This window comes from Ictalurus punctatus, chromosome 27, assembly GCF_001660625.3.
Source record: "Ictalurus punctatus breed USDA103 chromosome 27, Coco_2.0, whole genome shotgun sequence".
NCBI lineage: Eukaryota > Metazoa > Chordata > Actinopteri > Siluriformes > Ictaluridae > Ictalurus > Ictalurus punctatus.
The window spans coordinates 8,660,007-8,800,000 of record NC_030442.2 but is presented as its reverse complement, the minus strand read 5'-3'; the positions used below and the strand labels follow the sequence as shown (position 1 = coordinate 8,800,000).

Below are 139,994 nucleotides of genomic sequence, written 5' to 3'. Positions count from 1 at the left end.
TCTGTTGGTGGAAATGCCTTGGGGTCAAAAGAAAATGGCCAGGTTGGCTTGAGTTGCCAGGAAGGATATAGTAACTCCTATGATCACTATTTAACAGTGGTGGGCAGAAAAGCATCTCAGCATGCACAAAGCATCGAACATTGAGATGGATGGGCTACAACAGCAAAAGGCCACATTAGGCTCCACTCCTGTCAGCCAAGAACAAGAATCTGAGGCTATCATGGTTACAGGCTCACAGAAACTGGACAGCAACATGGAGGCAAAATTATGAAAATGGTGTCACTGTCCAAATACTTATGGACCCGACTGTACATATACTCTATATCACTGATTTTACTTTCATTATGATACCAAATAATATAACACCAGGGGTGGAAAATATACTTTTCTACTATACTTAAGAATTATTTCTTTGCATATTTATAGTTTACTTGAGTATTATTATTATTGAAACTGAATTCTTGTACTCTTACTTACGTACCACAGTAAAATGTTTCAATATGCCAGAGTAAGCAAAGACTCATATGAAATGAGATGTCTTCTTTGCCTCCTTACACGGCAGGAACCCCATGTAATTTGAAAAAGCATGTTGAAGTTTTGTTAATTTGTTAACATTAACTGGTTATATTTAACTAGCTTGCTATATTTAACTAGCTAATGGCAAATATTGTAAACTTGCAGAGACTGAATGATATTTTCAAGCAAAATTATGTTGTTACTACAGAACAAAAATAATCTTCAAACTCTTTTTTTAAAACCTATTATGTAGGTTTTATGATATAAACTCAAGACTTACAGAGACTCACACGTCTTTCCCAAAACGTTCCTTACATCAACAGAGAGAGAAGATAGTTTGTATATATTGTAACCCTAGTTTTGACAGGTATAGGTCAAAGGTCAAAAAGATGCACATTCTAACTCTCTATATCTAGATCAAAGGTCATGATCATAAAAATATGAATAGTTATGTTAAATCTGGATCACATCCATTCGTGACCATATATGGTGCTGCCATGTGTGTTTTTCCGCCCCACACGTTGCGCACACCTGGTACATCTTTTCACATAGAATATGAAACTCTCTGTGGTAGGACATAAAAATATATATAGTTTTGTTAAATCTGGTTCACATCCAATTCGTGACCATACCTGGTACGACCATTTGTTCCCCCCCACACACACACAGACAGACACAAATTGCATAGTCATGTTTTCTCACACTCTGTGGTAGGTCATCGACCATGTGTCGTCCCCCCCCCCCCCCCCCCCCCCCCTCCCCCCCTAAACACACACACACACACACACAAAAGTTGCATAGTCATGTTTTTCCTCTTCACATAGAATATGAAGCTCTCTGTGGTAGGTCATAAGAATATATATAGTTTTGTTAAATCTGGTTCACATCCAAATCGTGACCATACCTGGTACGACCATTTGTTCCCCCGCACCCCCCCCCCCCCCACACACACACACACACACACACAGAGACAAAAGTTGCATAGTCATGATTTTCCTCTTCACATAGAATATGAAGCTCTCTGTGGTAGGTCATAAGAATATATATAGTTTTGTTAAATCTGGTTCACATCCAAATCGTGACCATACCTGGTACGGCCATGTGTATCCCACATTCAAACAAAAATATCACACACACACACCCACACACACACACACACACACACACACACAAACACACACACACACAAACACACACGTGCATGTACAGACAAACGCATGCATACGAACCTGCTTATAAAAGTCGAGCATCCCTCTAGGCTTTATAATACTCTGTACTTAGAACAACGTGTGCGATCTTACAACATGGCTGATGTTTGTCCTAACGCGCCGAAAAAAGCTCACCCTTTTTTGGGAAGAATAGAAAAAATGTTAGAACATGAAAAGATTCAATATTGGGTAATGTCAAACGAATGTACAGCCGGGTTTTTTTTCGATGCAGAAAAAGGAACCGTTTTGCTTTTCAAGTTCTCGGTCCCGGGAACACACGATCTTTTCCTTTCACGTAGAATATGAAGCACTCTGAGTTAGGCCTAGGTCAAAAGGTCAACAACGTAAAACACCCGTTCTGATGCATTCCCGAGCACAAACACACCCCCCCACACACACACACACACACACTCGAATGCATACGAACCTGTTTATAAAGTCGAGCACTTCGAAAGTTTTAACAGCGGAAAAGGTTCGACCGAATTTCCAGAGTCAGTTCTTCACTACTTCGAAAGTTTGAACATCGGCAAAGTTCAACAGAATTTCCAGACCCCATGGATTTCTCGGCAGGTAAAAATTTGTATTTTATTCAATTAATAGTTAAATATAAATTGAAATACAATGTTTATGTAATTATCCAGTAGGCAATGATATTGATATAAACTCAGAACTAATCTTTCTGAGTACAAAAATCATCATACTTATCTGGTCATTATGTAATCTGGTACGATACTTTATCTAAATTGTAAATATTCATTACATTTATATTACAGTGCAAGACCGAGTTAAGCTCATCTGTTTCTAGTGTATAGGTAATTAAAATTTGTCTCTTAGATCTATGTAGTGATCTAAATGAGAATGTTAAGTTATTAAAAGTATGTTTTACTGTTTTATAGACAGCTTGGTGATTATTTCTGATGATGAGATTCCCGAAACAACCACTCAGGACCTTTTGAATCTGAGTTCCACACGTAAGTCAAAACATAAAATTGTGAATGTTTCATGCTGTAAAAGTCCTTCATACGTGAATATAACATTGTTTGTATCATATTCAGAATTTGAGGGAAACGTGTCTAACAGTGATTACGACGGAGATATTGCAGGTGAGTTGTAGTATATTTACCTTCTATTTACACAGCACAAAAAAATAAATAAATAAATAAATAAATAAATAAATAAATAAAATAAATAAAAGATCTTTAACATGTTCTGTGACTTATAGATACGAGTGCTACAATAGAAGACCAAGAGGAAATCATCTCGGAAACCGACATTCAACAAGACATCGAACTACAACAGATCTGCGCAGTGTGGCGTGAATTCTTCGAAGCAAAGACTGATTTATTGGAAAACTTTGGACAGATTGATTATACACTTGGTCTTCTATTGTAGCACTCGTATCTATAAGTCACAGAACATGTTAAAGATCTTTTATTTATTTTATTTATTTATTTATTTATTTATTTATTTATTTATTTTTTTGTGCTGTGTAAATAGAAGGTAAATATACTACAACTCACCTGCAATATCTCCGTCGTAATCACTGTTAGACACGTTTCCCTCAAATTCTGAATATGATACAAACAATGTTATATTCACGTATGAAGGACTTTTACAGCATGAAACATTCACAATTTTATGTTTTGACTTACGTGTGGAACTCAGATTCAAAAGGTCCTGAGTGGTTGTTTCGGGAATCTCATCATCAGAAATAATCACCAAGCTGTCTATAAAACAGTAAAACATACTTTTAATAACTTAACATTCTCATTTAGATCACTACATAGATCTAAGAGACAAATTTTAATTACCTATACACTAGAAACAGATGAGCTTAACTCGGTCTTGCACTGTAATATAAATGTAATGAATATTTACAATTTAGATAAAGTATCGTACCAGATTACATAATGACCAGATAAGTATGATGATTTTTGTACTCAGAAAGATTAGTTCTGAGTTTATATCAATATCATTGCCTACTGGATAATTACATAAACATTGTATTTCAATTTATATTTAACTATTAATTGAATAAAATACAAATTTTTACCTGCCGAGAAATCCATGGGGTCTGGAAATTCTGTTGAACTTTGCCGATGTTCAAACTTTCGAAGTAGTGAAGAACTGACTCTGGAAATTCGGTCGAACCTTTTCCGCTGTTAAAACTTTCGAAGTGCTCGACTTTATAAACAGGTTCGTATGCATTCGAGTGTGTGTGTGTGTGTGTGTGGGGGGGTGTGTTTGTGCTCGGGAATGCATCAGAACGGGTGTTTTACGTTGTTGACCTTTTGACCTAGGCCTAACTCAGAGTGCTTCATATTCTACGTGAAAGGAAAAGATCGTGTGTTCCCGGGACCGAGAACTTGAAAAGCAAAACGGTTCCTTTTTCTGCATCGAAAAAAAACCCGGCTGTACATTCGTTTGACATTACCCAATATTGAATCTTTTCATGTTCTAACATTTTTTCTATTCTTCCCAAAAAAGGGTGAGCTTTTTTCGGCGCGTTAGGACAAACATCAGCCATGTTGTAAGATCGCACACGTTGTTCTAAGTACAGAGTATTATAAAGCCTAGAGGGATGCTCGACTTTTATAAGCAGGTTCGTATGCATGCGTTTGTCTGTACATGCACGTGTGTGTTTGTGTGTGTGTGTGTTTGTGTGTGTGTGTGTGTGTGTGTGTGTGGGTGTGTGTGTGTGATATTTTTGTTTGAATGTGGGATACACATGGCCGTACCAGGTATGGTCACGATTTGGATGTGAACCAGATTTAACAAAACTATATATATTCTTATGACCTACCACAGAGAGCTTCATATTCTATGTGAAGAGGAAAATCATGACTATGCAACTTTTGTCTCTGTGTGTGTGTGTGTGTGTGGGGGGGGGGGGGGGGGGGGTGCGGGGGAACAAATGGTCGTACCAGGTATGGTCACGATTTGGATGTGAACCAGATTTAACAAAACTATATATATTCTTATGACCTACCACAGAGAGCTTCATATTCTATGTGAAGAGGAAAAACATGACTATGCAACTTTTGTGTGTGTGTGTGTGTGTGTTTAGGGGGGGAGGGGGGGGGGGGGGGGAGGGGGGGGGGGACACATGGTCGATGACCTACCACAGAGTGTGAGAAAACATGACTATGCAATTTGTGTCTGTCTGTGTGTGTGTGGGGGGGAACAAATGGTCGTACCAGGTATGGTCACGAATTGGATGTGAACCAGATTTAACAAAACTATATATATTTTTATGTCCTACCACAGAGAGTTTCATATTCTATGTGAAAAGATGTACCAGGTGTGCGCAACGTGTGGGGCGGAAAAACACACATGGCAGCACCATATATGGTCACGAATGGATGTGATCCAGATTTAACATAACTATTCATATTTTTATGATCATGACCTTTGATCTAGATATAGAGAGTTAGAATGTGCATCTTTTTGACCTTTGACCTATACCTGTCAAAACTAGGGTTACAATATATACAAACTATCTTCTCTCTATCAACCAACCTGCATGTTTTTGTGAGGAGGAAGAAAACTACAGGAAACCTATGCAGACACTGCAAGAACATGCAGAAGTCCACACAGACAATAACCCAAGGATAGAACCTGGGACCCTGGAGCAGTGAGGAGGCAATACTACTAGGGATGCACCGAATGTTCGGCAACCGAAATTATTCGGTCGAACACCGAAAGGGCTTTTGTTTGCTATTTTCGGCCGAATAATTTCGGTTGCCGAACATTCGGTGCATCCCTAGTAGTATTGCCTCCTCACTGCTCCAGGGTCCCAGGTTCTATCCTGGGGTTATTGTCTGTGTGGACTTCTGCATGTTCTTGCAGTGAAAAGGCCGAATAAATTAGGCCGAATAAATTTGACCGAAAAATGACGTATTTGATGACGCGACCAAATAGCCTAGCAACCAGAATGAGACGCGAAAATGTCACGACCTCGATTAGGGGGCACGCGCGTGCACGAGCTACGTGCTCTTCGGATGTTTACTGTGGACACGTGTTGTTTTGTTTCTGTTCCGGAGTATTCTGTCACGTCGCGCGACATAAGGGAGTAGAGTACGGAAGCAGGTAAAGACGTATTTATTTAAGGGCAGGCAGATAAATCCAAATTGTAATCCAAAAAATGTAGTCAAGACAAGCAAAGGGTCAGACGATCGGCAAACAGGCATAAACGGGGCAAAGCAGGACTCAAAGTCTAGGTCACAGAAAACAGGGTCAAAACACAACAAGAAACATGAACTAGTACTATGGACTGGGAGCGGAAAAACCAGCAGGGACTGAATGAACTAATCTATAGTTTAAACTAACTAAAACTAACTAAACATTAACAGCGTATCTAACTCTACTATATCTCCTCTAATACTCCGCGAGGTGTACAGGGAGGCGAGCGGTATATATCCCCAATATAATCAGCCATATAGAACCCAATAGAACCATTTCTGCACTCCTGTCAATGCACTTTTTAATGCACTTTTTTCTTGTAGGCTTCAGAGTGTTCCATTCTTTCAGCAGTCAGTTATAGAACTAACATAGGCTATTCAAGGGGCTCAAAGATGACCACATCAAAATATTTTTATTTTACTCATTTATTTATTTAAAGTTATATTGTGCCTTTTGGTAGCCTATGCCTGGTGGAATGAAAAAAAATGTTCAGTGTTAAATAAATATTTTGGAATGGTAGATTTTGTAATTGATTTTTTTCTTTGAAAAGCAAGACAAAATAGTAAAAAGCACATTTTGACTATTTCATTTATGCAACGGTGAAAAAAATGGCAAAATAAATGGAAAAAACGCGAAAAAACGTGTTCGGTATTTGGCCTTCGGCTTTCGGCCAAGTTTTTCATTATATTCAGTTTTGGCTTCGGCCAAGAATTTTCATTTCGGTGCATCCCTAAATACTACGCAATGTTGCCCCCCAAATGCCTACAGTAGATCAATAGTATTACTGCACTTGGAAAAAATGCAGTGAATGAAAATGCAGAGAATGACAATGTGTCAATTTCACCTGATTCAAGACATACGAAGCCCTTATGCTGTGGGTTAAAAGTTGTCCTGGGCCACATCTGAATTGTGGATGAAATTGGTGTTCAAGACAACTTTATGTCTTCAGTTTTGTTTTGTTTTGTTTTGTTTTTTTTAGAGTAAAGGAACTACGTGTCTCCTTTTAGAGTAAAGGTCCACTTAGTATGCCAAAGAAAAAGTGCAGGATGTGATACAAGAAGGTTCTTAGACAGGTCAGAGAAATGATTATTCTGAATATGTCATAGTTTTGCAATTCACCCTACCATTAGCGTAAACACATTATAACAGAATCAAACAATGATTGCAAGGCAAGTACTGGAAGGGAGAAAAAGGAAAATATAGGAAAGAATGGGGTGGTGTACTGAATAGAAAGATTGTACATATATATGCAAAATAATTCTGGGGTATAATTTCACTGTGCATGAATATCAGTTATTCAGAAAGACAGCTTTATGATCATCTGACCTTTTCCTTATAAGAAGGTAGGCCTCATACTAAACCATGTATTCATCGAAGGAGCAGACATTCATCTTCAATCATGTATGATTATTTCTTCTCAACAGTAAAGCTGTATGTATCATTTCAGCACTGGGCCATTGCAGAGTATTGCAGATTGCAGAAGGGTTGCTTTGTACACATAACTGGACTTTGAATGGAATAATGAATGTGAGAATTTTCTCAACATTGGTATGGATCTTTTTTTTTAAGTCTGTATTTTGTGGCATCTCCACAACGTGTGCCAAATGCATCTGTTGCGCTTCCATAGGGAAGTTTTGTGATGATGAAAAGGGTTGCATCATACTACATATGATTGTTCTTCATTTGTGAGCTTGGCAGTGGCAATGTGAATATGATGAAGAGAAACAGAAAGCGCAGTGTCAAACCAGCCATGGGTATGTATGCTAAGTCACCTGTATGCTAAGTGGTGAAGACAACATGCAACGTGGTATGATTAAATTTTAGTATGGGCAGGCTCCCTTGATTTACAGGTTTTTGCAGTTTTCTAAGGCTAAATCTGTGGTGTTTACCATTCCAGAGGAAGTTGTTTACGTCGCAGATGAACAATCTAGAGCAGTTAATTCTACTACCAACATGGATTTGGGACGTCAGAGGAAACTGTAGTACCAAGAAGAAACTCACACTCCACCGTGATACACCTTCAGTTACTAAGTCTGGGGTATTTAACAATTCCAGACGAAGCTGTTTGCATAGCTAATCAAAAAATATTGAGAACTTTTAGTAAATAATTATTTGTCAATTTAAGATGTGTTATTGTGGAGTGCGGATTTCCTCCTGGTACTAAAGTTTCCTCCGACCTCCTAAGTGTTCTTGTCTTGTGCCTAGTGTTCCTGTAATAGTCTCTTAAACCACATCACACACAGCATCCCCGACGAAGATAAAGTGCTTACTGACATTAGTGCTTACTGACATAAAATTATATAGTGCTTATGTCATTTTAAGGACATTGGTCTTTCCCCACAGATAGAGGTGTACGCTAGGACCTCAGCACAATCAGATGATTTTGAATTTTAAAGCTGAAATATATATAACTGTCATGTTCACTCCATCTAAAGCAAATAATGAACTACCGGACTTATCACCTGACAGGTCACATGCCCTGTTACCTCTCACTCCCTGCTGGTAAATACAGAAAGTACACACCACAAACCTGTTCATTGTAAACTGAAGTATCTCTCCTAGCCAATCACTAGTGACAGTACCAAACCTACACTACCCAGTTTAACTATATGCTGCTTTTGACCCTGTTCATTTAATTCAGAGATTCTCAAACTTCTTGTAGCCAGAGACCCCTTTAACTGTAAAATAAAATTCACTAACCCTCTCCATAACAGAAAACTAGCTATTCAAATATTAGGCTTACTAAATAAATGTGCGCGATAAAATTTGGGCTTTTTAATGCAGACATAGTGCATTTTATTCCTGAAATTTCAGTTGACAGAACGCATTAGGTCCAAGGTGCCATTACTTGTTTTTGAGTAGCTGAGGTTTGGATTAAACCCATTCAATAGGAACTACAGGAACTCAATAATATAATAACTGTAAGAATGGTGTGTTGTGATTTACAGCACTGTAAAAAAAAATGATATATTTCTAAAATCAGGGACACGCTTGCTATTCTCCCCATACCCTGAAAGCTGGTATAGTTCATTTGAGTTTGCCAAACATATTTTAGTCATTTTGTTGACTGCCTGGACCAATGCCTGTATATGACTTCAACTCTGTCTTTGTCTGATTTGTCATTTGTATCAGTTAAGTTGCAATTGCACCCAAATCCATGTGTGTGACTGACTATTACTTATTTTTGGCTGAACTGCCAGGTAGTTCAGTTGATACTTAATTCTAAGAGTTTAAAAAAACTGATTGATGAAATTACATAAAACTTGTGGGAATTATTAGGCTGAGAAAGCACATATATAGCAGTATATATTGTTGATGGAGTTTCCTATTTTCACCGATGTCGGGTGTGGAGGCTGTGCCTGATGGGAGATTTGTAATAGTATGTTTAGGGTAATTGGAGCTTCCAAAAAAGTTTGTCTGCTCTATTGGAAAACTGGGGGACCAAGACGGAAAAGGAACATACGTATCTCTTGCCTGACTGATTCTTTCTACTCTTAATATCTAGTTGTGAAAAAACACCAGTGATGCTTTATGAGTTGAGGTGGTAATACTTGAAAAAGGTCCCCTTTTTATCAACACAAGTCAATCATAGACATGTAATATATATAGAATAGGCACTTAGTGCTCTCCTCCAAGCATGTTTGGCGATGTGTGACGTTGCATGAGCAGCAGGTTGAAATGATGGGTTGGCTTAATTCATGTTTAACAGGAAGCACGTGTTGGCCTTAACCCTCTCAAATTGTTATGCGATAACTAGAATGTTCTATGACTAAACTGTGAGAAAATTGCGAGAAACATGCAAAACTTCACATAGTCTGTAACCTGAGTTTAGGCAGCTGTCAAGAATAATTTTTTTTAATCATATATTATTTGTTTCCTCCTTAGAAACTAACACATAATATAGTACAAAATACTCAGTTATAACTGAGTATTATGAAGAATTTTAAACTGAGGGGGAAAAAAAGTTATTCTAAATTGAAATCCTCTATGCACAATATTCATGTCACAACAATTGTTGTGATGCCATGTTTTATTCAACTCCAGAGTCATGTAAGGTTTTTCACACAGTAGTTACTGTTGTCATTTTGTTGCTATTTTGTAAAAACTGTTTTAGTAGGGCCGATGTCGTCCCCTACAGATCTGTGACTTATAGCGAGTGTTGCACGGGGGATGGGGGGATGGGGGGACGGACGGACGGAACGACGACGACAGTTTTACTTATTAAAAACCATTAAACAAACCTGATGGGTGGGACATATGGGTTTATTGCCCAGCCTAGAGGGCAGGACATAGCTGGTTATAAAGCTAGCTTTGATAAGAGTGAAACTGCTGTCCAGGCTCCTCACTCGTCAGTCCTACTGTGTGATCGAGACACTGTCTCAGGACCATGGAGAGCTCAGGGATTGTGATCGGAGTGCTGCTCATCACTCTGTCTTTCATCATGTGCAACGGACAACATTTACCTGAGATATCTGCAGAGGATTTGCAGAACTCTGATATAAACCCTGACAAGGAGATGGTATGTACAAGTCATTTTAATTTATTCAGAAGCTTATAAATTCATTTTCAGGATCATGAATGTAGTAGTTTATAGATACAGTAGTCTGGCTCTTATAAATACTGATTAATTAGCATGACGTGTTACTCATTCGCACAAATCTGAAGAGATTAGAAAATACTCATACTAATTAGTGACTGATGCTTTTTTTGTTTACTTGGGCCCTGCTCATTTACAGGATATAATACACTGCATGTTATTATTTACAGTAGATGTATGCACCGAACAGGGAAAATAAATAAGTTTCTCATCTGCACAGGTTGAAGTGTTGGCGGAACTTCTGTCAAAGGTTCAGAACAGATTTCCATCAACGGAGAAACGCGCCATTCCAGCGGCAAGTTCTTCTTCCCTTTCTCCTTCCTCTTCTTATAATCCCCACTTAAGTGCAATACGGTTGATCAGATAACTTGTCAGATATGCTCTTCTAGAATAGACACTCAGCATGAATGTAGGAAGAAATACATGATTTACTACTATTTTATTTTTCAATACTTAGGATTTCACATAGATTCGGAATATGTCACAACAAAAGCAAAATGTAAAATGTATACTCTCAGACTGACCATTATTCTTAAACATGTGGCTGTAAATTACCTAAATGTGGCTCTAAATTATTATTCTTAAATATGTGGCTTTAAATTCTTGTTGTACTCCAAAAAAAAAATGATGTTTTACCAAATCCGGGAATGTTATCTATAGCACAAGGAGATTGCCTAGACCGTTTTGATACTCTGACAAGAGGTCTTATATTTTCCCAATTTCTGTTAAATTCTTTACATTTAATCTGTCTTGCATGTAATGTATTCTTCTATAACAATATAGATATATTTTTATTATTTGCTTTTACTTAGATAATCAAAATAATGTATGTCATTTCTTTGCGTTGTGAACACAATAAATAAGGATGCTTGTAAAATTTCTTTTGTGTCGATTTTAAAGTGATCATTTTCAAGGATGATATGTGAGAGTGGTAATAAAGAATTCTTTTTTTCTCAGTGTGCAGTCGGCTCCCGCTGTGCGATGAGGTTTGGTCCCCGCTTTGGGCAGCTGTGTGAATGTGGTCGAGGCTACCACTGCAACTCATACCTGCTAAAGTGCATCTGAGAAACCCGGAGGAGAGCTGTCTTAATCTCTCAGCTCGACATTTTCACAAACACGATCACTTACGGAGACATGGAAATGCATATCTTTTAGAATAAAGCAATTAGTCAACGTGTATATGTCTATAAGGATTTTAGCCTCATTGAGCGAGTATTCTGAGCTTTAATATTTTCGGTAAATATTTCTGTTTCTTAACACTTTATTGAGCCATGATAAAAGTATATCTAAGCAGCAAAAAATTTCTTCAAGAATGTAGAATGCATGTGTGTTTTAATGTTTCAGTAGTGCAGCTATGTTGTTTTGAGTGTTACAGTACAATCTTACTCCATTCATAGTATGTAATGACCCATACAATGTATTATTTTACACAATAAACCTATGCTCTCATTTAACAAGCTTTGAAATTTCTGCAACAATTTTTAATGCATTCCTGTGTCTTTCTTTTGATCTGTTCATGGTGTTTTTTGGAACAGTCATTCCCACTGGCTCTGTAGAGGGATGTGTTGTTCTACCAGCTGGTTTTTAATGTTGGTTTTCAATTATTAATGCATGGAAAAACCTATTATTCCCTTATAGTCACTATTGACAACTGCTGAACCAGCATTCATCTGCCTCAGGACACATTTTGAGTGCATAGTAAACAAAGATACTGCCGTTTATAGTGTAGTGCAGGTAAAAGAAAATGTTTAGGTGCCAAAGATGAGCATGCCAAGAGTCAATCATTAAATGGTCGAGTGGATTTCAATAGGAACTAGTTTGATCTGTTGCCTGTGGTGTGCTGAAACATATTGATGAATAGTAATTGATGTAGCCAGTTACGCAGCTGCTCTTCGAATCTTAAAAAAATAACCTTTCAGAATGGACAGTTCAACATTACCCATTGCGGACCATTGAGATACAGGTACATATGCTGTAGGCAAAAGTGTAGCAAATCTTCAGAAGTCAATAAACATCTAAATGAATTTATTTCATTTGTCTTCAGTGAGCAATAAAAAAAAATACGAATCGATACAGTACTCAATTGTTCTAGCTGAACCCAATAGTGATGCATGTTGGACATTAAGGTTTATGGGGTCCCCCCCCACACTTCATTAATGTTTATCATCGGGAAGCCCAAGGACGTGGATATAAAGTGTATAATTGTACACACTCTCACCATTTACCAATTACTAAGATCAGCAATGTTAATGAGGAAACAAGCAATCTGCACCAAATTAAACCATAAATCTCACCATAACCGCTTCTTGAATGAAGAGATTCATATAAACTGGGTTAAAGCCAGCTGATGTGATATTTAAGAGCAAGAGGAGTATGAGTGAATTCTTTGGGCCCTAACAAACTTTCACATGTCTCAAGATGCTAAGCCCAGAGGATCCAGAGCCTCCTGCATTATCTTACTAACGGAGACAAGAGGAGCTTTGTGTACTATTAAATGCCATGATGAAGTGTTTCTCTCTCTCTCTCTCTCTCTCTCTCTCTCTCTTGCTCTCTCTCTTGCCCGCTCTCTCACCTGCTCTCTGTCTCATGACAGCCCAAATGTTAACAGTATTTAGTACCAGAAAGTAGTTTACTTTCTCACTATGTTTAGCACAGATTCGATAGAAGAATCTAATTACCAAAGCTGCTCTGTTCCAAACTTTAAAATGAAATTGAGGCATTAAAGCACTAGAGTGATGCTTTGATTTTACACATGCAATTGATGTTAAGAAGCAAATCTACTCTAGGTTTAAAAGTAGTTTAAATGAACTTGTGTATATATAGAGTTATGTGAAAAAAATAAGTACACCCAATGGAAATTGTTGGCTTTTTTGACATATTGTACAAGCAAACATTTGAGCATTTTGAAACTATTAAAAAAGATGATATACTTGAACAAAACTACATGGAAAAATGTCTTTTTCAATCATTACTCAACAGAAATATCAATAGATGTGATAATCTTCTGTGGAGAAAGTAAGTACACACGTCAGAAGCTAGTATATGCCCCCTTTAGCAGAAATAACTTCTTGTAGGTGTTTTGCATAATTGTCCACCAGGTTTGCTGGAATTTCTTATCACGCGTCCATGCAATATTCTCTCAGTTGTGAGATTCTGGCATGTTTTCTGGCATGTTCTGCCCGTTTCAAATCCCTCCACAACATTTCAATGGGATTCAAATCCAGACTTTGACTAGGCCATTCCATAACCCTCCATTTCTTCTTTTTGAGCCATTCCTTGGTGGTTTTGCTAGTGTGCTCAGGATCATAATCCTATTTAAAGGTCCACTTTCAGTTCAACTTCAACTTTTGGGCAGATGGCCTCATATTATCTTCAAGCACTCTTTGATATGATGCAGAAATCATAGTTACATCAATGAATGCAAGCTGTCCAGTCCCTGAGGCAGTGACACAACCCCAAACCATAACATTTCCACCACCTTGCTTCACAGTTGGTATGAGGTGCTTCTTTTGAAAAGCTGTCTTTGGTCTGCGCCAAACATGTCTGCTGTTACTGTGGCCAAACAACTCTATCTTTGATTCATCTGTCCAGAGCTCATTATTCCAAAAGGCCTGGTCATTGTCTATATGCTCATTGGCAAACTGTAGTCTTGCTCTAATCTTCTATTTTGGACAGCAATGGCTTTTTCCTGGCACACCTCCCATGCAGGTCAAATTTTCTGATTATAGTAACATGCACTTTGATGCCAACAGTTGCAAGACTTACTAGCAGATCATGTGATGAAATGTGGGGTTCTTGGAGACTTCTTTCTGCATCAGACCATCTCCTCTTGGGCTGAATTTGCTGGGACGGTCATTTGAAATCTATGCCACTTGTAGATTATTTTCCTCACAGTGCAATGATGTATTTCAAATCATTTTGAGATCTTTTTAAATCCCTTGCCAGGCCTTACAGAACTCTTTAGAACTTGGCATGATGACACCACACACCTCAATAGCAAAGGGAACATCAGACACTAGATATGAGTGGGGTGTAAATAAGACAGGTTCTACCTGCACTCCCTAAGCAGGTTCTAATCACTGGCTCCCAATCCTGAATACCTGAGTCAAATATTATAGATTTGAAGGTGTGATAAATGTAGGTGTACTTACTTTTGCTATGTGACTGATCTGTTTTTTTGTTCATTTAAATTGTGAAAATTACTACAAAATGTCAATTTTATGTATCACCTTTAAAAAAGAGGATCAAATGTTTGCTTGTTCAAATTTCCATGGGTTCATTCACATGACTGTATATATATATATACACTAGTAGCTGTGTGCACCCTCTCATGACATAATGCTAATAGGGGGTTTAATTATTCCCATGAGAGACCCTTTTGTATAATTTATACAGGGTTTAAATTATACAGACAATCTGACCTTAGTGAATTCACAATCAGGAAGTGCCTATCTGCACTACAGTGTCATTATAAAAAAAAAAAAATTAACTTGATATGTTATTTTTGGAAAGTTTTCATTTATTAAAGGTTTGTGTGAGTAAAACTGTGCAAACGTGACAACTGCGGGGAAAAAAAACATGCAAGTTTCTTTTCTAAGAGGGTCTTTGGAGAATTACATCTTTCAAATGAACAAAATAATAAGAATAAGAATTTGCCGCAAATGAATATGTAATTTGGAGCGTTTCTACCCAAAATGGCAAAATACAGGGCAGTGTCTATGGAAAAAGGACCATGTACTATACTGTAGAATCTTACTGCAGAGTAAAAATGATTTAATTACATTAGCTAAAGATGCACAGTTATGTCTATACCCTTTGGTTTTATGTTCATATGGCCTAGGATTTTGAACAGTTTTTCAAAACATCTCACTGTCTATAATTACACAAGGATGTGACAGATGTGACAGAATGATTATCATATGCATAAAATATACTTTAATATTGTTTTGTGGCACAATAGAAAATTCTTCACCCTATAGTCAGGAGAATGTGAGTTGAAATCTTGATGATGCCACAGTCATCTGTGGCTGGGAGCAAAATTGGTCATTCTGTCTGGGTAGGACTGATGGCATTGTCTCACTCCCCTGTCAATCACAGTGACACTAGCCAGTCATAGGCATCTGTAAGCTCATGTATGCGGAAGAGGGTAGATGGCACTTTATCTGTGAATGTGCCCTGTGATGCAACATGAGCAGCAATTGATGCTGTTCATTGACCTGGAGGAAACCCAACCCCCAAGCACAGGAAAAACATGCAAGCTCCGCACACATGCGACAGAGGTGGGATTTGAACCCCGATTATGTCATAACTTAATCTAAGAAGGAACATCACCAGAACATTCTGAATTTATTCAGGTTCTGAAAAGCACCACAACATTAAAAAAAAAAAGTTTCTCTAACATCCTAAAAACACATTTCATATTAATGATTTACTTCACAATGTAATTGTTTGAATTGTTGTACCTTACCGCATATTTGTTTTATGAATAAGTTATATGAGAACTTACGACCTGCAGACAGTGAGAAGTGCAGACCACAAGCCTCCTGTTGGAAAGCTTTTAATCTCATTTGAAAAACACCAAAGTCGCGAATCAGCCACAGGTCACCTATTAAACAACTGCAACCTTTCAGTTTGGGATACATTTACTAACTGTTACAAAACCTCCAGAAAGCAACTGAAACCTGTCATTTCTTCAGTTTAATCTAAAACCCCTAAAAGCAGATATGTGTTAAATGTCCACTCATACAATTCATCAACTGACATCAGCTGACTGAATATTTGCCTTGAATGTTCTAGGATCTCATATTTTCATATATTATCTGATTTTTCCTTATTTCTTCCAGTTACTAAAGGCATGCTACTACAGTACACTGTGCTGCCACTTTGTGGCCAGTAATACATGCTACATATACTGATATAATTCAACTGAATTGTTTATTCATTCTAACCTTGTGAGCAGTTAACCTGTCAAGCATCCTCATTACCGGATTTATTTACAAAGTGCTTTCCATTGTATCGCACTGACATAGATATCAGGATGAAATAATGTTAAAAACCCATACACTGTGGCTCTGAAGTGGCTGAATTGAAGTAATACACTGATTGAACTGTATACTTTTCTTGTTTTATTTCATTTCTATAGTAAAATGACTGAAGAGCAGCATTTTTTATTTGTATGCTTTTTCTTCATTATTACTATAATTACTTCTTTCATTTGCTCAGGTGCACTTCAGTGTTTCCCTTTTGCATTTCACTCATCTGGTGTAAAATAAAACAGTACGAAAATAAAAACAAAGAGGAACACATTACTAGGTCTCTCTGTGTACAATGTAGTAAAAAAGTATTTGTGTAGATCTCATACTAAATAGTTTTAGATCTTCAAACGAAATGCAACATAAAAGAAAGGCAGCCTGAGTAAACACAGAATATATTTTTTATTTATGTATTTATTTTGCTGAAGAAAAGAAAGTTATTCATTACCTATCACCAATTTGAAAAACTAATTGCCCTCTTAAACTTAAAATCTGCTTGTGCCACCTTTAGCAGCAGTAACTGCAACCAAACGTTTCTGATAACTGGAGATCAGTCTTTCACTTACTTCTAGGTCTAGGATTTACTCCTATGCTTTGGATCATTGTCTTGAATTCATGTTTCCCTCAATTATTGCAAGTTGTCCAGGCCCTGAAGCAGCAAAGCATCCCCACACCATCACACTTCCACCACCATGCTTCATTGTAGGTATGATGTTCTTTTTGTGGAATTCTGTGTTTGGTTTACGTCAGATGTAAGAGGACCCCTGTCTTCCAAACAGTTCCACGTTCGACTCATCAGTACACAGAACATTCTCCCAAAAAGTTTGAGGATCATCAGTGTGTGTTTTGGCAAAATTCAGACAAGCCTAGCTTTACTCAGGTTGCCTTTGTTTTACCTTAGATTTTGTTTCAATTTCTGAAACAATTTAGTACGAGATATACACAAAAACTGAAGAAATCAGGATCTTTTTCACAGCACTCAATATATGCACAAACATATTTGTGCATGTACCTCCATTTTATTGTTTATCTAGAACTTTTTTGTTGTTACATCATGGCTAAAATATTACAGCAACTGAGTGTAAGACAGTGCTCACCATCACGAGCAAGCTGAAACATGCCTCTCTGAGCTGTGTATTGACTTAAAACAGTCAACACCTTTTATTTAAGGCTTGCAGGGAGCAGTAAAATGTGTTCAACGTGATCAGGAAAAAAGCATCACAAAATAACTGTAACAAAGAAACTACCAAAAAAAAAAAGGAAAAGGTAAAGAAAGGGGATGATTTGGGGGCAAACAAACAAACAAACAAAAAACAACAACAGGCAAATGGTATAAAAGTCACATTTTTAAAAGTTAAGAAATATTCATTATTAATCATAATAAAGCATAATTAAGCATTTTATTTCTTATGAAACACATTGGTTAACCTTAATTCACAATAAATGTTCATTGTTTCAAACTACATGTTTGTATGTTTGACTTGGAATTACTTCACTATAGTACATATAGCTTCCATTAGAGCCAAAACATCTCTGTCCATCTGGTTTCCAAGTCGAACTATAAATGCTTAGTCATTTCACCAAATATATCAAATAAATCAAATCAAATTAAAAAAAACCCTTATTGTATATAGAAGAACATTTACTAATCTAGAAAATTCAGGAGACTGGTACTCAAAACAGACCTTATGTTATAATAGGAAAACCATTAGTGTTAGTACTCAATCTAGAATAGTACACGTATGCGATTAGAGACATGATGTGAGTATGTTTATTCAGTGTCACATGGTGCTATACAGCCTCCATTATGTAAGTTCGTACTGCAGCACGCAGACGCGTCACGTTACTTTCTGAGGACGTGCACAAGCATCATGCCAAATGACTGCAGGATAAGTGCAGCGGCCATCTTGAGTATAAATCAGCTTTAACAAATGCTCCAATCAGCAAAAAGCTCCAGTGCTGACGTTCACGCTAAACACACTCAGTAGCATCCTCTATGTTATCGTCAAAAGTCAGATTCTGAGACTTTTCCTAATCTGGAGAACATTTTGTAGGCAAATGAAACCAAAATATATTAAGTTTGATCACTATCTGTTTGACAGTCATGATTGTTAGTTGGTGGAGCACGGTGGCTTAGTGGTTAGCAAGTTTCCCTCGCTCCTCCAGAGTTGGGGGTTCAAATCTCGCCTCCACCTGCCTGTGTGGAGTTTGCATGCCGGGTGGTGCACGAGGATTTCCTCTGGATACTCCCCCAGTCCAAAAACATGTGTTGTATTCTGATTGACAATTTGATTCTCATAAGATTTACCAAAAAAGTGACAGATGTTACAACTAACCCCACTCTCTCCTATTCATGACACTAGCTTTATAACACCATATTACAGTGTTTTTGTTGTTGTTTTTTGTTGTTTTTTTGTTTTTTTTACTAAATCTGAGTGCTAGCGGGTGATATCCATATGACCGTAGTTATTATATTTGGCAGCACGATCATAATTCATCTCACTGAACCCACTGAGTACAGTGTATTTATAGTTTCATTATTATTGTTCTAATAGACATACTGTGCATGCTGTTATTGTGCAACAATCAACATATTACAACACTGTTACTGTGCCTGGGAGGTTAAAAGTACCCCATTTGGAGTGCTAATGAGGGTATCATTGGTTTATAATTGGATTTGGAAGGAACAAATGAGTTGCCATACTCCTATCAAATGCAGTGTTCACACCATCTTTAACATTAACAGGCTAGTTTCAATTCTATCAAAAGCATTACTGGCTAATTGTGAATGATTTGTTATTCTGCTTTGTCAGTAAAATTAGACCTCAGGCTCAATAGTGTTGCAAATCCTCCAGGGGTAAGTCAGTGGGTGAGTAATGCAAATCATTAACTTGACTGCAGTAAACACTGGTTCCTTCATTATTTATCCCGTTCAGTTGCAATTTCGTGTGCTGTTGCCGGACGAGGATGGCATGGGGTCTAATGGTCTTTTCAGATACAAGCACTAGGTCAACAAACACAGTTCCGATAAAAACACCAAATGTGAATATTTGTATTGTGGGTTAATTAACAGTGTCTGTGAAGCGGCATAAACAACCTGTGCTGTCCATTTACACACCAACTGGCTAGATCCTTCTGTCTCCTTGTTAATTATACTGTTGTGACCTTGTGTCCAGTAAACCTGAACTCAAGGTAGCTTTAAAAAAAGAAAAAAAAGAAAAAGAAAAGTGCACAACAACAAATCCAAAATCACTGCTTGACATCCCAGTAATTAGACTTTTCTCAGGTAGGGGTGTATCAAAATGTCTGAGCCTGACAATGTTTGCATAACCTAATCACAAGGATATGCACCTCTGAATAATAACTGCCTCATTTGAACGGTTCCTGAAATAAGTATTTGTCACTGCAAGAAATGAAAATGTCATCTCTTCTGACTGCCTAGACTCATTTACAGTCTAATCTAATAATGCACAAACATTTGCAAAGCATCTACATGCTCCACAAGATTACAAATCCTGCCATGATATCTATCACTAACACAGAAGAATATAAGACAAGCAAAATAAATGTATTAGGATATTATAGGATATTGTGGTAATCTAGGATTGATTTGTTGAATCATAATAGCCAGGAATGTAATTCTTCTTCAACCCTGGCCTGAATGTTTACATAGAAGACTAATGACTAAAAAAGGATTATGGGGGTGGCGTGTGGGTGGAGTCTTTTAGAAATATCTTAGCAGAAATTGTAGTTATAAAATAAGCATGTGCATCATTACTGCAAATACAGCTGTGTAGGCAGGGCGAATGCCTCAGCACTGACTGAAGACGACTTTTTAAAAGACCTTTAATTACTTCACAGTGACGCACAGCGGGTCGACTGCACACCCTGACATTGCTGCACAGCAATGTGGATTTCACAAAAAAAAAAAAAAAAAAAGGTATGGCAGTTGCATCAAGCCATAAATCAAAAGGAAAGCGCACAGGAAAGGCTCAAGAGCTTTTTACTGTAGTCATATTGTCAAGTTCACCAACACTTATTATACAGACCATCCATACAGACTCCATATACAATATATAATATGCAATATGAACCTGTAGCACTGACAGAACTGAACTCCAGTACTCACAGTATACTCAGCTTACATGATGTGTTAGGGAGGAATTAGTTATTTAACACAGTTAACAGGAACCAATAATAGGGGGGGAAAGCTCACTGTATTAAATTGACTACCAGTTTTTGACCTGATTGAACAGCCTCATGTCACCTCATATGGAAAGTTTACTTGAACCAAATTCAGTGGTGGGTTTTGTAATACTGTATTAAAATGCCTTGTCTTTTATCTCTTCTTGATTCTCATCTTTCACTGTCTAAGCCTCAGGCAAAATGTCCCACTCAGCTGTTTCTGGTTAAACAATCCAAGCAACACCTAAAACTTTAAAAAGACAGACTCAATATTATCTAATGGCTTCTCTATCTAGTTTTCTTTTCTGCCAGTTTTATGTGAAATGTGAGATTCACCAACCTAAGCACAGACAGTTCTGTAACTGCCACATATTGTACCTGACACCCAGGTCAAACGCACTGACTCAGATCTGTCCATGATCCCACTCCTTTGCTGGCTCTCCAAGTACTTGACATCTTTTATTCAGCCTCCACATTACAGCAATACCATTTCCATTATCATATTCATGGAGAAATTATTTTAGAGATATACAGAGCTGCCTTTAGTATCAAAATAATATACAGTATACAATCAGTGGACAAGGAAATAATCATTAACTGATCATCAATATGAGCTTGTTGCATGTTATGATTATTGTATACCAGGCTTGATTAAGTGGACTAAATAGTCCAGCTTCAAGATGATGCTACTGGAATAAATGCTGGTTTCAAACTCTTGTCTGTGTAATTAAAGCCCAGCAAGTCACTCACCTCACACTGACGCACAAACCCGCCGCTACAATCACACGGGTATGAGGGGGAAACTACATCAAACTGTGGTGCATAATACAGTACCAAAATTGCATTCAATTACAAATATTTAAGAATACAGAAATATTTTTTAAGAGTGACATGAGATTAGCCGTGCCATTTCAGCTGGTAATGTTATCTTACTAGTGTAGGATTGTTAATGCTAACGCTATTTGGTATCCTTTAGAAACCACACTAGTGTTCTAAATTGTGAAACGTCAAACAGTTATATTGCCTCTTTGGTCTTGGAAGAGTTATTTGCCTAACACAAATAACCTGCTCTTATATTTTAATGGTGTGTAGGCAGGAGCTTAACAAGATGTGATCCGTTTTACTTTCTATCTAGCATCCAGATTTCTAGCTAGCAATGAGTGTCATGAATAACACTCCTATGAAATGTTTTTAAAACATTTGAAACCTAAACTAACAACAGATATGCATTTTTTTTCAATATGCAGAATAAAATTGCACCAGTCAACAAATTGCTAGCTCTCCATTTCCTGTTTCAGTCAGGCATTTGGTAACTGTTCCCAAACAGAAACCTTTTATTTCCGTTTAGAGAATTTCTAGTCATAAAGCTGCTCTGGTGTGAACTTCTACTTCTGCTTACCAATATTCAGTTCGACTATATTATTTGGTTGGTAATTTATAATTTATGAGGTGTGTATGTGTGTGTGTGTGTGTGTTGGGGTTATGGAGATGTAAGTGAACATTACTGTTCGGTTTTTATATTGAGTTGAAAACTGATATCATGGATTATGATTAAAACAAGTTTTAATGATATCTGTTTCTGTCCTGAGGATTCAATTTATTCAGCTTACAGTGTATAGGGTGGCTAGATCTCACATTTTCAATATCCTGTTTTTGTCAGTTTTGACATCAAAATATGTTCTGTCAAAGACATATGATACAATATAAATGATACAATATAACCACTTACCTTAAAATACCTTAAATACAAGAAAACATTGTCCATTTTTAAAATGAAGGTATTTCTCTATAAATCAGTATGAAACAGTATTATATCATCAACGCCATTATGCAATACTATGATATGCAATACTATAATATCTCTGATGGTTGAGCTCAGCTTCCCCTGTGCTCTCATCCCTTTTTAAACCCTAGTTGTGCCTCTCTCTGTGTTTCTGTTTTCCTTTCTCTCAATTTGAACAAATCGTATTTAGTCATTTGATTACTGTCCCAGTGAGACTGCAAACGACTGATCTAATAATATAATTTGTAGCAGAGCTATAACATAATGGATGGGTCTCGATTGAAAGTGCTTGAATTGATGTGACTTTGTATGGGTTTTTGCTGTTCTGTGAAAACAAGTCTCCTCTTTACATTTGCCAGTACGGTTTAAGAATAATGTAACCTGAGTTGACAATTTAAATACGTCAAATAAAATCTCAGTGAGAAATATGTTTGACCTGCAGACTGACTGTCTATAGTCTATATTTTATATGCAGTCCCCACTGAAAGTATTGGAGGCCAATTCTATTGTTTTCACTATACATTGGGTTTGAAATCAAAAGGTGAATATGAAACGATAGATCACAATTTCAGCTTTCTACTCTTGGGGTGAGCCCTAGGTTTTGCCTTTGAAGACTGAATTTGTTGTTAAAAAGGATAAACCAACATGAAGACCAGAGAGCTGTCTATGGGAGAAAAGCAAGCCATTTTGAATCTGATAAAAGAGGGAATGTCTATCAAAGCCATTGCACAAGCATCAGGCACAGTCAATATAACAATTTGGAATGTCCTGAAAAAGAAAGAAACCGCTGGCATGCTAACAACCAGCTACTGAAAAGGTCGGCCAAGGAAAACGACAGCAGTTGAGGACAGAAACAATGTGAGAGTTAGTGACATCTCCAACAACCTCCACAGGTCAAGGTTGAAGGTAATCACAATCCAACGTTCGAAGAAGACTTCAAGTACAGAAATGTAGGCCACATCATAAGATACAAACCACTCATCAGCAGCAAGAATTGATAGGTCAGACTGGAATTCACAAAGAAGATGAGAGAAGCTGCGGTATAAGCCTGGAAAAGCATCACAACCCAAGAATGCAACAGTTTGGTGATGTCACTGGGTCACCAACTTGACGTAGTTATTACAAGCAAAGGATATGCAACCAAATATTAAGTGTTATTTATTTTAATTTACGTTAAGAGTATCTGTTCCTATACTTTTGCTCACCTAAAAATCGGGTGGTCTGCCATCACAGGTGCCGTGTTTTGAATAGTTTAACATCTAGATGTAAGTATGAGGGAATGAAAGCTGTAATTCTGACCCATCATCTTATATTCATCTTTTGATCTCAAACCCAAATATCTTCAATGTAGAGTGAAAACAATAGAGGTAGCCTTGCTGTTCCAATTCTTTAGGAGGGGAGCTGTATTTACACAGCAAAATCACCAGTGTTGATTTAACACCCAGAGTGTTGAATTTACACCCTGCAGTGTTTATATAAATCCACTGGACTCAAATGAACACTCTGGGTGTTAATTCAACACTAGGGATTTTACTGTGTAGGCTTTTATTCTATATTTGATATTTATAAGTGGGGTCCTCTTATCATGTATAGTAGATGGAAGACAGTCTGTACCTGCCAAATTGTGATCAGGATTGTAGCCTACAATCTGGTAAATAACAAACTGAAAAGACAGTAAATAACAATATATACTGAGCTATCAGGAAAATATCAATATACGCTGATTGACAAGGTAATTAGATGCTAGATAGCTGCAACTAGTAACCTAGCAACTCAGTGTAAATCAAAAAGCACCTGAACAAAATTATCCTGTGAGAAGAGTCCATAGGTCAAAACAGATATTTTCTTTGTGTTATTACAAGCCGACAAGTGAACCATCTGAAAAGAGAGGAATATAATTACACACCCACAAGAAATCAATTCCAAGCCAAGCTTCTGTCACTTCCTTTAATTGGACTTCCTTTGTGTGTGTGTGTGTGTGTGTGTGTGTGTGTGTGTGCTGGCACATGGATCCAGAACAACTGAAAAACAAAAACAACAGACCCTGCACACATGTTAAAGAAATTAAAGGGAAGAAATAAGTCATTCTTGGAGATAATGAATTCTCGATCTTTCCCACACAGGATCACTGCATCTCATTTAAGAACCAGAAAGGCAAACCCATTTTCTGGTAATCCCTGGTGTGTAGAGCCCAGACATCTAAACATATGATTTATTGTGGTGCTTGAAACTCAAAGCTGTCTATCCTCCACAATTCAGGAGATTAAAGATATTTAGGCAAGGAAAGGAAATGAAATCCATCTGTGATTCTCTACAGCTATAAAGAGGCTCAGTTAGTACTCCCTGAAACTGACTAGAACATTACTTAACTTTCTCTGTTAAAAAATGAACGAGATAGCGTTAATAAATCAGTGGAGAAAATACTCTAAAAGAATGTGCTCTCCCACTTCTGTGAGTCACCCTCAAACGCCTAAAATATTAATTCAGTCCAAGTTTTTCTGATGTTTTTTTCTGACTCATACATCATACAGTATGTAATCACAGATTGATGCTGCAACCTTAGACAATACTACTTGAATGTGTACGTGAATTGATTTTCAGCCATCATATTCATCAGTGCGGTGAAGTGAAGCAAGTAGAATTCACATCACAAAACATGCTTCGGCTGATTGCTTTCTAAAAACCTATTTCTTCCGGTCAGGTCTCCAAAGTCCTAAATTCTCAGAAGTTACTTACAGTTGCTTTAAAGAGCGAGTTGATGTTTAAAGTGGTCCAAGTGAAGACGTAGTCATTTCAGTACGGAATAAAACACAATGTGGTATGCTTTTATAGGAAAACAATTAACGACAAGTGGTGTAATGCGGCCTGGTGCACAGTGGCTACTGTCATCATCCCAAATTCATTTCCAGTAACAGCATGTCTTGAAGTGTTTTATTCCACAACAACCAATTTGACAACACTAGCCATTTTTTTCAATTATGAATGAATGAAATGTCATGCTTTAGCCGTTTATAGTTCTATTTAATGTTGTGGAACTTTTGTGAGATAAAGTTAATTCCTGTTTTCATGTCAAGTCAAGTCAAGTGGGTATATATTGTCATTCCTCTTTATAGCTTGTATAAATTGGAGCGAAAGGTCTTTTCTCCAGGACAGTATGCAAGACTACATAAAGTGCAATACACAACGGTGTGAGACGAGCACAGGACAATAAATACACAGAACAGAACGACGGATACACAGGACAATAAATATCACCTAGATTATTGCAGATATTAACAGTTGTTGATTAATTTAAGAACAAAACGCACAAAACAAACCAAAAAAAAATAAAAACAGCTTGTAATGTTACCAAAAGCCAAGAAATCAGCAACTCCTCTGCCACGTGGACTTTCCCATGTTGGAAAACCTACTGACGGTTACACTGACATGCACTGACAATGGAGACTCCTTCCATAAATATTAAATAAACAAATAAACGACTCCTTACAAAAACGTAACCTTATCAACAATGAAGCATTTTTCTTTGTTAAATAACATGTTTATTATTAGTCTTAGTCCTTGTGAACAAGTATTAGAATAATAAGCACATTAAATATGAACCTGTGATATGAATTACAGACGGAAATATTGTCAGAGTGACTGTTGATGTGTGACTGAAAATGAATCAACAGCTTGGTGACCAATCAGATGCAAGAATTCTTTCCGCATCATTCTACGCAGTGTAAAATCATTCAGCCCTCTCAAATGCACTTCACTGGGATGTGTTTGCTTAATTATTCGTGACCAGGACCATGTAGCAGGTAGTTAAGAAAAACATTAGTGAATTATGTCAACCAGCTGCAATGTATTATCACAGTCGCTGTAATGATCTTACACGGTGTTCAAGGAAGAGTTCCTGCATGTGCAATGTTTCAGGAAATAATTGGAACTGGATGACTCATGAGGTGAACTGAGATTAGCAAACGGAGTTGCTTGTCTTTAGTTAAAAATTGCTGCAAATGTACATAGCATTGGGGGGGGGGGGGGATCAAAACAACAGCAAAATAACAGTGTGTGTTTGGAATGAATAATAACATAATTATTTGATCAAATGGTGATTTAGAGCAATGTTCCTCATCAAACTCAAAAGATTTAGATGACTGTTAGTCAGAAATAAGCGATTTTGTAACGAGTGGGTACTGTAGATCACATAACAAAAGAACATTCCATTGAGAAAGTCATTAAATACAGCATGCAGTATATACAATATGAATCGAAATGAAAGAAAAGCTGCAAAACCTATTAATCAGGTCTTAACTGAGCTTAAGCCTTTTAATACAGCATGCCCATTTTAGAATGTCTACTTCTGAGCAAACAATATTATTTAAGCATGAATATTTTATTTGTCTATGTAATAAATTCCAACGACTGCAACTGAGTACATGTTTTAACACAGAGATGCTACAGCCCTCCCCAGCAACTTTGCAAAATGAGTCACATCAGGCGTTTCCTTTACGCATGAACTCCATCAACGGTGAAAGGTGGAGCAAACGCAACCACAGACAGAGACAGATATAAATTGATGGCATCGTTGGGAAGCACATGAGAAGATGAAGAGCATGCAGAGCTGCAGAGTGTGTGTGATGGTGTGCGCCGTGCTGCTGTCCTGCGCCTCTGGCAATGAAATTTACCATCTAGATGACGAGGAGGCGGTGGATATAGACAGGAGAGCCCTGAGGAACTTCTACCCTAAAGAGCCTAATTTAACCAGCCAGAAAGAGCTTGTAAGCTCTACTCGTGAATAATGCAGAGAAAAAATACACTGATGTCTCTTTGGTAGTGTTTCGAAAATGAGTTGTATGTGAATTGAATTGAATTACATTTCTGCATCGTGTCCACAGCTTGGGGCTCTGCATGATGTTTTGGAAAAGCTGCAGAGCAAACGGATCTCAATTTGGGAAAAGAAGTTTAGCCGAGTTCCCACGGTGAGTTAAACCATTAAGGGCTCTTCGATATAAACACACAGACTGCACAATATGACAGGTCGTACAATTTTATGTAGTTACTTTCATTTTATTTAGTGAATATTTTTAATGATGATACATATATGTATAATATAGTTCACATAAAGTGGTATAACGCATTAAAATGCTGTTGATTGAATATCTATCATGTTTAAGTACAAATGAACACAGCAGGTGTTAATTCAGTTCTGTAGGTGTTAATGAAACATAAGGAACTTTGGTGTGCACTTATTTATTATCGAATAACGATGCTGTAAACCATCGCTCTCAGTCAGTGCCCATATTTACTCCATCCCAGCTCTGAGTATACTTGAAACAGATCCAAAACAGAACCACAAATGGGTCTGGATTCGGAACCTCTGCTATAAACACCATGCACTATTTAGTGTATATGTGTAAACTTTGCAAAGCCCTAAATCAAGACGAAGAAATGTGATTTATAACAATAAAATGTTTCAAAAATAGTGGAGAAAAAAAATAACCTTCTTTCTGATAAATATTCTGTAACAATTTCATGTACACCCAGGCTTTCCCTTCATAACCTTTATTCTACTGTATATCTTCTGAGCAGCATTTGGGTCACTTGAACAATCTTTGCCTATTTTGTTTTAAATATCTGTTCTAACTCTGAGATTTCATACACTGCATTCAAATTATTATTCTTTTTTGACTTATCTCTTGGATTATTGCTTTGTTGTATGCAATTTTGTGCACATTTTTGAAATATGCTCCCATCCATTATAGATAGATAAATAGATAGATCACTTATTGGTCCTCAAAGAGGAAATTTGTCTCCACAGTGGATGCATACAAAAATATAACATCATACATATAAACCTTCATAAACAATCACAGGCATAGAGGGGAGAAGGGGACAAGGAGAAAAACATCAGGATCATCATATAACAAATGCATCTGTCATCACAATGACTGAGTACCTATGTGTTTAATGCACGTATAGCCATAGGAACAAAATTCCTGCCATAGCTGGCCTTTCTGCACATGGATAGTCTATACCTGTGGCCAGAAGGAAAGTATAGGAAGGAATTATGATGTTAGAAGGTAGGTTGTAAAATAAAGGTGCATTTTCCTTTTTCCATTCAAAAAACACAGGGGATGCAAACTTTTGCTCTCAATGTCAATTTGATGTTGATTGTTTTTTTTTTTCTCCATTGTGTAATTGCAGTGTGGGGTCGGGCAGCAGTGTGCCATGCGGAAAGGCTCGCGTATCGGCAGGATGTGTGACTGTCCGATCGGAGCGGCTTGCAACACCTACCTGCTCAAGTGCTTATAATCATTCCATTACGTCCACTTGGAAATGGATTCATTAAATGAATTTAATTTTGAGTTCATTCACGTTTTCGATGTACATATGTACATTTTGTGTGTCATCATTGTTTTAATGAAACCCCATATCCATGAATTTATTTCGTTATATAATATAATGTAATAATAAAGTTATTAAAGTGCGACTGAGTTGCAAACACTTGTCCAATATTTTTCTTTGGAATAATGATGTTCCCATGCATGATGTTGATTCATTTAACACACATCAATCCTTAATTAAAAATAACTGGATATAGCTTTAGTTTTCAAAGCAGCAGCTGATTATGAAACAAGGAGTCACACAGCATGAAAAGGGACACCAGCAGTGAGCGAGAGACGCTGTCATAACACATCTAGGACATTTTGATTGATGTCTTACATCTAAATCTGATCCTTTAATCGTATGTAATGCAGGATATGTCTTTGTAGAGACACTTGTCCAGTCACCATAAATGATTTGCTTGTGAAAGCTTTAACTGACTCTAAACTCATGAGTTTGCATCCCAGAGGAGAGGATTGAAAGGCACAGAACTTTCACAGTCTGTCTCTGCATAAATAAAGCGTCCCTCCGAGGCTCCCATTTGTGAAGGTCAGCACAAAACCACCCTTCATCACGTACATCAAAATTGCGTCAACTGTCCATCAACTCAGGCCTCTGACTGTGCGCTTTCACTTCATATTAGTTTCACTACCGTTTATTAATATTTACAAAACGTTCCAGAGGAATCCACAGGGCGTGTGCACGCACGTGAGATACAAATCAAGCTTCATTTAAATGCATTAAAAAATATTTATACCTAAAGCTATGTGTGTACTGGTGGTGGTTTTAAATCTCACAATGTTTTGCCATGCCAGTCTGTAGGGCAAAAACTTGGCGTGACTCAAGAACTCCTTAAAATCTATGTTATCTTATACTGACCAATTAAGAATTCCTTCAAGATATGACTGATATGAGAATGAAAGGTCACTAAACAGGAGGCATTAATAAAGCAAGAGAAATTGTAGATACGTCCGAGTATTGCGTTATTACATTCAGTAAGTGTGAGTTGCAGACAAAATGTGCTTGAAATCCTGGGGTTTATTCTGTTTTATTAATTTCATCACAATTTGTGACACTGATGAAACAAAACAATACACAATGCCTATTAACTACGAAAAAATACTAAACAAGTCCTACCATGACTTTTTGATGGAAAAACTTTTTATTAAAAGACCTAGGACTTCTCCAATTAAATGTAGATCGTTTTAATAAAATAAAAAGTTGCAAATATTTCTCAATTCACTTTAACTGCTTAGTGTTTCCTATTACCTATTGCGTACTAAAAATGACTCGAATGCTTGATATATAAGCAAACAACTACAGGGTGTTAAATAATATACAGCATTTTGATTGTTCAACATATGCTTACTTTTAACATCAATTTCTTCAGCTGAAAATATAGATAGTTCTGTATGATGACCAAAAATGTGAATCCGTTAATTAAATGCCAGGATTGTTATTTTTTAATTTTTTAAAAATTGAATTATAATAAAAACTAAACCAATGTAGTAAAGCACATTTTGTGAAACGGGATATTTTATTAAGTACATACAGAACTCAAGGGCTTTGATTTCAGCATGTAATATTGACCGTTTTATCTGCTGTCAAAACAGGGAAAATTATGTACTTTCAAAAATATTTAGCCAATGTTTCAGTAATACAAAACCTGGATTAAGGTAATGAGATTAAGGTCAAATTCAAAGTTTAGTACTAGCTGCTCTAAGAAGAAGAAGAAGAAGAACCATGACAACAGATTCAGGCTTAAATCCATCAAATGCATATACACTTAAATAATCCTAACTCGTTTTACATTAACATATAAGAAGGACATCAAAGATTGAGATGAAACGTACATGTCCTCATAAATGAAATGAGTGAAACCATTTGAAATATCTTAAAACAGAATGAAATGCGAGAGATTTTAGAACGTAAAGATGTCAAGTGTAGTTTGCTTATTAATTCAGCATTAGCTTATATACAGACCAAAGTCAAGTTAGCGTAAAGTTCGAAATGACAACCAATAGACTCTAAACAAACCTACACACTTAAGTTTGCACTCTGAACAGTCTTATCCAAAATGAACTGTTGCCAGTTTCTGATCGGTGTTAAATGCACATCAAACATTTCAGCGTATAAAACGCGATCACTACAGCCCTGAACCTTCCATCATCAACATGAACTCATAACCGCACCGGAAATGTCTTTACCGAACAAAATTAGCAGTTGTAATGCACAAAGAGACAGAAATGTACTAATTAGACTTAAAAAGGATAGCTAAGAGCGGGAGGCAAAATCGAGCTTCTCGGCTGTTCGTCCAACAGGACCAAATCCTCTACATCTCGACCCTGAAACCTGCGACGACAGATCTTCACCATCACCTTCCGGCCCTGAAATGTTTTAAGGGCCTCCTTTGAGGCCATGGCCCTCGCTGCACATTCGTCACGGCCGTATCCTGTGCCTACGTAGACAGCATGGCAGCGCAGTTCACACACCTGGCCCTCTCTTTGGGTGCAGCCGGCAGGCAGGTCAGGAATGTCTTTGAGAGGCACGAATACACAAGTAAGGCTGGCCTTGCATGACTCCACACAGGTGCGCAGGATCTCAAAGTGATCCAGGTTGGGTCCAAAGCCTCCTGCAGACACCAGTTTCCATGCCACTGTTTTATAAAGCCGGTTAAAGAAGGGCTGATGTTCTGCAGGGGCCTCGGGTAGGGGACCTGATTTGACAGCAGCAGCGTTCGGACAGTCAGTATTTTGTTCTCCGGCTTTACTGTCAGAGTCGTTAGGAACGGTTTTGTGTTTCTTAACACAGCTCTCAGCATCCACGGCTGCACATAAGTTGGAAATAGAAGTGAAAAGCACTCATAATCAGTGATTGTGAATGTTGTGATTATCTTAATTTATTAAAAAGATCCAAAAAGGGTGTAAAGGTGGACTGATCTAAAAGGAGAGAACATGTTCATTTTTGGCCAAAATAAAATTACTGGACTATATTCATTTATTATTTATTTCTTTATTTCTTTTTCTATATTACACTACTCCAGACATTTTTGTATTTAAAAAAAAAAAATCTAAACCATATTTTAAAAATCTACCCAATTTGTCTCCTGTTAAAATTTCAGATTTCATGAGGTGTCAAATCTTGTCCTTAAAATCTATGAACAAAGCTAATTGCTTTAAGTTCAGAGATGATGACTCCTAAGACTATTGCACTCTCACACCTGAAACAGATGGCCTCTTTCCTTTTCCTACGAACTCATCTTTTGTCATTTGCACAGGACTTTTGTTCACACCAATCCCTTCTGCCATCTCTTTCACCTTGTCCATCACAGGTTGGGGATAGCTACAATAAAAGCACACAATAAAAAAAAAAAAAAGTCAAACTCGACTCGCGGCTATGAAAAACACAGGTATGCAGGTGAACGTCAGGAACGAGCACGTACCTACAGCCCAAGAACGTCTGGTTGGCCCAAACCTTGGACAGAGAAAGAAGCCTGTCCAGACTGGAACTTGGGATCCCTGGTTGGATGGTAGGAAAGACCTCCATATTGCGCAGAACAAACTCTCGCCTTGCATGCCAGTGCTTATTTGTCTCGGAGAGTTCTCTTAAGGATTCCACCCAGTGTGCTAGGTGAGGGTTTTGCTGAAGGTACTCAGAAACAACATCCTGTCTGTTGCTCCCCTCTGCCATCACTGGAATAAAACAGAACAACAAAAATATCAGATTAGTTTTCCTTTATACAAACACATTTTGGATATGTTTCCACTAAACTTTTGTCAGCAATATTAGCTTTTTGGTTAATGTTTCCTTAATAACAACAAGGTAGCTATCCAGCATGTGATAATATACCTGAAAATATATAGCAACACTTAACTGCTACAGTAACGCATGCGATATATTCAAGCTCTATTCCCTTATATATAAATATCATAATTATTACTCGATATATTAAACCATGAGTCGTTCTCTACGTTTATCATTATAGCGTGTTAGCAGGATTAGAAACCTAGCTAGCGGTCCACCGCTGCTCATTTCACTTGCATCATGTTATTATATAAACTAAATTGAATACCTGTAATATGATATGAATCACACACACACAAAAGTACTACATAACGCATTAACCTTTAAAGAGTTCCTTTCACCGATTCTACATAACCAGGTAACATTAATCAAATACCGCTAGCAACAATATAAGCAAAATATCCGTCTGTTGAAAGTCACTTCCGGGTTCGTCATTCTAGTTCGCCTGCCAGTCTAGCGCAGTTTATGCTTAGGACGTCATCAGAAAGCGACGCACAATTGGCGGTGTTTATGATAGATAGGCGTTAGTGGTTCAATGGATACTGCGTTGTTAGGAAGTCTTAATTAATAACTTTTGGACTAAAGGTTGATCTAACGATGATCCACGAGTTGCTACTTGCTTTAAGCGGGTATCCTGGTACCATAATTACATGGAATAAACGAAATGGTTTACAGGTATTTATTTATTACTAATAAATGTCTAATGTGATGCTAATTTCAGATCTTTACCTGATCTGCACGTATGCTGTAACTAGCTAATGAATAATGTACTAATTTGCAAAATATTTAATATCATTTAATAACAATCTTCATGCATGGTGTAAGTTGGGAAGAAAATGAATGTTTTAGCTACCTAATTATTATTATTTTTTAAATGAAGTCAATAGCTGAATCCCAGTTGATCCCCATGTAGATTTCTTACAATCTGCATAGTGCTCTGTATTTCTAACATGGAGTCACTTGGAGTTGAATCACTATGTGTTAATTATTGCAGGTGTCCCAGGATCTGCCATTTCTCCATCCTAGTGAAACCAGTGTCCTGAACCGGCTGTGTAAGATGGGCACAGACTATGTGCGGTTCACAGAGTTTATAGAGCAACACACGGGTCATGTCCACCAACAAGTAGGAGCAGTATTTATTTATTTATTTATTTATTTAAAACGTGTTCTAGCTAGGCATGTACAGAACCCCTTGTTTAAATACAATACTGGTATCAGAGGTCTGAGTATTGGCCGGTACTTGATATTGATCTGATTTGTTCCTCTGAGTCACTGTACCGACTTCTTGTTAAACTATGCAAAACATCAGAAGCATGTTGTTAAAGGTTACATGAGTTAACAGTGTACAAGTGTATACACTGGACATCAAGCTAACTTGGATTCTGTGCCTCTCCACTCTTCCTCCAGACTCTGGGACCTCGATTTCTGAATGAAATACAAAATTTACTTTCATCTGTAAATTGATCGTGGTTGTGTGTGCAGTACTGAGCAGACTGAGAGATTAAAAGCTCAGGAAACCTTTGCAGGTGTTTTGAGTTAATTAGCTGATTAGAGATTTTCTCAGGTCGACATTTCTGTATTATAAATTCTTTATTCTAATATTTTGAGATACTTTATTTTTGATTTCCATGAGCTGTAAGCCGTAATCATGAAGATTAAAACAAAAATGGCTTGAAATAGTTCACTTTATATCTAATGAATCTAGAAAATATGAAAGTTCCACATTTTGAATTAAATTACGTGAAAAAACGAACTTTTCCACAATATTTTAATTTTTTAAGATGCACCAGTATAAGTACAGTATGTCTGGATTAGCTATTCAAGCCAGTATAGGCCTGATATCCATACTCAGTATCTGATTTGAACATGCCTAGTTCAAAAGGAACATGTGGAGCTTTTTCTCAGTCTCTGATTTCTAATTTGCTATATCCAGGAGCACCACTCGAGCCAGCCGAGCCAAAGTGGATTACATGGGATATACCTGAGGGCTTTCTGCACTGGCCTGCACTCCATGTTGCAGCCTTACAGACAAGCATTACTAGATCTTGAACAAGAGGTGTGACATGGTCCGACAGGAAAACATCACGTACTGTTCAAATGTCATTCATCTTTAATATGAGTATCACATTTGAGACTGAAATCAGTCCTTTTTTTCTGTTTACATTTTTGCAGTTTCTTGGTGATCCACATCTCTCAATTTCCCATGTGAACTACAAGCTGGAACAGGTAGTGAACATTTCATTTGAACCCTCCACTCAGAGCCGTTAAACTAAATGACAAACTTGATCACACCTTCTCTGTCCTGCTAATCAGTTTCAGTTGCTGTTCCCCTCCGTAATGGTTGTTGTGGAGACCATCAAATCTCAAAAGGTTCGTGGCTTCATGTTTTCTGCACATTGACATAAATAATAAGTGTGTGTGAATGAAATATGTTAAACTTCCTCTTTCTTGCTCTGATCAGATTCATGGCTGTCAGATTCTGGAGACTGTTTACAAGCACAGCTGTGGAGGACTACCGCCTGTTCGGATGGCCTTGGAAAAGTGAGTGCCTTATTAAATCAAATATCAGTACACACTGCCTTCAGTCGTAGCTTTGGGACACTAATACAACTTGGACATGATTAAAATCAGACAAGAGGTTTGTGAGAACACTTCTGGATATCTTGGCATGATTAATGCTGTAAAAAAGTGTAAACAGACATAAGGTGTGTAAATGATCGTGTCTGATTCCAGTTTGACTCGACGGGTTATCTTATAACAGATATTTTGCTTGAGCAGGATTCTTGCAGTGTGCCATGGAGTGATGTATAAGCAGCTGGCTGCATGGATGCTGCATGGCCTGCTCCTGGACCAGAGTGAGGAGTTCTTCGTGAGGCAAGGCCCCAGCGCAGGAGGAGCCGCAGCAGCACAGGAAGAAGAGGAGGAGGACCTTGGCATTGGCGGTCTGAGTGGGAAACAACTTAGAGAGTTGCAAGACCTGGTGAGAAATTGCTCTGAGTCACTGCAAATGAAATAGGGCTGTATGTCTATGCCTCCAAGTTGACATGATGCACATGATGTGGTTTAGCACAACATAAAGTGATGCATAAAGAGATGCACACCACAAAGAATTCTGGGATTGGGAGGCAGTGTTCTTTCATTGGCCCTGAGCAGCACATAGGCCATGCCCATTTTACTGGACGTGACCAGCAGAGAGTACCGATTGATATTGGTTCTAAACATTATTATATCAGTAATAAGAAAGAGCTGTGCATGTGATTCTGTATACAGAGAGACCAATATTGAGTTGCAATTGCCTCACTATTTTTCCTGACCGTGTAGCTCGATAAATCAGTCCCTCCAGGATTTTGCAATCGCAGAAATCAATGCAAACTCCGCAATATTCGGAGGAGCTTGTAGTTTTTCAAAATTACCGCCAGTTTGGGCCAAGATGCGTCATGTGGCATCGCTCATGAGTACAGCTAAAAGGTCTCATTTACCAACAAACAGCACTGCAAAAGACCATGAAAAACATTTTCGTGCAATTGCAATTTCGCCAATACAAGTTGTCTTCTGGAGAGCAAAAAAGCCCAAAAACCTCCACAAGTCACATCACAATTTTTTTTTAAATGTCACAGAAAAATCAAGCATTTTTGTCTGCAACAATAACAAAAAAACTCAGAAATACTGTATGGACTGAATTGACTGTTCAATCTTGAGACCTGTGCACTGTTTTGAATTGCTGAATCTTTATACCCCTGACATGAAGGTGTTTCTGTGACATAATTTAATACAATTTTGTAACACATTTGTCCATTGGTTCTAAAAGCCTATAATCTGCTTGCAGCTTAATCTAAGAGCTCATAACTTCATCATTCTACAGTCTAGGGGGAAAATGTTCCAAGCATGTTTGTGTGGGTTCTATAATGGAGGAACACTCTCAGATTTTCCTGGTTTTAATCAATGTTTTTAATCCGTTTTATCTTAACACTTAGTACTGTTACCTTTTCTAATGTTCTGTTAAAATCCATGCTTGTAGTCGACACTGTTGAGATGAACTGTCTCATTTTGAAACGGGAGGGAATGTAAACATACCCCCATCCCTGAAATGACCTCAACGTCCAAAGCCTTTTGCTTAATGAAAGAAAAAATATTGTGCTGAAATATCTTGGCTTGTCGGATGTTCTGAGCGTTTCTGATGTTCTTCCTTTGTAGAGACTGATCGAGGAGGAGAACATGCTCGCCCCGTCCCTGCAGCAGTTTTCCCTGCGTGTCGAGATGCTTCCCTCATACATTCCTGTCCGAGTAGCTGAAAAAATCCTCTTTGTCGGGGAATCGGTGCAAATGTTTGAGAACCACAACCAAAGTCCCTCTAGAGCTGGTAAGACCACACTAGATACATCATTTTGTATTCGAGTCTATAAAGTACATGCTTTAATCTGTCTAATGCAGGTTCCATACTGAAACACCAAGAGGACACGTTTGCTGCAGAGCTCCACAGACTGAAACAGCAGCCACTTTTCAGCCTGGTGGACTTCGAGAATGTAATCGATGGAATTCGAAGTACAGTTGCTGAGGTTGGTTATGAGGCACAGTGTAGTGTGTTGTTGTTGTTGTTGTTTTTAAATGCACACAATACCTTTTTCTTCTTTTTCATCTTATAGCATCTTTGGACTTTGATGGTGGAAGAATCTGATCTTTTGGGCCAACTCAAGGTAAACAGGAGGATATAGTATAAACAGTGATGCTAAGGAGTGATGATGATGATGATGATGATGATATTGTATTGATATAATGATAAATTTAGCTATGATAAACGGTCTGTAATGCAAAATATTGCAGTGTTACCAGTAATCAGGTAAATTAGTTTAAAGTAATCAGTTTAAATTTTAATTAAATTTAAAGTTATTAGTTTTCGAAATGTATTTGTGTATCGTAGTGTGTATGTATACTGTATACTTGTATATCGCTAACTGTTTGTCAAATTTCTTTTACCACCTTTTTTCTTTGTCCACCTTTAATTGCTGTACAAAAATGTTTTCATCCCCCGTAGATCATAAAGGATTTTTATTTGTTGGGACGTGGTGAACTGTATCAAGTCTTCATTGACCTTGCCCAGCACATGCTTAAGACCCCACCCTCAGCTGTGACAGAACACGGTGTGTGTGATGTGAGCTGGTGATTTGTTGTCATTTATAACAACAACAAAAAAAGATTTCATTGTAATGATTGATTAATGATCATTGCTGTCAGATAGTTATCACTCCAACACGTTTTTCCAGATGTGAATGTGGCGTTTCAGCAAGCTGCTCATAAGGTTCTGCTTGATGATGACAACCTGTTACCCCTCTTGCATCTCACTATTGACTATCAAGGGAAAGATGCCAAAGGTACTCATCAACATCTTTGACTTTTATTTATTTATTTATTTATTTATTTATTTATTTATTTTGCTTAATGCATAGGAGCAGCTCCTTTTATATATTTAAGAGACACTTTTTTGCAAAAATCTGTTGCAAAGAGATTTTTATCTATAGTCATATAGCACCACTTACTGGTGGATGCCAGATTTCTAATAAAGTCCGATTAGAATTATTAGCACTAATAAGACACTTTGTTAATCATTTGGTTAGGTGGTGGTCTTATTATAAATTGTCATCTAGTATAAATGGAAGCTTTAGTTTTTTAATTGCTGGTACAAGATACACCTAATGTTGTTGCAGTATCCCAGCAGCCCTTGCATGGCACTTATTTGAATAAAACAAATGAAGTCATTATTCGGGTAACAGACACCTCTGCCTCGTGCAAATGACCTTGTATCTTTCAGTGGGAGTATAATGTCATGTTTATTATAGTTTTGAGTTTTTGTTTTTTTAATATCTTACCATATAATGTTTACCCAATTTTGTGACTTGTGATAACGAAGGAAGATGAAGCCTAGCAAACTTGCTGGTTAAAACGATTTGAATGAATTTATCCTAACGGTATGTCAAATTTTTCTCTCAACTTTATAAACATTCAAATGACAGCCAGATCAAGAGTATTCTGTAGCCTAAAACGTAACTCCATGTTCATTTGAATTGTTGATATTTATTTAAGAATTAGACAGATTAAGACTCTTTGAGGACCTACAACGACCCTGTTACACTGAAACTGCAAAGCTGATCAGTGTAACGTGCATTCTTTTAACGCAGATGTTCTGTCTGTGTCTGTTTACAGAGGCGTCTGGGACTCGAGAAGGCACCACACCTCCTCAGGAGTCTTCTCCTCGAGAGCCTCCTTCCACAGGCTGGGCTGCACTGGGACTGGCCTACAAAGTGCAGTGGCCCCTGCACATTCTCTTCACTCCTGCCGTGCTGGAAAAGTAAATTGTGCAGAAATGTGTGGAGTGAGGGGTATTGTTCCACTATGTCCAGAGCACACCACAGTTTGGTGAAGTTCCTGTTAAAACAGCTCTGATTCAACTCACAAACAGGAGTGAACTCTGGCCATACAGGAGCAAAGTCACCCCTGTGTATACACAGTACTGTGCAAAAGTCTTAGGCACCCTATTTTTTTTTAGTACAAACTTTGTTATAGATTTTTATTTTATGACTTCTACATGATCAAGTCAGTCCAAAAAACATTTTACATTCGCAAACATTAGTTTTCCAGCACAAAATTAAATGTTTTAAAGAAAGCAGCATATTAAATGGTAAGAGACACTTTTCAGACACAAATATAATGAAGGCTGCTGCAAAAATAAGAAGCAAGTGTGACAGTCTAACTCCCTAGAAGAACCGTGGCTGGTTCTGGAAGATGCTGAATAAAACTTAAAGCTCATTTTGCACAGTACTGCATTCAAGACTTCATGTTTTTTAATTTTTCTTTTCATCCTTGTGTTGTATTTCTGCTGCTCTTTAGGTATAACGTAGTGTTTCGATACCTGCTCAGTGTGCGCCGGGTGCAGTCAGAGCTGCAGCACTGCTGGGCCCTACAGATGCAGCGCAAACACTTAAAGTCTAACAAGACCGACGCAGTCAAATGGAGGCTGCGCAACCACATGGCGTTCCTTGTCGATAACCTGCAGTATTACCTACAGGTACTGTGCTACCCGAGGGAAATCTTTTTATATTTTGCAGCTGGTTTTCAGCACTGACCCTCATTCGTACAATTCATTTCCCGGCTCAGGTGGATGTCTTGGAGTCGCAGTTTTCACAGCTTTTGCAGCAGATTAACTCGACACGAGACTTTGAGAGCATTCGTCTGGCTCATGACCATTTCCTTAGTAATCTCTTAGCCCAGTCCTTCATCCTTCTGAAGCCAGTAAGTCTCAGATTTTTAATAACTACAGTGAAACTGATTACGAGTGTGAGTCTGGACTTTAGGGAATTAATCCCAATTCATATGCTTTGCAGTGTCTTTTTTTTTTTTTTTTTTTTTTTTGTCTGTCTGTTTGTTTGTTTGTATGTTTTTAACCTCTAAAACTGACTTTCCTAGGTGTTTCATTGTTTGAATGAGATTCTGGATCTCTGTCACAATTTCTGTTTGCTGGTGAGTCAGAATCTGGGGCCACTGGACGAGAGAGGAGCAGCTCAGCTGGACATTATGGTGAAGGTCAGTCTGTTATCGTATTCACGTTGAAGTTAGGGATGCACTGAAAATGTTGGCCAATGGAAAATGTTAGGAGTAAATTTGCTGTAAGGTCGACCTACTTGTAACTACAGGAGTGTACTCTTTGAAACACGATCGGTGTATTTGCGACTTGTGATTTCTCAATATTATAGAAGTTTTATGAGAATGAATGGGACTGCCTGGTAAAGTAGCACCCGTTTTACTTACTGACTTATATTGTGAATTGTCCCTATACAAATAAATATGTATTGTAACAGCTTAAAGCTAAACTTCAACTGCAGTCCCTGGGAACTACATTGCTGACTTGTCACGGTTGTGCTCTTTTTTTTTAATGATCATAAACAATTCGTATCCTATTACAGGATTGTCAGGGCAACTCCTAAATCTTGTATTATAGAATATATTTGTTCTGTGACTCAAAAACATATATCCTCACAGTCCACTTCATTAGAAACACCTGTACATTCAGGCAAATATCTAATCAGCCAATCGGGTGGTAGCAGCACAATGCAAAAAATCATGCAGATACAGGTCAAGAGCTTTAGTTAATGTTCACATCAAACATCAGCATGAAGAAAAAGTGTGATCTGTGTGTTCTGTACCAAATGGGCTGGTTTGAGTGTCAGCAGGGTGTTGGGTTGGGGATTGGTGAGGGGCAGGGTGCCCCCCGCTCAAGAACGCAAACACTGGACCAGTATTCTTGTTAGCCAGTTCTAAGCTTTTTTGTTTGTGTTGATCCACAAATTACAGAGGGACATGCAAGAGCTCTGCACTGTAGTGGGCATGTTCCTGTATATAGGATGAATATAAATAAAGGCAGAGCAAACAAGGTCTGTAATCCTTCAGAAAGTGAGGGATGAGTAATGGAGGCTTAGAGATGGGTGTTTAAATAGAAGCATGTTTGTGTGGGCTGGTTGGAGTGTGATTTTGGCCCATTATTAGTGCATCACTAATTAAAACAGCAGTTTCCAAAACTAGGCTGCCAAATTATAACCCGCCTGTAATTCTAACTCTAATTTTGTAGTATGAACCGTGCTGTTGTTTGAACAGGGTTTTAGCCGCCAGTCGTTCCTGCTCTTCAAGATCCTCTCCAGTGTGCGTAACCACCAAATCAATTCAGACCTGGCTCAGCTACTGCTGCGTCTGGACTATAACAAATACTACACTCAGTCGGGAGGTACGCTGGGAAGGTACGTGTGGTGAAGCTCAAAACGTTTGTCACATTGTTTATTAATTACAGCAGTAGTAAGACTTGTATTGCTTTGTGTCTGGCAGTTTTGGGCTCTGAGACGGAACTGCAGGAACCATTACTTCATTCTACACTGTGTAAATATGCCCTGAGGTCATACTGCAAGACATAATGATTATACATTTGTATTAACACACACCGTGTCCACTTTCTGATATTTATGTTGGGTTGTCTTCCATGTGTTATACTAAATTTATACTTGTAAATACTACTACCTGAATTATACAAATAAACCCAAGGGAAAAAAAAGGAGAGACACAGTTTATTATGCCAAAAACAGTTTTAAAAGTATATACAGTAAAAGCAGGCAGGTGCTAAAACAGTACAGGATGTTTAAAAAAAAAAATACAGAAGAGACCAAGCCTAAGAAGAAGAGTAATCATGATGATATTCAGGCTGACTGTCATAGGCCAGACGTTCTCCACAGATCACACACTGAACCAGCCACTCCAGAGACACCACGGGAGTGTTCAGGGCAGTCACACACTTCAGCACCTCCGCAGGACACGCAGACACCACCAGGTCCAACCCCTCTGCTGAAATATCTACAAACCAGGACAAAGGAAAGCACACAAGGTGTAATTCTAAAACTTCACAAGCGAAGTCGTCTTCAGGTTGACCATTTTCACTGATCCTGAAAAAACAAGTCAACAATTTGGACTAGGCTTCATATTGTAGGCAAAAGAGAAATATATTAAGTGTATTGTGCTATTTTGACAACTTGGTATCCATTTGTGGGGGCGTAATTCCACACTCTTTCAGATCTACACTAAACCCCTGCTGAATGCTGAAAAAATACAATTTGTATAGCTAGAAGCTGCACTGTGAGAAATATGCAGTATTTCATGGAGAGAGAAATAAAAAATAAGGTGGAATATCTTTAAGTGAACCAAGCAGAACCTACCAGAACTGTTGCTGCTTAGTTTATGTTGCTGGACCTTTGCAGCTCCACACATGGTGAGCAACGAAGTCCACAAATCCACACGTTCTTCTGAAACCAGCAGGACCTTCAGAGCTTTGAAAGGGTTACAGCGTGCATGCCTGTGGGAAAAGAATTTTTTTTTTTAAATTGTTCTGAATTAGGATGTAATAAATCTTACTGTCAATGACTTTCTAGGAAATTCATTTCTTTTTAAGAAGTTATTTTCATACATGACACATCTGTGACACCCTTAACATTAAACAGTACGACCACTAAAAAAAAAAAAAAAAAACCTTGAAGCATTGTATAAGTTTTACTGAAGTATACAGAATTACTGAATGCTGTTTCGATCCCAACAGCTGGATTAAAACTCTTCTCTCTGTATCTAAGAATCATGCAGAATATGACCACTGAGCCTCATTTATCAAGCTGGATACGAATAAATGTATTTGTAAACAATTTACAAAACAAATTTCAGAAATAAGACTCACTTATATGAGCCTCGATTGCTTGGCCCGTATAATTGGCGAGGAGTCATTGTACGCATAAATTTAATCAAATCAATCATTTCATGATTTTGAATGTTTTGAAAGAAAGCAATCCACTGGATTAAGACAAAGAAGGTGAAAGAAAAAATGAAGCAAAGAAATGGCACCCTATAAAAGGAGGAAATGTGTGTGTCTGTGGTAGCCAATGAATTATAATCTCATTACTGGAGGATTTCGCACACATCATGCTTAGAAGGCACTGTTTTACCATTTAATTGTCATTTTTTCAGCTTGTTTCAGCTCTCCGCACTTTTTTTTAAATGGAGTTTTGTGGGCGGTACTAAAAGCTGTGTCATGACCGCACTATAAGACTGGAGACCCCAGTAATGAAGATCGAGACCGTTTTCCTCTGATTTTATATCATTTTTAAAAGATATTGTAAGCAATATTGCCAGAGGAGAAAATCAGGCTAAAATAATGTGTATGAGACTTAACAGAAACTTTACAATTTGCCAGAACTGTATTAATACATTTACAATACAATATCACAATAAATTCTATCCGGTTACACTTTTCTGAAACTTTTTTCCTTTTCTTTTTTTAATTATAATAAACTAGGAACTATTGAAGACAGCTGATTTAAAATTCAGCGTTAATAAATAAATTTATCCTTGAATTCAATTTTAAAAAATTGTTTATCACAAAATATTTTCTCTCAAGTTTCATGCTATTTTGGTCATATTACCTACCCAAATTAAATAAATAAATAAAATACAACAACTGGTGTATAAACTTCCAGGACATGTGGAAGCCCTGAATTACCATTCTACGATTCGTTTCTCAGGCCCGACTCCAGCAGGAAGCAGGTAGTTCCTGTAGTTCATCAGCTTCTTCTCTTGACAGCAGTCTCGCACCCAGATCTGAGAGACACAGGGAACTCCACCTGCCACACACAGCAGGTACGTCTGCGTGCGGCAATGCTTATCTGCGATCAACAGGCTCTGATACGCTGCTTTACACTAAACAGACAAAACACACAGGAACCTTTAGACTTGAGAAACTTCAAGTGCTGCAGAAATAATTCAAACTACTACAGGCCACAAAATGAGGCCTTACCTGTTCTTCATTAAATTCAGGAAGGATCATTCCCCCACCAGCCTCCAACTGCCTCTCGGTGTACTGCTTGTTATACGGAGCCGTCGGCACGTACTCTAATGACGAAAAGGAAACGGGACGAGAGTCTGGCAAACTATCCACAGCTTGAAATAATAAATCGAGTTCAAGTTGTGATGAGAAGCCTCTTTTCTCACCTTCCTCTCCATCGCTGGTAGTCTGGTTGGACTTCCTGTCGTTGTCAGAGGATGCAGTTAACATGAAGACAAAGCCCATGAAGAGAGACGTGCTCTCAGGAAGAGGGCCGTGGCTCACCAGTAGGTCATTGGTGTCAGAAGGCATCTCAGCTCCGCTCCCAGAGGTGTCACATGGAGCCATTCTCAAACCTAAATCCACATATTAATATAGATGCATAGTGTGATTACATTAAGAAAGGATTGGTCCAGAAAGAAATCTAAATGAAAACTTTCTACTTAACTTAAACGGTGTCTGACTTGTTTTTTGTTTTTTTTTTAGTTTTCCTCTAGTTTCAAACTTAATGTAGCGAACAAGTAATGGAGGTCTCACTCATCTAACATTTTTGTATAAAGCCATGCCCAAGTCTTCAAATCCATTATGGAACACCATTATGGAAGCTATGTAATAGAATTTTAATAAATTTAGCATAAATAATCTGTATTTGAAAATCTATGCTTAAGTGTGATTCTATAATAGAATTCAAATGACTAAGCTTCAAACTTTCTATTTATTTATTTATTTTTTAAATAGTCTATTTAAAACTTATCAGTGTTGAATATAAAGATTTGAGCATGTATTTATGGAATAGATTTTGGGTGAGACAGACTTCCATTAATTGTTAGCCATCAGCTTCATAGCTATAGTAAAAAATAATAATAAAAAAAAGAAGCAAACAAACACAAAACTACATTTAGGGCTACAAGTAGAAAAGTGTGTAAACTTTTGCTGAGGCAATTTTTTTCTGGCCAAACCATTTCTTTAAAACACTAGAAACCCATACACCATATTTAGTGCTATTCATTTGCACTGGCACATGCAAAATAAAATGAACCACCACCCTGTGAGCACACGCACCAATTCCACCTGCCTTTCCAAGTGCACCCAAAATCTACATACCAATATCCATACGAGAGCTGGATCTGCTGCTCATTACAACTCAAAGAAAGGGATCTCGAGTCATGTTTGCAAATGGTTTGAAAAAAGCACAAATTTATGTCAAATATCTGGTTTGTTAAAACACTAAGACACCAAACCAGGGTACATGTGTGGCTAAAAGATTATTATTATTTTTTTTTTTTTAAAAGCAATCGAAATCTAATGCATATTTTGAAACTGAGTTTAAAATGCAGAATGTCTTACACAATAATGCAATTTAGAACATTAAAATAAACGGATAAAATTCATGAAGCCATTATTAAAAGCATTTGAAAAACAGGAGCTTTAAAAATGTCCTCAGTTCAGGCTGTTCTGCTGTTGCTGCACGTCATTAATCACTGTCCGGACCGTGCACCGCATCCGTACCCGATCTGGCCCCACCCCCTCTGCGTCCTCTCTTTGCCGGTGTCCTCTCGTCCTCCGTGGAGCTCGTAAGTTTCCTTTTCGCTGGGGTTCGTGGGCTGTTTGCGGAGCTGCTGCTTGGCGTACCAGGCCCATTCCCGTTTCCTCGACGCCTGCGCTTTCCTTCTACAAGGTTGTCTACAGGGAGATCGTGAACTGTTAGCACACATGGACTCCTTAACCATCAAAAAACATTAACAGCAGTAATTCATGTTTTTTCACTCTCTGCCCAAGAAATCTTTTCTTCAAAAGGGGAAAGAACTATAAGAAGGATGAGGTGGGACACACCGAGGCTGATATCAGATGCCATGTTCTGAGGAGTGGAGGGCTCGTAAGGCCCGAGGCCATAGTGTTCCCTCAGGCGGTTGCCCTGATCCAAAGTGAGAATCACTGCAGTCCTGCTGTACCATGTGCTCTGGCCATCTTTCTCTACGCAGTACAGCAACTCAGCACCTTGACGTTTATATGCCTTCACTATACCTGTCAGCAAAACACACACAAACGTTTAGCCTTCGCGGCTTATTTTACGGTACTTGGGGGAAACACTGAAGTACACTGATGAATGTTTTTTTAGCTAAATCGTCCTCTCGGTTCCCCTCCAGCCTCTTACCAGTGTTAAAGTACTCCTCCTCAGTCAGCGCCGTGACCTCTGTCTCCAGCGGAATGGGATCACACAGCAGGATGTCCTTCCCCTGGGCCTCACACTCCTGATTGTCGTCGAACAGTAGCCGGAAGCGGTTCTCTCCCAGGTCCCGGGTGATGGTCCCAGAGTAGAAAAATGAATTGGACGACCACTTGGCCATCACACGCAGCCCGATGAAGCTACTGCTCCCTGCACTGTTCTCAGGGGACATGGTGTTCAGTGTGTCCAAACGGCTTGAGGGGACACGTGCGTTTGTACGAGCCAGGTGCTCATCTTCAGACGAAGACACGGCCGGCCCATGAGCACCTCCTCCTCTCTGTGCTGACCTTCCACCTCTGAGTGAGAGCAGCAGCAACAATCAGCAAGAGAGATTGTCATAAAGGCAGCAGTGACACATCTGGCTTACTACTAAGAGGGTTTTGGGGACAGAAAGGTTAGTAAGAATTTGAATGAAAGGGTACTAACTTCAAAAGATGTTAAGAGTGAGAGTTTCCATCCACGTGTTTTTGTGTATACAGAAGGAACGTTTAATTGAAACACCACCTTATCACAATGTCTTTTTATAGTCGACTAAAGTTAGTTATTTAAATAGACGACAAAATATATTTTAAAATGTTATTTGATTAATTTATTGACATAAATAATAAGTTCTTAAATATGCTGTACAAATAATACTACTACTACTACTAATAAATCCAGCACTTCCAGAATTACCATTTTGGAATACCGTTTGATATTAATAAATAGAAAATATTTGATTATAACATCACTTGTTTTTAAGCATATCGGCAGTTCCTATTTCTTTCACTTAACATTTGGATGAAATTCTACCCTTCCCATCATGTTTTAAGAGGCGTTTAAGGATAGAATCATGTACCAAACGAGTCCGTGAGCCCTCACCTGGACAGTGGACCACGTGAGGGGGGTCTTCCTCGACGCCCGTGGCCTCGAGGGGTCAGCGGGGCAGTGAACGGAGAACCCCAAACGCCTGTTAGCTCTAACCCCACTGCCTGTCTACCCCCTCGCCTGGGGCTGAGAACATACATGCACACACACACACACAGACGGAGCGGTCAACAGACGCGCCCTCAGCCAGCAAGTGTGTAGTAGCAGCAGTGGGGGAAGTAGCTGTACAGGCCATGAGTGTTCTCTTGAAGTCGTGTGTTTACACATTGTGTGTGTGTGTGTGAGATAGAGGGGGAGAGAGAGAGAGACTGGAAGAGTTAAGTGCCACTGACAGCTGCATACATGCTTGGGATGTCCATTAACATATCAATATAAAAAAAAAGGAACTGATGTAATTCTGTAGCACTGCCAATTGTAATAGTGAAATATGAAATGTGCCACATGTTAATTCATCTCTCCTCTGAGGCAAAAATGAACTTGGAGTAGCTGTATATATTATACATAATTCAATCCAGGGCATGTACACAACTGTCAGTAGAAAGGAATAGTAGTAGTGAATAGTATGAGTGTTAAGGCGGGGTCACGCGGAGGCCACAAGACAGACACTACAGCAACTCACCTGCCGGTCTTTGCTCCACGGCTGGGAGGCATGACAAAGTCAGCGATCCTGCTGGGAGCTGGACCTCCGCTGCTGGTCCCGCTGGAGCTGAAGTGGGATGCAGTCTTGGACGAAAGCGAGCTCACATCAGCCAGGTCTCCTGAGGTCATGGAGCTTCCTGTACGTGAAGGGGAGACGTCGCTGTCTATGACGCAGCGGTCCACCACTGGCTCGTCAGACTCCTGGAGAAGAAACAGATTATGATTACATAATCTGAATTTAAGTCAGCTCCTGATATGTTCTCTAATTTCACTGCTGAAACTCTCCTACAGGATGCCTCACCTCAACGACCTTACGGTCCACCTCCCTGCCATCTTCGTAGTACATGTCAGTGATAATGCGAGTGATAGTAGTGCGCACTTCTTGAATGGTGCGGATGTGTCTGCGGTGAGAAGGGCCTGACTGTGAGCGGGTTGGAGTGACTGGCTCCCCCTAAAAAAAAAAAAAAAAAAAAAAAATACAAGCGAGCACATCAGTGTTGCCATCTCACTGGTAGCTTTTATTTTGTACAGTTTTGTTAATAACACTTGGTCATCTTAGAAAATCATAGTGACATGTAGTAAAGTTTATTTTAAAGTTTGGCCCAACACTTTGGGTAAAGTGAAATTTGTGCAATTCTTTTTTTTTTTGGCCACACTGTTCCTTAAAACAAATCTTAACAGTAGAATAATTTGCTGAAAAATGAGTGAGATTCAGATTTTATAAACTGATCTTTTTTATTCCATCAACAGTGCGCAAAGTTGACTGTTACTCACAGTATCGGCTCTTCTAGGTTTTGAGCACCGAGTTTTTTTTTGTGTTTCATGTACTCCTCATACCTAGCTACAAAATCAAATGGACTATCAAGCTAATAACAGTTTATTCTGGTTTCAGAAACAAACTAAGTGAAAGTTAAGTTCACAGAGAACACGAAGTGTTTGAGTGGAGTTCTATGGAGTTTACACTCACTTTACACATCTCTAATGCAGGCGGTGTGTATTGAAACGCTTGTTAAAACAAAAGAACAATGGCTTTGTGTGACAAAAAAACATCAGAGAAGCGTGTTCGGTGTAAACTGGCCTGAACAAAGCCAGAAGACGACGCGACACCGAACGATAGCCAAAATACTCAAACATGTATTCACAAACATCACGAAAAGGGGAGCAGTCATGGATATCTGAATATTTGAAGACTTTAAAATCAAGTAACAGAACAATATTTGTCTTCTTATCTTGGTCTTCTTTATTACAAGTAACAGACGACACGGTTTGATTAACATGCCAAAAAGTACCATAATTTATTCTTTACCATTTGAAGCACGGTCTATTAAGGAAACTTCAATTTAGTATGAGACTAACGTAGTACATAAATAATCGTAATAATCAGCCGAATTATTTGAGAAGAGCTGATTTTCTGATCATATTAATCAATAGTGAAGTCTCTTACCCTGCCTGATGGGAGCTGTGGTCCTGAGGCATCAAAGCTGGTCTGCTGGGATGCTGCTCTCTGGGGGGGGGAAAAAAGAAGAAGAAACAAAACAATGTTTTAACCCTGTTCATAATTTCCCTCCTAATACAATGTATTCTATGCTGAATGTCTTACTTTGCTTAGAGGACTTGCTGCTGAGGACAAGCCCACGCTGGTTTGCTGAGACATAGCTCTCTGGCCTGGGAGTGACTTGCGAGGTGCCTGTCCAGAAGTGCTGGGAGCTTCATGTTCTTTAGCTGTGGAGGACTGCACCTTAGCCAGAGGTTCTGAGTGCAGGACAGTGCCGTTGGTCTGCTGTAATAACTGCTCTGGTGTACCATTACCTACTGCCTCGGGAGACAGATCAAGGCTCTCGCTGCTTGGGAGGGCGGTTTGGCTTAGACGTCTGGTAGTTCAGGGGAGAAAAAGAAATAATGGCAGATGGGTAAGAGCTAAACCGCTTCAATATGTTGGTAGTGTTTAAAACAGGCTAATATTTACACCATTAAAAATAATCTCTGTTGAATCACAAAGTGAAATAATATTTTCCGAATGCCGAGGCAACTACTAAAAAGGTCCCAAGAACATCTCTACACCTTAAACCTCAAAGAATGCAAGGATCTATAAATATGCATGAATATGCAAATTGGAAATTGCCCCCATGTCCTTGTGCAATTAAATCTAGTGATGTCATTAATGATGTCCCATGAAGTAATTGGTCTTTTGAACCAATTTTTTCATTTGAATCAAACTTTGCATGCCTTCTATGTAATAATAATAATAATAATTCCTTTGATTTATATAGCACATTTCTAGGCACTCAAAGCGATTTACATTGTATGGGGAGAAATCTCAACCACCACCAGTGTGTAGCATCCAGCTGGATGATGCGACAGCAGCCATAGTGTGCCAGAACCACACCACACACCAGCTATTGGTGGAGAGGAGATGCTTGTCATATAATTGTAAAATACTAGAGCGGCAACAATAAATGACCAATAAAATCAATAACAGATTATGAAAATCGTGGTCAATCGAATCTCATTATCGATTAGTTGGTCTGCACACGGCACGAGGCACATTTACTCTTTGTGTTACTTCTGTTGCGAAAACACTCATCAGAAAAATGGCAGAGTACAGACCAAAGTTGTGTCCCAAATGACGTACTACACACCATGCACTCAAGTGTATTAATTTTAGAACAGTAGTACTGTATCAAATGGAACACTAAAGCCGTTTCACTTTCGATGGCATATGACGTCAAACACACAATGCGACGCCGCTATCTTTAGCGGAATACCCAGAGTCAACAAAAATTTATTTCTTCAGTTTAATGTCTGGGTAAACGTTACCTTTAATGACCACAGGTCACAATCTGACAGAGGCATACTCATCAAGTGACAACCGAAAAGTGTGTGACCCAAGTCCTCTAAATGCAGCGATGAAGACTGTAACCTGCAAACTTTACAAAGTGGCGCTTGTGTAGCACGGAAGCACGACAGAGATGCACGAGCACAAACTTATGTTTATATCCAAAATGCTTCACTATGTGCAAGGGGTCGGGGAAACTGGTGTGAACTGTATAAAAAGGTTTAGTTTAATGCAAGTTTATTGTCATTATATGGTGCATTTGCGTGCTTACAAAAAAAATTTTTTTTTGAAAAAAATTGTAAAATCTGTCGTTTACTATAACAGGAGCAATCTGTAATTGATCCATTTGTAACGAGGCTGTGTTGGACCTCACTCGCAATGTAGATGCGGTGATAAACTGTGGGAGCACAAGCAAGATCTACAATGTCAAATCAAAACGGTACGATCAAAGTAAACAGAAGTAAAACTATATGCCTAAAGGCAGTGACTGATTAGTCAATTAATCGAAAAAAAAAATAAAATAATAATAATAATAATAATTGACTGATTGATCGATTATGAAAATAATCGTTAGTTGCAGCCCTAAACAATGTACTACACATCATAATAAAAATACCTATTTGCCTGAATAAAGCCTGTTAGCTGGCTTAACACAGTTTGTAGGTTTCAGATTGGTCAAATCCTACAACTGATTCAGTGATATGGACAGTTCAAAGGACTGGCAAGTTCAATAGGAAAACTGAATCCCATTGCTCTCTATCCATGAACCTCAGACTGACTGAGCCTGAAGATGAAAAAATTTTCAACATTATAATTGAAAGTCTCCATTTTAAGGGGCAAGTTGTCTGCTTTTCTCATGTGCTTACGAGAAGTGGCTCAACTAATGAGAGATGATAAGAGGACTTGTTGAAAATACCCATTAACAGTCCAAAAACTAGAATCATATCTTCCCTTTTCCACGTTTGTCTACGGACTCAGAACCAAGAATAGCCTCCCCAAGGCACATCAGATGGTGTAAGTAGGGCACACACTGTTCCACTGCATACCATCACTCTAAGCAAACAGGGCACTGTGAAACCAATTTAATGGTCTCTAAAAATACCCTGTACCAAGGGAGCTCCATTTATAACCTGTACAAAAACTCCCAAGGTCAGACACACTCTAGACAAAACGAAGAGAATCACAAAGACAACCTGTAGCTTTTCATATCCACATAAACAGTGTTGCAGCATTAATGTCAGTTCTTCGGTCAAATGCCTGAAATGTGCTGATTTTATAAAAGTAAAATAAAAAAAAAGCAGAGAAATTGAACTGGTGACACGTGTGTGCAGGACAGCAGCAGCACCTGAGTGACAGATCGCTGGGCTCCATCTCTTCTCCCTCCACCTGTAGCTGCCTGTGAACTTCACGAACCCGAGTGAAGATGGATTGAGGGCTGAGATGATGGACACGGAGCAAACAAAAGTGGAGTTAATTACACATCGAAACAGTCACGCATAGATTTGAAGTATAAATAGTTTACTTAAGTAGTACATTTTGGTTAGCAGAACACTGGGTAATAAAAAAATCCCTGAAACGCATTAAATGTGTTGAAATTAAAGAATTTTATATCTATTATCTGACTTGTGAAGACCAACAACCATCGGTGTCTTTTGTTTTAAAAGCCTTTTTGTTGAATAGCCCCTTGATGGATAACATAAGGTAAGAGTGTGCAAACTCATATGTGGCCAAAGGCAACAATAATTTAAATATAATCCTACGGCAGGGGGTAAATGACATCCAATTAGTCTAAACAGTTGTGTTACAGATTGGAGATACTACAAGTTAAAAATATTGTATAGATCGAGACAATTAAGGGTGGTATTTAACCCATAAAAGCCCCTCCCATTCATTGCTGACAATTATGGCACCACATGTAAGAGAAATGTCAAGTCTTGAGAAAGAAAGTCATTTCTTTACACAAGAAAGGTCAGGGCTACAAGAAAATTAGTAAAGCATTGCAAAGCAAAAGCAATTCAAAAATTCTAAAAGGATGGACTTGTGGCAAGACGGCCAGGCCTTCGACGGAAGTCAACACCTCGAGATGAGTGTTTTCCCTCAGAAGAGTTGAGGAAAATCGCCATGCAAGTTCAGCACAGTTAAAGCTAAAGCTCTAGAAAGCAAAACTGGGGTGACTGTTTCACGTGACACGATGCAACGTTTGCTGCAGATGAGTGGCATGCAAAAGGTGTCGTCCAAGAAAGCAAGCCACCCCTAAAGCCCATGCACAAAAAGCAGCCCGTTTAGTATTTGCCAGGGCTCATGTTGACAAAGGTGAAGAATATTGGGACTCCATACTTTGGTGTGATGAGACAAAGGTCAGTCTTTTTAGAACTGATGGCATCCAAACTGTATGGCGTCGCAAGGGGGAAAGAGTACAATGAGAAATGCAGGGTACCCACAGTAAAGCATGGCGGTGGCAGTGTTCTTCTGTGGGGTTGTACGAGTGCTGCAGGTGTCAGGGAATTGGACTTCATTGATCGCATCATGAATTTACAGATGCACTGCAAAATACTGAAAGAGAAGATGCTACCATCTCTCCGCACCCCGGGTCACCAGGCACTCTTTCAACATGATAACGACCCAAAACATACATACAAGGCCACTGCATTTCTGAGGAAGAATGTGATTCAAGTATGTCCCCGACCTCAACCCTAGAGGGAACACCTATGGTTCTGAAAAGAAAGGTGGAGCATCATTCTCTATCCAGCATCCAAGCTCTGAAAGAGCTCATTCTCCAAGAATGGAGAAAGATAGATATGGCAGTATGTCACCAACTTGTTCACTCCATGTCCAGAAGAGTTGGTGCGGTTCTTAAAAATCATGGAGGCCATACAAAATATTAGATTTGGTAGAATTTTTTGTAGGGTGTATTCATTTTTGAAACACCTCATTTGAATAAAATGCAGTATTTTCTTTTCCTAATGATGTTGGTGACCAACCTTTAATGTTCGTAATAAAAACAAATGTTTGATAAAACCCGGTTTTGTCAAAATTCAGTTAATTGTTCTGGTGTTCACTGAGAAATAGATAAAAATCTTAACTTTCAAAGAGGGTGCACTCATTTCATTTACGCTGAGTAATGTATGGACACACGTTTGATGGACGGATGGATAGGAGAATAACTGTCAGAAGTAAATATTTTACAAGTATTACAGAACATTTTTACTGCTTCTCCTAAGGAATGACAGTAATTCTATAGTTGACAGTATATGTCTATTCAATCAAGATAATTTGTTTGTTTTTGTAATCCTTGTTGGTGTTATTTGTCAATCATGAATCTTCCTAATAGGAAACACCACAGGCTGTGCAGGAATAATCAAGGTCTTTTTCAGAAATGTGCCATAGTGACAATGAATCAGCAGCTAGGACAGTGGAAAAATGCCATCCAACCACACACACACACGATGCTTCTCACATAGCAACCACCAGACATTACCTGGTAACAGCCTTGGAAACAGCAGTAGCCTTGGTAACGGAGCCTTCCTCATCTGATAAGGACGGTTCTGGTGAGATATTTGCAAAAAAAAAAAAAAAAAAAAGTCAGTGATTGTGAATATGGCTACAATAAAAGCAATTTTTCTCATCCTTACAGAATGGAGGTGAACATTTCTACATTCATATAGAGTGTTTTTTTGTTATATATATCTAGACCTAATATTTGACAAGAGAGACAGATATATTAGGTAAAGGAAACAGAAGAGAGAGCAAGTGTTACTTTGTAGGCTGAAACGCTCAGACCCTGAGCTGCCCTCTTCTACAGGGGTCACCACCTTCATTCTAAGACTCAGTTTCCCATCACCCCCCTGAGCTGCCAGTTCCTCTCCTTCTCCACTCTCCTCGACTGAGATCTCACTGGCTGCCATCGTGGTCTCCCTGGTAACTCCAGCCTCTGTCCGCTCATGGAAAGTACTTGTTTCTGCAACATGCAAAAAAACGTCTGTAATCAACGATATGGCAAGTTACAGAGAGGGGTGTGTAAAACTATCGTCTCCTGAATCTGCCTTCAGAATTTATTTCTATGATGTGCATACAGCTATTAAAATATCATTCAACAGGGACTCCCACCGATAGGAGTGCTGTGGAGCGGTGTGTTCTTTAATTGTCTGACGTGTGGAGGAGTAGCACTCGCAGCAGGCCCTATCAGCTCTCCTTCTCTGGGAAGCGTGAAGTGGAATGGAAGATCTGCAGAGCAAAAAAGCAAGCCAGTATTTAGATATAGAGGCAGTAGCAGAGCATCAACTTCAACCCTTAATCAATGGCGGTTAAAAGTCTTAAAAGTACTCGGATCTGCAGCATCACATGAAGGATTACAATGTGATGTTGCAAATGCAGTCATGTGCAAAACCTGGCAAACCACTAGGAGAAAATAAGGACACCAAACAGGAAATTTGGTGGGTTTGGTTTCACAGATGTTCCTTCAGTATCAAAAGTAACAAAATTGGTCAAAGACATTAACAGTGACATTAACATTTCTCTTTCTGAAGGTGACACGAATATTATAATAAGATTTACATCCGTGGTTTGCTTTTGTATCTACTACACAGCATGTGGCTCGTCTCAGCTCTTTAATACTAAACTTTACCGCTCAGCTATATAAACAGTAGGAACTACATCAAACAATTACTACTCTCGTTTCCCCTCCACTTTCCGTGCTTTTTGGCACATTTGTTTCCGCATGGGTGGGTACAAGTAGAAGGCATGCATCTTAAATATCTATCGTTCAACTACAAATTGGAGTGACAAGTCCACAGCCACATACAAACTGGACCAACTGACAACAGTGCAACTGACAATACTCAGCTCATCATATCCAAAAACAACTAGAACAACAAAAACAACTAGATGCGAATGCCACTGACAGGATGCCTCTGCTGCAAACACATCTAATTCTCCTTGTTACTAATTTGTATGCCTGAAATACTATTAAAATATACCGCAAACATGGAGGAAGCTATTGAAGAAAAACTATTCGTACGACGTTATGATGTTTGACCTTGCTGTGACCTTGACCCCATTTGGATCAATCCCAAAACTCTAATCAGTTCATCTGCTGGTTACAATAACAATTCTGTATAAATCCTATAAACATCCAACTGCTCATTCTTGACACATCGCTCTAACGAGAATCTCGAATTTACACACAACCTGAAAACATAATGCCTCCACCATCTAGTGGTGGAAGACATAAAAAGAGAAGAGATGGTAAAATAAATTAATAAATTCAGTTTGAATTCATTCTTACTATTGGCTGCATTTTTCAGGTTGTTGATGTCTACTGTTTTGCTTGTGGATCTAGCAATGATTTTCACCCCAAAGTAATTCTGTATTAATCTTACCTCCAGAGCTGTCACTCAGGCTTTTGTTGGCCACATTCAGGACCTGTGATCCTCCACTGGGAGCTCCATCACTAGCCGGTGCTTTACTGGCACCAGCTCTAGAGGCCACCTGCAAATTCTGGCCCAAGCTGTTTGGCTGAGAGCCTGCGACTTTTCTGTCAGGCCCAGATTTCTCCTTCGGGGATCCTTTGACAGGCTGTGAGGAACAACTGAACACCGGTGACTTCTCGACATGTTCTTGCTCCTGGGAGATTCTCTCGCTCTCCTCCAGGACTACGACGCTGAGGCTCTCCTCGTCCTTGCTGCCTGCAGATTGGGCGTCTTCCCCGCCATCCTCCGCCTTCGGCTCTGGAGAATTGACCTGGCTCTGAGAAAGTGCTAGGCCGAACCCAGAGCCTTCGGTCCTGCTAGTGCTCTGTACCTCTCCTTCATCCATTCTGTCCTCATCGACATCCTTAGTGTTGCTAAAACTCTCGAGGCGGTGACTTTGAGACACGGGCTGGCTCAGTCTTTGGTCACGTTCAACTCCTTGTTCTTCACCTGGAGGATTCTTGTGAGAGAATATGACGGATTGGGATTGAGACTCAGATGGAACGGGCATTGTGCTAGTGGGTTTCCCAGCCTGTTCTTTGCTTTGTGAGCAACTACTCAAGGTCAGATCTTTACCCAAACCCCCTTCATCCATCTGCTGTGAGGCCACAGTGTTTGAAGTGCACTGAATCTCCTGAGATTTAGCCACGCTGTCATTTATTTTCCCGTTTTGCCCCTTTGAAGACTGCAAGGACGGCTTTTGAGAGGAACATTCTTCATTCTCTGTAGTTTTCAGATCAGGCTCCTGGGAAATCCCTTGTAAATTAGCAGCTTTATTAAGGCCACAATCCATGCTGCTTTTGTCAGTTTTCTCATTGCGGTGCACAGGGACAGAGTCTCTCTCATCCTCTCCTATAGGCCCCTGTATTTCAATCTGTGTGGCCTGACTGTCATCATCCACAGTGAACACTTGAGTTTTCTTATCAAAAACACTATTTTCACTGTCCAGCTCCAACTGGAAACACGTAGCCACTTGAGAAGGCTGGCAGTCGGCAGGTTTTTTGAATGCTTCCGCTTCGAGGATTGTTGATGGACTTTCTTTAGGTGCTTCCTTTTTCTTCAAAGCCTCTGGACCTTGACTGCAGACCCCAGATTCCAAGGATGGCGTAGGCACAAAAACATCCTATTTGGGATTAATAGCACATGTTAGCGAATGAGAAAATACAATAGATTTTATGCCATAACATTTCTGAATGTTTCATTCTGGTTGGTTAGATTGGAGTGTTTAATTTACCGCAGCTCTGACAGTAGTGCTGGCTGTAATTAAAATCACAGGTTTATGTTAATGTTAACTTGTTCTAATATTGTTTCTATAGTTACAACTAATTCACAGGAACTTTTGTGGTAGATGCTCCATATAATCTAAAAATAATAATAAATGGATTTGAAAAATTTATTTTATTTTAGAAAAAAAAAAAAAAAAAAGTATAATTGTTGACATGGTGATGCTCGGAGCATGCATGGAGACGTCTATTGAACATTTATGGAAGGAGCCTCCAGTGTCAGCATTTTGTAATAGTCAGTATGTTTCCTGCCATGGGAAAAAAACGTGTGGGAACAACTGTCTATAACTGCTATAATAAAAGTGATAGCAGGAACTTATTAATTAACTTTGATTTATTAATGTTACATTAATAAATGAAACATTTTAAAGCATTGGCAAAACTGTTGTGGTATAAGAGGAACTAAACACTTTGGTGGTGTGCTGCTATAGGGAAATAAGTCACACCACCACAGCATTGATTATTTTTCTATAACAGCATGCCAGATCATGTTTTACTCCTATTGTAGCACAGCAATTTGCCAATGATTACCATGTGGAAAGGAATAGAAAATGTGCATTCCTGTATTTAACTGTTTTGAAATTCTTACATGTGAAAATTCAGGCTGTGATGGCAAGGACAGGCTTTTCTCCAAGGCAATACTGGGGGAATTCTGGGACACTACATTTGACACTGTGGGCTTTGGGACAGGATCCACATCCATTGGTTCTTCCTGCCCTTTTTGTGCTTGGTCATTTGGGGTCCCAGGGGTGTCCTTTGCTGGTGCTGCAGCCTCGTTAAAATCTGAACAAGATTTATGAGAGGAGAGTGATTGGAGATCAGGTTTATGGAGTTAAATTTGTGCCAAAAAGAAACTAAATAAACAGTCTGCTTTGCAAAGGAGAACTCTCCTCTCAAACAAAGCGATTTTCTCACAAATGTGTCGGCACAGATTTTCTCACAAATGCATCTAAACAACTTCCTCTTCCAAACCACCAGATGGTGCTCTCTCTCAATTTACACTAGTCTCCTGGGAAAAGCATAACAACACACATTACACCACAATAGAGAGTAGTAAATAGTTTTTTGGTTTTTTTTAAAATCCTGAAATACGGTCTGTGATTAACACAAGCTCAAAATATTTTCACGTTTTATTCTAGGACAATAGAATGTTACACCAGGAGACTAGTGTTAACTGACAGATAGCGCCATCTATTGGTTTGGAAGAGGAAGTTGCTTAGCTGCATTTGTGAGAAAATCGCTTTCTGTGTGTTTGAGAGTGGAGTTTTCCTTTGCAAAGCAGATTGTGTTTGTTTGCAAAATGGTGTAATTATTTGTTTAGTTTTGGCACGAATTCAACTCCATACAAGTTCTATTATATTTTGTATCTAAACTGTCTTCATATCTGAAGTCTCACCTTGCTCATTCTCCTGTCCTGTTGGTGAATTGGGGACAATATGTGGTGTTTGGCTTATGTTGTCCTGGGTGGCTGCCACAAAATCAACAGACTGCCTAATGCATAAGAAACAAGAGCCACTTAAATTAGTATTTATCATATATGCTATAGAGAACAATTGAAAAACACTGACTTGACCATGACTCGCATTAGTTTAAGTTGATCTTACTGTGACAGGCTCTCCTGCACCAGTGTTTGTTGACCAGACAGATGCAGCAGGCGGAGGCTGTGAGCAGGAGTGCACGTTGGATCCTGCTGATGCTGCTCCTGCTGATTCTCAAGCTCTGCTACTGTGCTGTCAACCTTAGAGCCTGGGAAACAGAATATAATTAACAAAAGACCGTTTGAAATAAGAACAAGCTAAAAAGCATGTCGATGAAGATGCACACTATGTCTACTGAAATGTGTATTTATTTCCTAAAATTTACTGACAAATGACCCTTGCTGGTCTCAATAAAACACATCATTTATTTAGTACTTTATTTACACACATCTTTACAGTCTAATTTGTATAAATCTGTGTGTATGTGTGTCCTAAATATGATATTACATTTGAACACTTAATTATAGCAAGCGTTTATTGGAAATACTCTCTAACTGAGGCTGACTCTCTAACGTCGGGCATTTAGTGCTTTTAAATAAAATAAAATAAAAATTATTGTTCCTGTGTGAAGATGTATTGAAGGATCTCAGATCAGCTACGAAATGTAAAATTTAAACTAACAGCTGGAAAAAAAATAATAAAAATCATTGAAATATTTAAGTGTCTAAAAAAAGTGGGATCCAAAAGTCAGAACACTAGTGAAACTGCTTCTATTTTGCATTTTTTGTATAATTTAATACAACACTTTTCATTACAAATTATATTACTGACAACAACTTGAGTGAAAAGTAGAATATCTGGCATATTTCCATGAATATCAGAGTTTCTTAGTATTTGGTTCATCTCCTTTCTTGCTTTAATGACAGTGTGCACTCAAGCTGGCATGGACTCCACAAGTTTGTGCAAAACCTTACGATCCATTTCGGATCAAATCCATCAGTGTCGTCTGATCACATGCTTCAACAGAAGAGATAAGGCATGAGGAAAACCTGACCTTTTATACAAAGCCGTTAACATGGTCACATTTGCTTTCATTTAAATGGATATCTAGAAATAGTGCAAAATGTTGAATATTAAATATACGAGATATAGAACATTTGCTTTTTTGTTTTACTTATTTACAAATTCCAAAATTAATTCTAAATTTATTTCCAATTGTTTTTTAAAAATCCCAGATTTTCAACAGGGTCTCAGGCTTTTGGCCCCAGAGTATATAATACTGGCTTTTTTTTTTTTTTTTGATGTTCTTTACTTAAGACAAAGACATTTCTCACCTTTTTTTAATGATACAGTAATATAATAAGATGGAGTAGAGTGCTACTACTACTGTTCCCTATGACTGTCAGTATCACAACAGTATTCAAGGTATTGGGATACTATAGCATTTAAGTAATTAAAACATACATGATAAAATATTACGCTGTACATGCATAAAGGAATTCGGCAGCCCTAGCAACCCGAACTAAAGATACTACGTTCAAGAACCTAGCAAGTTTAAAACTACGGTCACTAAATCTAACTTTTTTTATCCAAGTAATGGGATTGCACAACTGGACTAACCAGCAGACTGATCTCGTTGCACAACATCTGAAATGTTGTTTTGGTCATTCTAAAATGCCTTAACCAAAGTACGTCATCAAAGTTGTTCGATATAATTACCTCCTAGAACTGTCTTGCAGGACTGCATTCCCAAAGAGCAGGCTCCCGCCTCTGAACGCAAAATGACATGACAGTGTTTATTGCGTTTCGTCTGAGCACTCTCAGACACAAGTCATTTATTATATACGGAAAAAAAGGCCCACAGTGGCTTCTCCGACTGCAGAAAATTCCATTTTTCTTTTTGATATTTGGCACCAGTTTATCGGGAACTGACGCATTTGCTCTCTTCGACTCACTGGATGGAAATGGTCTTATTCGCAAAATTATTTATTCGATATTCCAGTTTTGCGCATGAGGTAAATTCGTAAGTTTGGATGAAAACATAGCTACTGACTATTCAATGTATCGGCAAGAATATGTATTCATATCAGAAAGACATCTTATCGATTCTCACCATTCCTCTCTCCGTCAAACATATCATCCTGGGATGACATAACATCCATATCCTCATCCTCTACAGACTCAGAGACCCGAGAGTGGAGTATGTCCTGGACACTCAGCTCTCTGCCTTCTCTCCTCTGAGGCACCAAGGCACTGCTGGAGCTCACCTCTGGCCTAAAGAAAGAGAGAGAAAGAGAGAAAGAGAGAGAGAGAGAGAGAGAGAGAGAGAGAGAGAGAGAGAACCTTAAACACAACAAACTGGACATGGTTTCAAACTATTAATTCCATGCATTTCTAATCAGCATCTTACCTTCGAAATCTGTCATCTTGACTGTCTGATTCCCTAGAAGAGCTTTTCAATCCAGCTGAAGAACACAGAAAAAGGAAGTTGTGAATCTCAGTAAAGTTAAAGGATAAAGTGGCGCAAGTGAATGCACTGGAGATTTAGATTTACTTTGGTTGGTTGTTTTCGGGCTGTCTGCTGGCCGGAGGTTGGCAGGTGTCACCTCTACGTCCTCGTCACCACTCTCTATATTTTGTGCCTCGATATTTAATCCCTGACTCTCGGACAGCTCCAGGAGTCCAAACTGAGATACTCCTTCTGAACATAAACGTAGGGAAAAAAACACACAGAACTTTGCTCTGTCCATAAAAACACTATAATCACTACAATAATATTATGTTGTTGTTTTTTTTTAAACTCACCTTCGGTTTGTGCACAGTGAGTGGTGGAATCAGCTCCAGACTCCATGTCCTCTTGGTTCCTTCAGTACAAGGAATAACATTAAGATTTGTTGTTGTTGTTTTTTTATTCAGGTTTTATTCCAAGCATTTCTATTGAAATACCTTTTTGAATTAGGAAGGGAGCAAACTTCAAATACTTGACTATGCTCTGCAGCTGCTGAACTCAGATTAGACGGAAAATGGTCTAAAAGGGGGGAAAAAAAGACTGTAAACTATGCTAAAATAATAAGTGGCAAATCTAAAGACAGATTAACACTCACATACCAGCCTCTATTACACTGTTACTCTTTTCAGTCTGGCTGTCACTTTCAGTGCATCTGCCTTTTGAAGGGGAAGCGATCAGTTCCTGGACAACAACAACAACAAAAGTAGCAGAACCTCTTAAATGAACAAGTCAAGGCTAAGAATGCAGTCATAAGGGACGTGGGAGACCTCACCAGCACCGGGCTGTGGGAGGTGGGCTGGAGGTTAGAGAGGCGGCGGGAGAGCAGGGCGCGGTAACTACTATCGGGGTCGTCCTCCAAGGCCACACTGTCAGGCTGGGAGTCTTCGACGATAAGGCAGGGGTTCTCAGTCTGAGGCAGACTCGACTCCAGATCACTTCCACCTGGATCCATGTGGTGGCATCAGGGTCAGCAGGCAACTGCATGTAGAGATTTAAACACAGTGGAGTGAGAGGGAAAGTGGGCGGGGCACCATGTGGTTCAGTCACGTGGTGCAGTAAGACCCTGGGCCCGGGTCTATAAACACAAAGCATATGTGCAGTATCAGCTTCTGAAAGATCTAACACGTTTCAAACACATGGATTGTACCTTGTAAATATCTTAAATAAAAATATCCCTTATAAATAAAGGATAGGTAAAAAAAAAAACGTGAATTATTCCTTTAACCGCTTCATTTAGGCAAAACTGGTGTATCTGCACCGAACTACCCAAAATAACGAATACAATGCAATCAGTACACTTCCCATGCCTGTTATTTATCCAGATAAGGGTATCAGTAAAATACTTCTTGCATTAAAATAGCTTTTCCAAAATACTGCCACTACTAAACAGACTAAACTCAGCTAACCAGCTAATGCTAACCATCCACGCAGAAATTTAACGCTAGGCAAAATTCCTCCATCTATTGAATAAATTATCCACAAAAAATATATATACCTTTACTATGCTTGCTGTTTTTAGTCATCTGAACTGAAACCATGTACATTAGTGCAACAAAACATGAATAAACCAGTGCGCGCTGTTTTCCTGACCAGCTCTCCCTCTCCCTCTCCGTTCACCCCGCTGCAGTTCAGCGGCAGAAGGCCAGAAACGGACACAGGTGATTGGATAAAATCCCTCTAGGAAGCAGCAGGACAAGACCTGTGATTGGCTAAACGAGGAGAGAGAATCCAATCATCGATTAGAAGACCCACTAAGCCCGCCTTACAACAACAACTCAATCGTCGATTGGATTAATTTTTAATGGGTGGGATTCTCTGTACAGTATTTCTTTTTCTTTTTTTTTTTGTTTTATTTATCGCACAAAAATCCTAAAAACTAAACTATAAATAGCAAAAGAACAAAAATAAACAACTCCCAATCAGGAAATTTCCAGACATTTCTAAGAAGTATTTACAACACGTAGGCTACAATTGCTTCTAAATGACAGGCTAATTTAAATAGCTTATTAAATTGCACCTGTTTCCCGTTAAATCAGGAACAATCTTCAAACGTTTTACATTTATTTCACGGTCTTGTTTTGCCACTATAAATATTAAATAAGATATACATATTAAGTCATTCATTTTAATGTTGCTATTAACCCAGTGGCTTACACTCATTTTAAAGGTAGCGACAACAAACCTGATACTATCATAACAAAAGAACAAAACCAGGCATATTTTGCAGGCTGAACACATGCTTGAGGATTGTACCAAAATGCCTCTACTTTTTATTTGTCTGAAGTAGTAGAAAACTACAGATGTGGCAAAATCAGTGGATGGATACAGCATGTGTAAAATGTTGTACACACCCTCAAACAAGTAAAACAGTTCATCGTTGGATAAAGTAGGGAAGAACACTCTGAGGCCAATCATGGATCTTCAGCATCTTTACAATTCGTTGGCCTTGACCAGCTAGAGGTGTGGATGTATTGCAAAATGACTCTCATCAAGAAATGTTCAGGATCTACACAATGAACATTTGCTATGTTTGGGTCTAAATTATGACTTTTCATCTGAACTTTTTTTTTAACTGACAAAACTGTTTACTCCATGTGATTGCAGTGTTCTTTTCTCACCTTTCTTATTTTTCATTGAAGCCGGGTTTAATATAATTGCTGTATCCTATTGTATACATTGCACACAAACAAAAAAAACATCTTGGCGAGTGAAAATATCTTGAATATAGTTACATTTATCTCGTATTTATTATTATAGGATTACAATAAAACAATTATAAGACAGTTAAACATATTTCTGGACGTTATTACTCATTTCAAGCTTGATTTTTTTTATTCTCTTGGTAAATTATTTTGCTTCTTTTTAGAAATAAATGCTTAAAATGAGCAAAGTAATCTGCAAATTGAACAAGACTATTTCAATCTTGAAATGTTCAATAATCTATAATATATCTAAAATATATTTGTTTATTGTGATCTTATAATATGAAATACTAGATAACTTTGACCATATTCAAGGTATTTCCACTTGCTAAGATGTCATTTTTTGCAGTGTACAACATAGACCCCAATCACTGCTTTCATTTTTGTGTAGTTAGTCTCCTGCTTAAACCCATTCAGTGTGTTTAATTCATTTTATAGACCTTATGCAACATAGATTTTAAGTAGGCAAACATGTAAGTTTGAGCATTTGGGTTACCTGGTGTGATCGCTGAAGAGTGGAGAACTGAGCATGATTTGTATTTGTTTTCCATGGAGCGTTTATACAATATTTTTTAAAATTATTCTCTCTTTTTTGTTACTTTAGGTAGTTTAAGATTACAGAATACTATTCAACTCCATGACATATGGACTGAATTCAAACTGATTGTTTTGTGTTGTCCGCTAGACTGTAATAGCCTTCAGCTCAGATTTGGATCTGGACAGTTTTCAAACTCAGCAGAGTCATCTGCAAAACACTGACAGAAATGCATTCATATTTTTGTAAACCTGCTACGTCGAATAGTTCCATAAGTTTCAAAATAAGTTTCAAGTTCAATGGCTGATGTCCAGTGAACATAGAGGGACATGATCCTAGAATCAGACCACATAAATTACATTGAGTTATGGTTAGTGTCCAGCTCTCTTAGATTAGTGCAAACAGACTAACACCAAATTCATAACACATGAAGAATTATGGCCTATAACCTGAATCTACAGAGCAAAAACCCATTGTTGATCACCTACTGTAAAGTGCTGAATTCTTTCTTAGACTATACATTTATATCCAGCTTGCAGTGTAACTGTTAACACAACACTGGACTTTTTTTTTTTATTATGTAACAAATATCTCTACACACAGCAATACATCCTGCACCCACGTATTTGAGTGAATTTCTCAGATATAAGATTACGTCATTGATCATGACGATAGCGTTTGAAAGTGTATTTCATTGGCTGTCCTTTCTAGGTCTGCAACCATGTGTCATATGCCATGGAGTTGACATCATGATTGACATCAGTGTATTTCTGAAACGCATTTTACTGAAATATTACAAACCCACTATGCAGTGCAGAACAGCAGCTTCTTTTCGTCCCTATCTGGCATGTCATCCTAAAGCCAACAAATTCAAGCCCATAATCTCATCTCTTGTCTCTCTCGAGGTAATAAATATACCACATAGCCTACGCGCAGTAAGCCTGGCAATAAAATATTACGCAGGAAAGTCCTCGTAGGCAATCCAACTATAATACACCCATAATAAACACCAATCTGTCCTCAAACCGCGTGCATAACAAAAACGACCAAGTTTATGGCGTTCTCGGTAAAGGTTTATAAATATTCAGCTGTTACCTGAGTGGTGAAATCCTTCTAGCCTACGCAAAATGTGGGCGCTGCGTTTCCTAAAATGATGAGGAAGAAATTGCATTGATGTGCTCAGATGTGCCCTCTCTTCCCTGGCAGATAATGGGGTGTGCTAATGGTTCCACTGGTGTCACTTAAAGACGCAGAGCACAGGCGGAGCTTTGTGCTGTTAAACCATATGGAGGCAAGCTATTATAGTCTAGAGGACACTGCATACACAGTGTAAGCATAATTATATTGCAGTACAAAATGTAAACGATGATGTAATAAGAAATGGCAGTGAGGCTTATAAACCAGCGACATCAACAGCATCAACAGCGGGCTTTTTTTGTACTCATCTCTCCCCTTGTATACTGATGAGTGATTCTTGAACGAATCGGTTCCTCAGATCTGATTGAGTGAGTGAATCGATTCGCAAAAAAAAATACATATATATATATATATATATTTATATATATATAAATGACTTCGTTCAGGTGTGAAAGCAATCCAAAACAAATAAATGGCTCGTTTTTACCTAATCGGCGCCTTTTTGACTTAGTAAGCTGAGTTATTTTTATTTAACTTTATAATTTTGTTCACTTTTTATTATAAAAAACGTTGGACTTAAAGTGCACCTATTTTGGTTTTTCGAATATTACCTTTCATGTAGTGTGTTATAGAGCTGTTTGTGAATGTACAAACGTCTGCAAAGTTTCAAAAATCAAAGCGCATGACAAACAGAGTTACTGACTCCCAAAAGAAGGAACCGATTCTGAACAGCTGAAACGAGTCATTAGTAATCCCAGATTTATTTCCTGTACAAAACTACATAGGTTTGTAACAAAAAGACCTCTGGTCTTCAGACGGAGCTGAAACTGTATATGTTAGTGGGCGTTTCCTTTTCCGACCCGCTGTCAGCAGTAGACCAATCACAACAGACTGGGACATCTGACTAATCAGAACAGAGTATGCTATCTGGAAGGAGGAGTTTAAAATGAATCCTTTAGAATGGATAATTGAACGAGTCGTTTTTGACACTCGGGGAAAAAAGGTGATGCCGCAATTTAAATGATGAGCACATTAAAGTCCCCTTCCTTGTATCTTGAGTCCCCTGGGATAGGCTCCAGGCTGCTCGTGACCCTGTGTAGGAGAAGTGGTACAGAAAATGGATGGGATAAACATGTTCCCCTGTAAGGCTTGGGGCTGGAAATGATTGCACACAGGTTATGAGTTTACAGTATCTCAGAGATATAGTAGCACATATGTTTTTGTGACTGAGCATTGCAGAGGTGTGGGATGACTCTCCTCATGGTGGACTATTTCTTGGCCTATGTCACATGTTATAGCCCCAACAAAGCATGATTCACGAAGTATGGATTCTGGGGTCTCCGTCTGGAATACATCAGAGAGTATGCATGAACAAGCATTTGCTGCTGTATTCTTGGATCCTGGCTAATACAAGATTGTGGTGGCCCGTAAAAATGGTAAAAATGACAAAAGGGTGCTTAGCTGCCTCAATTCAGTGGTGCCATTCCACCAAGTATGACTTTACAGCCAAGAGCTCTCTGTTCTCGATATCATAGTTGCGTTACTGAAGAATAATGCTACTAGGTGGAGCTTTGGGGTTTCTCCCTGAGAGAGCACTGCTCCTGCTCCTGTCTCTGAGTCATCAACATCAACAATAAAAGAAAGCATCAGGTCAAAATTCTCCAGGATGGGAGCAGTGGTGAATGCTTTTTGAAGGCTGGCTCAGTATATAAATCCCAGGCTAGTCTGAATCGAGTAAGAAAGCCTGCCTTAAAATTGTTAGTAAGCTGAATTAAATGTGCAAGTTGTTAAAACAAACAAAAATAACATTCAAAGGTGGTTTATTTATCTGAGGAGAGCAGGAACTTTTTTGAACAAAAGTTCCAAAGGTTAAAAAATAAAATAAAATAAAATAAAAAATTTCACAGCCTTCTTTGCTCATATTTACCAAGGGTGCCAATATTAGGGGAGGGCAGTGTCTACTGTAGGCTATATACATACAGATTCATATCGGTCTTATTTCAGCAGCAACCAGGGGACACTGTTGTGCAGCAGCAAGCAACACAACAGAGAAAGGAAGCTCAAGCATAATCGAGGTAAATGTGTACAACGGAATAGGGCCCATTCCTATATTTTTCAATGTTTGTATCTCAAATTATCAGCAGGGGGCAGGAGTTCCTTATGGTCCTCCAGAGCACTTGTACTATACAGAAAACGGTGCACTTTACTGCGTGATTATTTGAAATCCAAATAATAAAATGTCGCCTATACCAGTACACAACATTACATTGATTTATGTTAATATTAACCCATGCCGATGATAAATACGTTGATGTAAATCATGTTTGTTAAATGAAACAGAGTGCTAAATTCATGTATAAAAACCATGAAGAAACAATATATACATACGTGTTTATATATATATATATATATATATATATATATATATATATATATATATATATATATTTTTTTTTTTATTTTATTTTATTTATTTATTTTTTTTTGGGGGGGGGGGGGGGTTGATCTGCATATGTTAGGTAGATTTTCTCATCTGGTAATGTGTATAGACATTTCCTCCCTGTTACACTTACTGCTTGAAGATTTAGGAAATAAAGAGCTGTCTTTAACAAAAGGGGAAACTCAACACAAAGCCATTGGGACATGGCTTGTTTGTGAAAGTCCTGTTAGGGACTAAAACCCTTTTAATGTCATTTTGAAATAAAAATGTGTAATAATTAAATCAAGGATAGCCACTGAGGCTTTAGTTGGCACAGAGCAGCTCCTGACAGAGCCACTTACACAGAAGAACATCTTAATAACCTCATTCTTTTTCAAAATTTGTAATGCATTTCACGTGATAGAATTTTTACAGGTATTTTTTTTATAAATATAAAATAATAAAATAAATATTGGGGAGCGCAGACTTTGCATGTTCTCCACGTGCTTCGGGGGTTTCCTCCGAGTACTCCGATTTCCGCCCCTGTTCCTGATTGGCTTTTCCATATTGTCCGTAGTGTGTGAATGTGCATGTGATTGTGCCCTGCGATGTGTTGGCACCCCGTCCAGGGTGTCCACTACCTTGTGCCCCAATTTCTCTGGGATAGGCTCCAGGCTCCTCATGACCCTGTGTAGAAGTGGTACAGGTGAAGTGGTATCATATAACATTAGGCTATTATTTTAATTTCTTAATATGTATATTTTATCTTTTTGTTATCCAATACTGTGATTTAATTTACAATGTAGTGTATTTTATTATTATTATTATTATTTTATTATTATTATTATTATTATTATTATTATTATTATTATTATTATTATTATTATTATTGTGTTGTTGTTGTTACAAAAGTATTTATTCATTTAATATTTACTTGTGTTTGTTTTACTTAGCTTGTTTATTTATTATTTACATTAAACTGCAGTATTGTTATGAAAAGTGTTGTATTGGCCTGAACGTGACTAATCAAAAATTTGTCAGAAGCATTCGGAAATGTTTTTTTCTCTTCATTTATATGCATTTAATGAACGACGTCTCACTTAAACACAGGGATGATCTATTTCAACGTGCAAAACAACTGCATACTAATATATCTAGTAGCCTTGTAAATCAGACTAGTATGTCACATACAGTTTAGTACAGCAATATGCAGGTTATAATTGGAATTGATGTATTCTTATTAATTTGCCGACGTCAAATAGCCATACACTCAGCCCGCCAATCAGAGAGCCTCATTTTGTCGAGGCCTCTTCTGTTGGTCCTTCTGTAATTTGCCCCGCCTCTAGCTCAGTCAGATCGTGCATGCAGTTGTCATAGTAATGGCAGTGGATCGCGAGTCGCTCGCGGTGCTGTTGCCATGGAGACGGAGGTGGGAGCCACTCGTGCCGCAGTAAGCGCTGAGGAGCAGCTGTGTGTAGGTCAGACTTTCTGCTCCACGCGATATTATCTGCTTGTAGTCATTGGGGACATTTCAGCGGATCATCAGCTGAACAAAGTGAAAGAACAAATAAAACAGGGTGAGTTTTCTGACCGCTTCCCGAGAATTGAAACCGCACAGTTCAGTGTTAGCACGTGCAGGCTTTGCATGAATCAGCACAGGCAGAATAACGTGAGTACAGTAAAGTGATCGAGTAAATTACAGTCAAGACTAATTTCTTCCTCACTACAGCAATATGGCAACACTGCTGTCAAACGTTTCCCCTCATTGCACCGTGCACACCATCATACCTGCTGTGCACTGCAGATCAGCAGATGTTGGAAGACTTGTGCATGTGTCAAGTCTTTATTTTTGGAAATACATTGCAGTTATTTCCTCTTTCTTTAGATAAATATATAACATAGGCTATATACATCCTGCTATGTGCACAATTAGTAGCCTATAGTCTAAGAAAAAAAAAAAGACACTAAAGAGGTAACACTGTGCTGGTACTCTTACAGGTTCTTCTTGTGTACCTGCTTAGAGGAACATAATTGTAACACAAAGACACACCAAAGACCACTGCTCCACCTTTGGTAAATTGAAATGTACCTGTACACTACCCTTTTCTCACAAATTTTAAGAACAGCTCTTTGTAATGACACTGTTTAATGCTGTAAATCAGCGAGAAGCATAGTGATTTTGCTGTGTTTTCGTGCCTTACTTGTTGCATGAAATAATCTAGTGTTTTGCTGTACAGAAGTTATAAGACCATGTTATGGTGTGTTAAACTAACAGGGTTTTTTTTTTTCATAAGTAGTTTTTTTTTTTTTTTTTTGCAGTTGGATTGCCTTTTTTGCATCATGAAATGTTAATAGTACAAACACTAGATGCGACAGATACAGTGCCTTACAGTGCCTTATTCAATCCTCTTAAAAAGAACAATAGATTAATCTGGATTACAAATGACACTTACACATTGTTCCCGGCAGCTTTTTATTTATTGCAAACCATCAGAATGGATTATTTTGTCTGCAGCTTTGTTGATAAATGTTGTTTTGCATAAGTATTCAGCCTCTTCATACTGCAGTAACAGTTTTAAGTCTGACGGGGTAAGGTACTACTAGTGTTGCACACTGTTTTTGCGTCATGATTTTTGCTCATTCTATCAGCAGATTCGCTTCAGGTTTTTCAGGTTGGGTCGACATTGTTTGTTGACTGCAATTTTCAATCAGTGCAACAGATTCTCAGTGGGATTCAGATCTGGACTTTGACTTGGCCACTGTAGAATATTCACTGTTTTTGTTTTTAACCACTCCTTTGTTGCTTTGTGGTTGGGACCATTGTCCTGCTGAAAGGTGAAGTGTTCGGGTTTTTTTTTTAGGAGACTCAGACAGGTTCTCTTGTAATATCCACTGTATTTTGCTCCATCCATTCTCTCATCAATTTTGACAAGAAGCCCAGGTTTTGAGTATGATACTGCCGCCTCTATAATTCACTGTAGGCGGGATGTTAATTCTGGTATGACCACACATACCACTTTGAAACTGGCCCAAATACTGTATCTCCATCTTGGTGTTATCACACACAAACCCCCCCAAAAAACCAACAACAACCCCACACTGAGTCACTCTCCTGCTTTTACATGGCTCCTCCTGAGCAACAGTTTCTTTTTTAGCCACGCCTCCCATACAGTGCTGAGTAATTCAGAGCTCTCGAAATGGTTGTCTGATGAACCTTCACTCCACTCCCAGCCACTGAACTCTGTAACTCCTTCAGAGTGACTGTTTCCATCACCCTGTCTTGTTTTGAGGGAGGGTCTTCTCTAGGTAGTGCTTGGGTGGCGTGATGCAGCTTAAAATTCCTTGCTATTGATCCAGCAGTGCTTACTGGGATGTCCAGCCTCTTAGATATAATTTTACACGGTATTCCTATTCTTAAGTTACGAAATTATATTACCTTATCATTAACATATTTAGAATGTTCATCAGCCTTCATTTTCACTCCTTTCCTTCAGAATGACAGTTTCTTCAAGGACAGTTCAACTGAGGTGGTTTCTGTTCAGAATAAAAGCTGTTTTAATATTTCACAGGTAAATGCCAATTATAAGTCTGTTGTGTCCTCGTTAGAACGTGATCTTTCATCTGAAGCTTCTGGGAACCTGGGGAATTGAATACGTATGCAAGCATTTTTTAATTTTTGATTTTCTTTGAAATACTTGCGGAACAATAATTAATTTGGACTTATTCCTGTCAAAATTGACTTCCCTTACAGTGAACTTTGAAAATTCATTGTAAGAGATGAGTTTGCAATAAAAAAAATACTGACAGGAGAAAATGTATATTTATCATTTGCTTATCAGACAACTCTGATCAATTCCAGGCGTGTTAAATACTTTTGCAAGCCAATACAGAACAGATAAACAAGACATGTGACAAATAACTGAAATGACAGATAAACATTGTTACGTTGAACCCATGTTTTGTTATATTTTGTGTTTTTCACACAGGGCTGCGCTCATGGGAGATCGATCTGACAGTCTGTGATTTGGACAATGAGCTGCGGCTCTTCAAATCCAAGCATTCAGCTCAGTTCTCTTCAGAGGTGAAAGGTCAGTCACTTATGAGATGTGAAATATTTTGGAGGAGGATCAGGTGGCACAAAGTATAACTAAAGCAGTAGACTAATTAAACCTAACATATTGTAAGACTGTGTATGATTACATTACATTGCATTTCTTTGTTTAATTTTTATTTGAGGCTGTCAAACCACGATGCTTTGCTTTATTTTGTTACTTGCTGTTTTTATGTTCTGCAATTCCTTTGCATTAATTGTGCACACATCACATTTTGCATTGAAATACATTTTCAGATCTTCACACCATTTTCATTAGTATATTTTTGTTTACATTTGCATTAAAATTACTGAATCTGTTTTTATTTAACATTATTTTTCTTTACATTTGTTTTTTAGGTGCAACCTGGTAAGCGCTTTGAGTTGTAAAATCTGCATGGATGTTGCTTCATAAATAAAGCTATTAAATTGTTACGTTTTTGTAACCTCTTGGTAGAGTTTCTTTATGTATGTCAATGTTTCCATTAAAATAATTGAATAATAATATCCTCACAATAGACTATCTAGTATATTATCTATGGCTGTGTTCTAAATTACATACTGACCTCTAAAAATAGGTGACAGTCTACTGTCTATAGATTACCGTATGCTGTTTATTTTGCTATACTATTTAGTATGGTGTAAGGTTTGGGACTTTTATTGTATAGCTATTGTACTCTTTGATTCATGATATGGTTTTCATTGTGAAACCATCTTCAGTAGAAGTGTGCTGTTTTTTGTTGTTTGTGTTGTTGTTTTTTTTTAATAGCAGAAAGTCACTTTCTGCGGTCTCAGCCTTGTCAGCTGATGGATTTTGTTTGTAGGGTGTTTGTGAAGCTATGCCTCCTGAAGGCCAGAAGAAAAAACATATGATAACTTATAAAAGGCTATTTCCGAATCATAGTAAGACATCTCTCTGTCTACAGCAGCATCAGTGCCTAAGAACTGCCTAGAATTGTGCATCACATGATTTACTGTATTAATGTGGTTGTTTTATTATCTGCAGTGTATTTTGATCTGGGTCAGATCAATAATGCTGAGGCACTGTTATGCTTGCTTGGAGAACGCTAGTGTAATGTTGCTTCATCAAGTAGCTTATATGACTCTTCTGAGAATTTTCATAAATTAAACAACTAAAATATCCATGGTAAAACATCGCATGCTCATATTTCCAACCTTCAGCTGCCCAGTTTCCTTGAGCCTATGCCGTCTGTAGCCTCAGATTCCATTTTTTGGCTGACAGAAGTGGAGCCCGATGTAGTCTTTTTGCTGTTGTAGCTCATTCCGCCTCATGGTTTGAGATTTTGTTTATTCTGAGATGCTTTTCTGCTCAGCACGATTGTAGAGTTGTTATTTGAGTTACTGTAGTGTTCCTTTCAGCTCAAACCATCCTGAACATTCTCCTCTCCTCTCATCAACAAGGCTTTTCATACCATGCTGTGTAAATTGTAGATACTGTCATGTGTGTGAAAATCCAGCAGTTTATACTAAAATGCTCAAACCAGCCCATCTGGCACCAAGTCACTGAGATCACATTTTCCCCCTAAGTGTGATGTGATTTTATACACTGCCCTGCTGCCACATGATTGGAGAATTGAATGAATTAGCAGTGGTTCAGGTGTTCCAAACATGTATATATATATATATATATATATATATATTTATTTTTTGGGTAAAAACTGGAGCAGAGTTCTTTTCATTGAATGGCGCTTTCTATTTTCTGTTTTGAGCTGAGTTCATGGTTTTGTAGCTTAAAAATGGATTCATTTGTGTGGCTGTGCTACATTTAGACTGACCTGTCACCATGAGATTTTAACCCAATTAGTGGGCATGTACTCCTGACACTGCAGAAGCGAATAACACTATGCTGCACTGAGCACTTTATCCATCTGCTCAGCAGGTATGAGGCTTTAGGGGATAATCCTTTAAAATCTGAATTTACTCTCTTCACAGTATGGCATAACAACACCAACACCGATGCATGTATGCCCTCACACAAACCCTTATGTCCTGTGCAATATTTATGAAGCCTTCCCTTCAATCTCTCTCATGACTGCTGACACCGCCTCCATTTTGGCTGTACCCTGATGAATTATACATCATTTCCACCTCCAGTTCTTTTCCCATAAATAAAAACATCGGTAGCCTGCTTTCACCAAAATCCCACCCTAACACGCTCTCTCTTCCTCTCTCCCCTTTGCCTGCATTAATGCAGTCCACATGAGGCTCTATCAATATGTAGTAGAGACAGTAAAGGCATCAGGAGTGTTGGAGCAGAACTCAATCACGCTCGCCGCTGGAGGCCCCGTTCCAGACAGCAGGGATCAGGCTCTTTTTCAGTTGTCTGTCTTTTAAAGTCAACCAATCATAAACACACCTTTAAATACATGTAATGCATTTTAATAAATACACTTCATTATAAAGTAATCAACTTTAAGCAATAGCAGTAAACAAACCACAATTATAGTGTGTGGGTGGTCTCAAAGGAATTAGTGTGAACAGAGGCAGGTTAGTAACAGATACAAAGTGTCATAGCAACGCTCTGTGATGTTTGGAGGCTGCATGTGGTAACTCTGCTCTGTGGAATGTACTTGAGTGAAGGAGGCAGTTAATGGACAGGCCAGGGGAAGGAGATGGAGAAATAAAGAGGAATAATGCACCACCAACACTCACTGCTATGAGGCCTTGATGCCAGAGTTGCTCTTGCTCAGAGTGCATTGAGTTTGTAGCTGAAATTGGAGCTACAGATCTGACCTTAAAAAGATCTGGTTCAGAAATTATTTACAGGCTGGCTGAACTTTAGAAAATACAGGATATGAGTAAATGAGCAGCACTGAGGGAACCAACAGGGTGGACAGTATATAGTGATAAACATTAAGAGGTTATAATCAACATAAGAGATGGCACAGTGATATAGTGGGTAACTTCATTTCACAGCTCTTTTGGTCCATGGATAGATCCAGAGCTCAGGTTGCTGTCTGTGCAAAGTTCTCACAGGGTCTTTAAGGCTTCCTCTGAGTTCTCTGGTTTCCTCCCATCTCCCAAAAACATGCTGGTAGGTAAATTGGGTGAGATAAATTGCCCCTAGGTGTGAGAGTGTGTGTGTGTGTGTGTGTGTGTGCGTGGTGCGGTTCCCTGTGATAGAGTGGCATCCCATCCAAGCTGTATTCCAGCCTCACTCCCAGTGTTCCTAGGATGGTCAATGGTGTCATTGATCTCAGCTGTGATATTCAACATGTTTGATAAGTCAGCTCTTTGGACAAAGTTGCTTTCCGTTGCGTTCTCTCAGGACTGGGATCCAGCTTTACAGGAACACTTTTTTTTAAAATTCTAAATGTAGTCAGTAAGGCTAATGCAGCTAACAAGTAAGAAAAATGTATAGCTAACAGTTTAGTACTGAACAAACAGCTAGTCAAAATCATCACAGACTGATCTCATAGGAATTACTTTGGGTTAGTAATTATACATACAAAATTTGTATACACACAGTTTTGTTAGATATTACAATAAGTCTGTATTAAATTGGGACAATATTATCATTCACATTTTTTCCACCTTTGAACTTCAAACCTCCTGCCTGAGTCTGATGCTTGCACGGAAAGATAGCAAACTTTGTGCTGAGGATGAACATGATTATGGCTGCTAATAAAGATTTCCAGCTCTGCAGTTCCCGTTTTAATAGCTAAATTTTTATAGATGTGTTGTACAGTGTCAGAAACCACACGCGCAATCTGTTTGAGAGTTGAGAGTCCTTTAACCCCCTTTTAACGGCGTACAACATCACATCTAATCTAATCCCTTTTATTGAGTTTGACAGTGTGCTCTGGTTTACTTTGACAGTAACAGAAAACTGAACTAAACTGATCACTTGAAAGTTTTCTGGTATCTCAAATAACTCCCTGAGCACAGGTCATCACTCCATTTCAGAGAAGAGGCTCAAAAGCACAGATATCCTTCTGTATGTCCTGTTATTTATACTAAATGAGCGTCCTGGCAGGGTGGACTTCCTGGGCTCACTTACTGTCTCTGAAACATAAAGCTGTCTATTCAAGCCCATTTACATATCTACTTAATGATTTAAAATGTAAAGGGCTTTTCAAGACAACAGCAAAGAGGAGTACTTCTTGGTTTGGTTTCATTTATGCAAGTGATTATTTTTAGAGCACACCGCTTTTACGTAAAACTTCTAAACAGCAGTAATAATTTATTTGCTTTAAAATGTGAGAACTGTAATTATAAGAGTGTGATTTTTTCTTGGCAGGATTATTGCGATTATTGACCTCAACTTATTTATATAACAAAGTCATGCTGCAGTACAGTAGATCAACTGGCAGAGCAATTATCGCCATAATTAAGACTATTTAGAAAATGATATTGAGTCACTGCATAATGTGTTCACTTCCAGACAGCCCTGCATGCCTCAGTTAACTGACAGCGATGGAAATTCAAACAGAAAAGACAGACTTTGTTAGTCGACGTTTTTGGCAGCTGAGACATATGCTGCCACTCAGCTTAAGTAATAAAAACATCACGCATGTAGATTGGCAGGATGTAGCATGAGTCCACAGGGAAGAGGAGAGTAGGGGGAAGTGAGAGGGATAGAGAACACACCCTGCTTCTTTTCACTGAGGCTCACTGCTGTCTCTTACTGCCCTCCCATCTAATCTCATCCAGACAGGGTGTGTTTGTTCACTCCCGTCCTGAGATTGTAGCGACTCTCTGCTCAGTCTCAGTCTCAGTAGGATGAGGAACGTGAAGCAGGAGCACGGAGCATGCTCAGTATGACTCACCCGCCTTTCCTGATGCTGTGTCCAGAATACTAATCATGCTTTGTGGGATGCAAAGTCATCATAGCTGACTAGCAGCGACAAATTTCTGACTGGTTCTTACACAGAAATACCTTTGTGCATTAATATTTTATATTCAAATATGATTAATATTGTATTTAAACTTCAGTCTTCTCCTTTACTACATATGTTTCGTGTGTAGGATGTCATGTTATTGAACACGAATAGACAGACAACACAGGCTTTGCTTGGATTTAAAGGATTGAACATAATTAAGATACAAGCCTGTGATTATCATAAACCTCCACATGTAACAGATGATCGGAAAAGGAGACTGTGTCTTCTGAGGGTGGAGCAATGTCAGTGTCTCGGCATAAGGAGCAGAATAGAGCTGTGTGTAGAGGGGAAGTGAGGGTTATGCTCTCACTAGGACAGGTACTACATAATGACAGCAAAGGTCAGAAAATAAACTCCTAGTCTATCCATCCATTTTCCATACCACTTATCTTACACAGGGTCACTGTGGGGACTGGAGCCTATCCCAGGGAGCTTGGGGCATAAGGCGGGGGACACCCTTGACAGGGACACTATGGACAATTTGGAAATGCCAATCAGCCTACAATGCGTGTCTTTGGACTGGGGGAGGGAGCCAGAGTACCCGGAGGAAAACCCTTGAAACACAGGGAAAACACACAAGCTCGGCAGACACAGGGCGGAGGTGGGATTTAAACCCCCAGCCCCAAAGGTGCGAGGCAAACATGCTAACCACTATGCCACCACGCCCCCCAGATCTAGTCTGAACATGGTAAATGGCAAAATCAGATAATATTAATAATAATAATAATAATAATAATAATAATAATAATAATAATACATGTAAATATATTTGCTGTGCTTTGAAATGGGTGCTGGTGCTTAAAACTCTTTCAGTTTACTTCTGTGTGTTGCTTCAGGGATGCTTCCCTTGATCTGATTTTTGCATGGCAATTAATCTGATGCTTGAAATTAGCCATTGATTCAACTTTTTTGCGAAGTCTTGCATGGGAATTTTTTCTTGTTTTCCCCAGTCCAATTTCAGTGTTCTCTAGTGTTGTTGTTGACTGTATCTATCTGTCCTGAGCCCTTCTATGGACTTTTGGAAAATGCTTTATGTGTTAACTACTGCTCACTTTTCTCATAATAGCACCCTCTGCATGCAATTTACAATAGGGCTTTTGGAAGACCATGTACATCTCATTACCTCCCCTGGGATTAGAGGCAGAGGCTGGAATGGCCACCATGGGCTCAGCTGCATGTGCTGCTGTTCAGTTAATTACATTCTCTCAGCATCTTGACTGCCACTATTGGTCACTGGGACACTCACTCTCCTGACAATACTGACGTTACTGACCTTAGTGTTTTGTGGGGTTTTTTTTTTTGTTGCTGACCCATTGCAGTCATATGGGCTGGTATGGGAGTGGTCTGTTTGTAATAAAGTCAGCATAAGGACTGGGAAAGGAGAGAAGGCCTGGGCATTAATGACCCCTACAACTCACAAATACATATGCAAGACCTACAGGAATATTAGGGAAGTTTGCACTTCACAAAATTTTGTGAATTGTGATATTTTATTATAAAGGAAAATGGATTTTAGCCACACATTTGGCCCCAACACTGTAAGGTTCAGTACATTAATGAATACAGCCAGTATATTTATTGCTGTAGTCGTGGGAGAGTTATTGTAAATGTTTCAAACGTTAAGTTCTTTTCTACAGCTCAAAAATGTGCAATGACAAGAAAAAATGTGAAGCTGTGTGAACATCTCACCTCACTTGAATTAGCATTAACACCGAAGGCAATATCTGTGACTGAGACATCACGCATGGTGTAGCCATGGAGCTGTAATCCGTGCAAGGGCGTGTGCCTGTTTTAAGAGATCATCAATAATTCAGAACAAGTTATTGATCCCGGTCCTTTATGTCTCTTCTGCTTTCTCATAAGCACAGAACATCAGCACAAGACCGTGGCGTCAGCAGACTGCCATCGATCATTCACCACACCAGCTACGCACACACACGCGCACACACACACACACACACACACACACACACAAACACACAAACACACACAAACACACAGTGAAACCTGATATCACATTATTCACGATGCTAACCCACTGGAGAGTTTGCTGTATTGTGCAGAAAACAGTGTCTCACTGACTGTCAAGGGCAAGCATTTCTGATACTACCCCCAAAGCTCAGATCATGCCAGGATTGGAAGAAACGAGAGATAATATGAGTTATATGTATATAAAAATGAAATATTCTCAAATTTAAAGAATAAATAATAAGGATAGATTGTAAATGTACCCGACTAATGCAGACACAACCCTGGGCCTTGTGATTAGATGATGATATGGTCGACACAAGTCAGCACAGGGATACAGCTGGTCTGACAGCCTGGGTGTGGCAGCGAGACTGCTGTTCAAACACTTGTCTGGGATTTGGCTGGGATAGTATTTATAATCCTGTAATAAATACCATTTTAGCTGAGATCTAACACATGCAAGTACTTGCGAATATCCCACAGAATACAAGGTGTATTCTCGTCCATGCTAAATTTGAATCTTTTTGTGTTCAGGCTAATTTGAAGATATAACCCCTGACTCTGAGTATGTATGGTTCTGAGATGTTTAGATCCCGACTGACTGCAGTGCTGAAAAATGGAAAACTTCCCCAGCACAATATACTACCAGTAGTTATCATAAATCTGATCTTATGGTCCTCTAGTCAGTCTGTTCAAGAAATGTGGTTGAGAAAAAAATATTGATGGAGTCTGGTTACGTGAGACAGATTCAGACAGTCCCACCCTGCAGCTGCTGCGTTAGACATGGGCTGCATTAAAATTCAAACACTGCCCTCCCTACCCTTCTTCTGGCAATATAGTTGCAGAATATAATGACATGCTTGGTGGACCACAGTCCACAATCTCTATAAAGTAGAATAGCAAACAATGAATCACAGCTCTCAGTATAGTCATATATCCACAGTCTTTATGTAGTACTTAGATTTCCCATGTCTTTGTGAATATAATTTGGGATATCGATAACAAAGTATTGATAAGTGGAGGAGAATATGTTCAGTTCCAGGCCCTCGTTGCTCCTTCAGTGATTTAAGTCAATCGATAAAAGGCATGAGGTTTCGCCAACAGGGCTCTAGGATACGATTACACATTAAATAAAAAAAAAAAGAACCAGCAGACAAAGTGGATGAAAGAGATGGAGCCTGAGATACTCGCCTCATTCCAGTGTGGTGTGTTTTTCCCAGCAGCAGCCTTGTTTAAGAGCTTCTTGATCTGCATGACAACCAAGAAACCAGCTGCTCCCCTATTTTAGGTCAATGTGTTTGATGTTATTGACCATGAAGGGGGGTTCTCAAAGGCATCTCATTGAGTCAAGGCACCAACAAATCTGTCACAGTTTCTGTCACTGTAAAATTGCTGCTACGGTGGCAGTGAGAATGATGGGTTTTCTTAGAGACTTGCCCAAATTCACAAGGCAACCCATAGACGTTCCATGTATATTTATTGCCCAGACTCTCAGAAAGAAAGGGTACTAATCTGTACCATTCTTTATCACTGGTCTGGTACCATTTTGTACCTTTCATATAATTTTTTTTAACCTAGAAAGGTGCATATACAGTAGTATACCTTTAAAGCTTAAAAGGTAAGCTTTAATTACCTAAAAAGGTCATTATGGACCAATTATGTACCTTAAATCTCTTTTAAGGGTGCACTACATATCCACTACATACAATGTTAAAAAAAAGAGAAAAAGATAAGCAACACGGAAATGTATAGTTTACTGTAACTGAATTTGGAGCAACATCCATTCATTTTCCATACTGCTTATCCTACCCAGGGTTGTGGGAGAGCCTGGAGCCTGCACTGGGAACTCTCTGGACAGGGTGTCAACCTATGGCAGGGCACAATCACACACACACGCGCGCGCGCACGCGCACACACGCACACACACACACACACACACTGACAATTTGGAAATGCCAATCAGCCTACAACACATGTTTTAGGGAAGGGGGAGGAAACTAGAGTACCTGGAAGAAACCCCCGAAGCACTGGAACAACATGCAAACTCCACGCACACAAGGCAGAGGCAGGATTCGAACCCCTAACCCTGTCAAGTGCAAGGCAAATGTACTGAAGTAGTCAGCTGAAGGATGACGGTGTGATATGTATTCATTATGCATGTGTACAGTATATAGGACTAATAATCTATATTTGCATCGTTTGTTTGTCCTTTCTCGCAAGCCCCGCCCACATGAAAATTCTAAATCGCATATTCGACCTCGATGAAATTGAATGCGTACAAGTATGCGAGAACGACTCTACATCCAGGAAAGGTTTCCTATACCTCTATGTTCATACTTGATATTTAGAGGAACGCATAACATCGGCGCCATTAAGTTGCTGATTTTGAACAAAACCCCCTCTGTGTGCCCGCGCGCTCCAGCCCCGCCCACTCCCTGTCCCGTGCACGCTCGTGTGTCTGTGAGCGCGCTCGGCTCGAGACACACACGCGCGCGCTTCTCAGCATCATCAGCGGTAAGTCTGTTTATTATTTTAATATATTTTCAACGCACCGAATTGCATTTTTTAAAATCAGACCGCTTGAATAACCTGTTACTATCACTTGTTTACCGAGGCTGGGAAGTGTAGTACTCCAGCTTCACACCTGCTGTTAGTCGACGCTGATTCTCTTTTGATCATCAATACATAGATACACATATATGTTTATTTTTGAGAGATGATTTATTTATATTTTTTTTGCTGTTTTAGTAGAGATCAGTTAGTCGCATATGGTGAACGTCACGGTGTCAATCGGTTGCTATAGTGACAGCGCGTGAATTTGGAAAGGCAGATTGTAATCGGAAGGACGAAATGCTTGTAGAGAAGAGGAGAAAGGACGACTGGTTATATTACTGAGCACTACTGTTTAATAGAGTACTTAAAACATGGCCTAGATAATGATTTATATATATATGATCTGGGATATGAATTAATATTAATGACTGAATGGCGTGAATAGTTGTTGTTGTTGTTGTTGTTGTTGTAAACACAGAGTTATTGTTCTCCTTGAATCAGCTGAAGGTTGCAGGATCTCAGTAGCCTCTTGTCTACCTGTTAATACAGGAAAGCTCCTCTCCTAATCGGTGTCGTTTATGAAACGTCAAGTTATGCTATGCATTGCTTAGCTGACCTACTTATTTATCCTGGCTACTTATTTATCCTGCCCACAAAAAGATACGATGCAAAACAGTCTATTGAAATATATCTTGGATGCAAATATGCACAGCAAATCTGCAACTGGAGCATGAAATTTTTATACACATAACTGTGAGGCATAGATGTACTACAGTAATGGCCTGTTTATTAGGCTGAAGCCATTATATGCATTATGTCTTCTTAGCTGATGAAACTATACGCTCTTAGTTGGGGAAAAACCCCAGTTCTTTAAGAGTTCCTTTGATAATTATGGGTCATAAATAAAGGTTTCCTCCAGAATGGTCTTTAAGGGTTCTCAAAAGATTTTAAAGAGGACTGCTGTGTTTTCTAGTTCAGCTGACCTGGGTAAGATGCACGGTGTCAGAGAAAGTCTGCTGAACTGAACGTCTTAATTATGAGCACTCTTAATTTAATACTGCAGGTGTTCACATCATAGGTGTTAAAATGACACACATATGCTCTTATTTTAACGTCTCTTCTGTTTACCTGTATTGTAGATCTTAACCTGTAAACAGCAAACCTTTGCATCTCTGCATATGAGTTCAAAGAAAAGTATCTGTCAGACAGTATGACAATGCAAAAGTGGCCTGAGGGTAGTTATGTCATGTGCTACTTAGTGCCTCTTGTACTTGAGGTCACTTGTTCTCTGTAGTTATTTATCATGTTTTAAAGGACCACTAGCTGAATATCAATTAACAGTTCGTATTTGTTCACTATATAATAACTATATAATCACTGCACTCTTCTAAAAATAAAAATGACCAGAAGCATTACCGACCCTCTGTCCTTTTTTTTAATAAGGGTTCTTCACCCCACAACCGTACCATAAAGTACAGGCCTTTCAATGGACATAAACTGATTACCGTGGTTTTCAAGAGATACAGAGGATGGCTCCTGAATAGTGGACAGAATTTTATTGATTTTATTGATGTGATTTAAAAAGCTTAACAGGATTAAAAGCAGAAGATTGCACTGCATACTAAATCATCAAGCGTAGATTACCTGGGATACACACACTTTCTCCTTGTTGTTCTCTTCCTCTTTCATCTCTTCTATCCATTTTGCTCTCTCTCTCTCTCTCTCTCTCTCTCTCTCATAACTCCATTAATGGAAGGGTTGTGGTGATGGACAGGAAGCAGATGAATTGATATAAAAGGGCCTTGTCATAATGTAATATCAGGCATTAAGAGAGATCATTGCGTTTAATGCAGCTTAAGTCTGTTCTATTCAGGGACTTTCCAAGTGCCATCACAGCAACAACTCACGTTTAAGAAAACTCAACAGAAATGTCATATAGGGTGTTTAATGATGGCAATGAATTACTCGTCACACTTAAAATAAGAGAAACTCTCAAAACTGAATTCATACCTTTGTTTGTTAACATACAAAAGATAACATTACAATAGTCAAAGCAAAGCTTTATCATTTAGCGTGATACAAAAATTTGCCAACGACAATGCCTTTAAAAAATAGAAGAAAAAAAGCTTCTCTAAGATTGCAGCGCTCATGTTTTATGTATTATTTTTACATTTTTATCAAATATAAAATATAAAATCTTATGTTCAGCAGTTAGGATGACAGAACTTGCACAAATTCCTTAAATTGTCTATTCTTTAAAGCATAACTTCTTTTTTTATTATTAATTATCCATATACTGATATTAGCTGTAGGCTGTTGTGTCAGAATATGATATAAATCACTAACTTACATTATTTATTAGTTTTCGAGCATTCAATATTAATTCCCTGATTTGGGAAAATTAGTAAATACACCTAATTATAGATTTAGTGATCCTCAAATGAACCTAAGTAGAAAGTATTTCATATATATCAGGAGCTGTATAGTAATGTAATATGTATGTTATGCATATATAATACTATTACTATTATTAGTATTTTATTAATAAAACTCATAGTCAGTGTGATTTTTGTCACTGCCCAAATGGGAAATATCTTACATCCACTTAAAAAAAAAAAAGACACATAAAACGTTCTTCACATTTATACTATACTATTCTATACTATAGTTTACTATTCTATACTATCCTATATTTTACTCTACTCTACTATACTATGCTATACTTTGCTATACTATACTATTCTATACTATACAATACTATAGTTTACTATACTATTCTATACTATACTATATCTTACTCTACTATAATATACTTTACTATACTATTCTATACTATGATATACTATACTATTCTATACTATACTATATTTTACTCTACTATACTATACTATGCTATACTTTACTATACTATTCTATACTATACTTTGCTGCACTACACTAAACTATACTTTACTTAGGTGAGACAGATTTTGTAGCTTAATCCTTTCACAGCTACACAAGTAACGCCTTTCCAAAACAAGTTATTTTGTGTTGACACAGATAATTACCCTTATTACCCTTAATATCTATTATGATTTTTATTATTTATTACTGTGTGGTCTTGACTGGGCTTGGAGAAAGAGCTCTGAATTTTGTTAGTTAATTGAGTGTTAATTGATGTCTAAATTTTTAACATTGACAAATTCAAAGACGACATTTAAATAAAGCAGTGGCAAGCTTGCAGCACAACTGTGGCCTCTCTGGTTTCATTTTGGATTGACAGTAACTGACAGACATCTCAAGTTGCCTCTTGTTGACAGTCAATCACCAAACAGCACTGTCTTCTTGGATTTGATCTTTCTTGGCATGTAATCTAAAAACATTCTGATGAATTTAGCCTTGATCCCATTTGGTAGGCATACCACAATCTCAGCTGGCAAAGAATTCATTTTGAATTAAATAAAGTTTAATAATTCTTAATGAAACAATATATGCCTAATTCTAGTGTAATGGTCTTTACACCAGCTTTACTCCAACAAACAACAAGGATTTTTGGATGAACTCTTCTAAAGGCCCAAATATCTTTTTTTCTCTATTTAAATAGTGTTCATTTTTAATTTGAAATGACCCAAGCGCTGAGTTAATGGTGAGTTTCAGTGCAGTATGACTACAGGGAAGGAGTGCAGAAGAGAGGAACCTCATGCTGTGGAGCCTTTTGCTCACATTGTCAGCATCACTGAATTTTAAATCTGTGTTTTCAGGCCAGTCATGTTTAAAGTAACAAAGATGTTAAATACTCCTTTGTGCAGATATTGTACTTAACTCCTATTTTCATTCTAAATCCTCTGTTGTATTATTGGTTCCTGTTCAGCTGCAGTGTGATTTTGTTGGCTTAAGGCCCCGTCTGTCTAAATGTGCAATGTCACTGGGGACTTTCCTGTCTCTTTTTGTTGTTCATACCATTATCCATTCTCGGTTTTCCTTCTGGAAGCACATTTGAAGGTCATATTGTCACAGCACAATGGCTCCACACAGAATATCGTGTTTGGCTGTCTTATTTCAGATTAATAAAATATTCTATAAGATATAATGAGAGGGAATCAAAGTAACCACAGTAAAGGACATTTTAGTGAATTCACCTTTTTATTTTATTTCTATAAAAAGCCGTTAGTGTCAACTGATATTTCACCACTTTTTGCAGTCTGTTTTATTTTTGGGTAAAAAAAAGAGACCTGAACATAACCTGTATACAACCTGCAACCTGTATATGAAAATGAAGGGGTTATAGCAGAATCACCAAAAATAAAAATCATCTTTTTTCATGTTCAGTGGAGGAAATGAACCAGGCACATTATAGTTTTAGTATGGTTCCACTTTAAGTAACATTTGAAACAGGTCATTTTAACCAGAGCAGAACACAAGGGTTTATACACACACACACACACACACACACATATATATAAAAGGTCAATTAAAGGCTCATTCTTTACAGTCTGATTTTTAATTCTTATCTTATCTCTGGAGTAAGTCTTACATTGTACAGATATATATACTATGAAAGCTCATTGCATGTATGCGTGTTAAACTGGGAAGAGAATAAGGAAAGCCCCACTACTCCTATTTATGTTATTAAATACCAACTCACTTGCCCCTCCTCCACTGCAATGAACACCCTATGGAACAAGCTATCATTCTTCTGTAGCTTTTACACAGCCAGTGAGAGGTTCATGCTTAATATATTATGACGTTCCACCTGGAAGCCTCTGCGTGAGGCCACTGATCTGTTGAGATGCCACACCTTTTTATATGCATTAGATGTGAGGGCTTTTTCACTCCCTCTCACAGAAATGCTGCAATGCGTCGGACGGCTCCAAGACTGGGTCAGTGTAACGGCGGCAGCCGCTAGCTCACCATCCCCATGGCAACAGCCAGTAGAATGGCTTACAGGAGCTATGCAATGTTGTTTTTATTTGCTTTCCTGAGATTAGTGAAGCCTTGGAAATTTTATAATTGCATCTTCCAGAATAAAATCACACAATAATAATAATAATAATAATAATAATAATAATAATAATAATAATAATAATATGTATCTCTTGCATTTTATCTTATTCAATTTTAAAAGTGAAATTTTACCTGTCCAGTATATATACTACCTCCTTCAGGCTTAATTATATATTCAGTAACAATCATGTATGACAATGCCTTCTTGCTCTTTTAAGCATTTTTACCATTCTTATTTATTATTATATACCCGCCCCCACCCCCACCCCCACCCGTGTTTTCCTTCTCCTTTTGCAGGACAAAGAATTCTGCAATACAAGAGTGATGTCCTTGAGACAATTGTATTAGTGAATCCATCTGTGGACAATATCGCTGTAGAGGTAATGGTGATTTATATAAAAAAAAAAAACATTACAACCTGACTCATCTTACATCTCAGATACATAATATATTTTTTCTCTCATCTAGATCAGAACACTCCTCTGTGACTCAGCTAAACACAAGTTATTGGTCCTAAGCGGTCAGAGCACTGAACAAGGTAGTGACATCATCCTGAAAGGTGGAGTGTTTGACTGGAAGAATTTCTCTGACGTCATCACAAGTCAAAGAGTAAGCATTTACTGTGCTGCCAGAAACTGTTTATTCAGTAAGGATTACTTAATCAAGACACCCAGCACACATGCTACATATTGAAAAATACAGAGAAGAAATCAAATTGTAATGGATTATACTTTTTCTGTTTCCCCTCTTTTCAGATTAAGAACTTCCTGAGCCAGTCAGGTCTAGGTGAGCGAGCGTGTCTGACTGTGTGTTGTGAAGGAGAGGGGGCCTGGAGCTCCCTAGGGCTCGACCAGGAGCAGATCGTGCTGGACTATAGATTTAACCCTGATCTTGTGCTGCCTGAGATGGAGGGTGTTACAGAGTTTACAGATTACGTCTCTGAGACTGTGGATATTGCTTCCCCATTTGAGCTCCTGGAGCCACCCAGCTCAGGGGGATTCCTGAAGTTATCCAAGCCATGCTGCTACATCTTTCCTGGAGGCAGAGGTGACTCAGCCCTGTTTGCAGTCAATGGCTTTAACATTTTGATTGATGGTGGTTCAGACCAAAAGTCTTGCTTCTGGAAACTGGTGCGACACTTGGATCGGATAGATTCTGTTCTGCTTACCCACATTGGAGCTGACAATCTCCCTGGGATAAACGGACTATTGAGGAGAAAAATTGCAGAGCAAGAAGAGGACCATTCTCAAGGTTCAAATGCCTATGGAGAATGGATGAAAAACCTGATTTCACCTGAGCTTGGTGTGGTTTTCTTCAACGTTCCAGACAAGCTAAAGATGTCAGAATCAACTTTGAAAGTTAAAAGGAGCATTGAGGAGGCATCTCTTACGTTGCAGTACCTCAACAAACTGGGTATCAAACCTGAGCCCCTGTATCGAGTTGTTAGCAACACAATCGAGCCGGTCACCCTTTTTCACAAATTGGGTGTTGGCAAATTAGATATGTACATTCTAAATCCAGTCAAGGACAGTAAAGAAATGCAGTTTTTCATGCAGAAGTGGGCAGGTAACAGTAAGGCTAAGACTGGCATCACATTGGCCAATGGAAAAGAGGGAGAAATTTCTGTTCCGTACCTTACATCAGTAACGGCCCTTGTTGTATGGGTTCCAGCCAGCATTACCGACAGGATAGTGAGGGTATTGTTTCCTGGAAATGCACCACAGAACAAAATTTTTGAGGGACTGGAAAAGCTAAGACATCTTGACTTCTTGCGTTATCCAGTTGCTACTCAAAAAGACATATCAGCTGGAGGGCCCCCTTCAGTGATGAAACAAACAAAACTTAAGCCAAGGACTGATAGCAAGGAAAGCCTCAAGTCTTCACCCAAAATACTTGCCACTACTAAAGCAAGCAAGAAAGAAGCAAATGAGGACATTGAATCAAAAAGCGACTCAGTAAAAGAGACTAAACTGGAAAAGAAGCCAAAAAAATTGCAAGAGAGTGTTAAACCATCTAAACCTGTGAAAGCTATTGCAGATACCGCCGATACAGCAAAGCAAGAGAAAAAGAAGTTGTTAAGAGAGAAATCTCCTAAGAAACATGTCAAGACATCTAAAATGGAGGAAAAGAAGGATAAAGAAAAGAAACAGATAAAGAAAGAAAAGAAAGAAATAAAAAAGCAAGAATCTGTCAAGAAAGATGACAATAAGGAATCCAAAATTAAGGAAGAAAAGAAGACAGATTCAAGTAAGCCAGAATTAAGGAAGATCACCAAGCCTGACTTAAGACCCTTCACCCCTGAAGTCAAAAAGACTCTTAACAAAGCAAAGGTTCAAACCAAACCAAAGACAGAAAAAACAAAAGCAATCAAAGAGCGAGAGAACAGACCTGCTGCGCAGAAAGTTTCAAAAGAGATACAGGAAAATGACAGATCCCTGGTCTCCTCTCCAGAAGATCTTACCAAGGACTTTGAAACACTGAGACAAGAAGAACTTTCTGAGCTTGCAGAAAACAAAGTGCTTTCAAATCTTGAATCTGCAACTTTTCCTGACACAACAGTCACACATATTTTGTCTCCAGATGAAGGAATACCCACTACTGACAATGAGACTGAATCCCCTCATGAGGAAAAAAACATGTATGGAGAAAAGACAAACAAATCCCTTACAAAAACAGCAGACAAATTTGAGGATGAAGGTGCTGCTACAGAAGATGATTATGAGGAAGAATACAACTCTGAGACCAAAGTAACTAAAACTTCAGATCTCACAGGGAAGGCAGATGACAAAAAATGCCTGGACATAAAGACGAATGAAAGTCTTGAAAAGAAACATAAAAAGAGTGACAGTGAGGAGGAAGAGGATGTTATTGAAAAAGCTGAGCTGGAGGAAGCAGAGGATGTACTTCATGAGGAAGAGTTGAAATATAAGACAGAGGAGGCAAAAAAAGAAAATATTAGTAAAGATTGGGACACCAAACAAATTGACACTAAAATGATCAAACCTGCTGTTGCTGCTGCTGCCACTGAACACATCTCGTTCATCCAAGATGAAACCATCCCTGGATATTCAGAGACTGAACAGACCATTTCTGATGAGGAGATCCATGAAGAGACGGAGGACAGGGTCCCTCATCTCCGCTATGATGATGTCTCTGTCCCTGATCAACCCGACTCTTTCTTCCATGGCATGAAAGACATGAAACCCCCAATCATATCTATCGCACCTGATTTGACAGCAAAGATGAGCAGTGTTGGCCAAGAGCCACCTTTATCTACATATTCCACGAATATCATTGCAGCACCATTGGCTGAGGAAGAACATATATCGTCAGCAACCTCCATTACGGAGTATGATAAATTATCCTCTTTTGCAGCATCGGTTACTGAAGATCAGTCTATTGCATCTGTGACAGCACCTCCAACTGAGGAACTAGGAAAAAACTCTTTACTCCTTGACAATGTGAACAGTACGCAATCATCCAGTCGTACAGAAGGAAAAGAATACCTGCATTCAGCTGGCACAATCTCCCCAACATCATCTTTAGAAGAAGACAAATGTTTCAAGTCACCTCCATCAGAAGAGTACCAACCCACCATTCCAGAGATGGAAACTACTGGAAAGACCACCACTCAACCACATGAAGATGAAGATGAGGATGAAGAAGAGGAAGACGACCAGACACCCAATGTTGACATGCCTCTTGGAAAACTCCATGAAAGTTACGCATCTGCCACAGTGAAGGAACAGCTTGATAAATGCCCCTCTTCAGTGGTACCTCTTTCCTCAACTGGAACACCTTCTGTCTCACAAGAAAAGGATGAAAAAGTCCTTTCTCCAGCTGAGCCCAAAACAGAAAGTGCTGGGAAAGCACCTTCTTTTGCACCCTGTGTCTCCAGCACGCCAGAGCTGAGTGGTGCTTCAGAACCATCAGAGAGGTGCGTAAGTCCAGATGATAGCACAATGAGAATGGCCTCACCTACACAGTCAGGCCCTACTAGCATTGGCTATTCGCCTACCGAGGAAAAGGCACCAAAGTCTTTAATCATGGAGAAAGAGGACAGAATGGACAAGGACACATATGACGTTCAATTGTTATCTAAACATGAAACTGTTGTAGACAGTGATGCAAACAAAAAGACTGTTAAGCTAACGGAGGATGAAATTGACCCATTCAAAGGTGGTTTGTCTAGCACAAGGGCAACATTTGATGATTCAGCTGAAGAAGAAGCTGATGTTGATGAAGAGGAAGTAGTAGTAGAAGAAGAATATTTTGGAAAGGGAGATTTTATGACCTGCATTAAAACAAAATACAAAGAAGAGAGGGAGAGTACATTCCTTGATGAAGATGACACTTGTGAGCCACAAGCTTTAAAAGAGGAAAAGCTCATTAAAAATGAGAAAGAGGAAGCAGATAAGCAAGATAAACCACAAGACATCACCTACTTGGAGAAAGAACACAAATCCCAGATGCTGAGCTCTGAAGAGGAGGAAGAGAGTGACGATGAAGAATGCACTTACTCAAGCATAAAAGCACCTCAGGACAAGTTTGATTCAGTGTCCGCAGCCTACAGCAAAAAAGATGTGTCATCCTCAGAGAGAGATGACGCCACAGTGACCTCCAAAAATGGCGATAAAAGTGTACAGTTCAACTTGTACTCCTTCCCTCAGTCTGAAAAGGATCTTAAAGAAGACCATATGAGAGAAATAAGGCAGGATACACCTTATGTAGGGAAGAGTTTTACATATTCTGATGTATATGACAGTAAATCTAGTTCAGTGGATTCATACTCTCCTAATTTACCGAAAGACTGCACTGATAAGTCTGATGATCGTACTGACACCCTCAAGGAAACAGAGAAAAAAGATTCCATATATACCTTCATGGAAACTACAAAGATGCCAGATTTTGAGAAATCTCACCTAAAGGATGCGTCATCATCATCATACAGTGAAACCAAAACATGCATGGAATCGAACGCTGGACACATTTTAGATGAAAAGTCGACAGACATATTAGCTGATGTTAAACCAGAGGCCAAGAAATCATCACAGTCATTCTCACCAGAAAGAGACCTATTTTCTGTTCAATTTGATAAGTCTACTGTTAGCGGCAAGACAGAAGTAGATAATACCCCATCAAGTGATTCTCAAGATGACATTGACACTTCTGGCTATTTGGCTGCAAAAAGCAACACTTCTTATTCAGCTCAGTCTTTCAGTGAGGTGACAAGAGACAGTGCATTAGACATGAAGATGTTAGCACATGGAGAGGATGATGATGACGATGACGATGATGAAGAAGATACTGATGAAGAAGATGATGATGATGATGTTTACAGGAGACGTGTCAGTGACAATGCCATAGAAAAAGATGCTAAAGACGGACCAACAAAAGAATTAAGCTCGTTATGTGGTGCCACCAGCATAGTGCCACCCGAATTCAAGGAGGAAAAGAAGGACACCTCACAAGAGTATAGTTTTGGCTCTGTCACCTATGGCACACCCCCCATTCCTACTCCTTTTGAACCGACAAAGAGTCAAAACCATGCAGAGCAACCTTTTGAAATGGGTAAAAAGGAAGCATCATCACCACTCTCTGGTAGTCAAATGACAGAATATTCTGGATATGGATATTCTTATGGTGAAGTGAAAAAGTCTGTCCCATCCAGTCATTTAGACAACAAAGATGATAGCTATGGTCAGTCTTTCTTACCTCTGTCCACAAAACCAAGTGAAGACAAATATTACCATGATGACAAAGACCTTGAGTTTGAAAAGCAAAAAACACCAGATATTTTAGCAAAAAAATCTGGAGACTCTGTCTCACCAGGCTTCACTTATACAACGACATCAGCCACAGCATACTCCTCCTCTTCCTCCTACAGTCACTCTTCCTCTGCATCTGCCTCTCTCTCCACTAGTCGCCAGTTTGGAGATGAGCTAGGAACTCCTGCCAGTGTTGGATATGAGTATTCACCCTTTAAAGATGAGCACTCACCTGTAATAGATTCACCATTCTCCAGTTCTGGTGGGCTGGTTAAAGACGAGTATTTGGAGGTGTCAGAGAAGATGACTCCTGCTACCACCACAGCTGAGTCCATGTCCAGCCTAGCAAGATTTTCACCATTATCACCTTTTGAGGAGATCAAGTCCCTACCTTCTCATCCACTTACCTCTTCAGCGGATAAAAGAGAAGAACTTGCCAGCTCTGCAAGTGGTGCTTTGGACAAGGGCCACCAGGGTGCATGCTTTTACAAGCCAGAATGGAAGGCAGATACAGGTTTGCAAGCTGAATACGGTGCTACCGGACCTTACAATCTCCCTTCCCAGCCTGCTGAGAAAGACACTATGAAAAAAGATATGTTTGGTGCTTCCTCAACACCTTGTGCTGATTTACTCGAGAAACAATATTATGAAGACACTGAGAGTAGTGAGGAGGAAGAAGACATTTGTGAGTCTGAACGGGTCAACCTACACTATCAAAGATCTCCATTTACAGCTGAAGCAGACAAGAAAGATGATCCTTTTTCTGAGACTGAAAAACTGTTTTCTGCCAGTAAGGTAGGCACATTTCCCAATGTGCTTACGTACACTTCTTCAGTACCACAGACTACAAAACCAGATACTGCAAATGGTCCTGCAGAGGTCACAATGGCAGCACCAGAGGCCTTTGCTGACATCAGCAGAGTCACATATAGCCTATCAAAGACTGAAGTGAAAAGTGAGCAATTTGAAGCCTGCAAAATAAGGAACCCATTTGAATGGGAGATGCAGCAGCAAAGAGGTGTCTACCCAGGAGAATCACCACCTCATTATCGTCATGAGGATGAGTATGAGGAAGAAGAGGAAAGGGAGCCAGAGCATCCACCTCGTCCTCTTTCCCTTTCATCTGCAGAGCAGTCTTTCCCATCCTCCTACTATAAAGAAGATCCAAACAGGCATGATAACTTAGATCATCCTTCTGAAAAATATATGGGTGCCAGCTCCTTCTCCTCTTCCCCAGGTTACTCTTCCTCTGAGTACAAACAGAGAAAGGGAGACACTTCCCCATCATTTATCAATCCAAGCATTTGCCAGCTGTCCAGTGATGAGGAAGATGAGGAACAAAGAAGCCAGGACGCAGATCAGCAGCAGCCATCAGGCAAGAAACGAACCCACAACCAGCCCCAGCATGGTTCCTACAGAGAGGACAGTGAATCACAGCGCCTTTCTGGAGCCATGGCTGCAGGTACTGGCCTAGCTGGGGAGGACACACCTCCAACCTCTGTCAGTGAATCTCTCCCCTCACAGACAGATTCTGATGTCCCACCAGGAACAGAGGAGTGTCCCTCCATCACAGCAGAAGCCAATGCAGAATCTGATGAGGATGCAGATTATCTCCCTGTGGACAAATCATCTGGAGCCTATGGTGGAAAGCACTTCTCATCCCGGTCAGAGAAAAGTCATGATCCACTGCCTACACCGATAATGGATCCAGCCCCTTGCCCACCTCGTCCTGATGTCTGCATGGTGGACCCAGATGCTCTCTCCAGCCTTACTGACAAACCTTTAAAGAAAGACCCAAAAACAAAGAGCCTTCGCAAAGCAAGTAAGTCAAGGTCACCGGCTAGGAAAGCCGATGCCATTCGTAAGAGGTCTCCATCAAAGGATTCCTCTCCTCGTACCACTTCTCTGAAGAAGAAGGACTTAGAGGATGATCTGTCCAAGTCAAGTCACAACACAGGCAAGGGCCTTGTCAATGGAATTAAAACAGTTTCAGGTATGTATTTGGATATATTAGACATTTACCTGCAGTTAAATATTCAGCAAAATTTTAAGGAGTGAAGTATGAAAGTAGAACAGAGAGTTTTCATTTTAATTAAGGCTTCCCCTATATGATTTGTCACTGTTCATGCACTTGTTTTCAACAGGATCAAACACTGCAAAATCCAGTTCTGCTGCACCCTCTGGCTCTCCAATCTTTGTGGATTTGGCCTACATTCCAAACCACTGCAGTGCTAAAAATGTCGACCAGGAGTTCTTCAAACGTGTGCGCTCTGCCTATTATGTAGTGAGTGGGAATGACTCCAGCAGTGGAGAGCCTAGCCGTGTTGTCCTAGATGCACTGCTGGAGGGAAAAGCACAGTGGGGGTCTAATCTACAGGTAGAACTTCTCATACATCTTCACAAGTGTCAATTTGTAAAGGCCACCGACAAATTAGCACCTAATGCTAACATAGTAACGACAGTGAGGAACATATTAAAAAATCTATCTTTTAAATAGCTACATGACCGTTGAATATGTTGTTTAATATGTGCAAGTTAATCTCATTTGAGAAAAACATGCATGACAAATAATGCTAATTCATCTTGGTTCTTGGATGACAATAAATTATACAGGAATAAATTAACTTCAATCTACCACCAGCTGATAATACTTAAATGTGTACCTCTGCTCTGCTTTAGGTGACGTTGATCCCTACCCATGACACAGAAGTGATGAGGGAGTGGTACCAACAGACCCATGAGAAGCAGCAGGAGCTGAATATCATGGTGCTGGCCAGCAGCAGCACAGTTGTGATGCAGGATGAGTCATTCCCTGCTTGTAAGATTGAGTTCTAAGTCTGATATGGCTCCCAGGTTCACACTTTTACACTTAAATGATCCTTTATCGCCTTATTTGTCATTTCTTCAGTGTATCAAATTCCCTTTCAGAACATTGTGCAAAGTCACTCAGTAGCCACTATCTCTCCAAAAACGGTTATGGCTCTCGCAACATTCCTTAACCTGAACGAACATGGTATTATCCAGAAAAACTTTAGGAGGATGTGCCTTTAATATTTACATTATTTATTTATTTATTTATTATTATTATTATTATTTGTTACAATTTTCATTGTTGTTGAATGATGCAGTTACAATGAGATTAAAACCATCTTTTGATCCGTTTTATTTACCAAGGCGCACACAGGTCATTTAGAGCTCATTTGGAGTTTCTCCCATTTTATTCTCATATAATTTATGCATATATCATTCTTCTGCACGCAACCTACATATATGCTGTCTGTTCTCTCGCTCATACATACATACTACACAGGAAATCATGTATTAATCAAGTAATCAATTCTTCAGAAGCTACCTACATGCTGGAATCTATACTTACAGTTTGCAGAATATTTACTGGCATCATGATCATGTTTATTCTGTTGCCATGGTCAGAAAACAAACGAGGAAACGACTAAAGGTTTTCTAACGAATAGCACCACAACGCGCCGACGTATTACAGTGTAAAAACTGTTCATTTGTAAACATGTTTAATGTGTCTGCCTCAAAACCTTTAATCAGATCGAGAGGACAAACCTCACAAACCATGATGGAATTGCATAATATATGAGACAAGTTTGAGCTGATGTTATTCTCTATCTTAATGTAAAAGTGAAGAATTAGGATTAGGCGTAGGATTAAGTCAACGTTCACTGATGAACATTCATTTTTGTGCTGTATGCGGTGTATGCTGTCACAGTTGATCATAATTTATAATAAATAAAAAAAAATAGACCTGTAATTGTTATTACATTTCCAACTCGCAGATTAATCTCATGAAATGTATCAGCACTTTATAATGATTTATTTTGTTTTATTTTATTTAATGCTTTGTAAATATAGAAAAGTTGACAGAGGTGGGAAAAGAATGAGTCTAAGCCAAAGGAACTAGTAATAGAAAAAGACTGTGAATGTTGAATTGTAGGAGCATTGTAGTCTATGGTATGCTGAAGAGGGTGTGGATGGTATAAACTTGGATAAGGTTACATGTTTGCTGCACAAGTGTGGGTGGAATTAATGACTAGGAATAACTGGCATATTTTCCCAGGATTTAAAATAGGTCCAGGATTGCATTTAGTTTGGGATATTAATAAGCATACTGTGGCCTCCGCTAGGGATAAAACAATTTTTGTTATTAGAATAATGATTTATTTATACATATCTTCATTACTTTGTCTTAACCTTATAAAATATTGCCCCTACATTACACCTCAGCCAAATAGTTATTTAAATATTTTAAAATGTCTGTATGTCTAGATCCAAAAGCATTTAGGCTTGCTGTTTTTTTGTTGTTGTTTTTTAATTTTTATACAGGTGTTTTAAGTTAAGTTAAAAAATATAGCTTCGTGTTGAGTGGAAATAGAGGATTCCATTTTCCTGATAAAATTAACGATTTATGAATTGTTTGCATGTGTAATAATGAGAGTCAGTAGAAGAAATTAAAAATGGCTGATGGACATATTTTGAAGATATGTGTTAAAGGTTTAAGTGTGTTAAAGGTCTGTCTCAAGCAGTTAAAATAACTGGGATGCAATTCAACATATTATCATTTTTACTCATTATATACACACATAAAAAACAAAAAAAACATAATTCGCCTGTCTGTGTATTAAGTGAAATGCCTTGGACAAATAATTTTTATTATAAGTTGAAAGTAATCAGTGAGCCTGGTTAATTTGCAAGAGCCAATTATGCATTGTTTTATTTTTTTTTATTATTATTATTTTTAAATAGATAAATTATTGGTTTACTGGATAGTACAGTGGAGTGTGGCCAGCTATTTTATGAAAATGTATTTGGTTAATGTTTACAACCAATTGTAACCTTTTAGCTGCTGGTTATATTTAAGTGCTAAGAGGACGCTTCCTCGCTAACAGACTGTCAACATGGACTTAAACTAATTGGTTCAATGTACAAAGACAATAAATGTTACGCAAACACAATGCTATCGTGTACCTGACTGCCAGATCATGTGACCAGATCACTGATCGTATTTTATATTCAAGGTATTAAAGTGAAATGTCCATTTTTCCGTGAGTAAACGAACAAATTAATGAACAATAAGATACACAAAACAGAACTCATCAATGTGCTGTGCAAAAAAAAATAACAAAACCCTCCTTTAGTTACATTTTTAATTATCCACATCTTAACAGTAAGAGATCTTCAAAATCCTGCTTTCCTGGCTAGTTTCTGCATGTGATCTTAAATTTGACCGTGTATGTTCTAGTTAATAATGATATTAAATACAGTACTATTTTAAAGATATATATTTAAATGCTAAATGTCTCAATGGTCTCAATGGCACATATAACTCGACTGCGCTCTCATTTAGCTCTGTGCCGTGTTTAAAACAACATACTGTGTGCTTTTTTTTTTCCGCAGTAAATTTATTTGTCTTCTTTTCAAAGTTACTTTTGCTCTGTTTCTCTTTTGGTCTTTTATTTTATGTGTAATATTCTGTATCTTTCTTTGAAATTTCTCTAAATGTAGAATATTTACAGATTTGTTGTAAAAGGGTAAACCTGGTGATCTCCAATAAAATACAGTCGTTGAAATGTTTCACAGCGTCTGAGACACTGAAAATGTTAAGTGTTCAATTGATATATTATAGCAAGGCCAAATCCCATAGAGAAAAGACTCAGTGCTGCTAGAATAAGTCAGTAAATCAATCCATAAGATTATAGGAGACCTGAAAGACCTCTTTGTTTTTTAGCTTAACGCAATACAATAAGGAGATATTGGGAGTGTTGTGAGCTCTCTGTGCTCTGTGGGATTTGGGCAAGCACAGGGAAGAGGACTACGCATAGAAATAGCCATACAGTAAATAATTAGATGAGAAGACACTGATAAAGAATGAGGTGTCTTTTGATTATAAAGGAGACATAATCTGGAAGAAAATTCACTTTGTTGACTGGAGTACTAAATCAAATCCTGGAGACAAATAATGTTTTATGGAGGAGATGACAGGAAACATTACTTCTGTGTTACGGCTTTGTAATTTTCATACGAGAAAGCATAGCTTAAATTAACAAAGTTATATGAATAGGTTATAACATATTAATTATTATCCAGCATAAAATGATTCAGGAGTACCAGATATATCATGGGTACAAGATCACAGTGTTACCAAGCAAATTTTGCATATCTGTTACAACAAGATCACAGTCGGAGACAAAACAAAATTTTCTCTGCAGCTTCTCCTGTGTACTAGTGATCATCATAGTGCATTGTGTTACACTACTATTCTATACCTATTTACAGGCACATTCTCACTAGATAGTGATAATGTTTTCACACCCAAACTCGTGAATCTTATGTAAACAAGTGAAACACTGTTATAGTACAACGATAGCGTTGGCACCCACCTACTACAGAATGTCAGTTGGCAAAGACTGAAGACAAAGGACTGCGATATCACCGTCTGGGTCACTGGATCACTATTATTCATCCGAGCCCATCACACCCCAATCCTACATGGCTGTTCTTTTTTTTTTTACTCAGCAATGAATGGGGAGGAACAAAGCTCTTGTGTTTGGGTAAAATTGCAGTGCTGGGTAGAGTGGCTGTACCAGAAACAGAGCCTCACTGTTCTGTGAGTAACAATAAATTCAACATTTTGGTTGGCAGCTGCTGATACGATTAACACTGAGATGGGATTTGTATCAGGGGTGAACTGGGAACAAAAACCAGCCCGGAAATTTCCCTTAACATGGCTCCTAAATGAAATTGCATCAAGTAGTATTATGTATGGTGGCCTGTAAATGCAAAACACATCAAAACACCAAAAACACAAATTTGGAAACATAACAGGAAAACCAAGAACATGACAGAGCAAAATCAAAACCAATGTCTGAGGCTGAGACTAGTTAACAGGCTGACAGGATCTTACAGCATGCAACCTGTGAAGATTTATCAATTTGGAAACCTCTTTAGCAGAAATATGCTAGTGCTAACAACTCGCTATAGACTATTGTGTAGCATGAGTTATGCTTCACATCCCTCTTCTGCATGGATTCTTCTGAAAAGATTGGGATAAATCCAAAATCCAATCTAATATCTTTAAGAAGTAAACCTAAAAATGGTTTTATCAAAATATTTATTGTGTAGCACAGCCTTAATTCTCTCACTAACCAAGTACTAAAAAAAAAACCAAGCATAGAAAACTGACTTTATAAAATTTTTATTGACTCTGTAATTGGGTTTTCATTATCATGAATAGTAAAACGGATATCCAATCCTCTAACAAAAGGCAAAGATTGGAATTGGAAATGTTTACACACAATCCTCTCCAAGACTATTGAAACAACAAGACCAAGAGGGAAATTCAATCAGAGGCATTGCACGAACATTGGGTATAGCCAATACAGCAATTTGGAATGTCCAGCAAAAGAAAGAAACCACTGGTGTACTGAGCAACAGACACCGAATGGGTCGGCCAAGGAAAACAACAGCTGATGACAGAAACATTGTGAGAGTTGTGAAGTAAAACACAAACACAATAGTCAGTGACATCAACAACAACCTCCACAAGACAGGGGTGAAGGTATCACAATCCACCGTTCAAAAAAGACCTCAAGAACAGAAATATAAAGGCCATACCACAAGATGCAAACCACTCATCAGCAGTAAGAATCAGAAAGCCAGATTTTAATTTGCAAAAAAATACAGATATGAGCCTGAAAAGTTCTCGAACCAAGATTAACCTCTACCAAAGTGATGGAAAGGCTGAAAGAAAGGATCTGCTCATGATCCAAAACATACAAGCTCAAATGTGAAGCATGGTGGAGGTAGTGTCATGGCTTGGGCTTGCATGGCTGCTTCTGGAACAGGCTCACTAATCTTTACTGATGATGGAACTCAGGATGGTAGCAGCGTGTGTGAGATGAATTCAAAAGTTTACAGGAACATTTTGCCTTTCAATTTACAGAGAAACGCATCCTAATTAATCGGGAGGAACTTCATCATGCAGCAAGACAACGATCCAAAACACACCACCAAAAGTGGAAGGTTTTAGACTGGCCAAGTCAATCACCAGACCATAACCTAATTGAGCATACATTCCACCTCCTGAAGAGTGAAACCCCCTGAAACAAACAACAACTGAAAGAGGTTGCAGTAAAAAAAAAAAAAAAACCTGGAAAAGCATTGCAACAGAAGAAACCATCAATTTGGTGATGTCAGAGAGTCACAGGCTTGATGCAGTTATTGCAGGCAAGGGATATGCAATCAAAAATTAAGTGTTCTTCACTTTTATGTACCTAAAATTATCTGTTTGCTCGCCTAAAAATTGGGTGGTCTGATACAAAAGGTTCTATGTTGTTTAACGCATCTAGATGTAAATAGCAGGAAATAAATGCTGAAATCCTCAACTCATCTCATATCCATCTTTTGATCGCAAACCCAAATGTCTTTTGTGTACAGTACAGACAAATGAACTGACCTTGCCGTTCCAATAGTTTTGGAGAGGACTATATAAAGAGACTTGACTGATTTTATTATATTTATACTTCATTATACACTGGGAAATTGTGATGCTACAGTATACAAAGACATCCTATACAATTGTGTTTCCAACTTTGTGGCAGCAGTTTGGAGAAGAACCACATACGAGTGTTATGGCCACAAACCTCGGCGTATATAGTGTAACTACAATGATAAGTTTAACTAAGAAGAGCTTTAGTTAAAAGAAAAAAATGAAGCTTAGTAACTACTGGCTTTTAACAAACAGACAGGCATCAATATCAGCTCAAGGAGTCAGTATTGGTATGGGCTAAGAAACCGATATAGTGCCATCTCTATTTTTTATTTTTATATTACTCCAGCTGACTGAGGCTGAACAATTTATGAACTAATGATATATTTATGAATTTCGCATATGGACATCTTTTCCTCTCTTTGTGAACCCCCCCTCCCCCCTCCAAAAAACAAAACAAAACACTTGACCTAAGGTTGCAGACATCATTATAGGAATCGCACACCATTACACACTGCTACTCTCAGCACTCCATTTTGTTATGACATGGATGACAATTAATAGATCATTACTCTTCAGTCTTCTCAGGCTGTAACCTGCACAAAGATCATTATTATACACAAACACACAGTATCATGCTCTCCATCTGCCATTTTCATTATAAAAGGCACTCAGTAATTAAAGACGCACAGAGTAGCATACATCAACTTTTATTCAGAACATTTTTTATGACTTCTACTGGAACACTGAAAATTACACATATATTAAGACTACGCGGACTGCAAACATAGCACCAGCAGCACTACAAATACAATGTACTTAAAATTATTTAATATGTCAGCGATTATGAAACAAATAAACTTTAATTCAAAATAATCTCCCACTGGGTAATAATACATTACATCTGTGGAAATTACTACAATGAAATGTCAGTACTTCAAATAAACATTTTCCCAGTTTCTGTATACAATGGTGTAATAGTAGTATTAGACAAACCTATAGGTCAGTCAAAGTAGAAAAGCTCAAGTCAGACATTTTATACACCACACTAATGTGCATCATCTATAGTTCAGATACAAATCAACAAGAAATGCACTTAATCACTATTCCTCCTTTTATGTGACTATTCATCTGCTTGTGTCAATAGTCAATATAGCATTTTACAGTGCAAACATCTGAGCAGCAGCATATTTACTGAGTGACATTAAATAAGATTTTATTTCATCGGTAAGCTTTGTATGTACAGTAAAAACAAATCGAATAAAATGTCAGAAACGTCGGCTGAGATAAGCGAGCACAGCGAGTGTCTATGGTAGAAAATGAGCATTTTCTTTCTTTTCGTTTCTTTTTAAATTTAAGAGCTGAAAGCTACAAAGCCTGGGGGAAATAAACCTGAACTTGTTGTGATAAGAGCTTACTCCTTAGTCAAAACTGTGGCGGTACTGTATGTTTTTAGAAAAATATAAAATTGATAAAAGATAAGACAATTTATTCATTTATGTTTCTATATTAAAAAATATGCTTTGCATTAAATGATAAATATATGTATAGTACATAGATATGTAGTTCCTTACCATTTAATAAGTTATCACTGTGGTATTGAAAGCTTTGGCAGAAAAAAAATGAAATAAATAAAAATCGTCAGTAGGCTACAATATCAGTCTTCTGTTCTTGTCCACGCTGTGTATTAGGTAAGAAAAGTAAATGTGCAATAAAATGTGGCCTATCAAATGTATGCAAAATAGCAGCCAACTGCATGAATACAGATTTATCAATAAAGTACTAGGTGCTGCTGTAATTTAATACCAATATCCAACAAACAAAGAGGTGGCTTTACCGTTGGAAATGGCAAAGATACTCAAAACAAAAACCCAAACAGCATGGACTCAGTGCACTTTACAGAGTTGATCACTTGGTCACTGTCCATTTATATTGCACGTATAGCCACATTAACAGACAGCCACAGGCAGGTAAAGTTCTCAATGTGACACCAAGTCGATGGGGAAATCTGTGGTTCGGTTAGTTCTGAAATGTGCGCTAAGACTTCACACTGAAACAAATGACATGCAGAATTTCAGAAGGAGGCTACAACAGGAAATGCAGCCTCTACTTCCACAATGTCTTACCAGGCAACTGTTTTACCTCCTGACCGGAAGCATTTAGAGACCTACAGTAGGTGTACAGCACAGAGTCACAGAGGCACCAGAATGGGTTAGCATGGATTAGCATGCAAGCTGTGTTGTCTAGAGGGCGATCGTCTTCAGGACTCGGATGCACGTGGAGCGCCGACCTCTACAGGAGTGCCGGGGTGAGGGAGGCTCCGTGTGCCACTCCTCCACACGTCCACCTCAGGATGGCATGAAACATAGATGTGTCATTATTTTGTGGATAAATTCTTAACAAATGCAAAAAAAAAAAAGGACAGTAAATTTAACAAGCCAATACAGTTTCAGTTCTTTTTTTTTAACCACTGGTTCTCAACCTTGGAGTTGCCCGAGATGTGGATGGAGTCATAGGAGAATTTTAACAACCGTTATTTATAATGTAGTTGTAAGTACCTGAATGTAATTTAAGGAAAATTTAAAAATAATAATTAAAAAGTAAGATTACAATTCAAATTTAATTAGTCTCCATTCAATTTTGAGCACCTCTTATGCCCATATTACCGCAGTGTCAGAAACGTGGTCATGTTAATCAAAGTGCCATTTATATAGTACTGGCAGCATGCTAATTTAAAACTAGAATTGACTTTTTCCAAAGAAAATGTGAATGGTGCTTGCTAGTGCAAAATTCGACACCGGCATGCGTCACGTGTTTACACATTTCTTGAAGCGTAACTACTTTGAGCTATATCGGTAGCTGTACTGATTGTAGTTTACTTGAGTTTTTAATATAAGTTCAAAACCTGTTGAACAAAATGTCCAGTAAAAACATTATCATGAAGCAGACATACGTTAGGCAAAGTACGTTCGCAATCGTACACCAAAGTAAGGTCTCTGTACAAATATTTTTCCCACATGCTTCTCTTGTAAAGTGTACTCTGATTTGCTTGCATTATTCAATCCATTCAACCACCCACACACACACGCACGCACACACACACACGTACGCCTTTGTGCTGGTCGTCTGTCTGTCTGTCTCATTACAGGAGGCACGGAAAGCACAAACAAACACACACAAATAAACTTGTGCTAATCCAACACAGATCAGAATCACGCATCACCTGTTGCCTCTCCATCCACAGCTGACGCTCGACCCCACCCCCCGCCCCCACAATCGCATAAACTATGCGTAGTCCAAAACATTACCGTGCAAAATAAACACCGAAATGAGATGACTGGATTTTTTCCCAGTTTGTCCGTTAAACTTTATCATTTCTTGGAACGATGACTGGCACCAGAATTTCTTAGCGGAAGCTCTGGTGCCAATAATAGATGCAAACTCATATTATGACCACATAATGTTCAATGTCAGTTTATTTTAGCCATTTGTACCATGTTATGCAACGAATGGCAAATAAAGACCAAAAAAATTGATGTCAAGCCTACCTCCACTGTCTCCTGAGTGTTGAAGAACTCTTGGGGCTCGTCGGGGCTCAGGGGAGTCTGGGTACTGGAGCCAGCCTCTGAACTGCTCTCACGCAACTCCAGGAGTACGGGTAAAGACCCTGGCACAGACACAGGCACAGATCCAGGCAGGTTAGAGAAGGACTCCAAGGTCATGCTGAGTTCAACTTGAGGAGAGCAGGGAGGACTGGGGTCTATTTCGGCTTCAGTGGTACTCTGAGCCTCCTCGGCCTGTACGCACTCTGGGCCGTCTGGAAGCGGCGAGTCTGTAGATGCTGTGCTGTCCATGGTGACGTCACCGGGTCTGTCTGGGCTTTGGGGTTGGGGGTCATTGACAAAACTTGGGTCAGAAGGAAGGCTTTCAGGAAGATCGGAGGACGGAAGAGCAGGCTGGCTGGCAACGTGTGAGGACGAGTGGATCTCCTCACTGCTCTGCGGGGTTAGAGCCGCTTTCTCACTGAAGCTGAAACGAGGAGAGGTGTCCGCCGTGATGGGAGACGAGGGACCTGCGCTAGACACCGTGCTGGAAGGACCGCTGCTATCTGCACAGAAACACACACACACAATAACCTGTAATATTCTAATACATCAAAGCTGTAAGCCACAGTAACAAATACAGACCACATGCTGCTACATAAAAACCTAACAGGTCACTCCTCTTCTAACATTTCCTAATCATAATTCATCATAACGCCTTTTTCTTCCATAAGGTAACTTACTTACTAATGAAACAACTCATTTTTGTTTAACAAAAATTGGAGTGGAAGGGGGTTTAACAGAAAAAATTAGCTTTTTTACATAAAAAATTAATAATGCACAATAAAACCTGGTTAATTCTGATGATTACGTTGTGTTGTCATTAAAGCCTCGATCGACATTACTTTAGGCTAAGAATTGTCTGTGACAGTAAAAATCCGTCACATATTAAGTTTCTTATAAAGAGTAGATTAAAAATCGATATACTTTACTAGAATTTATTCATCCTTGTACCACTGACTTTGGTTGGTCAGATGTTGATTAATTTCCCATAACAGCACGATTCTGACAGTTGTTTTGGCTGCAGGCCAAGCTTATTCTAATATGTTATTGTTTCTATAGCAACAGCTAACGCTGGGACTTGCTCAGTGGGCACTCCACTTAAACAAAAGTTTATAACTGTTGAAACTGAAGACATTTATTTAGCATATTTGTAAGGAGAATCCAGTGTCAGTGCTTCAAAACTGTCTGAGGTAACTTGAAGTTTTTAAACTTCAGGAGGGATTTGCACTTTTACATTTTGTTCACTAATATAACATTTTTGTCTTATTATCTTCAAGAAAAAAAGAAGAAGAAGAAGAAGAAAAAAAGAGATCCCCTGGTGGCCTAGTGGCTAGCATGTGGCGGTATCATAGCTGTGGGCCAGATTCAATTCCCAGTTAGGGAGCCGACCCCAGCCACTGGAGGGTTGCACGAGCCAGTCCCAAGCATGGAAAATGGGGAGGGTTGTATCAGGAAGAGTATCTGGTGTAAAACTTTTGCCAGAATCAAAATATGACCCCAAATGGGACCAGCCAAAAGAGGCGGGAAAAAATCTTCAAGAAAGAAATAAGAGAGGCTGGGATGACTGCTATAATGCACAAGATAACAGAAACCTTTGGACGTGCTTCAAATCACATCACCCTGTCCTTGATTATTTTGATAATTACCCCTTGACATCTTTTATTAACAGCATGACCCACTGTGTTTTTTCAGTCAATAGTTCATCTAAAAAAAGTAATCAGGTAAATTAGGAAAATGTTGACAGGGGCTTTACGTGCAACTGAGAGAGCCGTTTGTGAGAAGATTATGGGTGTGTTTGAAGGTTAGGAGACCCAGTGGTGTGGTACTCACACCAGGGAGGACGCTCGGAGCGTTGGCGTAGAGACGCAGAGGTCGACAGCACTCTCTGAGGAATATACGAGTCCACCGAGGGCTGGTTCTGAGAGTCAAACATAGCCGAGAGAGCTGCAGAGAACAGCGGACATGTTTAAACATACCGACCTTTCAAATTAATAGGGTGAGCAATGAATCATCCGCAGCACAAAAGCTGATTAATTGAACAATATGCTAATATTGTAGATATTATCCACTACCTCTAGTGGTTCTAGTGTGCGAGTAGCCTGCGTTCTCACACACTGCTGTCAGGAACCTGTCCACCTGTTTGAGTGAGAGCGAGTTGTGCAGTGTCTCCAGCGGGTAGATAGAGGGCACCATGGAGCAGCCTTCAAATCCTACAGAGCGGAAAAGACACAAGAGAACACAGTATACCCATAATGCAATCTGTGTGAGTTGAGACACAGTATGTGAGGAACAAAAACCAACCACACACACACACACACACACACACACACACACACACACACACACACACGTAAATTTCCACCACATACTGGTTAGTAAGAGAATCACAGGCAATGTCTGACACACACACAAACACACACACAAAATTTCCAAACTCAGAAGAGATGGTGTTAACTAATCACACACATTCAAGCACGTTATATCTACTGAAATTCTCTAAACATTACATGTAGTAGCTACCATAAAAGCATGTTATCTACTGTTGCTACCAAATGACAAAAAAATAAAATCAACCACAACAAGAGCAAAATGGACTTTCTCTTAGTTTATGTAGATGATTAATTAAACACAGTCAGAATTAATAGCGAGGTTAAAACAAAATCACACCAACCAGTAACGGAAGCCCATCTCTCCCAAAATCTTTTCTGTAAATATATACTTAAAAAACCCCCTCAAATCTGTTTCTTAACTAGTGTCACAAAGACTCACTAAAGCTGCTTGGGACACTCTATATTAACCAATATTTTCAGCAATTTGTCCGTCCTTCTTAGGCAGGATGGAACAAAATTTGAAGGCAGAATTATAGCAGAAATCTGAAAGTATATTATAACTGTTTATTTGAAATATAATAAAAAATAAACAGGGTTTATTTAAAATGTGTTTTATTTTATTTTGTAGCCTAATGGTATAATTTGAAAGATGAATGTGACAATTTGACAATTCTTAGGAAACCTCTAAAGATACAATGGATATAAAAAGTCTACGCACCCCTGTAAAAATGGCAGGTTTTTGTAAAAAAAAAAAAAAAAAAAAAAAAAAAACCAATATCAATCACATCTGATCTTTTTTCCACCTTTACTGTGATATAGCAACCAACTAAATTTAAGTGCTTAAAATTTTATGGGGTAGGAGTCTACCAGCTTCTTGATCTAGCAATTTTATTCCACTCTTGCTTGGAGGAGAATTAAAGAAGAAGAAAAAAAGCACAAGGGTCCTGATCGCAATCTCCCATTGAGATCCCTGAGCGATCTGATCTACACAACTCTCTTCAGATCATTCCAGATGTTTTCCATAGGATTTAGAGCTGGACTGGGCAAGTCCAAAACATTGATCTTGACTGAAAAGCGATCTTGATTTTGAGTGATAAGCTGTCTCAATTTATTAGTGGAGGACGCTATATATTAAAAGTGTAAAATGTGGAAAAAGAGCATCTGACATGGTTTATATTGGTTTCATATATTATTTTACATCACAAAAAACAACAATCTTAACAGGGGTATGTAGATTTTTTATGTCCACTGTATGTATAATCCTACAGAGGGCTTTCCTTCCAGGAAAAGAGTCCACATAGAAAAAAGGGTTCCTCAAGGGCACTTTGGATAGCTAATGGTTGTCCAAGACTGTTTCTGTAGACAAGACTTTGGTTGCGATATATTTCCTTTACTTTTTATCAGTATTAGTCCTGTAGCTCAAGTGCAAAACTAATAAAAAGCAAATGTAAGATACCAAACACAGTCTGAAGAACTGACAATGTTTTGGGTAAGTGGAAAAATGGGTAAGTATCATTTTTAACTGAAATATTTCTTCAACACATTAGAGTAAATGCATCTACAATTGTAGAACAGAACCATATCCAATGGAACAGATTCTCCTGCCTTCACTTCAGTCAGTATCATCTGGCAGGTGTAGGAGATATAGTGTTTAATCTCTGGGCCTCATTTGATCCTGCTCAAACATTTAGACACACAAATCTGCATACCGTTCAATGTAGCTGAGTTCCAAATCCACCAACATGCAGCAGACTTTGTACAGTCAGCACTCATCAGAATGACACTTCAGTCAAACACCACCCAGGTCTGAAAGCTTAATCACGACAATAACTGCTGCTTTTAAACTGTACTAGGATACATTACTCATTTGCGGCATAAGCAAAAGAACAGCAAAAAACAGCAAGCATTACACATGCCCAACACAAGCAGTATGGAAGGCGAAGCTGGGGTAGCAATGACACGCCAGTTTAAGTGCAGCACAGTGCAAGGCAGGCCAGGGCACGTTATGTTGCAGCAGGGCTAACCGTATAGGTACTCTAAGGGGTCCTGGCCGGAGATTAGCCAGTTTCGGAAGAGGCGCAGGTGGTAGTAGCACTGGTGAAGGTGGTGGGCCAGAGTGCTGTCCAGAAAGAGCGAGTGGCGGATATTTGGGTCTGTGGAGAAGCCCCGGAGAAGCTGGGCTACCTGCTGTTCCTCCAGCGGCTCTGAAGAAGAAGAGGCAGAGCGTGGAAGAGCAGGGAGGAGGGTGGGAGTGGGCTGATGTGATAAAATATGACAGCCTGGAAGAGGGACTGGTCTTAAAACTGCATATATTCAAGAAGGGCATTAAGAGCAAAAGGGTATAAAGGGGTATAAACCTTCACACAACAAGCCTTTGTCTGACCAAACATACTCAAGCAAAACCACAAAGTGCATAACTAAGCAGACTGTAGCAAAGTTGTAGTCTGTCATAGTTAACTGCCTTTATTTAACAGGAGAATGGCTCCATATGGAGCTAAAAGTCATTAGATATATGCTGGAGTCTCTGGATTAACCCAATATGCCAACGGACCACAAGGAACTATGAACCAATGTAACAAAATGAAATATTTAACTGACATGAAGAGGAAAGAAAATTCACTATTTGTATTCCTAGAGATCAAAAATATTATTATTATTTTTTAAGTCAGCCTACAATTGACATCAATTACTTAGCCATGACATTCCTAAACAAAATAACATTGCTTATTCTCTCTCCTCCAGCAAGGTCAAGGTGATGCATCTTCTTGCGACAGTTTCACCTTGCTGATGCATTTGATCAACATAGCTGAATTCTAAATTTGTCATAGAATAAAATACTATCCACCATCAGAGGCTAACATCAGCGTGTGTCCTTTAATTCGCTCAAATAAACACATTTCTAATGCAAGTAAGACATTGTTATAACTCAGACTAGCTGCAGCAAATCTAAAATGACTGAATCCAGCTGCTACCCAAAGTAGATAAAAATCAAAATCAAAAGAACCACTAACAAAAAGTTTGTCCTACGATATGTTGGATGTTGGTGGTTGCTGGAAAAAAAAACCTAAAATCTAGTTTTGGCCAAAATACTGTAGGTTTTTTTCTGCCTATAACATACTTTGATAGCTCAAATTTAGGAAACCATAAATATATTTCACCAAAATGACATGGAAATGGATTTAAAATATTTTTAATCTTGCTTGGACTATTCCTGCATTGCTTTTCTGCATAGATAATGTTGGTTAGGGTAATTTAACAAATGCAGTGATAGTTTAACTAAAGAGGTCGAAAATGTCTAAAACTAAGCAAATTCCTCACATAGATCACTTTGATCAAGATGTTGGATAGTTACGTGCCATAGCAAAACAGACAAAACTAATCACTTACGGTTTTTTAATCAATTACAGACTGTCCACGATGCTCTTGTGCTGCAGTGGGAATGGAATCTTTAAAATCAAATTTTTTCACTTTGGGCGGTAACCAGAATTTAACATTCTGGAACATTAGTTGTGGTTGATATACATGCAAAAGAGAAACACAGTTCAGAAAAGTCTAAATTTTACCATGTGAAGATTTTCCCAGGACACTATACAAATAAAAATTCCAATAACTCGTGGTCAAACGGATACCAATTCATTTTATTAAACAGATCTCAGACAATCGCTAGAAATTCCACAGAAGTACTAATGGGACCGAAATCACATATGTGGACGAATATTACTGATTTTTATACTGCTGGCAAAACTTAAAGATTGACGTAAAACTATAGGTATACAGTACTGTGCAGAAGTCTTAGGTACCCTATTTGCTTTAGTACAAACTTTGTTATAGATTTTTATTTTATGACTTTATTTTTAGATTTTTATTTTATGACTATACATTATTGAGTCAGTGCAAAAACATTGTAGAATCCCAAACATCAGTTTTCCAGCACAAAATTAAATGTTACAAACATTTTTCTGTATTTCATCAAAGAACGCAGCATGTTATGTAAGAGACACTTTTCAGACAAAAAATATAATGAAAGCTGCTGGATTTTGCTGCAAAAGTAAGAAGCAAGTGCGACAGTCAACGTCTCCAGAAGAACCTTGGCTGGTTCTGCAAGATGCGCAATAAAACTTACGGCTCATTTCCGTACAAAACTTCACAAATTGTACCCAAGACTACCAATACATTTTTTTAAAGCAAATGGTCGAAACACCAAATATCGACTTTGTTTAATTTATTTCTGTTTATATATATATATATATATATATATATATATATATATATATATATATATATATATATATATATATATATATATATATATATAGTTTTAAATGTAGAAACATTTAATTTTATTACGTTCGAAGCATGTGCCTAAGACTACTGCACAGTACTGTATGTGTCTTCATTTGTAACTGCCGACATCTCACCAGACAAACATGCAAAACTAACAAACAGTGTCAGACACACCACTCCTACAAATAGTCATAATGTCATGGAACCTTAATATTATTCTGATATACAGAAAGCTCTGATATCAGCTGACACTGATTCAGTCCAAACATCCTGACCATAACCAGACTCTGTGAAAGCTTCTGTTACTAAGAAAATCATGGCAGACATAAAGGCATGATATAAGACAAGTTGTCTTACAATCATGTGCAAGATCTGTATCGTGTCAGTTAGGATGCGTTCACAGCATAAGAGGATAAAATCAGAAAACGTGTCAAATCCGAACTGATATCGATCCAACGTTTATGTTGATACTCGGTATTGGACTGTTACGCTGTATTAGGTAAGTAAAATCATATACATGTAGTGTTTATACTGTTTGAGTTCACAACCTACTTCAGAAGGACTGTGTGGCATGCGGTGTGTGTGTGTGTGTGTGTGTGTGTGAAAGAGAAAGAGAGAGAGAGAGAGAGAGAGCGAGAGAGAGGGAGAGAGAGAGTGTGTGTGTGTGTGAGAGAGAGAGAGAGAGAGTGTGTGGGAAATGTACAGCAGCACTACGCTGCATCTTTAATCACATCCTAAAATGCGCTATAGATACAAAGCAGCGTAAGGCTAAGGGTACTGTAGAGATATAAGAGCCGACACAGCATTGAGTCACACTCATATCACTCACATCCTTAAATCATTCCTGTAGAGTCGATTTTTTAGGATTTATTTTTTCCCCAAATCAATTAATGCATTAAACGATTACACTCCTAACACCTTACCATTATAAATCCAAGATATACTGAAAACTGTATATGAAACATACTGGCCCACCTATAGGCAAAATGATGAGTATATGATGAGTAGATTATATATATCAATATATAGCACAATGCTTATAGCATGTATAAAAACATTTGCATGACCAGATTTAGAACGGACCTATTTTTGCATCTTTAACACTAATTCAGCCGGTTATCACTTCTTCCATATTTGATGCTATCCAAACAGTAAAGCTGATTAAATTCTTTGCCTGTCATCTATTTTTGTTATTTTCATTAAGCACCAGCAATAAGGAAGCATAAACGTACAGATATCGAAAGCTGTCATTTATGCTTGTTGCCATAGCTACATGGCTAAAATCTTACACGACGAGTCTATTTACTGTTGGATGAGATTTACTTAATGTGACCCTATGCCACACCTGCCAATCAGAAATTAGTATTTCAGTGGCCAAGGTATAAACACTCACTAGTTAAACATAATTAAGCACAAATGGGTAATTATGGTCAATGATTGCCAAACAAATATAGCGTATTGCACTGGCAATATTAATGTGAACAACATTACTTAAGGATGTTCAGTATTATACATCAATATTCAGTTGCATGATATTAATAAATATATCAAAATCAACAGTGATCTGGAGAAAGAAATAACAGGCTAACCTTTCCCCTATTAACAATTTTAAAGGCAGAATACTAGCTTCAGACTAACGTAGCTTGAAAAAGGGCTTCCAAACTGCAACAATATAATATTTCACCATGATTATTAACGTAATAACCATGAGTGTTCTGTGGGAAGGACTATGATACATCAGCAGAGATACACTTCTGGAAGTCATATTCCCCAATTTATATTCCACATACAAATCATATTCCTCATATGATATCCAATAGAAAAAAATGGTAAGCATACCGGTCACGTTTGTGCTCACCTTGTACGGTGGCTCATATGTGTAGTGGACAATATCACAACAAATGCTTAATCTGTGAGAAACTAAATATGCTAATAGGGTAAATGTCATAGGCCAACTGTGGTTCATTAAAGCAACACACACACACACACACACACACACACACACACACACACATACACACACACCTCCAGCACTTTTACATATCCCAAGAAACCAATTATACTGTTGTATAAAAAAATAAAAAAAATAAATCATAAATGTATCAGCACTGAGATCATTGGGTAAGAGTGAAAGACTTATGCAGGGTGTTATAAACAGAATGTGAGAGTGGTGTTAGAGCGAGAGTCCAAATGAATGGGTGGACCGAGACTGAGAAACTGGTGGAGATGGAGGGAATACAGCAGTGACCATGTTAAACTGAAATTAAGTTCAACACTAAAGAGATTAAGTAACTTTTTTTTTTCCCAAAAGGCATGCAAGACAAGGAAGGTGGAGAAAGGTGAAATATACTTGAAGAGAAGCAGACATACCATTAGTCGGATGCTTTGCAAACGACACAGAAAATCGCTTTACTGCCGGCATAGACAACAACTCTGAGGAAATAAAAAAGGTCACTGGTGTTACCATCTTTTGAAGTACACCTGTAGAGGATAAGGGGACTGTCTGGGTTATACAGTGCTGAAGGTGTGAGACATTCAGAGGACATTAGGGAGAACAGAGCTGGAGTTCACTGAGGGGCTCTATGCTACTGTAAAACCTACAGCAAGACACAGTTAGAGAGTCACTGAGGGTAAGCAAGAAAAGCAGCTTTTAGCACAGTGTTCGTTATGATTCGACATAGAACACTGCAGTCCATATACTTTTTCTGATCATAGAAGACAAGCTTTCATAAATGGATCCAGAGATTGCTGTAATCCCACCCCACATTATCGCTAACTTTTACTCGCATGTAAAGCATTTTAGCTGCCGACACTTCCTACATTTTACAGCCCACTCAGCTCTCTTATTAAAAAAGACTGAGATCATTTTAACCTTTACAATCACACTCACAATCACACTCACACAGACACACACACACACACACACACAAACCGTAACACTACCTTTGATATCTTCAGAGGACACTGCTCTAGATTACAGTGAAAACAAGAGGACAAAGATCATATACACGGACACCACACCACACACAGGTTCACATTTGAATATAGGATCACCACAGACTGGAATGAACATCACTGTGGACATGGGACAGATGAACGCACAGACATTATAGTTACAATAATTCTAGACCATGTAACCCCTTGCTTATAAAATGGCAGTGGAGAGAAAAGCGTCTCATGTCACATTGCCACCTTGTGGACAAAAATGTTCTCAACATATAGGAATGTTCTGGAAGGGTATCCAAGTCGTTGCCTCTATAGAGGACTATCTCTCTAAAAGCAAAACTGTCTAAATAGAGCGAACAATTATGACTGACTTTCATTTTATCTGTAGACACATATTAAAGAAAATCTGTCTTCAAGGCAGATTTATAGATATATATATATATATATAGATATTTTATATATGTTTTAAATGGTGTTAGATAGAACAGGTATAATATAATAGCTGCTAGTTATTCAGGTAAGTATGGTATTGCTATTAAAATGACTATTTTTTTTTTATAGTCCACTGAAAAAAACCTCTTTATCCAAAACCCACTTCTAGTGCATTTGGATAAAATAATTTTCTGTTATTTTCTCAATACAGGGCAGTCACGATTCTTGTCTGTAATAATCACTACTGACAGACTGGATGGAGATGAAGCTAAGTGGAATATTCCACTAACTCAAAAGAACATGAAGCAAAAATGAAACAAAACAATGCTGTTTGAAGGAAAGACATAAACATGGTGAAAGACAGTGAATGGTAGCGGTACATATTCTATGAGCTGCACAATATTAAACAAAGGACAATATTAAAAATACAAAACCCTTAAACATTCTCATTTCTAAGAACCCTTCAGCATGGGCCCTGAAATACACGTCCTAACCTCTGAATTCTCTTTCTGGATATTAGGAAGAAATCAGAACAGCTTCTATGAGCACATACCATCTTTATAGGACAAATTGCCAGAGGAGAATTTTTTGCGGTGTGTGCGGGCATAATCCTGAAGATTGGGGGCACTAGAGGACCCACCAAGGACAGTGGTGCTGAAGAGACCTGCACACTGAGAGCCTGAGGAGGAGGGTTAGAGAACCATGTCAGTTAGTCATCACTACACACACATGCTGTTATTCAGATTTAGATAAAATACATGAGAACATACGTGGGCAAATAAGTCACAGGTTAAATACACTACCAGTCAACCTGTGATTGGTAGGCTTAAGCTGTGTTTAATAAACGATCATCAATATCAAGGCTTTATGAACCTGAAGGCAAATGAATCATTTTTTATGAATGATCATTACTATTAATAATTCATGAGCATACTATAGCGTGCATAGTTACACATTTTATACTACATGCCATTATTTTGTTAACCTGGTTGAAAAATTACATACATGACACCACACAATGTCAGTATATAAAATCAATAATGGTATTAACTTTTAACTTTTGATGAACTATTCATGTTAATCTCATGGCCAATGTGTTAAAATACTGCATTAATTAATATAGCCCTGCAGTGTGAATGTCATTTCCAACCAGTTGTTTACATCAAAACTAAAAAACCTTAACTGTCGGTTTTCTGTCCCCAAGGTGAAAACAATACAGTAAAAAAATTGCTGTACGCACAATAGATCAATTACATGAACGATAAAATGACAGCCATTTCCCAGAACTGGAGTCTAAACTGATCTTTTAGTTCTGTACACTATTAAGGGAATTGACATGACTTTTCTGACCTAAATGTAGAGGTCATTGAGGGGGTGGTGAGTCAGAAACTTTTTAAAGAGAAAGGGAGAAAGAGGTGGGGCAGCTGGGACAACTGAGAAGGACAGACACATGATACCAACCTAATCCACTCTGCTTCATCTCTGGAGACTGGCGCGAGCATGAGGGGAAAAGGCGATAGCTGGCTGCTTTAGAGGACGAAGTCTCTGACAGAACCTACACAAGAATACATACAGGATATAAATGGTTCAGAATGAATTGTGACTTTAATCTGTCAACTGTATAAATAATAGTATTAATATATAATAGTATAACTAATAGTATTAATATATACTAGAGAACAGTATTGGCGTGTATATTAAAGTTGTATGTTATCTTATTTCCTTTTGCCATGTTTCAGTATCACACCTGAAGTAATGAAAACGGCTCCTATTGTTTCATTTATTTTTTCTCTTCTTTCTGCACCACACATCCTATTATAGATAATACGTCAAATTGTAATGGTGAATTTTGTGACATAAAATAAATTATTACACCGGAATGTAGTCATTCATAAATTGCACGTACTTCAAATGTCAATCTCATAAACGTCTAAAAATGGATATAACAAACATGTTATGATTTAACAGACTACAACCCATGCCGTGTGTTTAGTAAACATATTAAGAAGTACATCTACTAACAAAGATGAGGATGGATGTGCATGGAAGATTGGAGAGATGAGGATGAGAAGATTTACCTCCATGGAGCTAGTCTTGCGGTTTCGAGTCAGAGGGGATTTACGCTGAACGCCAATTGATTCAGACAGAGGTAACGCTCGATCTGGCTCATCCCGCACAAGGTTCTCCAAACTTCCAGGATCTGTCTGCTTCTGATCATTCTAACGAAAATAAAAATCACCCATACACAATGACAAACGCAACCACACACAGAGGCAAAATGAAATATTACACCAGAATGTACTCATTCAACAAACAATGCCTAATCAAATATTCATAGCCAGCACTTTTCGCAAAGAAAATTTAAAGTAACTCAGCTTACCTCAGAAGAAGCAGGACGGAAACCGAAGCCCATTGGTGCGTTTTCTTCTTCACACACTTTAACCCCGGGGCTGAAATGCAGCTCGACATGAAAGCGCTCTTCTGAGGAGGGGTCCTGCAATATAATAAAGATCTATTTAATACAACTGATTTTTGGGGAAAACTGATCTATCCTTTCTTATCGACGAAAATTTTAAATACAAAAATTAAATTTGTAAAATTTTTGGACTATTTATGTAAAGAAACGCTTCAGAATTTTTTTAACCTTCTACAACAATGTTTACCTGAGAGAACAAAGGAAAACTTCAGGTTACTTACGTAACCCCAGTTCTCTAATAACAGGAGTGAGATATCTCCCTATGGGAAACGCCTCGGGCGTGACCGATCCTGGAAGCACCAATAACACCATGTCGGTCAGTTGTCAGACCAAATCATGGCCATGATGATGGAGTCCCTAATATATAAAAACTCAGCATATCTATTCTCCTTGAAACTGCAAGGAGGGAAGTGTGGGGAGATACCTCACTCCTGTAATCAGAGTAATTTAGTAACTTGAAGTTCTCTTTCAAACATTCATTCGGTATCTCACTACGGGATATAGACAACTCCCGTATTGCAGATATGCTGTCCAAAGCAGACCAGCGAACTGACTCAGTGATGCGTATAAGTACATGTACACAGACAAATCCCAATCTATTCCTCCAAGAATAAATGGACGTATGGGGGGGGGCATCGTGTGAGGGTTTGTTTTTTTTCTTCAGTCACAGCCAAGCGGCAACAATGTGATCTGAGGAAACAGGAGGGTGATGCTTTCTAGACTTGCCTCCCACATAAATCCACTGCAAGGGCTCCTCAGTCAACTTGGCCAGTGTTGCACCACCTCCAAGGAGTGGGCAGTCGTTCTTTATGAGCCCCAGTCCTCCTCTCCCCTACCTCAACAGTCAGAGACTCTGTCTAAGACATCTCAGCTGGGAGGGAAACTTTCTTTTACGGCAGCGACAGCTAGACACCGGCCGGCAAACCTTCAGGGAGAGAAGAAACGGGCAGCTGTGGCTCAGTTGGTACAGCGGGTTGTCCGCTAATTGTAGGGTTGGCGGTTTGATTCCCGGCCCGCATGACTCAACACATGCCGAAGTGTCCTTGGGCAAGACACTGAACCCCAAGTTGCTCCCGATGGCAAGTTAGTGCCTTGCATGGCAGCTCTGCTACCACTGGTGTGTGAGTGTGGATGAATGGGTGAATGAGACACAGTGTAAAGCGCTTTGGATAAAAGCGCTATATAAGTGTGCCATTTACTAGCTACTGTTTTCCTCAGCGGTGGTGGCCTTTTCTCCCCCTCCTGCCAAAAGAAGTCGTTTGACAGGGAAATCATTCAGGAAAATCTCTATGTTATCTTCTGACCAGTTAAGTTATGGTGTTGGCACCAGTTCCCCCAATACCCCGCAGAGAAATTCTCCCCCCTGCACCCACGGGGTTGCAACAGAGGGAAAGGGACCGTTTTCAAAGAAGCATGTGTAGTGTAAAAATTATAAAATCATTCCCTTTGCATTCAGGCAGTGGGCCAAGGGCATAGCAATGTTTGAAAATAAAAATACTCACAAAAACAAAATTAACCAAATCAGAGTGAGTGAGTGAGAGCTGCAGCGGTCAAGCAGAGAGTTGGTGCGCATGCGGAGTACACCTGTGGGTTTTCTCCACGATAAGCCAGGGTCATCGTCTGCAATTTGCTGTAAAACCACCACTTTTCAACAGTGGGTTAATGTGAATAGCAGAAGGGGAGTCAGCTCAAACTTTAGAGGAAGAAATATCCTCTTTATTGAGAAAAAGAGCAATTCGGATAGAGCCGCCAGAGGACAGCCTTCAGGGTTTTTACTCCCGATACTTTGTCATTCCCAAGAGAGGGGGAGGTTCCGTCCCATTCTGGATTTGCGGAACCTCAACAAACACCTCAGACAGTACAAATGCTCATGCTCAAAGTGCTATCTCACTTTATTTGTCAAACTCTGGTTAAAAGTCTGGTTTACATCAGTCGATCTGAAGGATGCATATTTCCACATAGGCATTTACCCAGCACACAGAAAATTCCTCAGATTTGCCTATCGATGCTCAGTTTTTGACAGTTCCTTTCCGGCTCTCATTAGCCTTAGAGTGTTCATGAATGATGAATGTGGGAGCAGACCCTCGGTCCGGATGGAATCCTCTGTACGGAGAATGGACTCTCCACCCTTAGGTAGTGAGCCAGTTGTGGGAGAGGTTCGGTCAAGCCACCATAGAGTTCTTCACATCGCATGGAAACACTTGCCGTCTATTCTTCTCTCCGGCGATCAGTATTACTGAGTGACCGCTTTGATCATACAAACGCTAAAGAAAAGTCACTAAGTAATACTGATCACCCCGAATTGGCCAGGGAAGTTATGGCTAACAGAGATAATTCAGCTCCTGTACGACCAGCCCTTGGGCTCCCGTCGCACAGGGATCTTCTATCGCAAGCACGAGAGGAGATTTTTCACCCTGCCCCAGACAATCTAGCTCTCTGGGCCTCGGTGTGGAAAGACGCATTGTTCCTTTCCTGTTCTGTTGCGGATGTGTTATGTTTTCTGCAGGAACTTTTGGGTAAAGGCAGAGCCTTCTCTACCGTTAAGGTTTATCTTGCTGCAATATCTGTGTATCATGCAGGGGTTGATACTAATACAATGGGTTAGCACCTGCTTGTATGCAGGTTTATGAAGGGTGCGTAGCGTTCAAACAGGGTTTCTAAACCACTGATTCCGCCATGGGATCGGTCTGTGGTCCTGAGCGCACTTTCCCAGCCACGTTTTGAGCCTTTAGAGAGTATTGATTTAAAGCTCCTCCATGAGCTCTGCTTGACAAGTGGTGAGGAGAGAGGTGGCATTACAAGCCCTCACCACCAAGGCTGAAGATCGGTAGATCTTCTGGAAAAGTGAGGCTGTTAAACACTCCGTACACCCTGGCAGCGAAACTGAGGCAGAAGAAAATGCTGCCCTGCGGATAGGGTGGAGATGATGAGCTACCGACAGCTCAATCAGAGGGGGTTTGACATCCCTAAGTCCTCCATATTGTGGACTTCCAGCCTGGAAAACCCTTTAACAGGAATCCTGTGAGAAAAGGGTTTATCCCAGAAATGTCTCACCTCCGAAACACATGCGAGGACTGCATGAATGAGCTGCTTGACGGCCGGGTCATGTGACGACAGTCTCTTGCCATCATAAAAATCTCATTCCACTCCCTGGTCTGCCTGTTGCGACAGCCAATCAATAGAGAATCTTTTCGCTGCTTCCCCCCGGCGTATTTCAATAAGGTCGAGCACCGCCTGAACTAACGAGTGGGACCCGTCGCTTAACATGCTGCCTGGCCTGAGCTGGTGTAGGCGAGGAGGATCGCATCATATTTAATTCACTACCACAATGACCAACACACTATTTAGACAAGCAGATAACATAGCCACGAATCTGCACAGCTGTCTCTGTAGTTTGGGAGAACACAAAATACCTTGTTGTTGTCCTCATACAGCATGATAACTATCTGGGTCATATAGTTGAGCTCGGGCACAGCACTTAGATAGTCCATGGCCCTCTTCCATTGCTGGTCACTGTCCTCCTATAATAAGCCAAAAGCTCATGTTAGTGCATGCAGACTCTATCTCAGGCGGTTCTTTTGACTAGAATCCCAAGTTATAAGTAACTTACGTCCAGCAGGCCTCCGTAACGGAAGATGCTAAGCAGTGAATGGACGTGACTCTCACTGGTGAAATACAGCCGTGTCCGTACATGCCTGCCTGGTGACAGCACACCACGGGAATACCTGGGATAAGAGGACACATATGAACAAACACAGATGGATGAAACAGGATGTAAACAACTCCGTATGATAAGACAATGTTCCTTTTTTACATCCGATTTAATTTTTGGTGTGCCTACCCTTTTTTTTTTTTTAAACAAAAAACATGCACATATGATTATAAAACACGCTTACAGTGGATGAAGCTTGTTGACAGACTCGTCCTCGTGAGTCCTCTGCAGGTCCAGCAGGATCTTCTTGATCAGAGGCAGACAGTAGCCATACGCAATGTCCAACTTCTCCATCTTGTTAATGCCATATTCCTAAACAAGCAAAAACAGCATGCAATATTTAAAAGAAGAAAGATTTGCATATATGAAATTTTATTTAAAATAAAGCTATTGGAAGACCTGCTCATTACAACATCAACTGTAATGTCCTATTTCCCCCAAAAAAATAAAAGATTTGAATGTCCGTGTCAACTAATAATGATAACACAGCCTATGAAGGGTGAACCTGTGGTATGACGATGTCTGCCAGTGCTCGTGACAGGGTGAACAGTTCTACAGTGTCCTCCAGGCCAAGGGAACTGTTGTGCTGAACATCATACTTCACACAGTCATAGATGTCTGGGATCTTGCTGATGTCGTAGCGTCCACTCTTCATGTAGAAGTCCCTCTCCAGTTTAGACCAGCGCTGCAGCATCATCTCCAAAGTCTCGCTGTGGTACAACTGCAGATCTGAGGGAAATTAAAACATCATTGTCATAAATAGTGACCCAGTGCGGGCTCTGTGCTTGTGGCATCTGTGCTTGTTTTCACAACACTAAATCACATTTCATAATACCATATTGCACACTTGTTACATTCTAAATTATATTATATTGAATTATTGGCTGCATTATTTGTAATTTATCCAGGGATTACAGGGGTGGGCGACATGGCAAAAATATCAAATCACAATCACTCAATTCAATTTCAAAGTACACAATATTATAATTGTACGTAGGTTCGCCATAAGTGTCAACTAAAATGCTGCAATAAAAATAGATACATAATACAAAGTATTTTTCTAACATCCACAAAAATAATAAATGATTTAATCAATACAAAAGTGTATTTTGTGTATCAGCTAGTTATTACTCCAAGTAATAATGTAGCCAGTCCATGTTATACAAGTACTGACAAAACGTACAGGATTGTAGAAAACTGTACAATCACAACATCAATATTATAATAGTATAACGTCCGGCCCTAGTGAATCGCTGATTTGTGAATACCCCAGTGTATTCAGTGTCTTCATTAGAAGAAATGAACTGACGAACCTGCAGATTTGGGATCCTCGAGTCTATTTTGGATTTGGCGAATGAGGCTCTGGATGAGGCTGTAGACTTTGTCGCATGTTCTCACTGGATTTTCAACAGCTTTCATAGAGGTCACCATAGAGGGGCTGCCTGTTGGAGCCAGCTGAGTGGGGAAATCAAGAATAATAGGTAACAATGTACATGTGTAAGCTGCATATCAATTTAACTGACAGTGCTGTTGAATTCTTGAATCCCATTGGACAGAAGGTGCTGATTTTCTGTAATAGTGGCTCTGACAATAGTGCCAACTGCAAGGTAAATCACAGGTTTATATTAATGTATTCATCCTATGTTATGATTTTTATAACATCATCTAATTCACAGGTACGTTATATGGCAGATGATCATGAAACTCAAACTAATAATAAACAGATTAAAAATGTGTTGTTATTTAATAAAGAAAAAGTATAATCATTGATATGGTGAAGGTTTCTGTATGGAGACGTTCATTTGGAAGGAGTGTCAGCACTGTAACAGAGGCAAAGCATTTCATCATGAGAAAGTATTCAGGACAGAGGATTTTGTATAAATGTATGAATGAATAAAAAATAATTAATAAAAACAAATTGCTGTGGTATAAGAGGAATAAATACTGTTATACAATAAATATTTGCTGTTTTAGGAACATAACTGACTTCTGATTTGCATTCAGTCACATCACACCACCCCGTGGTTGATTATTTTCAGCACGCCATGTTGGCTTATATTCCTTACGTATAACACACCCAACGAGACTATAAGCAGCATTGTATCTGCCACACATGAATCCATTAAAAAAAATTATATACGTAAATCCTTTTTAACTAACTGACAAACAATCTGGCACGGCAGACAGACAGGTCCAATCCAGAGCAATTTTCAGCTGATGAAAAAGTGTTCACCTTGTCAAAATCTTCCTCAGTGAAGTCTTCATCTTTCTGCATGATCTCATGAAGCCTGGCTTTGACACGCTGCTGGCAGCCGCTCAGTGAGTCGAGGTCATTATCCAGCAGGCCGTTCATGTTAGCACTCTTCACCATCTGCACCAGAATGGGCGTCAGCTCGCCCTCCAGTGCCAGCAACCCCTGCCAGGTGTGTCACAAAAATTATTTCTGCACGCAAAACGCACACCTGAACACAGATTCATTTATCTGAAGGGCTGGTCAATACCTTAGCAAAGGCAGCTGCAGTCATCTGCACCCTGCCTTCATCTGAGGCGTAGATCTTGAGGTCGTGGCGATAGGTGCTGTGGAGCCGAAGTAGGCCGCAGCCAGGAAAGCCAGCATAATCCCCTACACACAGCGAACACACAAAAATACACAGTATATCAGAATATATCAGCAGGTAAGACTGCAACAAATAAAACATGTAAATGCCTTAGTACATCACCTAGACCACAAAAGGATTTATAATAACTGCAACCAAACACTTCCGATAACTGGAGATCAGTCTTTCACGTACTTCTAGGACAAGGATTTACTCCTATGCTTTGGATCATTGTCTTGCTGCATAATCCAGTTGCGCTTGAGTTTCAACTTACAGACTGAAGACCGGACATTCCCTTTAGGATTTTCTGGTAGAGAGCAGAATTCATGTTTCCCTCAATTGTTGCAAGTTGTCCAGGCCCTGAAGCAGCAAAGCATCCCCACATCATCACACTCCCACCACCATGCTTCACTGTAGGTATGATGTTCTTTTTGTGGAATTCTGTGTTTGGTTTACAGGAGGTGTAATGGGCCTCCTATCTTCCACCAGTTCCACTTTCGACTCATCAGTCCACAGAACATTCTCTCAAAAGGTTTGAGGATCAAGGTGTGTTTTGGCCAAATTCAGACGAGCCTTAATGTTCTTCTGGGTTAGCATGGATGCCATTTTTGACCAGTGTCTTTCTGATAGTGAAGTCATGAACAGGGACCGTTATTGATGCAAGAGAGGCCTGTAGGTGCTTTGATGTTGTTCTTGGCTCTTTTGTGACTTCCTGGATGAGTAGTTGCTGTGCTCTTGGAGGAATTTTGGAAGGTTGGCCACTTCTGGGAAGGTTCACTACTGTGCAGAGTTTTTCCATTTGGAGATAATGGCTCTCACCGTGGTCCTTTGGAGTCCCAGAGCCTTTGAAATAGCTTTGTAACCCTTTCCCAGACTGATGTATTTGAATCACCTTCTTCCTCATTATTTGTGGAATTTCTATCAATTGTGGCATAGTGTGTTACTGGGTAAGACCTTTTAACCAACTTCATGTTGTTGAGAAAGTTCTATTTAAGTGTTGATTTGATTGAACAGGGTTTGCAGTAATCAGACCTGGTTGTGTCTGGTCAAGCTGAACCCCATTATGAATGCAGTTTCATAGATTTGGGGAATTAGTAACTACGGGCACAAATACATTTTCACACAGGCCCAGTTCTTATTGGATAACTTTTAGGCTTCAATAAATAACGTTATAATTTATAAACTGTATTGTGTGTTTACTCAGGTAGCCTTTGTTTTAATATCTAAAAACATAATTTAGTATGAGATATACACAAACACAGAAGAAATCAGGAAATCAAATACTTTTTCACAGCACTGTGTGTGTGTATGTGTGTGTGTGTGTGTGTGTGTGTGTGTGTGTGTGTGTGTGCTATTAATATGATTACAATAATGGACACTGGGCCACACATCAGACCAAGATCTGCTGAATAATGTTAGCCCCAAATGGGGAAATAGGGAGCAACAGAGAGAAAGATCATAAAAAAGGAAATGTGGGGAGATACCAGAAGTGGGAAAGAAACAGTATAGGAAAAGAGAAAAACTGAAAGAGAAGTGTACCTTGACCTCCTGGGTACATGCAGCGGAAGGCTCGACCCAGCTCCTCTGCCTGTACTCGGCCTGCAGGAGTTAACTCACCTCCCCACTTTAACACTAGCAGCAAGGACGGATTTTCATTGCGTGTGTCTGCTCATAAGACAAACAACACCAAGAGCAAAACGTCACATGGATGAATCAATGCAAACAATCTAGTAATGCAGTGTGACAATACTGAGTCTTTCTCTACCTTCTTCCTCACTGGAAGTCTTAGGCTGCCCGTGGGGAAGGTAAGTCAGCTGCACTTTCCTGTTTATCCCAGAGAAATGGCCATACCTATGTATAGAACATCAGCGGGAGAGAAAACAGACACCAGAGATGAAACCGTAACCAAATCTCACCTGCACAATCTTAACTGTCATTGAAAACATCATAAAACAGGCATATAAAGCAGGTGACAAATACCCAACATGAATAAATCACTAACATTTGTCTGTATAACCCTAGATGTTTGATTGGGTTGTTGGGAACCTACTGTAGCTTTTAAAAAATGTGAAATATTCAGTATAGTACAGCTACAAAATCACACGGAGTTGATGACAAAAAACTGACAAATTGCATGTCTTAAAGCATCAATGAGTCACAACATGTGCAAGTAAATAGTATGTTTATACATGAATTTTAAGCATGTAAAATTAAATAAGAGTTTGAACCCTCTGAGCCTTACATTAATGCCTTGAAATGTGTGCAAGTTGCAGAGGACTCACAACTGCACCTAAAATGTCACGCTCATTCACTGTTTTTTTAAAAAAAACAAAAACAAATTTAGATACAAGTTCGATTATGAAAGAAAACTGATACAACTGGAACTTTCTAGTTTATTTTCTTAGTTCTGCCGTGTGATGGACATAAATTAGAATTTACATGTGCAAAAAAAAAATCAGTAGTAGATAGCTTTGGCAAAAAAAAAAAAAAAAAAAAAAAGGGACACATTGCTGTTGTTCCAAAATAGTGTGAATTTTCACAATCCACATCATATTCTATGCCTCACTGTAGATGTTTTTGATACGTAGTTGCATTACGTAAAAGATTTCATGAAAACACTTTTGATATTCTCCAGCGAGACTGAATGTCCCCATTTAAGTGGCCCAGATCTAAACAAATTCTCACTCACATTTCCAAAACAGTCTTAAGCTGCTCCAGTTTTGATGACTTCTCTTCGATCTCACAGTCACCGTGCTGCCCCAGATCTGCTAACAGCAGTCTGCTAATGTCCAGCACTTCCTGAAGGGTAAAACAGTAAAACTGCCTGACTATATCCAGAACAGCACAGCAGGATTTAATGAGCTATACAAGAAATAAAGAAACTAGCAGATGTCTACTTCAATCTCTTTATAGTGAAAAAAATATAGAACAGTAAGTGTTTTATTTAAGTAAACATGGTCTGTTACCTGCAGCTGTTTCGGTTTCTTCAGTTTCAGCTTGCCGGTTTTGTAACCCCCATACTTTTCAAACAGCTCAAAAAACCTGAGAAATAAAACACAAGGACAAATCCCTCAGCATGTGTGTCTGTATGGATCTAATAGAGTTTCACTAACAGTCACACATGGGAGCTCACATGGGATTTCTGACTTCCATCTTCATTTTCTGTTTTGGTGTTCTGTCTCCATGGCGGATTACCGCAATCACGCAACGCAGCTCCATCCTACGCAAGTAAAAGATGCTTCAGTCATTATTCTGAACCATTTCCATGTGCATATTATGCACAAAAATACACAGTATACAGATGGGAATGGTTTATTCATGGAAGAAAAACAAGTGAAAAAGGAAATGAATTCTGTGTGGAAATCAGCATCGTGGACTCACATGGTGCCGGATGTGGTAGGGACTATGGGAATGTCCTCTGCCTCTGTGGGAATAGACCAGGGAATATGGAACTGGGGAGCCAGCTCCCTCATCACAATATTCCTATGGACAAAGAACACAACAAAACTCTCACTAACCTTATGTTAGGAAATATATCGTGCATACCAACCCGCACGATTCCATGGGGTTGGAATCTTTTCAGCTTGAAGAACCAGTCAAGCTAAGATAATATCTTTCACCTGGCTGGTCCGGGATAGTAGGCTAACTGCTTCTGGCTTGAATTTCAATGCAGGCTTATCACCATCATGATATATGATAGCTACATGGAACACATGGGGTCATTTCTTTAAAAGTGCCATCAAAGTTTGCTGCATGTTCGCTCCTGTAGGCTTTCACCAGGTTTTCTGATTTCCTCCCACTTACTAAAAGTAAATGAATGAACGATAGATTTCCAAAACCTGAAAATCTAAACATTTATTTCTAATCAGAGGCACAAAAAGGTTGAGAAATATCGCGATATTTTATGAGTACAATGCAAACAAGAATGCAGCTGCAGTGCAGGTATTAAATTACTAAATTTTTGGTTTCGTGAGGATGTTTTATAAAGCAGAATTGATCATTTTTAGTTATTTTATATCCATTTCAAAGTCATTTACTGGCAGCTGAAAATAACTGTGTGCTATGAAAGTTTTTAACGGTATTAAACAGCATAAAATGTATGGTATATTCATTCATTCATCTTTAGTAAGGTTTCTCCAGAGAACCTGGAGAAAACCCACATGTACATGGGGAAAACGTACAAAACACCACATAAACAGTAACCCATGCTCTTGATCAAACTGGGGACCCTGGAGCTGTGAGGTGGCAACTAATTCATATTTCTCTATCGCATTATACTGTGAGACCTGTGTATCGTTACATTTTATATATTAATAGCAATGAGAAAACACTGTCTCACCCAAGTATCTTGGCACAATCGTCATAATATTTCATAGAGTTCTTCACAAAGCTGAAGCCGTTGACGTCACACACGTACGAGTGTCCGTTAGCCCGGAGGAGGTCAAACCCACACACCGTTTGCTGCAGAAAGTCAGAAAGGATTTAAATTGCAAGTCTGGATTCAGCAACCAAAGCACAGTGGACTGAAGAATGAGTAAAACCACTGACCTTAAAAGCCAGGCACACTTTTCGAGCCACCAATTTCTCCATAGCAGTGAGCATAACAGGGTAGCGTACTTCTTTTCCTTCACTGTCTCGTTCAACTTTGCCATCCAGGGCGGGAGACTTACGAGCCTCAGCGTGAGCATAATCAGGCCCTACTGTGTACACCTGAGAGATGCAAACACACACATATATACATGCCTCTAGCAGCAGTGTATTATCAAATGCTCCAGAACACAGCTTAATAGTCCTGGGATTCACACAGTGGTGGAAATCACAATCTTCCATAATCAAAGTTATTTTATATATTTTTATTTTATATATTTTATTATTATATAATATATTATATATAATATATTATATTATATTTATGTATTCATTCCTGTATTTATTCCTGACTCCTGTTACTGTAATCAAACAATTTTAACAAAAAATGAAGTAGAAATTTCAGGAAGGATAACTTCTGGGTTTCCAATAAACAGTCAAAAATTATATGGAACTGAAAATGTGAGTAGTTGGATTCCATTCACAAAATGGGGAAGTAGATTTATTTATTTATTTATTATTATTTTTTTTTACAGTTAAAGGGATCCATGACCTATTTTCACTTACTGCCTAAAATAATGCTAACAGTTTTTTGTTTTTTTTCGCTTTTGATGTGCTCCACCTGAGTATGACTTATTTATGAATGAATAAGTACCAAAGCATAGTTAATTTCAAAATGATGAATAGTTTTCAGTGAATATGTTGAACATTACCTTCACATCTGTGCCATCTGTAGGCATGAATTCTTCATAGATGTAGGAGCCAGTCTTTCTGACGCTGCTCTCAGGGGAATAGACACTGCTCCGGCTCCCGATCTGCAGAAGGAATATAGTTTGTAAATGTGTGTATTTGTGAGTTACATAATTAATTAATTCAGTTAGACCAAAATCTTATTCCAGGGATACTTTTCTACTCTAAATGTAACCATGATGAATAAAATGATTGTTTCTAATAACTTTAAACGTTAAGTCAATCAAATTGACTGTTGAAATGGGCCCAAACTGACACCATAATATTCATATATATTATATATATATATATATATATATATATATATATATATATATATATATATATATAAAATAACTTATATATAATAAGTTATTTTAGACACACTTTTAACCAAACAGACACCAACTGTATCTCTGAAGGACAAATATTCCTGACCAATTCATTTCTCAACCAAGATCCAACACACCAGATTAAATATAGTCTAATCTAAAAAAACTGACTATTGTGATTAGTTAGTGTTGAAAGTGATGATGTAAATCCTACTATTTGTTTAATAAAAAGCTGAATTAAACCCTGAACCTAAATTAGTTATTTTTCTGAACGCCATTCCAAACTTCTTTACAACACAACATTATGAAACATTATGTAAAGTCTGTTCTGTTTCTGAACGAGTGATGTACTCCTCCACAGAGACAAGTGCCTATTAGAAATCTATGTGGGAGTGGGGAGGGGATCGCTAGAAAGACAAACCTTCCTGAAAAGGCGTTGGCTCCCTCCACCAGCTGAGGTCGGATAGTAGATATACACATTGTGGTCTTCTGCTGAGACTGGCTTCTCTACAAAGGGTTTGGGGAAGATCTCGCCGTTCACCTCCACATGGTCCTCCCCCTCAACCAGGTTACACTCTGAAACAAACAAAACATCGAACTCATGCTCTGGACTTCTTCAATCTCAATCTTTTGATAAATTTGTATAGTCAGACATTTTGTTAAATAGCTTTTAAAAAGTCTTGCAGGCATAACAAATTACGTATGAAAGTATTTAGAAACAGAGGCTCATGTGGCAGCTAGATTTCTTATATCTAAGGGTAAGCGTCACAGATTAATTCTGCATCCAGACCAGTCTTGTGCACGCCTGTTTACTATATTGTTATATATTACAATTGTAGACTAAAATGTGTCAATAAAATGGTCATTCAAGACTAAAAGGTTTTATCTTATATCTTCTAGTTTATTTATAGTTCTGTCCAAGCATACATTTAGTACTACTAATTTAACACTACTCCTTTGATGCCATTTATATTATTGCTGTTTCTTATATCTACTACTGGATTGAAAGAAAGTTTGCTTCAAATGCAACTCAATCAGAATGAAGCTATATAGATACTTAGGCATACAGCTGTTCTTCCACATTTTATAGATAATGGACAACAGCTACTATGAAGGCTGGCATTATCATACAGGCAAACTAATAATCTGCAAATAATAGCCAAACCATCAATGATATTTCCTGTGTAGCTTTCTGGTTCAGACGGGCAGTAGATTTATGACAACGTTGTAAATTGGACACTGTGTTCCAAAACACATACCACTGCAATAATGCTAGAGTATATCCACTTAATTGCAACCTTTATTGTGAGAAGTGATGTTCAGGTGGTGTCAGATGATCTGTAGCCTAAGCTTGATAACACTCTGATCATCTGTCTATTTTGACTACACGGCTACCAAACAACATCCAGAGGTTTGGCACATAACTACCCAGATTAAGGACAATTTGACATTTGGACTCATGTTGACTTCAGTGAGACAGTTCGCATACTGTGTCATGGGGCTATGTAGATCCATGTATAAACAGACGATATTCATATACACTACCAGTCAAAAGTTTGGAGACACTTCACTGAAATGTTTCTCATGATCTAAAAAAAACCTTTTGATCTGAAGAGTGAAATATTTGGAAAAGCAGACAGTAAGTGTACAGCGTAGGCGTGAACTCCTTTAATACGGTTTTAAAAGCATCACAGGGAAATTCCTTAAGAAATCGGTTGAGAAAATGCCAAGAATACATTTCTGGAAGTTCTAGGCAAAAAGAGGCAAAACTTTGAAGATGTTAAAATACTAAATTATTTTTGATTTATTTAGGATTTTTTCCATCACAACATAATTCCCTTAGTTCCATTTGTGCTATTCTACAGTTTTGATGACTTTATTATTATTCTAAAATAATATGTTTAGATATTTTTTATTAGATTTTTTTTATCTAAAAATAAAGAATGAGTGTGTTTAAACCTTTGACTGGTAGTGCACATATTAAAGATACATAGCAGTTATGGATGTGATTTCACAGAGTATTTTGGAAACTAGACCTTATTTTGGAATTTCCCCAATGCTATTGTATTACATATGCATATCAAATGAATTGGATAAATCAGGAATTGCAGAGTTTTATGAATAAAATTAAATAATTGAGACAGCACAGCTGCCAACGGCATGTGTCTCGAGATTTATTCTTCTCCAGATGTTATTTTTAACACACATGGTTTTAACACCCCACTGCTTCTGAGAACTGGGATCTCTGCAGGAAGGTGCATTTCTAAGAGTTGGATTCAGCACATGTGGGGTTAATGAATGCCAGACAGCTACATTATTCCACAAAGTAATTTATGTGTCCCAGGTGTACCTGCTCTACATTAGTAGCTAATTATAGAGGCAAACACACACAAAAAAAACTGAGACAGAGAACAGGATGCTCCTTTGCCAAGGAGCTCTGTTATTTATTATCCCTTCCACCGTCATGAATGTTTATCAATATATTTTGATTAATCCCAGAACATCAGCAAGGCATCCAGAGGTCTCACACCAACGTACCATCAGGTTTGTCTGGGTCCCTGTTCAGCACAGCGTAGCGTGGCAGGTCGATTCCTTCCTCCTGCAGGATGCGATACACCTCCCTCCTAAAGAGACATTATACAAGACAGCTGCCACACCTTCAGTCTTCATGACGGCAGTATAAACAGACAGTAAACTAGGAGATTACAAGTGGGTTACTAAGGCCTTGCTCACAGTACAGGGAAAATCAGATGTTTATTTCTGACCACATATCTACACTGGATGCAGGTTAGTTAGCTAGCTACCAAAACCAAGATTTCACATAAGTTTAATGTTACAATTCTGACAAGCATTTTCTCCCCAATTTGGTCGCCTGTCAATTCCAACCCACAAACCAGTCCCCCCACACACCCCCATCATCATATGTCATCTACCAACCAAAGACGGTAAAGGCTATCATGTGCTTCCTCCAAGATATGTGAAGTCAGCCAGCCTGATCTTTTCAAACTGCTGCTCATGCTGCATCACAGGGCAGTGTAACACACACACACACACACCCAGAGGAAAATGCTATCTGCCCTCTTCAGTGATAGTGTCATTGTGATCGACAGGGAAGAGAGAGTATAGAATTCCTCCCACCCAGAGAGCAAGGCCAATTTTGTTCCCTTGGCTCCTAATCATGAAATGACACTTCACTGACCCAGGCCTACAGTGTCCCCTCCCATGACCTTGCCCCTTTATGATGTTTTTTTCCCCACAAGGTAGCAGATTATTTTTTTAATAAGGCTGTCACACACCGAATGGTAAAAAAAAAAAAATAAAAAAAAAAAAAGTCATTTGATTTGAAATTTTATTTGACACTGAGATTCAGACTGTAGAAAATACTAGCTGTCATTACAGCTATGACAAAAAAACAGACTTGATTAGCTTAGTATGAAATTACTACCTATAATACCTGAACTTACTAACTACAAGGTGTCCCAAATACCTCCTCCATACACACGGTAAATTAACAAGTTTTAGTAAAATGTCTTCCAAAATTTTTCAGACATTTCATACTGCTACCAAACTTATTAACAAATTCAAAAAGATTGGAAGTGTTGCGGACCGACGTGGACGTCCACGAACATCCACTGACGAAGGCACAACCGACGTGGTGCTGGCAAACACAGTCCCCTATGTATGGAGACTTTTGGGACACCCTGTATATAGAAAGAGGTGTTTCAGTCATACCTGTCCTGTATGTAGTACTGCATATTGAGGTCGTTGATCAGCAGTGGGTTACGGAGTTTGGCATAACGCACGGCCTTATCCAACGGGAAACCTGTCAGTGAATAGAAAAAGGAAGTTTTTAAAGAAATAACTTTGGCAAATAACTAAAAGGCAAATGAGACGAATGATAAACTGTGCATGAGACTGATTATGGCAAACATGGCAGTACTTTACAAAAAGGTTCACAGCAGATGAGGGTGGTAACGCGCTACATTTTATTCGTTACAGAGTAACTTTTGAAAAAAAATTTTTTACTTTTAAGAGTAGGTTGAACTGGCCATACTTATACTTGTACTTTATTACATTCGGTGGCGTTTCTCCACTACTGTTAAATGTTAATGAATATTATAAATATGTAGTTTTAATAATTAGTTTAAATCGTATAATGAGGTCGTGAGTCTCACGATACACTGCAGTGGTCTGAATGTGGACACAAGAACCGCTCACTTTTTTAGTGACCCTGGAGAGGGGGAAGAAGTGAGCGTGTCGAGGGAGGCAGGACACACACACACACACTCACACACTCACACACTCACACACTCACACACACTCACACACACTCACACACACTCACACACACTCACACACACTCACACACACTCACACACACTCACACACACACACACACACTCACACACACTCACACACTCACTCACTCACTCACTCACTCACTCACTCACTCACTCACTCACTCACTCACTCACTCACTCTCTCTCTATTCTGTTCTATTCTGTTCTGTTCTGTTCCATAGTCTGTTCTTCTGCATCTATGCAGATGCTAACAAGTTTGTGTTGTTAACATGTGAAAATTAAGAAAGTCAACCATTGGGAAAATGTTTTTTTTGGGGGGGGGCTGTGTGTGAGATTTTATGTTCAAAATGACAGGTTCTGTGTTATTGGACCCATCACAGGACTGGGAAATGCTGTGTCATGTTGAACCCAGGTTTTATATCATATAAACAGAACAGACAGACTTTCTAGGAGAGGTGTGACTTACAGTTCTCCATGTAGTCTGAGATTCAGGATTTTCCCTTCATTTTAATCAGATCCGAAGTAACTAGTAACCTGCTACTTGAGAATTCTTCTCACTGGATACTTTATTACTCTTACTCAAGTAATTATTAACATTGTTACGTTTACTTGTACTTGAGTAAAAGTTTTGCCTACTCCACCCACCTCTGGTTCACAGCTTATCTATTTTTCCACATTTATACACTCAGTCTGAAGGTTATATGAACAATAGGCGTTGGATGAGGTGTCTGGTCTGATTCATGTCTGATTCATCTTTTGAGGTTAAGCTTTATGCTGCTGCTGATGAAATAGCACCTCATGGGACTGTCAGAGGAAACATAAACTACTTTGTAACACTGGCGATACCTTATCGACACGGTATAGAATGAAATTATGAGGAAAAGTTCAAAAGGAAGGTTGAGGAAGGTCAGGCTGGTCCTACATCACACTAAAGAAGTCACCTTTGGAGTGAAAGGAGATGAGGCAGTCACAGAGGGGCCATTTCTCCACCGGCTCGTTGAGTATGACGTCCTCGGGGAAGATGACCACAGTGATGTACTCAAACTTGCACAGACGCTCCAGTATCTGAGTCATGGGCTTGGACTTGGACTTCTTCATCATACAGCAGATCCCCACCACAATCTGACGCTCTGGAGGCTGGAAAGAGCAAAACAGTGACAAGCAGTAATAAGGGGTGAGCACACAAACCTCAGCATTATACTACAAGCCATAAATAGTTATTATCATGTTGCATAATTCCTGAAACTGCCAGGGATGCTGACACTGCCAGCTTTTCAACTGTGCAGTCATTTAAAACATAGGTCTAAAGAGAGGATACATTAAGCTGAGTAGAAACACTAATACTTACAGCATCCAATAACATGTAAGAAATGCTGTTATATGAAATAAAGTGTGATGTTTTATTCCACTTACACAGCAATTAACCAAGAACCTATTTATTTATCAAAGAATGGCATGTAATACTAATGAATTTATAGTTACATTTAATGTTTTGGAACAAGTTAGCTCTGGTTATAACTTATCATATAAACTTAGAAACTGTTGTTTCTTCACCAGTAGAGGTCGACCACTGATCGGTTTTGGTGATTAATCGGCACCGATAGCCGATTGCTGGAACTAACGGTTATCTGAAAAAATCCACACTAATAGTTTTTCCCGATTGCAGTCATTGCAGGAGCGGCTGAGAAGGGTCCGCTGTCGTTATACAGTATGACACCGGCCTCTAGAGGCAAAATGAAAACAAAGTTTGTTGTGTTATTTTAAGTGTTTTTTTTTTTGGTTCATTTTGGATGTCTCCATTTTTATTTGTAGTCTTACTTTTTGATTCAGTTTGGATGCATATCTTTTATTTACTTTAATATTTATTAATAGTTTGTATATATTAATATTTATTTAATTTGAAAAAGCACAGTACATCATGTACATCAGTAGAGTCAGTACTGTTTATTTTTGTAATAAAGTTCAGCAATATTTTACATTGAGTAAAATAACTGTTTTCATTCATGTATCAATTTTTTTCAAACTATCCAATGAGTAATCGGTTTTTGGCAGGTACAGCCCAACTTAGTTATTGGTATCATTAAAATCCACTCTCAGTCATCACTCATCAAAGTAAACCCCCCCCCCCCCCCCCCCCCCCGAAGTTAATAAGACAAAAAAATTGCAGCCTGACAAGTAACCAAGAAACCGGAAAATCCAAAGTCCTCGGTCTTGAAGACTTTCGCAATGGTGTACAATTTACCAACTATTACAAAGCACTGACACTGGAGACTCCTTCGACTGGATGAACGAAGCAGCTTCAGAGTGTGCGTTTTATACTTTGACCCACATCATTCTTATTAGGTCATTAAGATAATCATTAGATAATGCATTACTCAAACCTAACTGTGCTGTAATATATGTGTGAAAGGCTTCTTCTAATAGTTTCATTACCAAGTTATTGACAGATTGTTTCCCTCCCATCTACAGTACAATGTCACAACCAGTTGTCACATTGTTGTTCATTTATAAAGAAAGTGCAAAGACAGTGCGACCATCACAATCAGAAGAATGAGCAATAAACCAAGCGCTCAATTCTCACCGAGTCTGCCTCCAGGTCATCCTCGTACAGATCCATGTCTGTCCTCATGCTGCCGTAGCCGTCCAGGCCCTCGCGCTCATCCTCGTCGCAGCCCACGAAGAATTTGGGAGCGCCACGCTGGCTCTCGCCCGGGCTGCTGGGCTCTGACATCACAGTCCACAGCGGCAACTATCAGAGTCCCGCCGCGCCATCGCACGCCAACACTCAGCGTGTGCCGCCGCTGGGGCGCTGTGTGGACACGGGCCACGGGCAAGGCTTTGCCCAACCTGGAGTCTGTGAGTTTGGCTGAGAAATGAGCACTTGTGGATGCAGGTGAAGAATCTGAGCCAGGCAAACTGGATGATTTGCACTGGATTTTTCACACGTTTTCCTTGAGCAAGCTTCACAACGAATCATACCAGTGCTCCCAAGCACAAAGCAGCCTTGTTTTAGAGAGAACAGCAATAATTTATTAGCTGTGAAAAAGAATCAAACAGAGTTAGAGATTATGAGAAAACTCATATGACAACAGTGTACACTTGTATGGATCAGTTCACCTTAAGCCTGACAGCAGGTGGTCCAGCAGATTGTTACTAGGAGAATTTTAATCATCTGTCATAATGATAATTATTTCAGTCTTATCACTGTTGCATCAGCAAACATTACAATACTGCAATACACAAAATAAAACCAAAACTTTCCAGCTTAGGCTATGCCACAACAACACATTATGCTCCATAATACTTTGCGATATAATAGTTTGCTTTGGAACTTTTTGATACTGTTTTTAACAATGCAAATATAATTTTCTAATATGATATTACATCTCAAGTTCCCAAAACAGCCTGTGATGAATTCAAAACCAATGCAAAACATGTGCTTGAATATGCCACTTTTCATTATGACAAATATTTTTAAATGATCTTCTACTCAAGTTTTATTGTCATGTGCATAAAGAGTACTGTAATTATCTACAGTCACAGGGAAAAGAAAGTACACCCTCCTTCAATTCTGTTTTTATTAATCAGAGCTCAAATAAGAACTGTGTGGTCTTCACCAACATCTATAATCAAACAAATTACCTTAGGTAACAACAACAATAATAATAAAAAATAACTTCTTTTTTTTTTTTTTAATGCACACACACACACACACACACACACACACACACACACACACACACCTCAACATGAAGTCATTTTTTCCTGAAAAAAAAAGTAAATTCAAACATTCAGAAACCAGGTGGGAAAAAATACATTGTTTCAGAACATTGTTTCAGTTCATTGATGCTTGAGGGCATTCATTTATGCACAACTCTCTTAAGATCTCACCACAACATCTCAATGGGGCTGAGGTCTGGACTTCGACTTGGCCATTCCAACCACCTTGATTTCTTAGGGTGTACTTCCTCTTTCCATTACTGTACATACAACAGAGTTCTCGTGCTACAGTTGCACACTACTACCAAGACAGTGCAAAAATGATAAATGTACTCTACAATAGTAAAAACAATAATAATAAACTGTAAGCATTGTAAACTTTGCACACAGTCAAAAAGTAACACATACCAGGACAAGGACATTGAACATAATCACATGTATTCCAACACAACATATGGAAATATGACAGTATGAAAGTATGAAATATCAGAAATGACTGGTGATAGAGTGGTGAAAGAGAGATGTTATGTTGTAGATATTTTTCATATTATTGAGTCAACACTGACGCATATAGCGCAGATGCAATGTTTTTCAGGTTGCAGCAAAAAATGTTAATGTCTATCATCACATATCTTACTCTACGTGATAAAATTCTGCAAACAAATATCAAATACAACCCCCAAATCCAAGTCTATGTGTTCAGTAAACTAACTGTTTTATACTGAACTAACTGTTTCATACTTAAAGTAATCACTAATCTTAGCTAAGGTTCACTGGCTAAGGTTAGATACATGTGTGTGTTTGTTGACTAATTATTTGACTAATCACAATTACTTACTGTTGATTCCACATACTGTATATGAGTATAAATAATATAACTATGCTTATATTTAGCAAAAAATATATACCGTATATACCTTATGTATAGAAAGCAGTTGAGTCAGTGATTTGCATTTGCAATATAATGTACAAGGAAGGAAATGAGATTTAAAATATTAACGTGATAAAGTGCGCTAAAACTATTTTGTTCCTAAACAGGCTGGATAACAAAAACATACGGTTGGCTCTAATACGAAACGTGTAAATATGTTTGGGATTCTGGTCCGCATTTTAATTGAGGTAAAGCTGATACCATACATAACAAGATTAGCCTTCACTCACACAGAGTATGGACTGGAAATCCTGTCGAGAGAGAGAGACAGAGAGAGAGAGAGAGAGAGAGAGAGAGAGAGAGAGAGAGAGAGAGAGAGAGAGAGAGAGAAAGAGAGAGAGCGAGAGAGACAGACAGAGAGGGAGGGAGGAGAGAGAGACAGACAGAGACAGAGAGAGAAAGAAGGAGAGAGACTACGCTACACTTCATCCCCTGGAGGACAAAGAGGATGTAATGTACCTTCACATAAGGTGTGTAATTGGACCTCCAGGACACCTGTATTACCTTTGGATTCACACTTGCATTGTTTTTACTTCAGAAAACAAAAATGTACTATTAATACATTGACATCTGACCCTTCCAAACAAGTAGCATTTGGATTAATTGATTTTATATATATATTATATAATATAATATAATATCTCTCTCTCTCTCTCTCTCTCTCTCTCTCTCTCTCTCTATATATATATATATATATATATATATATATATATATACATACACACACACACACACATATACACATACACTAAATAAGCCAGATTAATTAACCCCAGCATTAACCAAGACTTAACAAATCAATGAGAAAAATGAAAAACATTTAAGCAACAAGTGGGATTTTAATTTGTGCTAATTTATCTGAACTTATTTTTAGTCATGGATTGAATAAACATGAAGGTATATTTCACTAACATTTAAAAACAAACACCAATTAATAGGCTACAAGTGTTGAATTATTTTGTAAGACCTTAATGTACAGCCTTAACATTTTTATTATTTTATTACTCCTGCACACCTTTGCACTCAACACGAGATGAGTGTTTCTCCTTGGGAATGTAACAGACAGGATATTCCACATAATCCACAGGTGGTTTATTTACTGACTCTTTCACTCATAAATTATTTATATTATACTGTATATAACAGGACTAAAGGGTACAGTGTCGGTTTTTTCTTCTCTACAACTCACTAATGGTCACTATGCAAGTATATACATTTCAAGGGTCTTTATGAAACATGATGCGCCATTTAAACCTTACATTGTCACAGTAACTAAACAGAGAATATAAATGAACTAAATTATCCACTGCACGCAGATTCGGGGCGACATTATCTTCTGTTAATCGACGGCGCGGTTTATTTTCGGGCAGAACGTTACTTAGGAAGCTAACAGCTATAAGGCTAATTCTGTTAGCTTTCTTTCTACAAAATCCTGATCAGACTCGACCGCTTCCAGGAACTCCATATCGATGTGGTGGAGCAATGCGGTAATTATTTGTTTGAAAGTGGACTGATTGCTACTTACAGTCTTCAGAGCGGGTTTAATCTTCTCTTAGCGGTTCGTCGTTAGGTTTGACAGGTTGCGAGTGAAACCAAACTAGTCAGTGTTGTAAAAATAAACAAACGCTTCAGCCAATAGAGAGTCGAGCTGGGCAGCGCGTCATCACTGAACTAAACTGTTAGCTTGAAGACTGTTTGCTTTCCTGGACTCTGAAGATTAGCTTTTGGGTGTCAGAATATACGTTTTCCGGAATTTTAGAGATGTCGTAGTGTCTTGGCTTGTTTGTTTATTTGTTTTGTAGTTCACTTTAGTAAATAACATATCCACCAAGGCAACACGGGAGTTGCCTGAACGAATCAGAGCCTGGTATCGCATCCGGGTATTGTGTGTGTATTTTTATCAATTGATTCGTATCCTAGATAAAAACCAGAGCTCGAAGCTATTTTGGTTTTTATATGGTTTTTAATCGTGTACAAGCAGGAATGATATCAAGTCTCATCCTGGCTGTAAGTAACAGTTTTCTGGCTGCTTGTTGTTTCGGAAAAACAACATAACGCAAAAT

The 139,994-nt window shown here is 38.7% G+C and overlaps 7 protein-coding genes and 3 long non-coding RNA genes across 21 annotated transcripts in view; 6 read left to right on the top strand and 4 right to left on the bottom strand.

The window, feature by feature from the left end:
* The first annotated feature begins 1,473 nt into the window (after positions 1 to 1,473).
* On the top strand, positions 1,474 to 2,823 carry LOC128629257 (uncharacterized). The gene is made up of 3 exons (XR_008393588.1): positions 1,474 to 2,536; positions 2,621 to 2,695; positions 2,780 to 2,823. It is a non-coding gene; the product is annotated as an uncharacterized LOC128629257 (long non-coding RNA).
* A 427-nt stretch (positions 2,824 to 3,250) lies between these two features.
* On the bottom strand, positions 3,251 to 4,596 carry LOC128629256 (uncharacterized). The gene is made up of 3 exons (XR_008393587.1): positions 3,536 to 4,596; positions 3,377 to 3,451; positions 3,251 to 3,292 (listed from the first exon to the last, which is right to left on the bottom strand). It is a non-coding gene; the product is annotated as an uncharacterized LOC128629256 (long non-coding RNA).
* Positions 4,597 to 10,184: 5,588 nt separating this feature from the next.
* Positions 10,185 to 11,961, top strand: cartl (cocaine- and amphetamine-regulated transcript-like). The gene is made up of 3 exons (XM_017458560.3): positions 10,185 to 10,425; positions 10,724 to 10,798; positions 11,461 to 11,961. Exons 1-3 carry the CDS (start codon positions 10,294 to 10,296, stop codon positions 11,566 to 11,568), a joined length of 315 nt encoding a protein of 104 aa, XP_017314049.1. The 5' UTR covers positions 10,185 to 10,293; the 3' UTR covers positions 11,569 to 11,961.
* Positions 11,962 to 27,021: 15,060 nt separating this feature from the next.
* cart3 (cocaine- and amphetamine-regulated transcript 3) lies at positions 27,022 to 29,470 on the top strand. The gene is made up of 3 exons (XM_017458562.3): positions 27,022 to 27,266; positions 27,384 to 27,467; positions 28,693 to 29,470. Exons 1-3 carry the CDS (start codon positions 27,093 to 27,095, stop codon positions 28,798 to 28,800), a joined length of 366 nt encoding a protein of 121 aa, XP_017314051.1. The 5' UTR covers positions 27,022 to 27,092; the 3' UTR covers positions 28,801 to 29,470.
* A 420-nt stretch (positions 29,471 to 29,890) lies between these two features.
* Positions 29,891 to 33,147, bottom strand: cdkn2aip (CDKN2A interacting protein). 2 transcript variants are annotated; one of them, XM_017458686.3, is made up of 4 exons: positions 32,998 to 33,147; positions 32,315 to 32,564; positions 32,093 to 32,214; positions 29,891 to 31,699 (listed from the first exon to the last, which is right to left on the bottom strand). In XM_017458686.3, exons 2-4 carry the CDS (start codon positions 32,560 to 32,562, stop codon positions 31,134 to 31,136), a joined length of 936 nt encoding a protein of 311 aa, XP_017314175.1. In that variant the 5' UTR covers positions 32,563 to 32,564; positions 32,998 to 33,147; the 3' UTR covers positions 29,891 to 31,133. The 2 variants fall into 2 exon arrangements, with proteins under 2 accessions (XP_017314175.1, XP_017314174.1); XM_017458685.3 differs by having other exon boundaries at positions 32,945 to 33,110.
* A 16-nt stretch (positions 33,148 to 33,163) lies between these two features.
* Positions 33,164 to 41,654, top strand: tubgcp4 (tubulin, gamma complex associated protein 4). Its single transcript, XM_017458684.3, has 18 exons — positions 33,164 to 33,351; positions 33,671 to 33,799; positions 34,610 to 34,732; positions 34,849 to 34,902; positions 34,990 to 35,046; positions 35,138 to 35,217; positions 35,455 to 35,656; positions 36,871 to 37,036; positions 37,108 to 37,232; positions 37,320 to 37,370; positions 37,709 to 37,814; positions 37,938 to 38,045; positions 38,875 to 39,019; positions 39,559 to 39,736; positions 39,826 to 39,960; positions 40,135 to 40,251; positions 41,320 to 41,459; positions 41,545 to 41,654. Exons 1-18 carry the CDS (start codon positions 33,274 to 33,276, stop codon positions 41,555 to 41,557), a joined length of 2,007 nt encoding a protein of 668 aa, XP_017314173.1. The 5' UTR covers positions 33,164 to 33,273; the 3' UTR covers positions 41,558 to 41,654.
* Positions 41,655 to 41,763: 109 nt separating this feature from the next.
* Positions 41,764 to 65,892, bottom strand: tp53bp1 (tumor protein p53 binding protein, 1). Of its 8 annotated transcripts, none has more exons than XM_017458679.3 (30): positions 65,711 to 65,892; positions 62,151 to 62,356; positions 61,978 to 62,059; positions 61,816 to 61,897; positions 61,675 to 61,733; positions 61,424 to 61,570; positions 61,280 to 61,334; positions 60,983 to 61,143; positions 60,589 to 60,639; positions 58,996 to 59,137; positions 58,788 to 58,882; positions 57,981 to 58,174; positions 56,019 to 57,231; positions 54,748 to 54,864; positions 54,398 to 54,598; positions 54,119 to 54,185; positions 51,986 to 52,075; positions 49,405 to 49,675; positions 49,249 to 49,308; positions 48,106 to 48,255; positions 47,785 to 48,005; positions 47,160 to 47,291; positions 46,227 to 46,594; positions 45,905 to 46,096; positions 45,581 to 45,754; positions 44,239 to 44,427; positions 44,045 to 44,139; positions 43,751 to 43,947; positions 42,423 to 42,559; positions 41,764 to 42,063 (listed from the first exon to the last, which is right to left on the bottom strand). In XM_017458679.3, the coding sequence occupies exons 2-30, from the start codon at positions 62,328 to 62,330 to the stop codon at positions 41,882 to 41,884; spliced, it is 5,304 nt and encodes a 1,767-aa protein (XP_017314168.1). In that variant the 5' UTR covers positions 62,331 to 62,356; positions 65,711 to 65,892; the 3' UTR covers positions 41,764 to 41,881. The 8 variants fall into 8 exon arrangements, with proteins under 8 accessions (XP_017314168.1, XP_047007424.1, XP_017314167.1 ...); XM_047151468.2 differs by lacking the exon at positions 65,711 to 65,892 and adding an exon at positions 62,874 to 63,018 and having other exon boundaries at positions 62,151 to 62,453; XM_017458678.3 differs by lacking the exon at positions 65,711 to 65,892 and adding an exon at positions 62,874 to 63,018.
* A 3,654-nt stretch (positions 65,893 to 69,546) lies between these two features.
* map1aa (microtubule-associated protein 1Aa) lies at positions 69,547 to 98,035 on the top strand. 2 transcript variants are annotated; one of them, XM_017458663.3, is made up of 7 exons: positions 69,547 to 69,748; positions 72,158 to 72,259; positions 86,967 to 87,049; positions 87,138 to 87,278; positions 87,425 to 94,430; positions 94,582 to 94,814; positions 95,117 to 98,035. In XM_017458663.3, the coding sequence occupies exons 1-7, from the start codon at positions 69,589 to 69,591 to the stop codon at positions 95,270 to 95,272; spliced, it is 7,881 nt and encodes a 2,626-aa protein (XP_017314152.1). In that variant the 5' UTR covers positions 69,547 to 69,588; the 3' UTR covers positions 95,273 to 98,035. The 2 variants fall into 2 exon arrangements, with proteins under 2 accessions (XP_017314152.1, XP_017314153.1); XM_017458664.3 differs by lacking the exons at positions 69,547 to 69,748; positions 72,158 to 72,259 and adding an exon at positions 81,545 to 81,647.
* Positions 98,036 to 101,643: 3,608 nt separating this feature from the next.
* On the bottom strand, positions 101,644 to 139,598 carry ppip5k1a (diphosphoinositol pentakisphosphate kinase 1a). Of its 3 annotated transcripts, none has more exons than XM_017458665.3 (31): positions 139,457 to 139,598; positions 135,862 to 136,316; positions 134,222 to 134,417; positions 132,712 to 132,802; positions 131,518 to 131,603; positions 129,401 to 129,555; positions 128,632 to 128,733; positions 127,880 to 128,041; positions 127,671 to 127,792; positions 126,713 to 126,814; positions 126,465 to 126,551; positions 126,298 to 126,373; positions 126,021 to 126,130; positions 125,097 to 125,182; positions 124,871 to 124,996; positions 123,236 to 123,357; positions 122,968 to 123,150; positions 122,048 to 122,189; positions 121,240 to 121,463; positions 120,919 to 121,046; positions 120,633 to 120,747; positions 120,436 to 120,543; positions 116,927 to 117,040; positions 116,625 to 116,765; positions 116,008 to 116,101; positions 115,100 to 115,225; positions 113,539 to 113,601; positions 106,627 to 106,764; positions 106,385 to 106,498; positions 104,498 to 105,057; positions 101,644 to 103,296 (listed from the first exon to the last, which is right to left on the bottom strand). In XM_017458665.3, the coding sequence occupies exons 2-31, from the start codon at positions 136,009 to 136,011 to the stop codon at positions 103,210 to 103,212; spliced, it is 4,110 nt and encodes a 1,369-aa protein (XP_017314154.1). In that variant the 5' UTR covers positions 136,012 to 136,316; positions 139,457 to 139,598; the 3' UTR covers positions 101,644 to 103,209. The 3 variants fall into 3 exon arrangements, with proteins under 3 accessions (XP_017314154.1, XP_047007649.1, XP_017314157.1); XM_047151693.2 differs by lacking the exon at positions 113,539 to 113,601 and adding an exon at positions 108,909 to 109,088; XM_017458668.3 differs by lacking the exon at positions 113,539 to 113,601 and having other exon boundaries at positions 139,457 to 139,597.
* Positions 139,599 to 139,628: 30 nt separating this feature from the next.
* The window catches only part of LOC108259304 (uncharacterized), a 9,293-nt gene continuing 8,927 nt past the window's right edge, over positions 139,629 to 139,994 (top strand). The window contains exon 1 of the long non-coding RNA XR_001810869.3: positions 139,629 to 139,938. This is a non-coding gene — a long non-coding RNA (uncharacterized LOC108259304). The remainder of the gene's footprint in view (positions 139,939 to 139,994) is intronic.

Coding starts and splice junctions, on each gene's coding strand:
- ppip5k1a (XM_047151693.2), bottom strand. CDS start 136,011: ATGTCAGAGCCCAGCAGCCCGGGCGAGAGCCAGCGTGGCGCTCCCAAA. Junction 132,803..134,221: donor CATCTCCTTTCACTCCAAAG/GTGACTTCTTTA, acceptor ATTCACTGACAG/GTTTCCCGTTGGATAAGGCC. Junction 122,190..122,967: donor CTGAGGAAGATTTTGACAAG/GTGAACACTTTT, acceptor TTCCCCACTCAG/CTGGCTCCAACAGGCAGCCC.
- map1aa (XM_017458663.3), top strand. CDS start 69,589: ATGGAGACGGAGGTGGGAGCCACTCGTGCCGCAGTAAGCGCTGAGGAG. Junction 69,749..72,157: donor GAAAGAACAAATAAAACAGG/GTGAGTTTTCTG, acceptor TTTTTCACACAG/GGCTGCGCTCATGGGAGATC. Junction 87,279..87,424: donor ACGTCATCACAAGTCAAAGA/GTAAGCATTTAC, acceptor CCCTCTTTTCAG/ATTAAGAACTTCCTGAGCCA.
- tubgcp4 (XM_017458684.3), top strand. CDS start 33,274: ATGATCCACGAGTTGCTACTTGCTTTAAGCGGGTATCCTGGTACCATA. Junction 33,352..33,670: donor ATAAACGAAATGGTTTACAG/GTATTTATTTAT, acceptor TAATTATTGCAG/GTGTCCCAGGATCTGCCATT. Junction 37,371..37,708: donor ATCTTTTGGGCCAACTCAAG/GTAAACAGGAGG, acceptor CATCCCCCGTAG/ATCATAAAGGATTTTTATTT.
- tp53bp1 (XM_017458679.3), bottom strand. CDS start 62,330: ATGGATCCAGGTGGAAGTGATCTGGAGTCGAGTCTGCCTCAGACTGAG. Junction 58,883..58,995: donor GTGCAGGAGAGCCTGTCACA/GTAAGATCAACT, acceptor CTTATGCATTAG/GCAGTCTGTTGATTTTGTGG. Junction 44,428..45,580: donor AGGGGGTGGGGCCAGATCGG/GTACGGATGCGG, acceptor ATGTGGATTTAG/GTTTGAGAATGGCTCCATGT.
- cdkn2aip (XM_017458685.3), bottom strand. CDS start 32,993: ATGCGTTATGTAGTACTTTTGTGTGTGTGTGATTCATATCATATTACA. Junction 32,215..32,314: donor CAGACGTTCTTGGGCTGTAG/GTACGTGCTCGT, acceptor CTTTTATTGTAG/CTATCCCCAACCTGTGATGG. Junction 31,700..32,092: donor AAAGAGGCCATCTGTTTCAG/GTGTGAGAGTGC, acceptor ACTTATGTGCAG/CCGTGGATGCTGAGAGCTGT.
- cart3 (XM_017458562.3), top strand. CDS start 27,093: ATGAAGAGCATGCAGAGCTGCAGAGTGTGTGTGATGGTGTGCGCCGTG. Junction 27,267..27,383: donor TAACCAGCCAGAAAGAGCTT/GTAAGCTCTACT, acceptor TCGTGTCCACAG/CTTGGGGCTCTGCATGATGT. Junction 27,468..28,692: donor AGTTTAGCCGAGTTCCCACG/GTGAGTTAAACC, acceptor GTGTAATTGCAG/TGTGGGGTCGGGCAGCAGTG.
- cartl (XM_017458560.3), top strand. CDS start 10,294: ATGGAGAGCTCAGGGATTGTGATCGGAGTGCTGCTCATCACTCTGTCT. Junction 10,426..10,723: donor TAAACCCTGACAAGGAGATG/GTATGTACAAGT, acceptor TCATCTGCACAG/GTTGAAGTGTTGGCGGAACT. Junction 10,799..11,460: donor AGAAACGCGCCATTCCAGCG/GCAAGTTCTTCT, acceptor TTTTTTTCTCAG/TGTGCAGTCGGCTCCCGCTG.